Genomic DNA, 144,179 nt, shown 5'->3' with positions numbered 1-144,179 from the left:
ATTATTCATTGATGATTTCTCCAGATTTGCTTGGTTAGGGCTCATGAAGCACAAAGATGAAGCATTCGAAAAATTCAAATCCTTCAAAGCCTTGGTTGAAAATGAATCAGGACACAAAATTAAGTGCCTCAGATCTGACAGAGGTGGGGAGTTTACCTCAAACGAATTTTTTGATTTCTGTGAAGAACATGGGATAAGAAGAGAATTCTCTACAGCTAGAACTCCTCAGCAAAATGGGGTTGCGGAAAGAATGAACAGAACAATCCAACAAATGGCTCGTGCTATGCTTGATGAATCAGGTACTCCCGCAACTTTCTGGGGTGAAGCTGCACATGCTCTGGTTATTATTCTTAACAAAACAAATGTCCGAGTAAACAGCACTCAAACACCTCATGAGCTCTGGAGTGGTGAGACTCCTTCGGTGAAGCACTTCAAAATCTTTGGGAGCAAATGTTATATTAAGAATACTGATGAGCAACTTGGCAAACTTGAACCAAGAGCAGATGAGGGCATTCTTCTTGGCTATTCTCCACATAGCAAAGCATACAAGTGCTACAATAAAAGACTTGGCAGAATTGTTGACAGCATTGATGTAGTGGTTGATGAGAAGGGATATATTCCTAGGCAAGTTCATCATGAAGACATTGAAGAAGATGAAGGCTACCCTCAAAGACGGAACGATGAAGAAGAACCTCAAGAAGAAGAAGAACCTCAAGAAGAACCAGAGGAGCAGACAAGAATAGAAGAGAAGACTCCATCCAGATATGTTCAAAAGAATCATCCAGAATCTCAGATTGTGGGGCAGAAAGAAGCAGGAGTACAAACAAGAAGGACACTTGCAGAAGCTTCAAGCTATTTGGCATTACTCTCCTCCACTGAACCACAAAATGTGAAAGAGGCATGCAAAGATGAATGTTGGGTCAAAGCAATGGATGAAGAACTTGAGCAGATCGAAAAGAACAACACTTGGGAATTAGTTCCTAGACCAAAAGATAAGAATGTAATAGGAACAAAATGGGTCTTCAAGAATAAATTGAATGAAAATGGAGAAGTAATTAGGAACAAGGCCAGACTTGTTTGTAAAGGGTATGCGCAGCAAGAAGGAATAGATTTTGAAGAGACCTTTGCTCCTGTGGCAAGACTTGAGGCCATCCGAATGTTCCTTGCTCTCTCAAGCTTTCAAAACTTCAAGGTATTTCAAATGGACGTGAAATCAGCCTTTCTGAATGGAGACTTAGAAGAAGAAGTATATATTGAGCAGCCAGATGGTTTCATTCTTGGGAATGATCCAAACCTTGTATGCAGATTGAAAAAGGCTCTCTATGGTCTCAAACAAGCTCCAAGGGCTTGGTACTATTGGTTGGACGAATATCTTCACCAACAAGGCTTTTCAAAAGGATCAGCAGATAGCAATCTCTATATAAAAGTTGAAAATAACAAATTGATAATTCTTGTTGTTTATGTAGATGATATTATCTTTGGCAGCAATGAAGAGACTATGAGTCAAGACTTTGCCTTGGTTATGCAGAAAGAATTCGAAATGTCACTACTTGGAGAATTGACATATTTTCTTGGATTGCAAATCCAACAAAATGAAGGAGGTATCTTCTTGTCTCAAACCAAATACCTCAAGCAGATCTTGAAGAAGTATGGCATGGAAGAGTCAAAGCCAGTATGTACACCCATGGTTACAGGATGCAGCCTCAGTGCAAATGATGAATCAGCAGCAGTTCACCAACCCACTTATAGATCCATGATTGGGAGTTTGCTTTATTTGACAGGTACCCGACCAGATATTACACATGCAGTAGGAATTGTTGGAAGATTTCAAGCCAACCCAAAGGAAACTCATCTTCAGGCAGTCAAAAGAATCTTCAAGTATCTTCAAGGGACCCAAAACTATGGCTTATGGTATCCTAGAAATACAGATCTCACTCTTCATGCTTACACAGATGCAGATTGGGCTGGAAGTGTGGATGATAGGAAAAGCACAAGTGGTGGTGCTTTCTTCATGGGTTCCAGATTAGTATCTTGGTTCAGCAAGAAACAGAGTTCGATTGCCTTATCTACAGCTGAAGCAGAATATGTGGCTGCGGCATCTTGTTGCACACAACTTCTTTGGATGATGCAGACCTTGCAGGACTTTCAAATCACTTGCACTCCACCAGTCTCTATCTTATGTGATAATACAAGTGCAATCAGCATTTCAAAGAATCCAGTCATGCACTCAAAGACCAAGCACATACCAATCAAGTACCATTTTCTTCGGGAACAAGTGCTTGAGCAGAAGGTCAAGTTGGAGTATGTTCCTTCTAAGGAACAAGTTGCTGATATTCTCACAAAACCACTGCCCAGGGAAACTTTTGAATATCTCAGACAAAAGCTGGGAGTAGTTGATGCTTCATCCTGCTGTTAAAGCTTGTCTGTTCTACAGAAAAGTTGGTATACGCATGTTACGTAAGGGATATCCGCGTATATACGCCGATTTGTGCGGGGTAAGTCGCGTGTATGTTGTACGCTTGTTGCAGAAGTATATCCGCGTACATACGCTGGTTTATGCAGGATAAATCGCGTATATGGAGTTCTGAACAGCAAGGGCAAACTCTGGTTTGAAAAGGTCTGAGATGGGTATGTCAGAATTCTTCAGACACAATTTCAGGGGGTGCAGCAGGCACAGGTTCAGGGGGAGCAGCTTAAAAGTCTCATAAAGCATTGTTGGCATTTAGATGTTTTGGTTGTTGGTTTCAGGAGAAGGAGCTCAGAAAGAAATCCTGGTTGCTAATCTAAAAAGATGTTTATCAGATGCTTCTGGTGACTTTCATAAGTCTTGGTCTAGATCTGTTGTCTCTATGTCATGTATCTCTTTTGTGATATCTCTTTTATGGTGTCAAGGTCATGTAACGGCCTATGTTGGTTTCCCCACTATGCCTGGGATGAATGATGTAATATAATTGGTTGTTTCTGATGTGTCCCCTCTTGGTAGGGAGTATGGATGTATGTATTGAGTCTTTTGGTGATAGGAAGGTCCCTTATGGTGTATAACTCTTGGTTCTTGTTGAAGAACATCTCTTGCAGATCTGGCCTACAGTCAGGGGGAGCATGATTCAGCACAGCCAAGCAGAGGTATCAGCATGTACTCAGGGGGAGCACAGCCCTTTGCCCTTGATGACAAAGGGGGAGAATGATTCTAAGGATCTTGAGGTTGCCATCAAGTCCAAAGGGGGAGATTGTTGGCATTTTGGCACAGGTGTGGCGCTATGATACAGGTGTTGTCCTTGATGGCAACTCTCTTTGATGACAGATCTCCGTTCAGACTACAGAATGAAGAGAAATCTCATATACGCAGGTTAATTAAGTCCAAGTTGCGTATACACGCCGTCTATCTGCATACAAAGCCGCGTATACACAGGTTAAATATATACGAAGGCGCGTATACACGCAGATATATGAACAGAAAAGGGCGTATATGTCGGGAAGCTTCCCTTTGGTCCGTGGTAGTTAGTCCTCGGTACTTGAGCCTATGTATTTGGACCAAAGTACCTCGTCAGACGTGTTGATCCTTCTAAGTTGATGGTATTGGATTTCTATGGTTTGGCCCTTGGTATTGAGCAAGGCCTAAGGCTATATAAGGAGAAGAAGATCATTAGGCAAAGACATCTTTTAAAAAGACTTGAATATCTGAAAAGGAAAGAGATCTGGTATGCAGGTTCTGGGTTGCTTGATCTAAGCTAAGGAGAGATCACTTCGGTTGATGGAAGACTAGATCTAAGGACAGATCGGGATCTAATGATTTGAAATGCATTATTATGATATGGTTGATTATGCGTATTTCTAGATCTGCATACTGACGCAATGTTATGTTCTGGGTCTAACTGATGTCTGGTACAGCTGCAAGTTGAGAGAATTTATTTTTAGATTTGTACGCAGGTTGGCTTTGGTAAAAGCGCGTGTATACGCGGTTTTCTCTCATTGAAGTAGCGTATATCTTTTGAAGCTTGATTTTTGGGTTTACAGTTGGGTCTGACTGTTATTGCAGAGTTCTGTAGTCTGCTCTGTGTTCTGGTAACAGGTGATTGACAGGGTTTCAGTGGTTCAGTGATTGATGATGCTAGTATTGGATGTTTTGTGCTTCAATGATCTGTTGTGAAAGTTGAATGAATTGTGGTCTTCAGATTGTAATGTTATGCTTCAGGAATATCCAGTCTGAAAATGTATGAAAGGTGGTACCTGAAAGAAAGAAGATTGTAGGCCTGCACCTACGTACTAGTATCTTGGCTAGTACAAGAGCAAAGGGGGTTGGAGCTCCCTTCCAAGGAAGTTTGGAGAACGAGAGAAGGTTGTAGCCTTCTGCAGGTTGTAGCCTGCGTACTGGTATAAGGCTGCACCAGTACAAAAAGATTGTAAACTGAAGTTTCATATTAAAGAAAGATAGAGACGACTTGCAGCAGGTGGTTTTCACCCACATTGGGTTTCCACCTTATATCATGGTGTTCATGTGTGTGGTTTTTGTGTGATCTGTTCTACTGCATCTGTTTACTCTTAATATGGTGAATAATGTCCTTATGCACTTAACTGGAGATAAACTAACTGAATTATAAGATTTCTGGTTATACGCTGTTTTCTTTAGACACAGTTGCGTGTACACGCTGGTTCACTTAACGAAAGTAGCGTATATGTTTCTGAGCATTGAAAAAGTTTTATAGTTCTGATAATACTGATTCACCCCCCCTCTCAGTATTATTTCCAACATCAAATTGAGCTCCTCATTGTAAATCTCTGCTTTAAAGACACAATAAAAGAAGGCCACCACAGAAAAGTTGGACCGAAGACGTAACCCTGGAGAATAGGGTGAACTCCTTATTAATTTGTTGTGTTCTTGTATTTTCTTACTGTGCTTCCCTTACTGTTTTCCATTTTCTAGTGTCTGTGTATTTTGCAATCTGATCGATCTGTTGCCTAAAATAACATAGTCACACACTAGCACATGAGTTTGTAATACCTTCATTCATTAGTTAATTAACTGAGTTCACTCACGAGTGATTTTCAGATCAAGTGGTATCAGAGCTTTAGGTTGTTAAGGTTAGACAAGATTGTGTTGGTTTAGCTGTTGAATGCTAACTAGATCAAAGCTCAAATTAGGAGAAGGAGAGTTGGTCAAAACTAATCCTGAAATTGGGAGAGTCTATCCTCGGAAGACAATGTCAGAGGAAGGTTCTATGGGACCAGACCCTCAATTCATAGATAGTTTCCTAGCCATAAAGTCCATGGTAGAAGAAATGTATAGGGACTTTAGAAAGCATAAGGATGAAGATTCATTAGGCTCTAAACAAGACAAAGGAGAAGATGAGTCTCACTTCCATGACCACTCAAAAGGAAAAGGGAAAGAGGAAAGCTTTCTCACACCTCCTAACAGCCCTGAACACAAAAAGAAAGCATCTTTGATCAAACTAGATGTTAAATTTGATTTACCTATATATGATGGAGAGTTGAATGCAGAAAAGTTGGACAATTGGATTAGACAAATTGATGTGTATTGCAGAGTGCAGAATATCGACTCAGACAAGAGCAAGATTTAGCTGGCAAGCCTACACCTTGGAGGCACTGCCTTGGTTTGGTGGGAAGGCAGAACCCAAGCTGACATGAAAAGACATGGTAAGACTATCTCTGTCTGGAGTGAATTTGTTTCTGCAATCAAAAAGCAGTTCTATCCATTGGCCTACATGCAGCAAGCCATGATGAGTTGGAAAACTCTTCGACAGTTGAAAGGGAAAAGTGTGCAAGGGTACACTCAAGAATTTAGAAAGAGAGCATTGATTCTAGGAATCTCATTAGACTCACCTGAGACTCTGTTGAAGTACATTGGTGGTCTACACAGCTACATGAGGCACACTGTCCTCATGTTTAATCCCACTAGTATAGATGAGGTATATGTACAAGCTACTCATCTAGAAGCTAGAGGAAAGAATGGAAATCCATAAGTTGGGGGAGCATCCCAACCCACTGCAAGCAAGAATAGGAGAAAAAAAAGCAGAAATGGAAAGCAAGGAAGGCTAACACTGCACAGAAGAGCAAAGCTTCATGCACTCATTGTAAAAGGGATGGGCATGATGATGAGCACTGTTGGATTCTGCATCCAGATCTGAGACCTAAGAAGTTTGAGGGCAAGAAGAAGAAGACTGCTACAGCTAATTAGAAAGATTTGGGGTCAGACTCAGGAGATGAAACAACTATTGCAACCACAGGTATAAGAGGTAAGAATTTTGAAGCATCTACTAGTAATTCTACACAATCTATTATTGATGAAGAAAATGAGATAAAAATGCATGAGATTTTCCATATTCGAGTTATTTCCAAACATCAAAAGATTGATACTTTGTTTGATAGTGGCTCACAAGTAAATTTAATTTCTGAAGCAATTGTAAAGAAGTTGGGATTAGTAATTGCACCTCACAAGAAACCGTACCCATTAGGGTGGTTGAATGATAAAGCACAACTACAAGTGACTAGACAGGGCAAACTCAAGTTTTCTTTTGGGTCAGCATTTGTAGGTGAGGTTGAATTAGACATAATTCCTTTGGATATATGTGGAATTGTTTTAGGAAGTCCTTACTTGCATGACAGAAAAACTATTTTCTATAGAGCTAAGAACAAGTATCTACTTGTTAAAGATGGAATCGAATACTTTGTAAGAGCTCATAAGCTCAAGAATCATTATACTCTCATAAACTCAGGGCAGATGAAACGAATGATAAATTCATGCAAACAATTCTTACTAATGGTTGTAAAGGAAAAGAAACTTGATAAAACCAATGTATTTGAGGGCTGTAATGCTAAACAGCAAGCTGATTTAGAAAAGGTTGTTTCAAAGTATGATATCTTGTTTCAAGAACCTAAAGGTCTGCCACCCAAAAAGGAAATAGTGCATGATATTATTTTGCAGCAAGATGCTCCATTGCCTAACATTGGAATGTACAGGTTGTCCGCTTTAGAGAATGTTGAAATCAAGAAGCAGGTGCAGGAGTTGCTCGAGAAAGGGTTTATCAGACCTAGCACATCACCATGTGGGTCACCAATCATTTTGGTGAAAAAGAAAGATGGCTCGTGGAGAATGTGCATTGATTAACGAGCACTGAATAAGATAACAATCAAAGATCGGTATCCCCTTCCTCGCATAGATGATCTTTTAGATCAATTGAAGGAAGTTGTTTATTTCTCCAAGTTAGACTTGCATAGTGGATACCATCAGGTCAGAGTTGCAGAACAAGATGCATGGAAGGCTGCTTTCAAAACAAAGCAGGGATTGTATGAGGGGTTGGTTATGCCTTTTGGCTTAACTAATGCTCCTGCTACTTTCATGAGATTAATGAATGATGTACATGGACCTTTTCTTGATGATTTTGCTATTGTGTATCTGGATGACATTTTGATATTTAGCAAAACATGGGAAGAACACTTAAAGCATGTTAAGCAGACACTAGATGTTTTGAAAAGAGAAAAACTTTATGTTAAACTCTCAAAATGTGAATTTGTCAAAACATCTCTGAATTATTTGGGTCATATAGTAGGGGGTGGTGAATTGAAGATAGATCCCTCTAAAGTGGCAGTCATTGTGAACTGGCCTAAACCCAAATCTGCTACAGAAGTCAGAAGCTTGTTAGGAGCAGCACAATATTGGAGGAAGTTCATTTCTAACTTTTCCTTAATTGCAGCTCCTTTACATGCTTTAACAGGATTGAACAAGGTGTTTCAGTGGGGAGGCAAACAGCAGAAAGCCTTCAACACCTTGAAAGAAAATATTAGTACAACACCTGTACTAGCACTACCTGATCTTCAAAGACCATTTGAGATCCAAACAGATGCCAGTGACTATGCCATGGGAGCAGTGTTGACACAACACGGTAAACCCATATGTTATCATTCTGAGACATTTAATTCTGCAGTAGTTAACTATCCTACATATGATAAAGAATTGTATGCATTAGTACAGAGTGTGAAAAAGTGGAAACATTACTTAATGGGCAAAGAGACAGTAATACATACTGATCATCAACCACTTCAATATCTACACTCCCAAACTAAGTTGTAGCAATCAAGACACTATAGATGGATGGGTTTTCTACAATAGTTTCATTTAGTCATCAGATGTAAAAGGGGCATACTCAATAAAGTTTCAGACATGTTATCTAGACCCATTATAAATGAATCTACTATACTTAAGCATAATTCTGTGTTACATGAGAGCTACATTGAACAATATGCTCAAGATATAGACTTTAAAGATGTATATGCAACTTTAAGTCAAGGCAAACGAGTAGAAGAATTGGATTATCATGTAAAGGACCGACTCTTATACCATTGTGGGAAGTTATGCATTCCACAAACTGAAAGAGTAAAGATAATTCGAGAAGCACAAACTTCTCTAGTATCAGGTCACTTTGGGGTGAGTAAAACAGTTGCAAAACTGCAAAGATTTTGTTATTGGCCAAAAATGAACGAGACAGTTTCTAGATATGTAAGAGGGTGTACTATGTGTGCTAAAAGCAAGCCCAACAATAGAAAACTAGGCTTGTACACTCCATTACCAGTTCCTTCTCACCCTTGGGAAAGTGTTTCCATGGATTTTGTTGGAGGACTGCCTAAATCTAGGAAAGGTCATGCTTATCTATATGTTGTTTTGGATAGGTTCAGAAAAATGTGTATTTTGATACCTTGTAATAAACAGATTACAGCTGAACAAACTGCAAAAATTTTCTTTGAACATGTATGGGTTCATTTTGGATTACCCACTTCCATTGTATCTGATTGAGACACCCGATTTGTGGGGAAGTTTTGGTCAAGTCTGCGGGAACTGATGGACACCAAACTGAAGAAAAGCACAACTTTTCATCCATAAACTGATGGCCAGACAGAAGTAGTTAACAGGACAGTGATCCAGTTACTCAGAGGATATTGCAGCAAACATCCTAAGCTTTGGGATGAACATTTGTGTTATGTGCAGCATGCTTACAACAGAACAAAACATTCTTCTACCCAGAGATCTCCATTTGAGACTTGTTTTGGTTTCACACCAAGGTCTCCTTTGGCTTTTGTCTTTGGTAAAGACACCACAGTTGAGGGACACAGTGATGTGGATAGGGCAACTAGGTTCATTGAACAAATCCAAGAGATCCACCAGGCAGTACAGGAACAGCTGGAAAAGAGCCAAGCCAAATACAAGGTAAGGCATTACAAGCATCAGATGGAGCATAATTTCCAATTTGGTGACCAAGTCTGGCTGTATATCAGCAAGGACAGGATGCAAGGTGAAGGTAAAAAGCTAAAGCCTATAAGGTATGGACCATTCAAGATACTTCAGAAGATTGGTGAGAATGATTTTTGCCTTGATCTACCAACTTACATGCACATCTACTCAGTCGTAAATGCAGATTGCTTGAGATTGTTTGAACCTTCACTAATTGAGGATCCCGAAGAGCAAAGTCAATTACCTTCTATTGATGACCTGCTACCTGAATATCTTAATGAATTGCAGGAAGACATAGTTTTGGACATGAAGGTGAGGACGATGCGTAGGGGAGATGTTGAGTACCTTAGAGTTGGGCTCAAGGGTTCAAAGCCGAGCAATGCAAAGTGGATAGAGATTGGACAAGTGAGACAATTGTACCCTCACTTAGTCGATGCTTGAAAACCAACTTTTTGTGGTCCAAAATCTTTTTTAGTGGGAAGGCTATGATCCGAATTGGATCCATGAAAATCATCAAAGTTCTATGACTATATTAAATCAGGACAGACTTCAAATTTATGAACAAAGAGCGATCAGGAAGACCTCTGGACAGTGGCAGTTTGCAGCCAGCAAGGAACGACGAGGACCTCGGTCAAAGCGTGCTAACCGAGGCCCATGGAGACCGCGCAGGAGGCAAAACTAGCAGTTAGGAAGCCCGAATCGGGAAACGGAGGCCATTTATGATATGCGATTAGCGCATTGCTAGGCAAAACCCCTCGATAAGGAAAAGCCCCAAAGCGCTCGGTCGCATGGGAAGCCGAGAAACCATGGGGAAAGCGCTAAGGCGAAAGGCGAGTCCCGCGCTCCAAAACCAGCGGTATATCGGAGGCATCCTTGGGCAGTAAGCGGATTTGGCAGAAAACGAGCGATTCCATTCAGCGCACGACACGTGTCTGGTGGATGAGAGAGAAAACCACCTCTCATCACGTGCTAACGGTCGAGCAAGTCAACCACGCGAAATGAGTGAACATCGTAGGATCTGGGGGCTCCAGATCTGACGGTGGAGATTGCACCCGATGGAGAAATCGGATTTGACAGGGGAATTGAGCCGCGGCAAATAAAAGTTTGAGGTCCGATTTGACCGCTAAGTTGGTGGATGAGTTGTTGCACAACGTAACCAAAAACACCGAACCGTCGAGGAAGAGCTAGCGCAGTTCGTGAGAGGACAAGTGGCCACTTCCCTGTGGACGATGGCGATGGCATAGAGGCAGGGAACTCCAAGCAAACAGTAGCAGGCGAACCAAAAGGGTGGAAGAGGAAGCGAACAGACAAAGACAAATTGGCTTTAAGCCATGAACAGATAGAGAACAGAACATAGAAGAAAAAAAAGAAGGAAGAACCATTGAAGAGAACAAAGACAAAGAGGGCGAGAGCAAAGAAAAGACAGTGAAGCAAGAAGCAAAAAACAGAGAGCCGAGCTGACCTAAGGCAGCATCGAGCAGACAGAAAACTTGAGAGGTTTAAGCAATCCCTGTGAGGATCTGTCGGGAATTGAGTACCACATTGGGCTCCTCCCATTAAAAGACCAGAGAGGTCAAGACTTGGAAAGGAAAAGAGTCTGTGCACTCTAGTGGCTTGGGGAATCCAAGAACCACCCTGCCAAGCATTATCTGTTTTAGGAGACTCAAATTGAGCTCCTCATTGTAAATCTCTGCTTTAAAGACACAATAAAAGAAGGCCACCATTGAAAAGCTGGACTGAAGATGTAGCCCTGGAGAATAGGGTGAACTCCTTATTAATTTGTTGTGTTCTTGTATTTGCTTACTGTGCTTCCCTTACTGTTTTCCATTTTCCAGTGTCTGTGTATTTTGCAATCTGATCGATCTGTTGCCTAAAATAACATAGACACACACTAGCACATGAGTCTGTAATACCTTCATTCATTAATTAATTAACTGAGGTCACGAACGAGTGATTTTCAGATCACTTGCCTAAAGTAGACCTTCCACATAAGGGTTGGAGAAATGAAAACAAGGGAGGGAAGAGGAAAAGAAAACAAGGGGATGGATGACATAGTTACCATGATGAGTAGATGGGAAAGCTTTATTAACTTAAAACAACGAATAATTATATACTAGAATTCAAAAAATGTTTTTTCCTTGGGGTTTTCCTTTTCCTGAAAAAGTGAGGTAGAAAATAAAAAATTCAAGCTTTTAAATTCCAAAATAACATTTTAGTTTGGATCATGACTAAATTGGAAAGATAGATATTTGAAAATTTGAATAATTAGTTTTTAAAATGATAAATTTTTGGACTGGGCCATAGTGAGATGAGTGAAATATTTCTATTAAAAATTTGGGGTGATAATGAGATTGAGTATGAAGGTATTTGTTAGATTATTTTCATTATAAATTTGGTGTATGAGAACGCCATCCAATTGATGACAAAAACATCTAAAAAGGAGAGAATGTATGTTGAATTTCAATTATAAATTTCAAACTCAATACAAAGTTTACTTCCATAAAAAATGTTGGTAAACATTGATAGGCATCAAAACACTTATCTCATAATGTCCACATTACCAATATTTAAAAAAATCATAAAATAAAGTAAATTATCACTTTATTATAAACCAACCTAGCTCCATATTAACTTCGTATTTATCAAACACCTGGAGGGATTAAATATTTGGAGGTGCAAAATTTTCCTCAGGTTTTACACTAAAAGAATACCATGGGTTAAACCACAGGGTGTCAAAATTTTTAATTTTATTTAATTTTGTTTTTGTTTTTATTTGACTAAGTCAAAATGCCTAGACAACATAGCATAACATGACATTACAACATCTCTTCCATAATGAGTGTCTTTCAACACAAATAATATTATTTAACTAACTTTTAAATCAATAATTTTTTTATTACAAATATATAAATAACAATAAGAATAAAAATCATTATTACAATAAAATAATAATAATCAAATACATCTAAAAGTGGTTCGTAACGTTAAAAGAATTATAATTTCTATTAATTATTTATCACATATATATAATTAAATAAGATTTCTCTCAAATAGTTAAAAAGAGAAAAACAAATGAAAATAATAATTAATTAGACTATTTGTAAAGCACATTTTTGTCTATAATTTGAATTTATCCTTCTTAATTAATTTTTTTTTTTGTAAGTCGGGGATCTATTCATTAATAAAAAAATAGAGTACATAGTTATCAAAATGCAAGTGGTCTCACCCCGACCGGGTTTTTTGACCAATGTTATCACCATATTACAAAAAAACAGAAGGAGAAGCAGATTAGAAGTTCAAAGCCTGACATGCCAAAAGCACCAAAAGACAAACATAACCAGAAGGACGCCTGTGACCATACTCAATCATCAAAAGTAATTGACACTAGATTATCCGGCCCAATCCCTCCAGGGGGAGGGGGTGGTATGAACAATTAACATGTTTCTCAAAGTGAGCCAACCATGTTTCTAGCTTCTTGACATTCTCTGTTGGAAAATTTTTCCCTTGCCAAACCACCACTATTGTTTCTCTGACATGGCATTGAAAATAATGTTTCTAGTTGAGTGTGGCAATGACGGCCTCATGCTATTCCTTTATGGTCATGTCATATGCTTCTAGACTATCCAAAAGTGACTGGAGCAGGTCGCGTTGAGCAGCAGAGCAGATATGTCGGCTAGTAGTTGAACGTTGTGGAAGACTTGTGCTCCCCTGCCTGCTACTTCAACCTCGTACGCCTGCTCCATGACACTTCCATTCTTACCATCGATAGTTGCACGTCCACCCCACATGGAATCTGCACCTCCTTTTCCACCTCGAGCTCCAGATGACACCCTGACCGCACCACTAGCGACACCCCCCCCACTTGGATCTTGCAATAACCCTATCCCCCTGCGCCACCTCCAAATCACTTCTCAAGCCACCTCGATTGGTAGAGTCAACCATTCGCAAGGGCTGGGAGTGAGAAAACTGTGGTACAGGGCACATGGTGAATGCCCAGGAAAACACCCCCATGACGAGACCTATAACGCTCCTCACAACCTCCCGACAAACCATGAGCCAAAGAAGCTTGAAACCAACCCCAAATCAACCAACAAGAGCCTCCACTTCGGAACTTTCAGCCACCACACGCTATCCAGGAGGGAGACAACCTCGACCACAATTGAATTTCGCGCCAAACAAACCAACACCTCTTTCTCTTCGCTGTCAGGGGAAACACCTGGAAGCAGAGTCGTGGGCCAACTAACTTTGCCCTAGAGCACAATACCCCGAGAGCCTAACCAGAGCCAATTAAAATCTAGAGCAAACACCACCAGACACCCCCCCCGACGACCTCCAAGACCAAATGATAGTCACCCAATTTGGAAAACTCCTAGTTATGATTATGTCCACACTTAAAACATTCCAACCCAAGGCCCCACTACCTTCGTTTCCAGCAGTTTTCCTCCCTAAGGCCTAGGAGATTATACCCCAACATGCAAGCGTCTTAGAGGGCCATGATAAAACCAGAGAGAGGAGGATGACCAAAAGACTCACTATGTACAAAAGACCCAGGCACAACCCCAACCACAGAAAACACTTAAAGAAAAATCTACCAAGCACCGCAAGAATGGACACCAAGTCCAGCCACCTTACCTGCAAATTGCACACAACCCACTAACGGAGGTGACGAACTGGGAACATGCATTAAAACTTGAAGTTTTTGTTGTCTGTTCAAAATGGAGGAAGCAGTGGCGTCGTTTTCTCCACCACTCCAAGACTACCCGAGGGCCGAAGAACCCAACAAAACTACAACTTCTCGGATCAAAGTCTACCAACCACCACACTACCAGCCTAATATAACCTACAACATCCCCAAAATTTTCCATTAATCGCCTTACCTTACCAACACAACTTCCCACAGAGGATGAATGAAATCTCACACACACAACAAATCCTTTCACCTTACATGTTATGTAATGGGAGGTCAAATGATCTATACTCCTCCCCATCTATCGTATAATACCCTTCATTGCCCGTGGCGTCGAGCATGTCTTGGAGATCTAATTAACTTTTAAAACACACTCACTTATACATGTTTATTGGTTAATTTTAATTCAAATTATTTATTATAAAATATTTTATTTTTTATTTTTATATATTCATTAATAAAAGAGTTTGTTATATATATATATATATATATATATATATATATATATATATATATATATAGATATATATTCCCCAAAGAAATATTGTAATTTGATTCTAAAGAACAAAATTACATTTTGTAGATGTTAAATAACATTCGATCATACTAGTCATTGCCTGGTGCTCAATAAAATAAAACTAAAAAAAGAAAAAGAGGAAAAACAATTGGGAGCTTAGTATGAAAACACTAAGCTACCCTTTTCTGCCTTTGTTTTTTTCCACTTTTAGCCAACCACCATAGTTAGGAGTGGTAGATATAATAACCATTTGTTTTTCTTCCACATTTACAAGTATTTCTTTATCAGAGTTCGAACCCCTTGAGCATGAATTATTTGTGTGCCACTTGCCTCTCTTTCAGGGGAGTCTTCTCATTCTGCTGCTAGTGAATTGTAGGCATTGGGTTTGTGGCCGAGCTTGTAACCATAGACCCTACATGCTCAACCCCCTTTCCACTAAAACTTCTTGGGATTTTTGTTCGACAATATTTTCTGTATTTTCTTCCTCCTCTTCTTCGGAAACATGTTGATTTGAGAACTGCCAACCTTTTGGCTTTTAGACCTATCTCTTTTTTCTTTTGGGCTCTTTTTTTTCCCAAGGACACGAATTTTGTAAGTGTCCAGTTTGAGGACAAATGTGACATCTAAATGTTGTATTTTCAAAATCTAGAGGGTGAGTCCAATGAATGTTATTATGAAGCAAAATGATATGATTAGGTAAACCTTTACTAAGGTCTACCTAAGTGCATATCCCGACAAAAATAAGATTCCTTTTGTGACTCTATTTGAATCCATCTTTAAAAATTATCCCAAAGAATTGTTGATCCCTTCTAAAGCTTTTTGATGCCAAAAGTGCGGAGGGAGATTATGTAACCTGATCCATATTGGCATTTTGGATACGACTATGGAATTAACATCGAAACCCAGAAACCATGGAGTCATAAAAAGACCTGCACTACCTAGAACCATGGTCCCTCTTTTAAAGCATAATCCAAATCTTTTGATGTATCGAATTTTTACACAAGAAATCCCTTGGAATATAAATGAATATCACAATTTTTAGTTCAGATGGAGAAAATCCATTGATGGAGGTCATCTGATTTGGGCCAGAAGCCGTTGAATCTACATATAATTGCTCTAGATGAAAATCAGAGTAAAGATCTGTAACAACCCTGGTTACTAATCCATGTAAAAAATATAAGACCACGGTTGATGGGACACTTATTCCAAGCTGAATGGTGGGAAAGACATCCTAGTGTGGGTGTTCATTTCGATTATTATGGCTAAAGGAAATTGCCAAAGGAAATGGAAAAGACTTTGGAAAGGAAAAATGGCATTTTTGATAGATTTATTTATGAAAATAATGGAAATTAGGAGAAAAGGAATGTGAAAGGTCACAGGTTGAATGTGAGGAGGAAAATGAAGGAAAATAATGGAAAATGACGAAAATAGAGGCCTCATTGATAAAAGGGTTTCTGAGTATCAGTTGGCAAGATTTTGCTCAACATTGGGTCAAGAAAGACAAATAAGGCAAGAGGAAGTAAGGAACAAACAAGGAAGAGCGGGATCAAGCAACTACAACAGGATTCTTTGCAGGTATCAATTTGCATGTGTGATTTCCTTGCTAGATTTGGAATGCATGTATTGCATGTGGTTCTTTGTTGTTATGGCATGGCTTTTCCAGGTGTGATAGTGTTTTTAGCCTAGCCTTGCCATTTCCGGATAGCCATGGTGTGATGGGGTTCTCATGTTTTGGTTGAGCTAGATTATCGAACATATTCAAAGCTGAGTGAGGTGGATCTCTAAAAGGAATAACACATGGCCTAGTGATCCCTAAACTGAACTATGGATTACGGTAAAGACATTGGCCTAGTGACCCCTGAGCTGGACTGTGGGTTGCAGTAAATCCAGGTATTGTGTGCATCGGTGTGCCTAGGAATCCTTGTCGGTGAATGGTGAGATATATGGTAAGGCCTAGAGGTGGTTTCCCTTGATTAGGCCTAGGAATCCTTGCCGATGAATGGTGGGATATACGGTAAAGCCTAGAGGGTGGTGTCTCGGTTTAGGGCCTAGTGATCCTTGGATTAAACTATGGTCCTTGGATTAAACTATGGAGTGCGGTAAAGCCTGAGAGACTAGGAGGCAGGAAAATTCCTCACAGTGTAGGTGGATAAATGCAGTGGCATACATGCTTGTTTTTCCCTAGTGATCTGGTGGAGATCATGGTAAAGCTTGTTATTACATGTTTATTATGTTGGCCTAGTGATCCAGGATGGATTACGGTAAAGCCTAGTTTCTATTGATGAGGGTGAGGTGATTTAGCCTCGGGATGCCCTGGTTGGTTCTTTTGGTTTGAGTCCCACATTCATGCTTGGAATATGACACATGGATGATTGGCTGAAGAGAGATCTGGCTCCGCTAATCTATGGTCGAGTGGAATGTGGTAGTCCCATACCGAGTTGGATTTTTCATTCATTAATAAGAGGTTCTTTCCTTGATATCTTATGTGTAAATGTACTGGTTTATATGTGGATCTTATAATTGACGTATTCTTGATATTTTTGTTGTTATTATGTTGGTTATGACCATGTATTATGACAATGATGATGTATGGCTCTCCTCATGTTTTAATTTGTAAATGAATGAAAAATGTATCTATGACCTAATAGATGATAATGTAGCTAATGATATAAGGGAACAATGCTTATTAGCGATTCTCAGATAATTACGAGACCCCTATGCTTAAATATGTTGTTTACACCTGTAGATTACATATTTTTGATATGTTTGATGAAATGTTTGCCATGGCTAGTAGGGGTTTAGTTAATCCCTTGTTCAAGTAATTGCATTTGTATCATCATTCCCTTGTTATATTTTTGTTCTAAAGGTGTCATTTAATTATGGGCAGTGACATGGGCTCTGGGCCTGAAAAAGTGGCTCAAATCCCAGGGATGCTAGACATCATTAAGAAAAAAAGTGCCTGGATGCTGACATGGCATGTTGTGGGAGAGTCCAGAGTCGTCTAGACGTAGTCATGCCCATATCATGGGACAGTGCGAGATTTAATTGGTCGAAAAACTCAGTGGGACCCAGGGGTTGGTTACTTGAGAGGTTGGGATGGTTCCTGGGAGTCCTCGTGCTGTTGTGGAAGGTTTGTATGTTGTGTTTCTATCAATTCCATTTCCTTAAAGTCATATAGGAGGTTGAATCCCATCATAGTAGCCTATTGTCACATGTTTACCCTAGTTGTCCGATTACTTGGGTAGATGTGGGAGGAGGGTGTTATAGAGTGGTATCAAAGCATGGTTCACCCCTCGGACTAAATGGGCGGTGTGTTGGTCATGCATTTATGTCGGTTTCATATGTGTTCCTTATGCTTGTAGTCCATGTGCTTGTTGCATTTACATGGTGTTGATCATGGTTGTAGTGATGTCGTCATGTGAAGGTTGAAGGTGTTGTTGTAGGATGTGTCGTCATGAGTGTATGGGTGTATATGCATTGTTATGCATGCCAGTGTCTATATGCAAGCATTATCATGGTTATGGTTATGCATGTATGGTAGGTTAGACATGCATTGTGAGGTCATTGTATGCAATTAGGTCATCATGATGATATTGGTATGTTATGATGCTAATGTGTTGGCTGAGATAGAGCAGGAGATGTAGATCATCAAAGTGAAGTTGCAACATTGGACCTCGAGGCAAGAGCATGTTGTCCTACAGGTTGTATGTTGGGCATGCATGTATGTAGGTTAAGGATTGTTATATGCATTAGGGTTATATACATGTTTTTCATTCTATTAATGTCATGGTTACATTCATGATACATGCTAGTTGATTAGTGTAGTCATATACACATGTGTCAGATAGTAAAAAATGATAGTAACTTGTGGTGGTATGCATTGTTATTGTTGTTAGGTAACTTGATGATTAGGTTATATGTTGTTGATGAGCCTAGTAAATAACTTGTTGTTTTTATGTGCTAGTAAATTGATGATTAAGGTTATTACATTAAGATCTTGATGTTATATGTATCATACTAATTTGGATTGGTCTATGCAAATGATTAGGGTTATGACATTCAGGTATGAGTTAATATGTTGTGATATTTGTTAGTTTTTGTAACATCGGATGTGTTCTAGCCACGAAATTTGGTGGAGAGGCTAGAATACATGGGATCTCCAAAACCATAAATCGTTTCTAGAAATTCCACCTAGAGACGACTTAATTAAAATAATTAATTAGTTTTTTAATGTTTCCTAATTCTAAACTTAGGGAATATGATTAATTAAAGGGTATTAATTAGTTCATGGTGAGAATCTTCTAGAGAAATAATTGGATCGAGTTCTAGTTAATCTTAGCCGTCAATTAAGCTTTAATCATGGTTGTTGATGTCTCAATGAGAGATTATAAGAAGAAACTCGATGGGGCTTGAAGAACACACACCAGCAATTAGATTTCACTGGGAGATCGATTTCCTGTGTAGCAACTCTGAGTTTTCGAAGAGAGATCTAGTGAACTCGAAGTAGTGAGAGAGGGGCAGAGATAGTAAGGTCGGAGGAAGTTTTTCTAGTTCCGGTGAGTGCACTGCAGAGAGGCAGCATAGAGCCACACAGAGGCAATGTAGTGCTTTGGAGGGGATTCCATATTTTGCTGGGGAGAAGCAGTGATTCAGTGCTACAAGCCGAAAAGAGAGTCTACAAGCTAGGAGGATCCTTCTTCCAGACACCAACTGATCAGATAGCGAGATGAAAAGCAGTTCTGAGTTGTGGGACCCAGTACTACGTAGGCTGACGTAGTGACTGTGCAAAGGCAACAAAGGGAAACTCAAATTGAGTCAAGGACAGTGTCGGACCTCCTGTGGGAGTGAGATTTTTCTCACTAAATTTATTGTCAGTCATTTCTCTGTATGGATTTCTATATATGAGCATCCATAGTCTTGTATTCATATTTACTACTGCATAATATTAAAACCCTTAGCTCCTGCACCGGTTTTATCGAGATGGGTTTTTCCAGGGACTTAGTCCAAAAATAATTGTGTATTTGTGTGTGTGTGCATTTATTCTTCCAACATTTTTATTTCTTCCGCGGTATTTATTTTGTGAAGGTTGTAGTATATTCGTTTCGATATTTGTCGTAGCACACAACAAATAATTTGTTTAATTAAATTAACAAATAGAAGAAATAACATCAGTTGTTGTAATAGGATTCAATGTTAGCCAAATTTTCACATGGTATCAGAGCACAACTTGTAAGACAGAGAACTCAGTAGGAGAAGGTAAGAGGGATTTCATAGCTTTGTGTAGGCAGCAGTTCGAAACCCTCAAAGGAAACACAATCCTTTTGGCCAGAAGGGTCAATTTTTAAGGAAAAAATTAATTCTCTGAGAGAGTCGACAAAGAATAAATTTTCCAGATCAAAGATTACCAAAGGCAGAGGGAGAAACAGTGTTTTCCTTACAGAGCAGATCTTCAGCTAGGACGTAGTTATTTGCAGCAGTTTGCTAGTGGAGAATAGCGTCAAGAGGAAGGAAGAGTACACACTGAGGGAATTCTTTCCTCAGGGAACTTCTAGTCCAGAAGTTTGATTTTTCACTACAGAGGAGCAGTAGTTGTGAGTAGATTTTCCCACTCCAGCAGGGAATGTGTAGAGCTAGTCAACAACTGCGAAAAGGAAAAGAGAAGGAGTTCAATTTTTTGTAGAGATGGCATCAACGAGGTTAAGAGATCAAGATCAGTTGGACGGAGCCTCCAACTATGTGATCTAGAAGGCAATAATTTCCTATCTTCTAGATGAATACGAGCTCAAACCCTACATCAATAACATGGTAGCTATACCCACATATGCAGATTAGATGAAGACCTACAAGAAGGAGATGGAGAAAGTAAAGAGGTTGATTCTCGATGGGTTTCGAGATCACGTGGTGTCTCACGTACTGGGAAAAGCCATGCATATGTGGGAAGCTCTTGCTATGCTATACCAGGGATCTTCCGAAAAGCGAAAGATGTATCATGAGGAGAAGCTGAGATGTACAAGGATGTAGAAAGGGGAGTGCATAGACCCCTTCCTCACTAGGATTCAAGATGTCCGAGACTAGCTATCTACAGTAGGGTCAGCGCCCCAGCCTACAGAATTGGTGTGGTTAGCTCTAAACAACGTTTCCGAAGACTAGCAGGTCTTTGTCCAGAGTATTCTGGGCAGAGACAAGTTGCCAGATTGGGATCAAATGTGGGTTGATCTGCAGCAAGAGGAGATGAGGCGAGATTTGGTGAAGAGAACCATCAGTGGCACCAGCAGCAGCAGTGGGATGAAGCAAGTGAAGGAAGAGGAGAATGTGGCCCTCGCATCAAAGGGGAAGCAAGAGTAGCACAGGAGGAAGAAGTACCTTTCCAAGGTCAAATGCTTCAGATGTGGTGAACTTGGCCACTACAACACCCAGTATCCTCTCAAGAAGAAGGACAAGGAGGATAAGTAGGACCAGGCGACAACTCATGCAGAGATTGACATGTTGTCCTCTAGATTAGAGGAAGAGTTTGCCATGGTTAGCAATATACCTTGAGGAGTGAGGTGGACTGATTTGGTTTTGTAGCCCCAGAGAGCTGCAAGATGGGCAGGATTATTGAGGAGGTCCACCTCATGAATAATTACCTTTCTACAGGAGCCCATAACATGTAGTAGCAGGATGGATCAGTGGTAGATGGTGCAGTGAGATGCTAGAGTGACAGATGCAGTGGCTAATAACGGTCAGATACTAGGCAACACAATGCAGAGTTGGAAGCAGTGCAGTTGGCACATAGCAGAGTCAGCAGCAGTGTAGAGGCTTCAGTGACAGTGCAGAGACTAGCAACAGCCAGAGACTCGAGAGACAGATGCATCATATTGATCACAGTTGATTCATTATTTTGGATGCTTTTCAGTTGCAGTTGTTACAGTTGCAGCAACAATAGATGGAGAGGGATTTGCAGTGCAGATGCAGTGTTGGCAACTATTTAGTAGGGCCAGTAGTAGAAGAGATGTAGCGTATATCAAAGTTGCACAATAGTTGGTGGGCAGCAACATCCAGACATCAACAACATGACAGGAGGTGGTGTAGAGACAGGGTGTTGCTTCAATGGGTTGCAGTGCTAGAACACATTCCTTGCTAAGAGGGATTGTTAGTTTTTGTAGCATCGAATGTGTTCTAGCCACGAAATTTGGTGGAGAGGCTAGAATACATGATATCTCAAAAACCCAAAAATCGTTTATGGAAATTCCACATGGATACGAATTAATTAAAATAATTAATCAGTCTTTTAATGTTTCCTTAGTCTAAACTTAGGGAATATAATTAATTAAAGGGTATTAATTAAGTCATGGTGAGAATCTTCTATAAAAAGACTTGGATCGAGTTCTAGTTAATCTTAGCCATTGATTAAGTTTTAATCACAGTCATTGATGTCTCAATGAGATATTATAAGAAGAAAATCGATGGGGCTTGGATAACACACACCAGCAGTTTGATTTCACTGGCAGATCGATTTCTTGTGTAACAGCATTGAGTTGTCAGAGAGAAAGCTAGTGAGCTCAAAGTAGTGAGAGAGGCATAGAGATAGTAAGGTCGGAGGAATTTTTTCCAGTTCCGGTGAGTGCACTGAAGAGAGGGAGTGAGTGCCACATAGAGGCAGTGCAGTGCTTTAGAGGGGGTTCTGTATTTTTCTAGGGAGAAGCAGTGATTCAGTGCCAAAAGTTGGAAAGAGAATCCGGAGGCCAGGAGGATCCATCTTGCAGACATCAACTGATCAAATAGCGAGAGGGAAACCAATTCCGAGTTGTGGGATGCAGTACTATGTAGGATGACAGAGTGACTACATAGAGGCAACAAAGGGCAACTCAACTTGAGCCAATGTCAGTTTCAAATCATTTGTAGGAGTGAGATTTTTCTCACTAGATTTTTTGTCAGTCGTTTCTATGTATGGATTGCTAGATTTGAGCATCCATAGTCTTGTACACATATTTACTACTGCATAATATTAAAACATTTAGTTGTTGCATCGGTTTTCTCGAGTTGGGTTTTTCCGGGGACTTAGTCCCAAAATAACTGTGTATTTGTGCATGTGCGCATCTATTCTTCCAACATTTTTATTTCTTCCGCAGTATTTGTTTTATGAAGGTTGCAGTGTATTTGTTTCAATATTTTCCGTAGCACACAACAAATAATTTGTTTAATTAAATTAACAAATAGAAGAAATAACATGAGTTGTTGCAATGAGATTCGAGGTTAGCCGAATTTTCACAATATTATGTCATACTAATCTAGATTGACTGTGCAGATGTTATTATTATGTATGAATGATAATTGTTTATGAGTTTATGATGTGAACATGTTAGCTAGTGACTATTATGGATATCATGACCTTATTTATGTTTGAGTTGAAATGTTGTGAAGTTATATCGTGCTAATCTAGATTGATTGTGCAGACAAGGTAGCCTCTCCTGAGATACATTAAGGTATGGTTTTTTTTATGTCTTCTATTTGGTGTTTGAATGTTTGACTATGTCATTTATTTGGTGTTTGAGTGTTTGGTGTCTATTATGCCATCTATATGTTGTTTGAATGTTTGATTACTTGAATGATATGAGTATGCGTCTAAAAGATTTCTTGCCGAAATGATCTTGTTTTAAGATGGTTGTACTAATACATATGTGTTGAGATAACTGACATGTACTCGAGTGTAGTAGGTGATAGTTGTAGCATTATGCATTATCATTGATGACGGTGAGTTGATTGTTGAAGTATGACATGATTGTTAGTCTTTGTAAAGGTGGATTTCAAATTGATAGATATGATTTTATTGATATTTGGAACATGTGGTTGACATGTGTAAACAGTTGCAGGAAACATGCTTGGTATTAGTGTGACAAGGTAACAATTGATGTGTTTATATAACTAACAGTTGGGTGATGTGACAGTACATAGTAAGCCTCGATTGCAACAAGGTAAAAAGGTAAAAGAAAGGAATTGGGCAAGAATTCCTTTGGCTATGTTTGGAAACCCTAATTCCAAACGAATGAGTGCTTTGCATACCAGAAGTATTCTTAACCTTGATTTCATCTGACATTATGTGGGTATGTGCTATATTCATGGACATGTATTTGACAGGTACATCAACTAGTTTCTAGTTATGGTTGGATCCGTCAAAGGGTTGGAGTCCCTTGAGAGACAACTTGGATGTGTTTAGTTGCAAGCAACGTGCTTGGCACAAGAAGGTAAGGTAACTAGTGTATTGTTATGCTTATTTATGCACTAAGAGTTATGTGTTTATGTCAATATGATGCAGGGGATTGCATGGCAAGAGACTTCCATGAAATTTTGAAGAAGGATCAGGTTGAGCTTTCCTTTGGAAGCACTAGGAACCATGGGGATCGAGTCATGGTGTTTGTTGAAAGTCTTGTGATTTCGATTCTTTGTTCTTTGTTTGCGCTTGATTTGAAACTTTATTTATGTCTAGTGTATGGTGATACCACTTTGGTTGTGGGGTCATACTGTTTTTGGTTTTCACGGTTTTCTTCTTGTTTGGTTCTTGTTCTCGCCTTTTATGTTTTTGAGGGTCTTGGGAATTGGTTGGAAAAGAGAAAAGTTAATGGAGCTCAGGGAGAGCTGAATGAAAGCTAGCAGGTAATATAAGACCCGAATGAAGCTTGGTGCATGAGTTAGGGAAGTTGAAGGTAAGAGTATGATAATCGGTTGGATTGGTTCGATCCATTGGTGTAAATGGACAGTGGCAGTGCAGTCATGAGAAAGGTAACAAAAAAGGTGAAGTAAATGGATCTCAGGCTTCAGATGCCTTGGCTATGTTGGGAACGATTGTTCTCAATATTGTGCATGTTGTGCACAGATAAAGGGTGTTATCTTAACCTCGACCTTATGATATTTGGTAATTATGTTATGATCATGATTATTTTGATGTTTATATATGTATACATGCATGCATGTATGTATGTATGTATGTCGTTGTCTAACAGGGTCATCATGGATCATGGTTATTTAATGCTAATGTTTACATGTATATATGTGTGTATGTATGTCGTTGTCTGACAGGATCATGATTATTTTATGCTAATGTTTATGTATATGTATCTATGTATTTATGTCACTGTCTGACAGGGTTGTCAGGGATCATTCTTGTGGAGGAATGATTTCTTATGCAGGTGAGTGGCATGACGAGGTTCTTGGTCTCCTGAGGAATCAAGTAGGGAGAGTAGTCATGAAAAATATATGAGGTCAGTATCATGTGGATATGAATTGATATTGTATGCTTGTATTATGCCTATGTTTATGTTATGACAAGTAACTCCAAGGGATACATTAGCGAAATGAAAGCAGTGTGGTCTGCGGCATATTGGGACAAGCATGGATAAGGCATTGGAAGTAAGGTTGCTTGGTAGTGACAATGTGGTTTTGGATGTGTGTTACTACTATTGTGCATATGTTGTATATGTTGTACATGTTGCATCTGTGATGTTGTGCGCATGTGGTGTTGTGTATATATAGTATGTGTACATGTTGTTTATGCAATGTTATGTACATGGTGGTAGAGAGAGTGTTGTGTGAATGTTTCATATCTAGTTTTGGGTATAGATGGTGCTATGTACATGTTGGATATGCAGCTCTATGTACATATGGCTATGCGGCGTGGTGTGCATATGGTGGTGTGCACATATTGGATATGCAGTGCCGTGTACATATGATGTTATGTACATGTTGGATATGCAATGCTATGTACATGTGGTGTTGCATGCATGTTGTACATGTGGTTTTATGTACCTATGGTGTTATGTGCATGATTGTACAAGTGGTGCTATGTGCATATGGTGTTGTGTACATGTTGTACAAGTGGCATTTTGTGTAGGTGGTGTTGTGTACATGTCGTGCATGTGGCGCTGCGTACATGTGGTGTCGTGTATATGTTGTGCATGTGGTATTGTATACACGTTTTATAGGTGGCATGTTGTACATGTGGCATTGTGTACACATTGTGCAGGTGGTGTTGTGTACATGTGATGTTGTGCACACGTCGTGCAAGTGGTGTTGTGTATAGGTGGGACTATGTACATGCTATACATATGGTACTGGTGTACATGTGGTATTGTGTGCATGTCGTACATGTTGTGTTGTGGGCATAAGGTACTATGTATGTGCATTATGTAGTCATGGTATCGTGACATATGTATTCATGGTGTTGTACTTTGTGTATGTATTTGTGTTGTGTGTACACCGAGTGTAGGTGTATGTATTGTGTTGTGGTGTACACCAGATGGAGGCGTATGTATTGTATTGCATTGTACATTGGGTGTAGGTGTATGTGTTGTATGTCAAGTGTAGGTGCATGTATTGTATGGTGTTGTATGTCGTGTGTGGGATGTACACTATGTGTATGTGTACATGGTTGAAGAGAAGGTATTGGGCGTTTATCGGGTGTGCCAACTAATCCTATGTGCATACAGAATAAGGACAAAGGTAGAAGCTAAGGATTGATTAAAGGATAAGTATCTGTATTTTATTTCAGTTTTATTATGCATGTGATTTATGATTATGGTCTATGATGATTACATGTGATCTATGATTATGGTTTATGATGGTTACATGTGATTTATGATTTTGACCTATGATGGTTGTGTTTTGAGCTAACATGGCGTGATATGTTTATACATGATGATTTGGTCAAAGGTGTTAGTTTGACTTGTCGTGATAGGAAGCGAACATAATTGCAAGTGTACCTTGTTAATGGGCCACCAATGAGGTATGATTTGAAGTTATTCAATTTATTTTGAATCTAATGGAAATTATGTGCTTGGTACAAGAAAGCATGAAGTTCCTGGTTGGGTGGTCAAAACTAACGACAAATATTAGCAACAACAACAAAAGGAATTGGAAAATGCAGCAGTATGCTGGTAAAGTATTCAGGAGCAAGGCCATTATGGACACTTGTACCCAATAGTGTCCATTGATTTCCATGAGCATGCTATGACTAGTCTTATGGTTTTGAGGTAGGGATATGCCTTGGGTTTTGTAGATTCCAATGCGAGGAAGCCTTGCCAAGGGATGGACTGCCTGGGATGGGGGTGCTAGCGGAACTTGGAAGGTGTGTGACTGCATGGAAGGGGTGATCGGATTTCCCGAGGGACTCTATAGCAGAGAAGGGATGGACGAGGATGGATTTGCTTTGGTCATTAGCATTGCTAGATGGAATCAAATGCTCATTGGGAGTGTGCCCTAGAACAATGAGATGGTAACATTTCGCTGAGAGGACAAGTGGTGTAGGATTATAACAGATTTGACCTTGCAGTGGATTCTGGACTTCTTATGAAGGAGGTGAATCTAGGGTATTACTTTGGGGGTGGAGGTGTGAGACTCTGGATTCCCTTGTTCCTGATGCAGGCATCATATCCTTTTATTTGTTGGTTGAGAAAATGTGCATATGTGTATGTGTGTATGATTGTAAATACTGTATCGAGCTAGATTTATAAAGCTCCATAGACAGTAGGATTATTTTATGGGTGAAGCAAATGTGTGGTTATTATTGTAAATATTGTAATGAGATGTGTTATAAAGCTCCAGTAAACGATATGTTTGTCATGTTTTAGTAGATGGTCATTGTAAATACTGCAACGAGTTGTATTATAAAGCTCCATGGGCAATATGTTTTGTTTCCAGTGGTCTTGTTGGTTATAGGTGTCATTGAACATCGAAGACGGTGTTCCCCCAAGGGGGAGGGTTCTATAACAACCCTGGTTAAACATCCATGTAAAAAACATAAGACCACGGTTGATGGGACACTTATTCCAAGCTGAATGGTGGGCAAGACTTATTAGTGTGGGTGTTCATTTTGGTTATTATGGCTAAAGGAAATTGGAAAAGGAAATGGCAAAGGATTTGGAAAGGCAAAATGACATTTTTGGCACATTTATTTATGAAAGTAATGGAAATTAGGAGAAGAGGAAGGTGAAAGGTCACAGGTTTCATGTGAGGAGGAAACTGAAGGAAAATAATGGAATATGAAGAAAATAGAGGCCTCATTGATAAAAAGGATTATGAGGATCAGTTAGCAAGATCTAGCTCAACGTTGGGTCAAGAAAGGTAAAGAATGCAAGAGGAAGGAAGGAGCAAGCAAGGAAGAGCAAGATCAAGCAATTATAGCATGATTCTTTGTTGGTATCAATTTTCATGTGTGATTTCCTTGCTAGATTTGGCATGCATGGTATTGCATGTGGTTCTTTGTTGTTATGGCATGGTTTTGCCAGGTGTGACAATGTTTTCAACCTAGCCTTTCCATTTCCGGATAACCATGGTGTGATGGGGTTCTCATGTTTTTGGTTGAGATGGATTGTCAGACGGATTCAAAGCTGAGTGAGGTGGATCTACGAAAGGAAGAACACATGGCCTAGTGATCATTGTACCAGACTGTGGATTACGTTAAAGCCACTGGCCTAGTGACCCCTGAACCGGACTGTGGGTTGTGGTAAAGCCAGGTATTGTGTGCCTTGGTGGGCCTAAGAATCCTTGATGGTGAATGGTGGGATGTACGGTAAATCCTAGAGGTGGGTTCCCTTGATTAGGCCTAGGAATCCTTGTCGGTGAAAGGCAGGATATACGGCCTAGAGGGTGGCATCTCGATTTAGGGCCTAGTGATCCCTAGATCAGACTATGGATTGCGATAAAGCTCGAGAGACTAGGAGACAGGAAAATTCCTCACAATGTAGGTGGAGAAATCTGGTGGCATCCATGCTTGTTTTGGCCTAATGATCTGGTGGAGATCTGTTATTACATGTTTATTTGTGTTGGCCTATTGATCCAGTATGGATTATGGTAAAGCCTGATTTCTATTGATGAGGGTGAGGTGGTTTAGCCTTGGGATGCCCTAGTTGGTTCTTTTGGTTTGATTCCCACATTCATGCTTAGAATATGGCACGAGGGTGATTGGCTAAAGAGAGATCTAGCTCAGCTAATCTATGGTCGGGTGGAATGTGGTAGTCCTATACTAGGTTGGATTTTGCATTAATTAATAAGAGGTTATTTCCTTGATATCTTATGTGTAAATGTATTGGTTTATATGTGGATCTTATAATTGATGTATCCTTGATATTTCTGTTGCTATTATGTTGGTTATAAGCATGCATTATGACAATGATAATGTATGGCTCTCCTCATGTTTTGATTTGTAAATGAATGAACAATGTATCTATGACCTAATAGATGATAATGTAGCTAATGATATAAGGGAACACTACTTCTTAGCAATTCTCAGATAAGTACGAGACCCCTATGCTTAAATATGTTGTTTACACCTGTAGATTACATATTTGTGTAATGTTTGGCGAAATTTCTGTCATGGCTAGTAGGGGTCTAATTGGTGGGCTCCAATATTGTAGCAATAATGCTACAACTCCTGGAGCTTCCTATCTGTAATTTTATCAACCCGGTAGTTCGTACAAACTTGGAAGCGACGGTGCTGTATGCACAAGTACTAGCTCTTGTCGCAGCTGTCACTTGGTCAGCTGGCACAAGTCCGCTAGGGCTCAAGCCAACTTCTATATGCTCACAGAAGAAGCTTTATGAGTGATGGATGAAAGCTAACTCAAAGGAGGCTAATCTACTTGCAGAAAGAAACTGAAAGCCAACAAAGCATGAAAACCCTAGTAAACCCTAATTTGACTAGCTAGGCCCTTACAATGCAAAACTGTGAATGAAACTTCTACCAATGATGCCATTACTTGCAGTGAGCTGAAATACATGCATCTAAGCTACTTGCATCTGAAAAGACATGTTTTTGTATTTTTTCATTAAGTGGTTGGATTTATTGTGATGATGCTTTTGATTAGGGTTTGACTGTGCAGGAGCGGTGCGAATGGAAGGAAAGCATGGGCAAGGTCAGGGGGGCTAGGAGAGGCCCTAGAGGATCTCTAGCATCAGTCCACAGAAGTCTACCACGTTCGGATGCTCAGCAACCGAGTTTGCAGGCTTCTACAGGAAGTCTGCAGGGGATCCTACAGGAAACTCAGGGGTTCTACAGGAAGTCTGTGAAATTCTACAGGATGTTCGACCGTGGGAGTTTTGGGAGATGGTGAAGTGATGGAGTGGTATGGGAGGATAGGTGAGATGGAGATGGAACTGGTGATGGCTCAGGAGCAGAGAAGTCAGATGGAGAAAGAGTGCATGCAGTGGGTCGATGGCTGGGAGGATGGGATCAACGAAAGGTTAAGTAAATGGAGCTACGTGAGTAATGGAAGAGCTGGAAGGTAAACGAGTTGAACAGAGGTCGGTTGAGTGGCTTTAGGTGTGGTTGGCAAGAAGAGGGAGGTAATGGAATGGTGTGGAGCAGTGTAGATGAAACAAATTGTCTTTGAATGTCACCAAAAACGAGAACTCTTTAACCTATGTTAACTATGCTATTTTGAACCAATGAACAGTAGTGCAATTTGTGAAAGAAACTCGTGCATGGAAGTGGAATGAATAAATAATGATCAAGACCAAAGTGCATGGATGGATCTACGACTAAAGTAACTGTTGCAGCTTGCATGGACGTGAGAAGAACTGCGTTTGGTTTTGGTGGTTGGTTCAGACTACACCCCAATCCCTAACAGAGATGGCAGTGAGGTCCTTTCAACCTTTTTCTGGAGCTCCAATGAATTATAACTATCCTCTTCTAACCTAAGCAACTGGAAGCAAATTCACCATAAACGAATCCTATTCAATCTCATAAAAACTAAATCAGCAGACTGTAAATTCGAATTGCATGTCAAAGTAAAGAAACGAAGTGCTGGAACGAAAGGCAAATAACATTACAACACAGAGGAGGTCTATTGCTCTCAGGTTGGGCCCTAACCTGAGAGCTATAGCTCCCTTAGAAACTCAGAATGAGATCAAAATCTGCCTGCCTTTATTCATAACCAAAAATCTGATGTCATGCCAAAACTGGCTTACAACAAGAACCAACACCGAGCTGTAGCTCGTACTTCAAAATTACAATGGTAATGCAAAAGTTCAAAAAAGCTCCTATCAGAGGCTACGGCCTCAGTATTTATGCAAAATGATAATCCAACAGGTTTCCTTGATTTGTGGAGCTCGGCTGTCCAACTGAAGGTTAAACTGCTGATCCTGTAGAACAGTTGTAACTGTTGTTCCTGTAGAATGGTTGGCTGCCTCTAAGCTCGGTGGGGAGATTGGTTGGAGCTCGGAGCTATGGTGGGAATCACGAGGAAGGTCCCCAAGACTGTGGACATCCTCTCCTAAAAACCAGTAGTGCCACCTTACTGTCTCCTTGTCTCCTTTTTCGTGGTCTTTGCTCCCTTTTAATGCCAAAAACCTGAAATCATCATGTATTAGTCACGTAGATAGAATGCCTACCCTTCTTCCTACAAACAACACGAATAAACCAAGAAATGAATGCATAAGCAATAAAAGATGAATGGTTTGAGCAAAGCAAGTAGGCCAAATGAGCCCAAATTGTACCAAAAATTGGGGCTCATCATCACCCCCCAGCTAAACTATTTGCTCATCCTTGAGCAACTTTGCTCTGGCTCCTCGTCTTTGGCCGAGAACTAAAGCCCGGAGCATGCTCTTCCTTTCCTGTTCTTGGTGGCCCTACCTTTTCTGCCCCTGGTGGTGACGAGGGTGGCGCTTCTTCCCCCTTTTCCATTTCCTTGAGCCGGGCTTCGGAAGGCGATTGGCCTATTTTTCGTGTCCAGGAAGTTATTTTTGGGCTTCCCCTCTCGGGGGTGGCTGATGTTTTAGAGGGGGTTCTTGCACTGGGTGAAGTAAGGACATCCCCTAAAATGGTTTGGTTGCTGGGTGGCGGCTGCGGCTTGCCCGTGTTTATCCTCTTACTTCTCCTGGCTTCAGATGGTAGAGGGGTCTCCCTCTCTCTCTTCTCCTTCGGCTTTGGAGGTGTACTGAGGGCGGCCAGCGCAGCTGCTGCCTCCTTTTCGAGAATACCAGCCTTCTCTTTCTTGCATTTTGCTTTCTCAGAGCTCCTTGTAGAGGGCCCCTTCTTTTCAGATTTCGGGCTTCCTGTAGAAGACCCTGCTTTGCCCACTTCCGGGCCTTCTGTAGAAGATCCTTTCTTTACCAATTTTGGGCTTCCTGTAGAAGACCCGGTTTTAGCCACTCTCGGGCTTCCTGTAGAAGCCCCTGCTTTGGTAATTTTCGGGCTTCCTGTAGAAGACCCTTTCTCTGTCTTCAGGCTTCCTGTAGAAGCCTGTTTCTCAATGATTTTTGGGCTTCCTGTAGAAGCCCCTTTTTCCAATTTCGGGCTTCCTGTAGAAGCTTGCTTCTGCTTTCCTGTAGACACGGGTGTCACCACCTTTTCTTGCTTAGCCGCGTGGGTTTTGCTTTTTGCTTTGGTTGCAGGTGCTGATGAGGTACTTGGGCTGACGTGGACCACCTCAGCTTTGTCCATTCTGCTCTTCAGCCTCTTTTCTCTTGCTGACAAGATAGGTGTGCCACCTTTTTCTTTGTCATCCTTTTCCTCATGCTTCTTCTTTTGTTCTTTCTTCTGCACTGTGGTCGGGGTCTTCTGGCCTTTTTCTCTCTTTTCCTCGGCCACTGCTTCTTGTTCCTCACTGCTGGAGGACCCCGTTTCTTCGATCAACATTTTAATGTCTCCATCTCTTGTCAAATTCCGGAAGGATTCCCATGAGAGGGGAACCTTATATGAATGCAGCGCATCCTCCACAAGAAGCTTTATCAGCCCATGGTGGGCTATCTGATCTGGTATGCCCTCTTTTAGCTTGGTAGCACACTCCATTAGAGACTGCAATAGGAAATAAGGGATGCTCAGTTTTTGTTCTACAGGAAGATCAATCCGGTGCCTTAATTCAGTGAGCAACCGAAAGTGATATGCATACACGATGCTAAAACGGCCTTCACAAGTTATATATTTCATGATTTGCAAACTGACTTCATTCCATGGTGGCAACAGACTCGTTCTTCACACCCCATTTTTGTCCTCCGAGAATTCCTCCTCAGGTGGAAAGAATTCTTTCTTTGCCTGCTGGCTCAGCTTTCTTTCTTCCTTATCCCACGGCAAACCCATAGGAAGTTCTGTAATCCGACTGATATACTGTGGGGTGAGCTTGAGGCTTAGGCCCCTGAAGGTTACTGTAGCCAGCATTTTGGATTTCGGCCTTAGAGCTTGCAGAAATTCTTCGGCCACTTCATCATCGTAACCCTGCAATTTATCACAAAAAGATATCCATTGAACCCGTGTGAAGAGTTCTACCACCTCCTGGTTTTCCCTTAACTTGGTTGAATCGGTGGGTTCCCATCTAATAAACCCACCCGGCATGATGAACATGGTTGTTTTAACTAAAGGTGGCAAATGCGAAAGAGATTTGGTCTATTGAGACAGAGCATGCACATAATCCACAAAATTCAACACAGTCTAATTACACTGACATCCTGTAGAACGACAGTATAGGCACAGCAAACAACAATTTCACCGATATCTTTATGACCAGACTGTGGACGATGATCCTGCCACCTTTGAAAACCAATTGCATGAAGAGTTTCAGGGTTACCTTTTTCTGCCACCTTTTTTTTTACGTGGGGAACCCGCCTTCCTGTAGAACTGCGTCCCTGTAGAGACTGCGTTCCTGTAGAAACTGTGTTCCTGTAGGAGCAGTGCGCAGATTTCGGGGAGGACTGTAGTTGGCCTGCGCTCGAGGTGTGCTTCACCGGCATTCTGGTAGCCAAAAGCTCGGCGTATCAAAGTGCAGAAGAGATCAGAATAGCCACTCGAGTTTGAAGTGGTGGTTGATAAATGCATGTGCACAATCTAGCCGATTAGATTTTGAATCGGCGTATTCACTTGCTGCCGTATCCATTCCCACAGATCTTCCGCCGCCTCTTTCTGTTAAACTCATTGCTTCCGACGGGAGTGTTCTCACGTGCGTGCTGCTCATTCTCTTTGTCGTGGCCGCCACCCAAACATCCAACTATACCATAACTAGCCGACGTGGCCAGTCGACTGGCCATACGGCCGCTCAACCATTCACTTTTACGCTGTGCAGACAATTCAAAGTAAAATTCATGCGATTTGATGGAAGGAAGGGTCGAGACACTTACCTGCGTGGCTGCACACGATTTTTCCAGTTTTTTGGACGATGGTGAGTGGATCTACCTGCTGCATGCGAACTTACACAGACCCGGAGGCTCATGGTTATAGGCTGCCGACGATGGAGTGGATGCTTTGGTTGCATGCGCCCGCGTTTCATTGCAGATGGCGGTGTTGTGAACGGTATCCACTCTAGCAGGTTTAACTGTTACAGGATTCCCGCAGGGTGTCTCGTAACAGTTCTTCCTCCTTGGGTGCATGCTGCACGACGGAGGATCTGGCCTTTCGATCACGCTCCCGGAGCTTCTGATGCCTGTGGTATGAGATCTCAGCACTTGTTTATCTTTGAAAATGGCTTTTCCCGCGAGAACTCATCGATCTGCTTTGCTGGTGCAGGGAACTTGGTTGCATGTCGACAAGGATGGTGGAGCAAGGTAACAGCAATGTGCAAGGGTGCCAACAGAGGCTTGCATGCGTCCAAACCGATCCTTAGTCGCTAGATCTCCTTTTAAAATGAATTCTGGGCCGTCCCAAACTTCTACAGGAAACACAGAGCTTCCTGTAGAAAGTTCGGGCTTCCTCTAGAAAGTCTGCACTTTCCTGTAGAAAATCCGCGTCTTCCTGTAGAAAGACTGCATCTTCCTGTAGAAGATTCAAACCATGATAAAATTGCACATACCTTGAAAAAACATGGGTATCCTTGGAGGAGGTGCTAGTGAGGTCCCTTGACAGCATGATAAGGACCCTTGGCTTTGAGTCGAGAGGCTTCCTCTCCTCCATAGAACATCTGCAACCTGCATGCAATTTTACCATATTTTGCTTATGTGTTTTTTTTCTTTTTTTTTTTGAAAGATAACAGGGGCGCCTCAAAGAGGTTTTCACCCGTGCCATCTGCCCTGAGCGCCTCAGAGAGGTTTTCACTCAAGGATCTTTTTCAAACCTTTTCCTTTTCTTTTTTGAAAGACAATAGGGGCGCCTCAATGAGGTTTTCACCCCTACCACCTGCCTTGGGCGCCTCAGAGAGGTTTTCACCCAAGGATCTTTATTATTATTATTATTATTATTATTTTTTTTTTTTAAATCCTTCAGGGTATGCCCAAAGCAGAGGCAGAACCCTTCTCTATGACCAATACAGATTTCTCCATAGTTTTGATGAACTCTTGTCTTGAGAGAGGTCTCCTGTAGATCTTCAATCGATGCCCATTGACAAGCATGGGAATGGCTTCCTCATCAATGGTTCGAATAAGGACAGATCCATTGTCATGGCATTTTTCCACTGCATATGGTCCTAGCCATCTGGTTCTCAGCTTCCCCTTGAAATCTTTGTATCTGGAGTCATACAACAAAGCCCAATCTCCCGGCTGAAATTGCTTGTCATGGAGATGTTGGTCATGCCACACCTTTCTCTGAAGTTGAACCACTTCTGAGTGAAGGAGGGCCTGCATTCGGTGCTCATCCAATCCATTCAGCTGCAATAACCTTTCTTGCTGTGCATGGCTGAGATCTAGGTCCAGCTGAGCTGCCATCCTCAAAGTGTTGTATTCAAACTCAATGGACAGCAAAGCTTTCTTCCCATAGACCAGCTCATAAGGTGTGAAGCCGATGGTGGTCTTCCAAGTGGTGTTGTAAGCCCATGTGGCTTCAACCAGGCGATCTGCCCAGTCCTTTCTGCTGCTGCTCACCACCTTAGTCAAGATCCCTTCCAATGCTCTATTGGTGACTTCCACCTGCCCATTTGCTTGAGGGTGATAAGGGGTGGAAGTCCTATGCTTGATCTTGTGATGAGCTAGTAGATCTTCAACCAGGTTGGAGGTGAACTGGCTCCCTTGATCGATGACCAGCTCTCTTGGATAGCCAAACTTATAGAAGATGTTTTCTCTTAGGAACTCGGCCACCTTTTCTTCTGTTGTTGCTTTGATTGCTTTAGTCTCTGCCCACTTTGTCAAGTAGTCAGTACACACAATGATGTAAGACCTTTGCCTCGAAGGAGGGTTGATTGGGCCCACAAAGTCCATGCCCCACTTCTCAAATGGCTCAAGAGTCACTTGAGGTTGGAGAGGCATCTCATCCCTTTGGGTCGGTTTCCCCATTCTTTGGCATTGGTCACACTGGCTGACATATCTTCTGACATCTTGATGAAGTGTGGGCCAATAGTAGCCTGCCTGCAGGATTTTGAAGGCAGTTCTCTTTGTTGCAAAATGTCCTCCACAAGGCCCATCATGACAAGTGAGGAGGATATCAAAGACTTCCTCCTCCCTTACACAACGCCTTAAGATCTGATCGGGGCCAAGCTTGAACAGATTGCCCCCGATCCAAGTAAATGAGGCACTTTTTCTGATGATTCTGCTCTTCTCTCTGGAAGATAGGTGCGGAGGGAACTGTGCTGAAACAAGGTAGTTTGCTATATCAGCAAACCATGGAGAGAGTACTGAAATAGCAAACAGATGTTCATCGGGCATCTGGTCATCCACTGTTCCATCCTCATCTGCAGACAAATCCAATCTAGATAAAAAGTCAGCAACAACATTTTCTCTACCTGGTTTGTCAACAATGGTCAAATCAAACTGCTGCAATAAAAGTAACCATCTAATAATACGAGCATTCACATCTGGTTTATTCATTAAATATCTGATTGCAGCATGGTCAGTATGTACAAATGTTTGATAGCCAGTAATATAATGTCGGAACTTGTTCAGTGCATGGACCACAGCCAAGAATTCTTTCTCGGTTACAGTGTAATTCAGCTCAGCTTTGGTCAAGTTTTTGCTAACAAAGTAAATGGCATATGGAAGTTTTTGCTCAACTTGTCCTAAAGCTGCACCTATGGCTTTGTTCGAGGCATCAGTGTGGATGTGGAAAGGTAGGGCCCAGTTTGGACCTCTCAAGATTGGGGCTGACACCAACTTGTCCTTCAATTCATTTAAAGCCCTCTGACAATCGTCAGTCCAATTAAACTCCACATCTTTTGCCAACAGGCCAAACAATGGCGAGGCTAGCTTGCTGAAATCTTTAATGAATCTCCGGTAGTATCCTGCTAATCCCAAGAAACTCCGAACATCCCTTACCTTTCGAGGAGGTGGAACCTTCTTGATGAGAGCAATTTTGTTAGGATCCACCTGCAACCCTTGGCAAGAAATGGTATGGCCTAGCACGGTCCCTTCAGTCATTAGGAATTCACATTTTTCAGGACTAAGGGACAAGTTCATCTCAATGCATTTGGTTAGGACTTTTCCCAGGTTGGACAATGCTTCCTGGAAGTTGGCCCCATAAGGAGTAAAGTCATCCATATAGATTTCTACTGCATCATGACCAGCTCCGAGAAGATGCTCAAGACAGCTCTCTGGAAGGTAGCAGGAGCATTGCATAGCCCAAAGGGAAGGACTCGGTAGGCAAAGGTACCCCAAGGACAAGTGAAGGTGGTCTTATCTTGGTCTTCCGGGCTGATTTGGATTTGGTTGTACCCGCTAAACCCATCCAGGAAAGAGAAGAACTTCTTTCCTGCCAGTCCATCCAACACTTGATCTATGAAAGGTAGAGGGAAATGGTCTTTCTTGGTAGCTTTGTTCAATTCTCGGTAGTCCACACAGATTCTCCACTTCCCATTTTTCTTGGGAACCAACACTAGAGGGGACACCCATTCACTATCTGAGATGGGGTAGATGAATCCTGCATCCAACAGTTTTTGCAATTCTTCCTTGACAATGTCCTTAAGAGCTGGATTCATTCTCCTCTGAGGTTGCCTAACCAGTTTACAATCCTCTTTGATGTATATATGATGGGTACAAACCGAAGGATGAACTCCTTTCATCTCCTTATAGCTCCAAGCAAAAGCATCTAAGTGGCTAGCCAACAGGTTACACAGCTCCTTTTCCTGGGAAGGAGATAGGGAGGAGCTGATCTTTAATGCTCTCTCAGGGCCGAACTCCACATTCTTAACTCTGGGAGTGACAGGGTTGGTTGTACAAAGATCCACTAAGGTGCTAGCTTGGGCATCCTCCACCAATTTCTCTAAGGGTAGTGCACTGGAAGGTGGATTCTGGATCAAGGTCTCGATCAAGTCATCCTCGGTTGGGGGGTCTCTTCTAGTGGTATCTAAGGTGCACAGAGGTGCTGAGTACACCTCGTCTTCCTCTCCTTCTTCCAACCAGAGAGGTAAGTCATGCTCTAAGGAGGGTTGGGCAGGAGGGTATAGGACTAGCTGCTTGGACATAGGACCATTTTTGATGGTCATATTTCCTGCACGGCAACTAATGTAGGCATCTGCAGTGGCTAACCAAGGCCTTCCCAAGATGAGGGGATATCCAGTAAGCTTTGCCTTTGGTTGCAGAACCAGGAAGTCTGCAGGGTATTCCCAAGAGTCAATAGAGACCAAGACATCCTCCACAATCCCTTCGGGAGTCACGGTGGAGCGATCTGCCAGTTGCAGTACTGTCGAGGTCTTCCTCAAGGAACCCTGAAGATTGAGTTTAAGCATGGTATCCCTGGTCATCACATTAATGGCAGCCCCCAGATCAATCAAGGTGTGAGGTATAATGGTGCCATTGATGTGGACATCTACTACAGGACTTCCAAGATCTAGGTACTTTGGGCAGATGACCTGTCCTAACATAAGGTCAGACAGCTGTCCTATGACATTGATAGTTGAAGCATCTTTCTTCCGTCTGCCTGGGTGTTTGAAACACTTCTCCTTAACCAGTTTGTTGTATATTGGCACATCCTTGATGGCTTGGAGAAGGGGTATTTTCACACACAACTGCTTGAGCTCTCCCAGAAGCTCATCCTCCTCTGGGTTGGGTTGTGTGGTGGCTGTTAGTCTCTCAGGAAAGGGTGGAATAGCCTTTGGTTCACTTTCCTGTTTATCTTCCTCATCCTCTGGGGGAGGAAGTTGGCGATCTGGTAGAGTCTTTCCAGATCGAAGATTGATCTCCTGGATCTCCACAGCATAGGTAGGGCATGAGGTTTCCCCAGTGTATACCTGCTGGGCCTGTCTATTGTTGGGGTTCGGGTTCGGTTGAGCAGGCATTTGAGGTTGCCTTGGAGGAGCAGGAGGTAATGGCTGAGGTTGAACTGGTGGTGGAGGCAAGATGGCGGGAGGAGTGTTGTATTGGGGCCTCCACCCCGATTGAGGTGCATTCCATTGAGGCTGTGGCTGGGCATGTGAATGATATGAATGAGAAGTAGGTTGAGTAGGGTACTGAGGTGGATAAGACCATGGAGGAGGCATGGACCAGGAAGGATGAGCAGGGGGACCCCAGGAAGGCATAGGAGTTGATTGGTTGGGGCTGTAATAAGCTTGAGGTGCCCCTTGCATCCCTTGCTGATAAGGTCTAGATCCTTGTGGCCTCCTTTGGTTGAGGTAATAGAGAGGTTCAGTGGGAGCTTCTGTCCCTTGGTACATGGCTTTAAACCCAGGTAAGGTTGGACACTGATTTGTGGGGTGGTCCTCCTCACAAACGAAACACACTTCAACCGAATGCAATGGACATTCGTTCTTAGCGTGTCTCCTTGTGCACCTAGGGCAGAAGACAGCCAAGGCTCTCTAAGCTTCTTCTTTCTTTTGCTGAATTCTGAATGTGTCCAGCTGCATGGCAATGGTCTGTCTCACCTCACTCTTGAGATCTTCTAATTGATTTGCAAGCTCATGTTTGGAGAAAGGGACACTAGTTGAGGGGAGGTTTCCTCTACCTCGTTTCCTAGCTGCCCTGGAGTGGTTTCTAAACACAGTCTTGATGTCCTCATAAGGCAGTTGGTAAATGTCCCCCCCAGCTAACATGTGAAGGGTATCTAAGAGGTCTTCAGGGACTCCTCGAAGCAGGACCAACTTGAGGGATTCAGGGTCAAGTGTGCACCTGGCCCGCTTATAGCTTAGTTGGAACCTCTCCTCAAAATCCTCTAAGGACTCATCATTTCCCATGGTCATCCGAAAGATTTCTCCCTTGGTTTCCTTAGACCTACAATAATCCCTGTACTTGGTATTGAAAGCTTGCTGCATCTGAGCCCAAGTGGTGATACTATTCCCAGGTAAGCCCATGAACCAGCGTAATGCTGCATCCTTAAGAGTGGAAGGGAAAAGTTTCAGCTTTTGCTCATTTTCAGTATAGTCATAGGTTCTACAAAGGACAACAAACTCAAACAGGAAGGTATCAGGATCTTCAGTAGTCAGCCCATGGAAGTGAGGTAAAGCAGAGGGGCTAATGTTCTTCATTTTCATCTCTCCATTGGTCTCTCGGATGGGGAAGGCACCTTCTATTCTTTCATCTTCTCTTCTATTGTCAGCCATAGCTTCAGATGGAGTGGTATCTAACTCTTCTTCTACTATAGGATCTTTGTATATCTCGGGATGTTCACCTATAGGTTCTTCTGGGTCACTGTCACCAAAGAAGAGAGAAGGGTGACTCAGTGATGTGGTGGGGGTGTTTGGTAGGAATTTGCCTGATCTATCTCGGTTCCTACGAGGCATGAAATGGAAAAGACTTTCTTTTTCTTTTGATTGTTTTTGTTTTTTTTCCTTTGGGTACCTACAAAACTGAAACAGATTGATCTACAACTAACTATGAAAGATGCAGAATTAAACTGAAAGCAGGAAAGAACTAATCTACTTTGCTCAAATGAAATTGCAAGAATGGAAATGCTAGTCTACGCTTGCAGAAAGGAAATGCTAATCTATGAAAGCAGGAAATGCTAATCTATGAAAGCAGGAAATGCTAATCTATGAAAGCAGGAAATGTCTATGCTACTTTTGCAGAATGGAAATGAAATAAACTACTTAGCAGAAGGCAAGAGTAAGAAAATAGAAGAAAAGCAACAATTACTAATACTCTGACGCTTCCCCGGCAACGGCGCCAAAAAGATGGTGGGCTCCAGTATTGTAGCAATAATGCTACAACTCTTGGAGCTTCCTATCTCTAATTTTATCAACCCGGTAGTTCGTACAAACTTGGAAGCGACGGTGCTGTATGCACAAGTACTAGCTCTTGTCGCAGCTGTCACTTGGTCAGCTGGCAGAAGTCCGCTAGGGCTCAAGCCAACTTCTATATGCTCACAGAAGAAGCTTTATGAGTGATGGACGAAAGCTAACTCAAAGGAGGCTAATCTACTTGCAGAAAGAAACTGAAAGCCAACAAAGCATGAAAACCCTAGTAAACCCTAATTTGACTAGCTAGGCCCTTACAATGCAAAACTGTGAATGAAACTTCTACCAATGATGCCATTACTTGCAGTGAGCTGAAATACATGCATCTAAGCTACTTGCATCTGAAAAGACATGTTTTTGTATTTTTTCATTAAGTGGTTGGATTTATTGTGATGATGCTTTTGATTAGGGTTTGACTGTGCAGGAGCGGTGCGAATGGAAGGAAAGCACGGGCAAGGTCAGGGGGGCTAGGAGAGGCCCTAGAGGATCTCTAGCATCAGTCCACAGAAGTCTACCACGTTCGGATGCTCAGCAACCGAGTTTGCAGGCTTCTACAGGAAGTCTGCAGGGGATCCTACAGGAAACTCAGGGGTTCTACAGGAAGTCTGTGAAATTCTACAGGATGTTCGACCGTGGAAGTTTTGGGAGATGGTGAAGTGATGGAGTGGTATGGGAGGATAGGTGAGATGGAGATGGAACTGGTGATGGATCAGGAGCAGAGAAGTCAGATGGAGAAAGAGTGCATGCAGTGGGTCGATGGCTGGGAGGATGGGATCAACGAAAGGTTAAGTAAATGGAGCTACGTGAGTAATGGAAGAGCTGGAAGGTAAACGAGCTGAACAGAGGTCGGTTGAGTGGCTTTAGGTGTGGTTGGCAAGAAGAGGGCGGTAATGGAATGGTGTGGAGCAGTGTAGATGAAACAAATTGTCTTTGAATGTCACCAAAAACGAGAACTCTTTAACCTATGTTAACTGTGCTATTTTGAACCAATGAACAGTAGTGCAATTTGTGAAAGAAACTCGTGCATGGAAGTGGAATGAAGAAATAATGATCAAGACCAAAGTGCATGGATGGATCTACGACTAAAGTAACTGTTGCAGCTTGCATGGACGTGAGAAGAACTGCTTTTGGTTTTGTGGTTGGTTCAGACTACACCCCAATCCCTAACAGAGATGGCAGTGAGGTCCTTTCAACCTTTTTCTGGAGCTCCAATGAATTATAACTATCCTCTTCTAATCTAAGCAACTGGAAGCAAATTCACCATAAACGAATCCTATTCAATCTCATAAAAACTAAATCAGCAGACTATAAATTCGAATTGCATGTCAAAGTAAAGAAACGAAGTGCTGGAACGAAAGGCAAATAACATTACAACACAGAGGAGGTCTATTGCTCTCAGGTTGGGTCCTAACCTGAGAGCTATAGCTCCCTTAGAAACTCAGAATGAGATCAAAATCTGCCTGCCTTTATTCATAACCAAAAATCTGATGTCATGCCAAAACTGGCTTACAACAAGAACCAACACCGAGCTGTAGCTCGTACTTCAAAATTACAATGGTAATGCAAAAGTTCAAAAAAGCTCCTATCAGAGGCTACAGCCTCAGTATTTATGCAAAATGATAATCCAACAGGTTTCCTTGATTTGTGGAGCTCGGCTGTCCAACTGAAGGTTAAACTGCTGATCCTGTAGAACAGTTGTAACTGCTGTTCCTGTAGAACGGTTGGCTGCCTCTAAGCTCGGTGGGGAGATTGGTTGGAGCTCGGAGCTATGGTGGGAATCACGAGGAAGGTCCCCAAGACTGTGGACATCCTCTCCTAAAAACCAGTAGTGCCACCTTACTGTCTCCTTGTCTCCTTTTTCGTGGTATTTGCTCCCTTTTAATGCCAAAAACCTGAAATCATCATGTATTAGTCACGTAGATAGAATGCCTACCCTTCTTCCTACAAACAACACGAATAAACCAAGAAATGAATGCATAAGCAATAAAAGATGAATGGTTTGAGCAAAGCAAGTAGGCCAAATGAGCCCAAATTGTACCAAAAATTGGGGCTCATCACTAATCAAGCCCTTGTTCAAGTAATTGCATTTGTATCATCATTCCCTTGTTATCTTTCTATTATGAAGGTGTCATTTAATTCTAGGCAGTGACCTGGGCTCTGGGCCTGAAAAAAAGGCTCAAATACCGGGGACGCTGGAACAACACTGAGCAAAATAGTCCCTAGACGGTGACATGCCATGCTGTGGGAGTGTCCAGAGCCCTTTGGACACAAGCATGCCCATATCATGGGAGAGCCAATGAGTTAATTGGTTTAAAAACTCAGTGGGACCCAGGGGCTGGTTACTTGAGAGGTTGGGATGGTTCCTAGGAGTCCTCATGTTGGTATGGAAGGTCTATATGTTGTGTTTCCATCGATTCCACTTCCTTAGGGTCACATATGAGGTTCAATCCCATCATAGTAGCCTCTCGTCACATGTTTACCCCAGTTGGTTGGTTACTTGGGTAGATGTGGGAGGAGGGCGTTATAAGATCATTAACCTTTGGAAGGTTTACAGTCAATGTCGACATCCTCCACGTAACCTCATGTTTAAGATGATAGATGAATCACATTCAATGCCATAATCCCACAACTTGGAGTCATCTTGCATTGATTTTCTTGCATAAAACAAACTTTGAAGCTTTATTGGAATATTTGACTTTTCTTGGATCTTCTGCTTGAGATCTTGCACCAAATCCCCAACCTAAACCCTTATGATTATTGATTTCCCAACAAGAGTTTTAACAAAAAAATGAAAATATGCTCTCATTACAAGATCTGGTTTATGACTGTTGATTTCCTTCATATTTTTTGAGATATCCCACAACTTCGAAGATTGGGAGGGGTTCCGTTTTAACTCTCCCAGATATATTGAAAGAACCACTTTCCTTGACAAATCCGACATAAAAACTTGCGTATAGATATGGCTATGGAGTAGAACGGATCTCAGATCCTCCATGCCTACAAATATGCCCTTGATCAACCGCGAGGCCGATTGACCCCCATACATGATTAGATCTGAATAAAAACCATAAATGAATGGCAAGTTGTGATCCATAGGATCTAAAACCCCGATCTCTGCAAGATAAGAAGCAAGATCTATATGTAAACAATGATAAAGCCACCTCCGTTGAACTACAAAGATCCATTGCATAGATTTATTGAGGAACACAAAAAACTCATATAGGGAAAACTCGATCATATATATATATAATTTCTTATTATTTTAAGTTTTTTTCTTAATAGTTTGATTTTTATTTAAAGATAATAAATCTTGACTAAATTTGGGAATGAGGAAAATTGTACTTTGTAATATCAACACTATTAAAAAATGTTATTACATTTCAATTTAAAAAGAAATTATGATAAGGTAAAGATTAGAGAATAATAGTAAATTAAGATATTATAAGGAGATGATTAACCTTGATTTAAAAAATCAAAATTAGAGAATAATAGTAAATTAAGATATTATAAGGAGATGATTAACCTTGATTTTAAAAATCAAAAGTATCTATTTATTTAACATTATAGAAAATAAATCCACGAAGTGTGGATTAGTTTCAAGTTCAAACCTCATGGGATGTTTTGTTAAAATATCTTTTATACACCTACATTATATATCAATTTCTAATATTTTGTTATAACATTAACTTTTCTAGAGTTTTAATTCATCTACACTGTAAGACATTAAAAAATGCTTTTTTCAAAACTTTTTAAATATAAAATTAAAATTGTAAAACTAATCACATAATTAATATATATTTTGGATTAAATTTAAAAAACCAAAATTTTAATACACATTCCAAAAATCATCATCATTAATATTATCAATTATTATTGATAATAATTATCATACATCAGCATTAATAAACATAAATACATATAATACATACAAAAACATTAAATACTTAAAATTATATATAAAATAATTAAGTTCACAAAATATTTTTATAGAGAAAAATGATATATAAATATTTGCTTAATTTATAAAATTTTAGAGTCGAGAATTTCCCTAACAAATATTCAAAATAACTGATTTGATTTGAATGTTTGTGTAAGGAATTTCTCAACTTTTAAATTTTTTTAAAGAGAATTTACTTTTTTTCCGAAGGTGGCAAAACCTATCAAACTTAGGTGTCAAAGAGAATTTACTTATACAAATTTTTAAATAGTTTTTTTTTTTTTTTTTTAAATAATATATAAATAAAATCACTCATAAATATGAATGAAACAAATCAAATAAATAACAATGGAATATGAGATAAAATTTGTACAAAGACTGTACACAAAGGACACAAGTGGACAGTTAGTAGAGTCCTTGCAACAATCAATAACCACAAGTTATGAAGACCAAAAGATAAGACACGAGGGACTCCATACAAAACTTCATAATGTGACACTGTATGAATGTAAAATTATAAATTACAAGTCTCAATTGTGGTTATTAAAGACCAGAACGACAAGACATGGGACACTCCTTACAAATTTTCATTATGTGACACTATATGGATGTAAAGTTATAAATTAGGAGTCTCAATGGCCAATTGTAGGGCCATTGAGGGAGGCAACCCTTAGAATCCAAGGGTTGGTTTTCATGATGAGTGTGGGGTTAAAAATGGTGAATCATCATTTAGGAGATGTTACCAACATGCCAATAATGTACACAACACACTATAGAAAGCATGATGAGGTCGCTGCAAAAGGAGTCAGAGACATTCATATTAATAAATTAAAGTGATAAAAAATCTTAAAGCAAACGAATTTTACCCCGGGATTTGGGGGTTTTGCCGAGATAACTCATGGTTAAAAAAACATGTTTTTTACTCGGTCTTTTGGTACACATTGGGCTTTCTGGTTCCGCTGACCGTTTTCAGGGAACAGTGAAAGCATGTGGTTATTGCGTACAATTAGCGAAGAGAAGGTTTCTTCGCTGGCCGTTGACAAAGATAGTATGCCAGTAGGTCCAGTTGCCAAGCTTTTAATAAATGTCACGTCAGCAAAGTTTTTATTGGCATCTCTGTCGTTTTTCGCGGTGTCCGGGAAACACGAGGCGGATCTAACGACGACACGTCACGTACAGTTTTTCCATTACCGTGACGCGCACCCGGCGGCCGTAAATTCTCTTTCCCGGTTTCTGAGTTTGAAAGGATCGCAGTCCACGATGATCCAGATGCCATTGAGCTGTCAGAAGCAATCGGCGAAGAGGGCCGCCGCGCCGTGAACTGGCATCAGATCCGACGGTGCAGTTGGATCCCGAGGTTGTGGGACGGAGCGCAGCCCGTTAGATGAGCGCCTCTGCTTTAATTTCTGGACATAGGATCCGGTGGATGATTCTTTAAATTCTTGTCAAAGAATCCGGTGGATTGGATGAATCAGACGTGGGAGCAGGTTGGATTTGTATATTCACCTGGCGGGAAGGAATTTACTGAAATGCTTTAATCCAAATGGAACTGTAACTAAATGTCGTCACGCCTTGAGATATAAGTGCCACATTTAATTGACGATGCCTACCGCATGGTCATATTTGCAGATCAGGGACGCGTTTTTTGTGAGAGGGGGATTAAAGCTCACCTGTAGGCGGAGATAACGGGATATCAAATTCATTTTTGTTTGATAGTTTTCTACCTATGAGATTCATATATTGCACAATCCGAATATAACAGCGATTTTTCAGGTTGTTGGATTTGTTTCAGGCTGTAATTTCAATAAATTTGTCACTGAATTTTGTCAAAGATTGGCCAGCAAATTCCAAATGAAAACACACAAGCTCGGCCCTTTAGGTTTATCATAACGGGCTTGCAGTCGGTCAGGTCCGTGCTCCTTGAATGGTCGGACGCGGATTTTCTCTCAATCTATTGGACAGCTTGACGAAATCCGGGCTTGAAAAGGTCGAATTTAGACGTTCTCAGACGTGACGAGGTGTAATTGTACACGTCACAGCTTTTTATATTTTTTTCACGTTTACAGCATCAGAAGATCCGTCAGGATACGAACCTTCATACCGTTTCGTCCGTCCAGGGTGTCGGGTTCTGACCACGGGCTTTACAGGTAATATTTTGAGATGGATGATCATACCTCTTCAGTATACGGCTTTCTATAATTTGATGGTGGATGGTATGTGGTGTGAATTTGAGATTTGGGGAGCTTTGTGTTGCAGGGGTTGGTGAAGATGGGAGTCATGTCAAGAAAGGTGCTGCCAATCTGTGGCAATCTGTGTTTCTTTTGCCCTGGTTTAAGGGCGCGCTCCAGACAGCCCGTTAAAAGATACAAGAAGCTTTTGGCAGACATTTTTCCTAGATCGCAGGTAAGTCTATTGTAATGTCCTCGTATTGAATGACAGGGTACCAAGGCTGTGTCGATTTAGGGTTCTAATTCATATTTCTGAGCACCTAATTGGAAATTGATTGGCATCTCTGATGAGTAGGAACGGGTTTCAGACTTGATCTTCAATCTGAAGTGCTTCTGACAAAATCCCCCCATCTAACACAATGTTTTCCGTAAAATCAAATTCATCGTTAATTCCCCTCAAAGGCCATACTGAAAGTCTCAGTAGAATTAATTCGAGCTGAAAGGGCATTTAAGGGCGATATCCACCATTTGTTGAACGAAATTTTATCACATAAATATCTTGAAGGACAGGCACTGTTCGCTATTTGTTCAAGTTAACGCTTTAACATAAGTCTGAAAAAGCTCCTTCAAAGTCAATTCCCGAATATGAACTTGCTTGTTTGAAATCTCCAAAATTCCTCATTCATTTCATTTATAGACATGGATTTTTGTCGATTCTTCCTTAGTCACAAATTTCCTTAATATGGTATCGTTTACAGAAAATAACAAAGCTCCTCCAAAATCAATCCCCGTTTATGGACTTGTTTGAAATCTCCAGAATTCCTCATTTTTTTCATTTAAATAGGCATGGATTTTTGTCGATCCTTCCTTACTCACAAATTTCCTTAAAATGGTATTAGTTACAGAAAATAGCATAGAATGGTCCAAGCATTTATCCTCTCTTTTCTGACATTTTCTCTTTGGCAACGTGCATAAATTTTAGTCATTGCACCATATCGCATTCTGTATTTTTTAAATAAGTATTTTCGGTTTTATAAATTCTATCTTATGTTTCATTACTGAACAATAAGAAGTACGCCAAGAATCATATGCCTTGGGGCCAAGGTTGCACAGGTTACTCGTTCTTCCATTGGTTAGTAAGGCTAGCGTGCCCGCTTTGGCTCCGATCTCAAGAGAATGTGCGCATTTCCTGAAATGACAATCTTAGCTGAAATCTTTTCTAGTCAGCTTTGATCTAAAAGTTGTGACTTATCCCAAATTCATGAAATATTTCCTTTGAATTGAATGTCATCCATCCAACCCCATTATGCAACCAGATGCGTAGTGGATAGCAGTGGGGTTCACATCCATGACTGCATATAATGATTGACCTATCCTGATGCTTATGACAGACTGCATGTCCTTCACTAAAGCCGTTGTTGTGATCAATGATAAGCGAGGTTTCAACATATGCATCTCTATATGTCATATATATAGGGTTTTGTGGAATAATGATGGATATGCATATTTGGGGCCCTTCCCTTGATCTGATTTTCCCTTTTATTTTTTCTTAGGGTAAAAGCTGTTTTCTCCTGTGGGGAGTCATGAAGTATGAACTACATCTCTGTGTTGTTGGAGTCTTACTTCAATGTGTTGTTTCATTTCTTTCAAAAACTTTGGACCATTTGTTCATTTGTCCATGTCATCCTTGTGCAGGGCAATGCTATTCTTCTGTGTTCTCCCAATTTTATCAGATATCTCTACATGAACTGATAGAATTTTCTCTTGAATTAAATGTGGTCAAGGGCTTTTAGCTCCTAATCTATATATTTGTAATTCAATTTCTAGTACTTTCGGTTGTTGACATAAAAAATGCAAGTTCTAGTAATTCCTTTTGTCCACATGTTAAATGCTGGTTTTAGTTTGAGGTTTTTGTAATTTTAAACTACAAATTGTCTGAAGGCAATATTATGTTATTATTCATTTTTTGGGGAAAATTTAATGTAGAACAAGTCCTTCTGTAGCTTGGCGATGATTGAGCTTCAGAGATATTTATGAAACAATGTTAGATCCGACTGCTTAGCTTACTTTTTTAATCAAAGAAATTTAGTTTTAAATGGTCCCATTGTGAGGGTTCACAAATGTGGATAATTTTTTTCCTAAGGAATAGGAGTAGTTAATGAATTTCTACTAGGTAGAGTTCGACAATTTGATACAGCTATACTTACAAATTACAATCATGTCTACTGATCAAATGTAAGTTGTAACTATATTGTCCCATTTCCTGTATGTTAGCGTGATTATATTTCTATGATTACAGTAAACCTTCTTGCACAGATAACATAACTGTCGGAAGAATGGGTGATGCAAAAGCTGATCAACTGAGTAGAATTTACTATTTAGCCACTTTATGATAGATGGTGCATAGAAACCTTGCATTCGATTGGACATGTTGATGTGGGTCTTTTATTATTCTGTCTGGTTTACACATATTAAACCGAACCGATGTACTTATTTCTCTTTGCAGGATGAGGAACCAAATGATCGGAAGATTTCCAAGTTGTGTGAATATGCATCAAAAAATCCTATGCGCGTTCCCAAGGTTTAATTTATAAATGTTTTAAAAAATGTGATTATTCGAGAAAGCATGTGTCGTTATAATGGTTTGCCAATGCTTTTCTTGGTTCTCTTTTCTATAGCTTATCTGTATTTGACCTAGAATTCTTCACTGCATTTTGCAACAGATCACAAAATATTTGGAGCAGCGGTGCTACAAAGAACTGAGAAGTGAACATTTTGGTTATGTCAAAGTTGTCATGCGTGTTTATAGCAAGCTACTATCTTCATGTAAAGAACAGATGTAAGTACTTGTATTTTCAGGATCTAGAATTTTCTCTTATGTGATGCAAACCAGTGTTGCAAATATCTCTGATTGTTCCTGAGTTTTTCTGGTTGCTGATTTGTCCGATATTTTCAGAATCTTTCAGGTTTAAGTTTTTTCTTTCCAAATTTTTCCTATAATTTCTGATATTTTCCCTGATGTTTCTGATAATTTTCTTCCACACCCTCAGCAATATATTCCCTGAAATGATATTGCAACATTGCAAACACATGTTTCTATATAGTATACATCACTTCTTTTGGAACATTTAATTGAGCTAAATTTGCAATTTATAATGATGGATTCAAATTTTGCAGCAGGTCAAGTAGAGCCCTTATCTATGCTTAAACAATGGGTTCATGTTTGAGAAACAAATTTTGGAAAGCTTGACAACAGTTTTTTACATAAACGCTGAAGATGCTTGACTAAAAAGCACCAAAAGCTTGCTGTAGTTCATATGTAGTTATTGTCTGACAGATTTTTTTTCCAACTTTTGTTACCTTTTGAGATCTTTCCCAAATACATCGTAGCAGCTTAAAAAAATGGCCTTTCAAGTACAGATAAGCCTACCACACCCTCAGCAATATATTCCCTGAAATGATATTGCAACATTGCAAACACATGTCCCTGTGCATCACTTCTTTTGGAACACTTAATTGAGCTAAATTCACGAATTATAATGCTGGATTAAAATTCTGCAGCAGGTCAAGAAGAGCCTTTATCTATGCTTAAACAATGGGTTCATGTTTGAGAAACAAATTTTAGAAAGCTCAATAACAGCTTTTCATATAAATGTTGAATATGTTTAACTAAAAAGCACCAAAAGCTTGCTGTAGTTCATATGTAGTTATTGTGTGACAGAAATTTGTTCCAATTTTTGTTTCCTTTTGATATTTTCCCCAAATACGTTGTAGCAGCTTTAAAAAAATGGCCTTTCAAGTATACATAAGCCTACCGAGTTTTGTATGGAGAATGGATGACCTGCTCATAGGTGAAAGCTAGCAAAGCAAAACACTATTGCGACTTTTGCTGCAGCTGGAGGGGTTGTTATGGTTTCCAACTGTACAGCATATATAAATTTTGTTTACACTGTTATGCTATGTTTTTCAAATGCCCTTGTCGAGGTTTCTGCTGGCCCTTATGTCTCTAGTCAGATGAAGTAATGTTCAGAATCTTGATTAAATTTTCTGTTGGAATTGCCTTTTCACTAAATATCTTTCTTATGTTACATCAGCTTCTGGAAATGGGTAATGGTAGGAAGATGGTTTCTGGAAATGCGTAATGGTAGGAAGCTAGTTTCTGGAAATGCGTAATGGTAGGAAGCTAGTTTCTGGAAATGGGAACAGCAAGGGCCTGTAATGTAGGATATGGCAGGAGTAGCCTCAATACAAATGATTGGAAATGATGTAAAACTTAGGAAACACTAGGAAATGGTTCTGGAAACAGGAAGAAGATTTTGATATAAAATTTCACTAAATCAGAATGATAAAATATAAACATTTAAAAAATAAGATTCAATTCATAAATGTCAATTTCAGCGCCTGGGTGGCAGCTCATTGGCGATGGCTGTGAAAATGAAGTGTTATGTACCAGGAGGCTCGAGGTTCAAATCCCTCCTATTCACCCATGTCTATGAAAGGGGAATACGTAGGCACCTAGGGGTTATAGTGGTAGCTGTCAGAATCTACCCCATGTCATGCGAGTATGGAACCGGCCCAGTTGCCGATTCCTCTAGTCACAAAAAAATGTCAATTTCAAATGATAATTTCAAAGTTCAGATTTAGTAATTCCATATTGCATACCACCATTCAACATAGATGATGAACATTCAATATTGTTATATAATTCACGGAAAAACAATTGCAACAATATCAAAATAGAAAAATGGTTGAACCAACTGAACACTAAAAATCTAAAGTTATCTGGTACTGTTACCATCTTCCCTGGGCATTATGCCTTAGCAGGAATGGTCGAACCAACTGAGCTATCCCTTGTGGTTCAAATTAGGTTTTTTGAAGGAACATATGAATTCAAAGTCCTCTCACTATCTCCTATCAAGCACATATTCTTGGAGTCATTTTCCCTCTTCAGTGTTGAAACCACTCCATCTCTCTAATCATTGGAAATATTTGTAGTGTATATTTCTTTTTTGCATTGAATCATGTATTCAATTAAAATGAAGTGAGAAGGTTTAGAAACACCAACTGTGCATGTGACCTGTTACAAGGACCTTAGCCTCCATAATTATTTGAGCAAATCAATAATTTTTTTCCATATCCTTCGATGAATTATTCAAGCATGCATAGCACAAGGGGTTCAAAACAAATATTGAAACTGCTTCTACACATCAACTGACAAACAGATGCTGCATCTGTAAGCACTTGAGCTACATTTGAATTTCCAACCTCTTAAATAGCCTCTCTAAGAGGGGGCTCATACTATAGAACTTTGTCCTTCAATTTTCAGTAGGAATCTATTGCCTTAGTAAGGACCTTCAGAAGAACCGACGATGATGTTTAGCAATGGATGTGTCTCCTATCTGTCCAACCATCCATATAATTGAACAACCATAACTTGCCAAAGGCTGTTTTTGGTCCACTCTACTCAAGGGTCTATTGATCACTGTGTTTCTCAGTTTGTTGAAACCATAAGGCCTGAAGCCTTTTGGGGTTTACATGATAGATTTCACTATTTTTTCACAATAAGGTGATCATGCAACATTAAAGGGATTCGCAGGCATAAATAATATCAACAGCACCATTCTCTACTTGCTTACACTTTGGAATGTTATACACATCCCTGAGACTTTTTTAGTGGCTTTATTTGTTCATTTTGACTTTGTTACTTCCCATGGGTTGATGCAGTTGTTGAAAAGTGGAGGTGGTTGGCCTCTTCATCTGTTTGTCATCATACCCAACTTCAACATCTTCTTCATATCTACCTCTTTCCAAGAAAGGCAAACTTTCATGATGCAACCTCAAGATTTCCTGGTTTGTCTTTGGGATTTTTCTGACAATCCTTAACTTCACACCCCTTTTCAGGTACCAAATGCCCCTTCACTCTTGTATCGTTGCCTTAACATTCAAGGATGCAAAAGGTGCAGTGAGGTGGCTTCCCCCAGTATTCTTAGCTCGTTTGGAAACCAAGTTCACATGTTTCATTAATGGTGTTCTTGGATCACAAAAATGCTTTCTGTAGTTGGGAATGTTAGCTCTTTTAGAGACCAAGGTCACATATTGCATTAATGGCATTCTTGGATCTGAAATGCATCTGCTTTCTGCAGTTGTGGTGGAAGCCAATGCATTGGAGCCAAGAACACTCTGGAAGGATGGCATATTTGCTGTGTTGTTTGAAAGGGTGAGGAATAACTTCAAAACCTTCAAATAAATCTGGGCTTTTAACTTCTGCAAAGAATAACAAAGAAAGAGAAATTAGAATCTTTTGACATCAGGGAAACTCTCCTTTAGAAGAAATCCAACTTTAAATTTGTCTCTTTACTGTCGAAATGTTGTTGCTGCTGTCCAGAAGGTGCCACTGTCAAAACGAAAATGGTCTAATGAAGTGAAAAATGATCTTCGTCCAACCTTAATTCTCTTTATTTTCCCTCTTTTTCATTTAAGGATTTGGAGGCCATTATGGGGACCATCAAACCCCCTTTTTTTTCTGTTTTTAGCTTAAGAAAAGAAAAAAATCAGCATGGGGTGCTGGGAACACCAAGGAGTTTCATGAAACTGCCAAGAAATGTCTAACACGTTTTTGGAAACATTTCAGCAGTTTCCTGATATTTCTGTGCTCGCAGCTGACTGGAAATAGCTTCCCTATATTTTTCTCTTGAATACAATTTGAATATTCTGTCCTATATTTCCAGGATTGTTAATATTTTATAATAACATTTTGCAAACAAATTTTGTTTGGTAAACTCTTGTTTGGTTGTTTTGACATTGTGCATGACATAACTGCTTACAGGCCTCTATTTGCTAGTAGCCTTTTAACTATTATCCGTACTCTACTGGACCAAACACGATATGATGAAATGCGTATCCTCAGCTGCCAAACTCTTGCTGATTTTGTTAACAGCCAGGTACATAATCTTACAAGTTGTATTTGCTGTTTCATTAGTGAACTCTTCAATTTTTGAGAAGCTGCTTTAATTATATTTAATGATTCTTCTAACCAATAACATTTCTGAAGTAGAACTATCTTGATTCTTGAAAACAGATGGACAGCACATACATGTTTAACTTGGAAGGTCTTATTCCCAAACTATGTGGGCTTGCTCAAGAAATGGGAGAAGAAAGAAGGTGTTACCTTTTACGTTCCGCTGGACTTCAAGCTCTTTCATCAATGGTATGTTTTCATTCTTGTTTTAGTTGGTGTTTTAATGTCTTCCCTCCATTTTGTTGTCTACGAAGAATCTGGGACGTTTTATGGCACTGCTCACTGAGTTTCTCATCTTCATTCTTTATTAATCACTTACATCATAGATAGATAGCTTTCATTAAAAAGTCCATGAGGTAGCTGCATGGGACAAAAAAAGAGTTTCTTCAGTCTTGATTAATCACTTCCATGATAGATAGATAACTTTTATTAAACCACCTACAGGGCAGCCATATGGGACAAAAGAAAGTTCACATTTTGTGCAACATTTTTCAAAGTGCTTAAAGCAAAATATTACAATAAAAAGAGATTGCTGTGTAATGGCAGGAACCAAATAATGTCCCCAGTCTACTCATCTAGGTCCAATCTCCTTTGCTTTGCATCAAGTGTTAGCTGCCTCATTGACTTTACTTTCATCAACCTGCTTCTTGCTTGCATCCTTTTCTCAACCGACTTTGTTACTCCTCCTACTATTATCCTCTTGGAATGTTGATCTTCATTGTGCAAGTTTGATTTCTCTCTGACTTTTATGTACACTGCACAACTTAGGAGAAAATGTTGCTTTGTTTCCACCTCCCCATTTCCACATATCTAACATAGCCCTTCTTGGAACAGGTCCTTTCTCTGTTACGATATTCCTGTTTCACATCTCAACCTATGGGAGCTGGTTCTTAGCTGCACTCTTACCTGCTTTTCGTGCCATAGATCTTATTAGTTTTGCATTTTGATTTCTTCCTGTTTGTGGAAATCATCATGCAGTATTGTTGTTTTCTTTTGATGTGTTTTCTACTTTTTCACCTTCTAACATTCATGTACATGAATTATCATCTCTTTATGTGTTGGGCACTTTTTTTCATCTATATCCCACTCGTCAACCCATTTACTGGGTTGTAGATTCCATTTGTTTTCCTTCTTTTCAGCTCATCTTGGTTGATTAATTTTTAACTGAATATTGTCACTGCTCATCGCTGCCAGTTTCTATTCATACAGAGTCAACTTGCTTAATGCATGGAATTTCATTGGATTTAGTCCTCTTTCAACTAGAATTATATCATTGCGGGTGTTGTGTTTTACTCTTAAACAATTTGTAATTAAGTGTTTATATACTTATTCAAACTGGTTTCACTTGTTTCTAGATATGCTTTGTCCATGCTACTACAAGCTCTAGCACCTTAGTGCAAAGCCTCACTAAGCAACCTAGATTGAGACAACAATGAGTGAGTTACCATTGTCACCTCAGTAACTACTACCCCATTTTTGTGTTTAGACACAATCCACCACAAGGGGGGTTTCCCTAGTAGATCTTAGGGGTCATGTAACCCAATTAGACTTAGGCTAAATGCCCTTGTAAGGGTTCTACAACAAGATTTCACCCAAGTATAAGTATGGAATGATTAGGGTTTTGGGTGATTTATGGCATATTTCCAAGAGAGCAAGTTCAAGGGTTGCTAAGGCTTATTCTAGAAGGCTTAGGTTAACCAACAAAGGCTCAAATAGGTTCCCAAACACACAATCAGAAATTTACACTTGGCTGTTATAAACTAGGGTTTTAGTCAACAATTTACAACATGCAAATAGTTTACAACAACAATAAAATAAAGCCTCAGAATCTATGATAAACAAGTGCAAAATTAAGTCTAAATAAAAAGTAAAACAATGAAATAGCTACAAGAATTTTCAATGGTTGAAAACACATATAACGACACAATAAGCCCTAGAAGTCAAACCGTTGCTGAAATCACATGTAAAACGATATTTTTAGTTTTTCAAATAAATGCATACAAATCCTGACCCTAGGACAATAATCTCCAAGGCAAATAATGTTGAACAATAAATGATTTTGCTGTAACCTACCTCAAATTTACCCCATAAAATTTAAAATAAAAATATTTAGTTTTTTTGAAGGATTGGCATAAGAGATAGGACTAGTGCCTTTCTCAATCTAGGGCTAATGGATTCTAGGAGTAAAAATCCTTGGAATAAAAGAGATTGATTTGGATTCTAAGAAATTGAGGAAGGAAAACCTATGTTCCTCAATTCTTTAACCCTAGCGTCATTCTATCTTCTTTGGAGATTGAAAGGGAGGAAGCTAAACCTATGTTACTTGAAGAGAAACTTGATGAAAATCTTGTACAAGGAGATTTTAGAGCCATAAAACATCAACAAAACCTTGTGAAAATTTCATTAAACCCTAATTCCTTAACAAGAACAAGATGGAAGAAGATAACTTACATTAACATAGCCCATATCATCAAAGAATCACCAATAATCATCCAAGAGAGAGAACCGTCCATGAAAAATCCAACAAAGGAGATTCACTACACTAGTGCTCCATAGTGCACAAGAGGAGACCAATTAGCTAGTGCAAGTTATCTCCAAGTGTGACAATTATCTAAAGCAAATTGACTTCCCTCTATTTATATGAGGGTAACCAAGTTGATTTGGACTAATTTAGCCTAAAAGCCCTAAAATAATAATAAATTACGATTACAAGTTGGATAGGTTATAATTTGACCCCCAAAGATAGATAAATCAATGATATAATGTAAAATTATAATACCTCAATTAGCCCACACGTGTGAGTTAAATTCCCTTCAAGGGTGACGACATTATCCCAAAGGAGTGTCTCTCCACGAAAAGTGCAATAAATGGATCAAATGGGTGCATTTCATCCCAAAATGTCATGTGCCATTATCAAATGGATGCCTAATTAACAAGCAAGGCCTCCCCAACCCAATGCCATTCATAAAAGTGACCACGTCATCCTCCCAAGCATCAAGAACATGATGTCATAATGCTTGGGCATGACATCATCATGGAGAATAGTTTATCGCCCCCTCCAAAGGGATTCCAAATTCCCATGTCATCATCATCATCAAATATTCCTAAAAAACAGGGAAACATCCATCAAGTATGTGCAATGCCAACTTGGGGATGTCTTGTCATCTTTAGGGTACAATTTCTCTTAAGGCAACGTTCTGGCTTTGGAGGGCAGTGTCTAGGGACCTAAAGGTTGGTGGAGGTATCATCAACTGTGTCAAGGCATCCCAAAGTTAATGATCCTCAATAAGTGCCCAATGTCCTCTGTCCAAGTGTACTAAGTCTTCATCAAATGGGTTTGGACATCCTCTTTGAAGTGCTAGAGAAGCATCATGCAATCCCTCAATGGATGGTAGCTCTACTTGGGAACAAATATCTACACATACTCAAGGAATCAAGTGAGATCAACATCATGGGTGCGAGAACCATAATAGTATTAGAGTGGGCCATACTTAATGTTAAATGCATCAAAGTACTTCATATAAGCAATATCTTCAAATGTCTTCCTAGGTTATGATCTGTACACAACTTACCATGCATGGGAGGATTATTACAAGACCCTATTAGGTGCTTCCAACCATATGGGGAGGAACAATTCCTAGGCCAACCCTTTGAGGAGATAGGTATAAGTGATGGGTGAAATGGACTGGGCTGTACTTCATGAATGGAGTCATAGTCTTATAGTAGGTTATATTAAACCATTATCCATGAGTTCCTTTGTAGAGGGAGCGCTTAGCAATGCGTGAGTTACATTCCTTGCCTTTGTTTTTCCAAGCCGCTATACATGCCTTTTTATTTTCTTTAGATGGCTTGTTAATACACTTCATTGATTAGCATGTAATAATAAGAACACCCCATTCTACGATGGGTATTATTATCGCTTCATCTTGGCTAGGATATTTGTAGAGAGTTCCTTTTACTCTAATAGGATTGATATGCATGGATACTCTTAGGGATGAGTGGCTATATTAGAGAGGGTAGAGCTCATGCTTCTATTTTGCTCTTCCTTTCTTTGCATCCTTTGCCATTCTTTTGTGTTTTAACATTTGGCTCATGATCTTTCCTTTTTATAGTTGCATCAACCTTCGGTATATGCAACCCTATCTTCTCATAGGGAAAAGTCAACAATGAACTAGTGCAATTGACTGACAACAACCAATCAAAAGATGGGACAATGGAACAAAGGGAAAAGATGACGAATGTTCATTATGGATAACATGGAACACTACCATCATCAGTGCCTCCTATTTGTGCCCCTCCTAGACATTGAAAGAAAGGCCCTAAGGAAGGTTATATTGGATTAGGGGCAAGTGATAACTACCAAGGTGAAACAAGGGAACAAGTGTACAACCAATAGTGGGTTGTCATCCAATTCAACTTGTAAGGCTGTACCACATACCAAAATGCCCTTAAAACATTAAATGAAATCACTTGAGTACAAAAATGGTTAGTGAACCTCACAATACATGACCATCCTTCATTGGATGAGCAAGCTAGATGAATAGATGCATTGGTTAGAGAGTGTATGAGAGGCATATGAGGTTGGCTATCTGTGGGTTGTGATAGGGCTACCATTAACAAACTGTGTCATAGGAGAAAATGTCTCTCCTTGGACCCGAATGTGTGGGTGGTTAAAAGTCCCCAAATGTTGCATCCATATAGAGGTATTGGGGTTATGAGTGTTTGGAAAGAGAAGTGCAACATTTGCTAATCCTAGATCTATGTTGTCTTCTATCTATTTGGAGCAGGAAAATTGCTTTCCATCCTCCTTTTTGTGTTTTCATTGTGCGTGTCCTAGCTTAGCTTATCATTAAAATCTAGTCCCAACGGGAAAATACTTGTAGTTTTGGCTAGTCTCGATCAGTTCGATTTTAAAGCTAATTTGTGGTTGTTTTGGTCTTCTTTTAAGCAAGAGCAATGACATCATGGTTATGCTTGTGTTCATGTTCATACCTATCTCTAATTAAAAGGACTTTAAGGCCTTAGGTCATACTATAGGTTGTATAATGTCTTCTATTAGCATTATATCCATTCATGAAATTATTGGCATATATAAGAAAATATTTAAGGGCTTAGATTACGAGAAATTGGAAACATTGACAAAAAATTAATAGGAATTGGTAAACCATGGTGTTGACATGGGTTTTTTGACCCACTTTAATGCACATGGATCTATTGGGATAAAACCCTCAAAGTGTGGTTCCCACCCTTATTGGTGAATCATCTAGCTTTTGGCATTGGATGCCAATTTCATTTTATGGTTTTATATCTTTTGTTTATGCCGCAAAAAGCAAAATTCAGAAAGTAAATCCTAGTACTAGGAGCAAGTTAAAAGTAAAATTGGAATTGCAATGTGATATTGCACAAATTGAAGGAGAGAATAGTCCACAACAATCAATAACATATACTAACAATAAATTAAATAAAGTAACACATAAATATAAATCACAACATGAATAACTGTCAAAGTTTGAATTAACTCATTGTTTAACTGTGCTTTTAAACTTAGTTACAAGATAGCTTGCTTCCCAAGTTTGAACCCCCCTTTTCTTGTTTTAATGCTTTACTTACAAGAGTTAGAAGTGACTCCTGCCTACTCCTTATGGCTCTTCACATCTTCGTTGGACCTCTCACATACCCCTTAGACCTGTCAACTCCTAGTCTTTGATTCTTTGATGTCAACATAATAAATTATCTAGTAATCAACCTCATCAAATGGGGATCATAACTATTGATTTGGGTAAGGTCTCAATAATTGATTTTTTTACAGGGGAATATAAAATTCCTCACCTTAGGTCTAATTTTCACCAATCTAAACTCTACATTGACTCTCTTCCCATAAAATTCAACAAGTACATCATCGAGCAATCCATATTACTTTGTAGGTAAAACCTTGTGCTTGTCGAGCATTGATTCATTGAGGGCTTGGGTCATCTTTCAATTTGATGCTTTGGACATCTTTCTCTTGGAATTTTTCAAAGGGGATAGTTGCTTCTTTAGGATAATGATCGAGATGAATTAGCATGTTTTGTATGACTTGCATGTATAACAACATCTTAGAAATTTCATTCAATATGCTAAACACTTGATTTGTGTGCTTTGAACACTTGATTCACCAAATGCCATATGTGCATGAAATTTAGCCACCTCGATTTTTTTTCTTTGAAGTTATTAGTTATGTAAATGTGTGGGATTAGCATGTATAATTCTTCCCTTTGGGTTCACTTTATGTCATTATGAGTGATATTGTCATTGGGGTACCTCGGTCAACCTCTTCTTGTTTTTTGTTCTTTCGATTTGGCTCTATCATCAAAGCACCAATACATGCAAACTGATGAGTATATCAAATTATTTAGATATTGATTCTTTGAATTTATCTCTTAGCAAAGAAGATCTGTCATCAATGCCATCATACCATTGGCTATGGTGCTTTGAACTCTAATTTATTCTCCTAGCTTAACAATCACCTTATCCTTGATAAGGGTGCATTGTGCATCTTTTGCAAGTTTGTATTGGTTAATTTTGAAAATGCAATGCGTGATGCTGCAATGCCCACTGGGTGCATCATCAAAATTGGAGATGAATTCTTTAGTACTTATCATCTTGATTCTCACTTTCTGTCTTTCTTTCCCCACTTCCTTTTCTAGGCTCTCATGAAATCTTGGTTTTGAACATTGAATGTGAAGGAATCAAACAGACATTTTGCACCATCTTTCAAAACATTCAACTACTCAATGAACCATGGCACTAATCCAACTGTTTGACTTACTAATTTGACTATGGCACCTTCATCTTGTTTTTTGCTAGTAGCACATTCATTTGTGGATTATTTATTGCTTGTATGTTGATACCCTTTGATAGATATGATCTAGGCCTCTTAACATATGTTTTTCTTTGGATTGGGAAACTTGGGTTTCACAGAAGGGACTATGTCAAACAATTCAACCTTCTGCACACTTCTTGATTCATGAACATGTATTTGTGCACCTCTTGTGTTGATTCTTTCTACTACTCCACAACTAGCTTCGGATTGATGATTGTGAGCATTGACTACTTTACAAAGGGCTGGCTACAAGATGGATGATGGTCTCAAGTTCATTGAAATGAGTGACTTTAGTACTTGCTTACTTCTCCTCCCTACCTCTACGTAATTTGTAACTCTTCTAAACATTTGTTCTTTCTCATTTTGCTAATGACAAATTCTCCTTCTTGCTCATTGTGCTAGCGACGAAGTCTCCATGTTACAATTTGAGACATGAAGTTTTCAACCTCATGAACAGGATCATGAACCTTGATTGGTTTAGATTGAAAACTATATGCCTTATTTCTAAAGAAGGTTGTTCACAATGAGGAAAATCAATGATTTGGTATGGTTCAAGAGCAATGGGTAATAGAGGCCAAAAGCTCCCTTTTTACTCTTTTTCAAATTCTTGGTCCCTCCATTCCAAGCCATTATAAAATCTCTCTCCGAACTATCTTTTGATTCTTGACTAGTATGTAGATTGCTAATGTTTGAGGATTTGTAGAAAGTCCATACATTTTGATGTTGCAACTTTCCTTTTGCTCATATCAATCTTTGATTGACTCCATTGCTTTGTTAGTTTTTCTATGAACAATGAACATAACACCCAATACTTAATTCCTAGCATAAAATTGATCTATTGAATAAATACACAGCTAGGTTCCTAACACAAATTTAGTGGAAGCAAATATAACGATCTCAATCACAATGACAAAAATAGATTTATGCTCAATCAAATCAGTTCATCATTAATAATGACTCAAAACCTACTTGGGATCCCATCGTAGGATAATGGCCCAACTGAGGAATTGCATATAAACCAATAAACCTGGATTTATCCACCTAATCAAGACCTAGATTTGTCCTTCAATCTTCCTTGGATGATCTAGATCTGTCTCCCTCGCTACTCCTTGCATCTTTTTTTGAGCCTAACACACTAGAGTTTCACATTTCTCATCCTGATGTTAGTGCCATTGTATGGTGTGTCTTCTCCCTCTCCTTAGCCTTGCTTTTATAACTTTACAATGAGCTAAAACCCTAATCCTAACCCTAATCTCAAAGTGATTAACAACAAAGATTAGATCCCGCCTCACTTGAGATCAACGCCTAAGATTAAAACTTAAGTAAATTACTTTACTTTTCCTAAGTTTCTATTAGCTCAATAAGCCAACATATTAATGTGTTTTTTCCTATGTTTGAACTTAGGCTAAGTTACATCAACAACTTGCTCACAATTGAGTAAGTGTTCTAAGGAGAATGTAGGCAACTTCTGCATGCTTAGACACAAGGTCTGTGTAGAAGTACCTTCTTGAGCTACAAAAGATAACACTCCCTCTTAGCGAGGGAGGTACTTTTACCCCCTAGAATTATCTTCGATCGTGGACCTATATCCCTTTCCTTAGCTGCTACCTTTGAACTAGAAGCCTTCTCATCCACTTGGTCTGGAAAGATCCTTGAATTCCAACACCCCTTGGTGTTGTTCCTAGAAGCCTCCTGCTTTTGAAAAACCTTCTTGATAGACATGGAGGAATCCGTTGGTTGCTCCTCCCTACCTAAACCTGAAGGCTGACTTCCTCTAAGTTGCTCAACCTTTGGAGCCTCCCACTCGTTCTCTGTCCTGCAATGCCTCTCGCCATTGCTCTTATTCTAAGTCCTTCTAGCACTACTATGGGTTTGTTTCGGTCCTTTGAGACACCCATGAACTTTGCTGCCAATTAGTTGATTGGTTGCTGGTACTGTCCTTCATACTTGCTTTGTTGGCTAAACCCTGATGAAATTCACAACCTATCGTGGAAAATTCTCTACCCAGTGACTCCTTGCTACCCACTACATCCCACAGTTACTTGATCATGCCCAACGTGGCACCCTTCCCATGGCACTATCCTCCACACTGCTCTGTGGCATTACTTGCACCCAACCTGGCTTCTGTAGCCTTGTCTCTACAACTTCCTCACATAGCCCTATCAGTAGTCCTGCTTGCGGTCTCAACTTGGCCTCTTTGTAGCTTGTGTGCTACGACACCCACGTGTCCATTTGCTTTCTCCTACAATGTGCGTGGCCTTGCCTTGTTCTGCTGACACCTCCACTGCTCAACTCAACTACTGTCAGTTTGTACCGCAACGTCCACTAACCTTCTGTCATCTACCGTCAATCCCAACCACCATTATGTGTTCCTTCGCACGACTTGTTTTTGCCACCACTGACTACTTAGCTCACTGCCAAACAATGATTGTATCTTTGCATTGTTGTGGCAACAACTTCCACAACTTGGTGTCCTCAGCGAGCTCTACCTCCACTTGTCTGCCTCACTGCACTGACCTCTGCAGTGGCTGGGTTTCTTGGTAGCTAGTCGGCTATCACTCCTTGTCAGCCCCCTCATGCTACCCCGATAACATACTTTGGCGGTTGCATCCTCCTAGTCTTATTGCCATCACTTGTCAGGCCACTTTTGCGATGATTTGCAGCTAGCCCTCGTGCCTCAATCAACTTTTTTCTTGCAATTCACACTGGCCTGCTGTCTTGGGGTTGTGTTACGCCATTGTTCTGTCGCATCTGTGCTCTTGCCGACCCTGCTCACGTCTGCGCCTGTGTGTTCAACTAATGGTTGTGGCTCGACATGTCTTGTGCCTCAATCAACTTTTTTCTTGCAATTCACACTGGCCTGCTGTCTTGGGGTTATGTTACACCATTGTTCTGTCACATCTGTGCTCTTGCCGGCCCTGCTCACGTCTGCGCCTGTGTGTTCAACTAATGGTTGTGTCTCAACATGTCTACCTCCTGCGGATTGTTAGTTAGTTACCCTCACCATCGTTCTTGCGAGTTACGCTGCCACAGACTATCTCTGCCTCGTTCATTCACTGTACCGATGGCTACTGTGGCGACTGTGTGCCGTTGGGATTTTCTTAGACCTTACATAACCACAATGTTGTGGCCGATTCTAACTTCTTGTCGACAACCCTAATGGATCTGCACATCGACTTCCTGTCGGCAGCTCCCTTAAATTTCTTCACCTTTACACGATTTCGTCCAAACCTAGCCTAGCGATTCTGTATAGACCCTGGCTTCTATGATTCTGAGATCGGATTTCTTCAGAGTTTTGGCTCTGATATCATGTTATTTTTTTTATGAACCTAACACCCAGTACTTAATTCCTAGCATAAAATTGTTCTATTGAATACTGAATAAATACATAGCTAGGTTCCCAACACAAATGCAGCAAAAGCTAACGATCTCAATCACAATGACACGAACTGATTACTGCCCAATCAAATAAGTTCATCATTAATAATGACTAAGAACCTACTTAGGCTCTCGTCTTTGGATAACGACCCAATTGAGGAATTACATATACAACAATAGATGTGGAGTTGTCCACTTGATCAAGCCTGTTGACCCTGCCGCCTACACCTACCTACAAGTTAGTGAGAAAAGCCTTCAACCCCACAAGGTGTGGTTGGTGGCAGGGAACTCAGAGAAGGGGTTGTCAAACTAATCCCGACTCTCTCCGTTTGAGCTATCTCCTAGGTTAGCTAAGGGGGGTGGTCCCTAATGAAAAGTTAAGTTAAAAAGGATGTGAGTTTCTAGGAGAATTGTTAGAGTTAAATAGATTATCTCTTTAATATTTATAAGCAAAAAATTGATATGAGCAATAACCATCATAAGATAAGCATGAAATACATAAACAACAAGTGTCTTCCAAGTATTTGCTCTTTAAGAAATGAAATTGTATTTTGCTTAAAATGAAGTGAAATGTTTTATAACACTAAATTGTTAGCACAAGATATTATAAATGCTTTCAAGATGAATAAGTCTACAAATCAAAGCATGGAAAGTTGAAACTATCTTGCTCCTAGGTTGCACGAAACGGGGAAATGGGTACCCGTTTCCGAAACGGGAAGTGATACGAAACGCGACCGCCCCAAATTTTGGAAACGGGGAAACGCGAATATATCTTAGGACATTTAAGAAATATGTGCAATCATAAAGCATATATGATACATTCTAATTTATTACATTATGATAAAATTGTCAATGCATAAACTATAAGTCTCTAAATTTACATCACATTTACTCATGAATGATCACATAATGAAAATAGAAATATCCAAAATCAGCCACGAGAAATTTCTAATTTCTTGTCTCGTGCTTGATTGGGAGTCTCCTCCTACATAGTCGAACAACCTTAGTGCTCTTGATTAAATACAAGTTTCATACACTAGTACTCTACATGCTCTTCATTATTGGGAGTCTCCCCTGCATAGAGGGCTTGGTTCTCTTGATTAAATACAAGTTCCATACCCTAGTACATGATAAAATCCAATGGAAACATTGCAATCCCCCCAATCCTGAAATCCTGAAAAACAGATACGTTTGCTGGATTTTTAGTGAGATCTAAAATTCTACTTTCTCCATATGAAATCCAATGAGGGCGAAACCACTCTCAAACATCCTGAGTCATTTCATGGTAATTATAAAAATTTAAGTAAAATGATGAAAATGAAAAATAAAGGAGAATATCACTTTTACTTTAAGAATTTAACATTACCATGAACTACATATCAACACTAGGGCAAAAGTTCACTTTTATAACTTTAGACATGCATCTAGAAGCAACTAGAAGTCATTAGGATAACCTAAAAATAAATTAGAAAACAAATTAAAAAAACACAAGTAAAAAGCTGAAACATGAGTCGTATGGCCCTGAAACGTGTTTAGGCTGTACTAGCCACGTTTCAGTTTCGTGAAACATGGCAGTGCGGCCTGAAATGCGTTTCACGGCTGTACCATACGCGTTTCAGCGTTTCGTACCTATTTTCGTATGGAAATGCCCCCTTGCCCTACGTTTCCTGCAACATAGTCTTGCTGAAAAGGATACAAAAATAACTCAAATGTTAGAACAAGATGACAACATGCAATTAAGTTTGCAAGCCAAAATACTAATACTTGAAAGTGAAATCAACCATTCATGATAATAAGCAATTAAACCAAAAGATGAGTCAATTTCCAAGTACAAGAAAATTATACTTGTTGCAAAAGTAAAAGAGATTACAAGGCTTGCATCTAAAGTGCCTCTTGAAATAAGATTTGCATGTGAGGCTTTAAACCAAAGCAAATGTGATGGAATGTTTTTCTTGGTTCATTTTATTTGATTAGTGCTAAGGCAAAGTTACAATTGAACTCTAGTCCACAGACCTCATCGTTGCCCAAATATTTGGATCTCACAATGAGGAGTCAATAGAGGTAGAGGGTCCCTAAAAGTCTATTCAACCAACTTAAGTTGGAGGTAAGTTTTAGTGATGCTTGGGGCACGCAAATAAATTAACCAAACAATGAGAATTAACTTCTACTTGAAATGTATTTGCTTGACATGAAATAAAATATTACTTTATGGAGAAAAATTGTCCAAATACTTGATGCATGTAAAATGTGCTTAATGGTGAAACATAAGTAAACTTGGAACTATGTTCAAGCCAAATAAGGTCAAGTGCTTGCATGCAAAAAATCTGAACTTGTTATGGATTTAAAACATATAGTAAGTTAAAATAAAGTGCATGCAAAATGGGTGTGATGCATGTTGTGTTAATTTCTCAATTAGATGATATGCATGCAAAATGAATAAACCAACAAAGTCAAACCGCCAAGCCTCTCCAAAAGGTGGAGAGATAGGGATACCAATGGGTAAAACCCACGCTCCCAAAATCAGAATTTTTATTAGTTGTTACAATAAGTAAAAGACAATGAAGTCTTCTCTTAAATCCTTACAGATTTCCATTTATTGTTCCAGGGGAGGACGTTTAAATCACCACAACTTACACCTACTTGGGGGTTCCATTTTCAAGGCCTAGGTTTGGGTGGAGGAAGACCCTCAACCATTATTCAATCAGAGTTTGTGACCCACTCATTCTAGCTTGAGACCTTTTTTAGGCTTGTCTCTTTTTTGCATTAGACTAGAGTTATGCTGACTTGAGGGCTAGCAAGGGATGCTATCGATACTTTGAAGTTTGGTCATTGTTCTTCTGAGGCCATTTCCTCGACTATACCTACTAGATGGGCTCATAATTGGTTTTCAAAAGTTTTATGCCTTCTTCACTTAGATGATATTTTGATGGACCACTTCCATTCGTTTAGGTATTCTTTGGGTGCCCTTGGGCATCTCTTGCTGAATAAGATTATTAGTATATATCTACTTCTAGGTCATTTAGCTTAATCCATCAAGGGGGGTTGAAGCCCAAAATGGCCTTCTTTGTAAAGCACTCTATGGAGTTGAGAAGTGACCTCATTGTTTGAACCGATTACACATGGCACTGGATGCACACACCTGAGATTCCTTTCAGCCAATTTCAAATGGGTTTACATAGTCTCTAGGTGGAGGTCAAGCATCAACTTCCATGGGAGGACATGATCTACTAGCTCTGTCATATGCAGGAGTCCAAGATGGAGGAGCGCTTTATCTTTTAATGCCTCATTTAGCATGAGATACAGGGATGATTCTATTGTGTATTCCCGGAGTCTCAAAATTCCCTTTTGATCTGTCTACGATGTTTGGACTAGTGGTGTTTAGTCTTGTTCATGAGGAGGGTACTTGCACTCTGATCTTCCACACTTTGGTCGCTCACCTTTTTAGACACTACTAGGAGATTGCATCCTTCTTTGTGCTACTCCCAGCAGAAAAGTGTGCCAAGAGGTATGAAATAGCAACACCACTCTAGTAGTATCTCGATCTGTGAGGACCTTCTACCATTGAGACCCATGCAAAATTGTCAAATCAGATCTTGGGATAGGTCTTTCCTTTCCAGTAGGTAATCCTTTGCTTCAAACCTCAGTAGTAGCTGACTTCATCAAGATGATGAGACAGAACACGGACCAATGCTTCTTGCAATTCTTTTGGACAATATTCTATTGTGAGTTTTCTCTCTTTGGCCTTGAATGCTAGGAGAGACACATGCATAGGTTGATGCCATGGAGAAGAGCAACCTTTCCTCCTCTTAAGGCAACAAGGTTAGGGAGCACTGGGACTAATTCCCTTTTTCCCTCTCTCTTGTACCCTCTTTTGTGGCATCCCTCTAGGGCATTTGGCCTTTGGCCCTTTGCTGTCCACTTATCACTCCAATTTTTCCCAATATTATTTCCACATTCATAGAGATTAGATCTTAGAGTAGATGTCTTTGGTTTTATATGGAGTGCCCCTTCTGCTACCACAGTGTATTGATGCTTTTGTACTTAGCGGTCACATTGATCTATTTGTGGTCGTTTGTTCGACATTAATAAAATTACCTTATCTTCACTTATTGCATTGAGCTAACTAGTAACTATTGTGCAGTTTGTCACAGACTAGAAATGGTTAAGCACGTTTTCTGTAATTGTAAAGTTGCTAATATCATTTTGGATTTTGAATGGCTGTTGTGTATAATGTTCTCTTTGTAGACCCTCTGCACTGGAAAGGTGTTCTGTTTGGGGACAAGCAGATGATTCAACAGGCTGGTAGGGCCACATGGGATGCAATTTGTTTTCCTTCTTATAGAAGTGATGTTGAGCAACTTTTCATGGATTCACCATGGCATTCAATTTGGAAGAATTTGCTGTTTTAGAGCAGATTTAGCTATTTACTTTTCAGTAAGGATTCCCATTTTAGAGTAAGATGTAGATAGTCTTCAGTTTGGGACCAAAGTGTATATGCTACCTTGCTTATGTAGGTAGGGAGCTTATGTATGATCACTTTTTGGTTCCTAAGTGTACTAATTCCTGGTGTACATGTATCTTGATTTTCATTTTGCAAAACTACAAATAAAAATTGAAAGTCAAGGGTTAACTATCTTTTGAGCTATCATCATTAACTACCATAAACAATCTAATTGAGTGGACGTGTTGCATGCCATAGCATAGTTGTTGATATTCATAAGAAGATAATAGATCTACGGTGAGCACTTTCAACAAACCAAAATCCAGTCAAGTAAACATGGAAGATTTATAATAGCACTTAATTTAGATCACAAGAGATTTACTCATAGCATTTTGCACTTAAGAGAGATCAACCATAGCCAAGAACAAGTAACCATGAAGAAAGTGAACTATTTTAGGAGTACTCTTAGGAAAATATTAAAATATTCACTTGAATGAGATGGTTTATTAATGAGGAGTGTATTGTATATAGCCCCAAGAAGGTGGCTAGGCTGGCCTTAGCCAAAATAGTAAAAAGTAGTAAATCACAATAAATGGGTTAGTTACCCTTGTGTAGGCTTAATAAATCCTACAACATATCAATGCAATAAGTTGACATTGCCCTCAGGCGAAGATTAATCACAGAATCTCAACATTATTCATAGACCCAAATGAGAAAGAACAAACACTAGGTACAAATAAAACGTGCAAAACAAGCTATAAAGATATTGCATTAATGTTTCTCTGCTGTTTCTTCTGGCTGTTCCAATATAATCTGATTCTTAGATCTTTCAAAAGCATGACATAATTTTGAATATCTTTTTAACTGGAGCTTGAAAACATTGAACCAGGCTTATGAGATCTTCTATTTACTTGTGTGATAAAGTTGATGCTTTGGTTTACACAATATTATTCAACGTCATGTCTAATGTTGAAGTTCTATGCAGCACATTTTACTTCTGTAATGGTTAACAATGCTTATTGGCTCATCTTAATGCACAGGTGTGGTTCATGGGAGAACATTCACATATTTCAATGGATTTTGATGATGTAAGAGTCCACAAGCTCGATAGTTATATTTTAAATTTATCTTCACACTTCTATATTGTGCTCTAGGTTAATATAATATTTTGTCAATTCTCTTCATTGTTTTTTCTTTTTGTTAATGCATGTTAAGTAAAAATATCTCACATGCACTTGCAAATTCATGGTTGATAACATTGAGTGCAGTTTTGGTTATCTTCTCTTGTTCATTTGGTATTCTTTTCAGATTGTTGCAGTGACCTTGGACAATTATGAATTGCTTCCAGTAGATAAAGATGATCAAATTAGTGATAATTTCAATGACCACTGGGGACAAGTACATAAAGGTGAGGGTCATATTGAAGCAATGTCAGGAGCAATTAGAAGAGTTCCTTCTTGGAAAGAGGTCTGGAACTTTAAAGGTGAAATTAATCTCACAAGGTATGAAGATCATCATGTTTCCTGTGTTGTGTGCCCTCGATTGTAAACTATTTTCTCTAAACATTATCAGTTCTTTTTGTGCCCTACTTATTGAATAATTTTACAGGGAGGAAGGAGAGAACCCCAAAGTCTGGTCTAAAATTTGTCTCCAAAATATGGCAAAACTTGCAAAGGAGGCCACTACTGTACGTCGTGTTCTTGAACCTATGTTTCGCATTTTTGATGCTGGAAAACATTGGTCACCTCAGCATGGACTTGCTCTTTACATTCTATATGACATGCAACAATTAATGGAGAGATCAGGTAATGCCAAACACACCATACAAAACAATCCATGTTAGGAAAAACTATAGTTCTTGGGCTGCAGATTGTCAGCTACAATTTCCACAAACTATCCTTATAAATAGCCTTGATAGTCATATTAGCGTGGTTATACCATTATCTTTTCTAAGAGACTATCCAGTTGAACTTCCAAGCAGAATTTTGCATGGCTTAGATAGTTACTATCAGATAGTTTGTATATGTTTTGATATTATTAGACATCATTTCTAATTATGAAGCTTAGTTTTTGGATATGAAAATTCATATTTTTGTTTTGTTTGATTTGCAGGTCATTCTACTCATTTGCTATTATCCATGTTGATTAAACATCTTGATCACAAGACCGTGGTGTCACAACCGCAAATGCAGATCAACATTATCGAAATTACCGCTATCCTGGCACAACAGTCAAAATCACCACCTTCTGTGGCAATAGTTGGTGCAATAAGTGATCTGGCAAGGCATTTGCGCAAGAGCATGCATTGTTCTTCGGAGGCTTCAAATCTGAGTGATGATATAAACAACTGGAACAAGTCTTTTCAGGCTGCAATTGAAGAATGCTTGGTGCAATTGGCAAAACGGGTAACTAATGATTTATTTTTTTCCTCTTGTTTTCTGAAAATTGTCTGCAATTGGAGAAATCCAGAGCATGCCAAACATAAGCCTAAAGAAAGGTGGTAAATCAAACCATGGTTAATGACAATGTTTGGAATTAACATGTGATCCTCAAGAAAACAAAGGACACGGCAAATAATTTAAAGCAAGGCTTATAGCTTGTATATATACTTCATTGTTGAATTTGAATGCAACAATGAATTATCAGCCCATACAAAACTTGAGGAATATTGTTATTTTTTGCATATACAAGATTGGTTTTTTTTCAGAGATCATATAGAAAGGGATTTACATTACCAAAAATCCTTTTACAATCAGTTGTTTACAGGACCTTTTGAATTTTTCAGGTTGGTGATGCTGGTCCAATTCTGGACATGATGGCTGTCACGTTAGAGAATCTTTCTACTACCACTATTGTAGCTAGAACAACAATTGCAGCAGTGTATCTCATAGCACATATTATATCATCCATACCAAATCGTTCATATCATAATAAGGTAGGCCTTCGATTCTTTCTGGTCATATGTGCTGTGCTGTTAGATGTTTTTGACTTCTGAGTTGATGGATTTTCTTAACATTTGGGATGAAGGGTTTCTGAAAGTTCAAAATTCCATCTTGTTATAGGCTTTTCCAGAGGCTTTGTTTCATCAGCTATTGCAAGCTATGGTGCATCCAGACCTTGAAACAAGGGTTAGAGCACATCGGACTTTTACGGTAGTCCTTGTGGCATCTTCTATGACTGCTCGACCAGGGTCCCATTCACCAGATTCACCAAGAGCACATGGCCTGAAGAGAACATTTTCAAGAAATGCTTCAGTGTTGTCTTCTGCATCTGCCTTCTTTGAAAAACTAAGAAAAGAAAAAGGGTTTTTCCAAGAAATTAAAGGCAAGGAGGATTTTCAAGGGAAAGATATGAAAGATATTCAGAAGACACAGAAGGTCGGGTTTACAGACCGAGAAGAAGCTGTGCCAAGAAGAGACATTGATGTAAAGCATTGTACAGTTCATCCAATTCCTAGCCAAACCCATAGCTTGAAGCTTCCTGGAGTATGTTCTATAACTGATGGAAATTTTTCCAGTGACATTCTCAAGAATGCAGTATGTGCAATTCAACTATTCTCTATGTTTAGATTGTTTACTATTTGAAATGTTAGCCCTTGTTCAACTTGCTCATATCAAAAGCAATGTAACTTTGAAATTCAAAACCTAAATAATTTAATTTATGATTGTTATCTCCTGAAAATGTCAGGAAATGGGTTCCCTTAGGCTTAGTGGACATCAAATGGCACTGTTGCTTTCCTCACTGTGGGCTCAGGCATCTACTGAGAACACACCAGCAAATTTTGAGGCAATTGGCAACACTTACAACCTTGCTTTACTGTTCTCTCGTGTCAAGGTAAGCTGTTCTTGAAGTCATTTGTCTAAATTGCTGCTTAGTGAACTATTTCTTCACTTAGCTTGAGTAATGACATCCTCATTGAAGATTTTCATATGTGATTGCATTTGAATGGAAAATTAGAAAATGCTTTGGGGTACTTAGCCTTTTATCACTCTCATCTTTGAAGTTTAAGCATGTTGGTGGTCAAAACTCAGGAAATATAATAAATAATGTAATATGCATTCACTGAACCTACATAATGTTGGTGAAATTGTTATGTCATGTAGATCATATACTTAGGCATAAGAATAATCACTTTATGACCTAGTTTAATTTATGCTTTAGTGTTGTATTGGTGACTTAAAATGCATCTATGGTTTATGTCCTTCCCTTTTTTATAGGGTTTCTCTCTCCATATGATATCCAAGAAGTATATCTCTCGTTTGTTGAAAAATGTAACTAGGTTCGGTCTTCATTTAATGTATTTGAGTCATCATGAAATGTACTTGTCAAAAGAATAAGAATTTTTTTATTATTATTGTAACAATGACTTATTAAAGCATGGGTTTCATGCTTGGGTCATCATTATATTAGTCAAAGTCCCCATTGTGGACTCCTAGGATTAATATTGAGTTTATAGAGTCATTGTATATTCAAAGAGACCCTTCTTGGGCTTTTGAATCATGTAAAAAGGTTTAGTATTGAGTCAAATATGATTTATGTATCCTCCACACCAAGTCGGCCTAGAAGAGATCAAGTCAGCCTAAGGACACCAATTCGACCTCCCTTGAAGCCTATAAATAGAAGCAAGTCGAATTCATTTGGAGCATCTCATCTCAAGCTAGTTTGATATCTCTAAGGAAGCTGGAGAAGTGTGAAGTGGGTCAAAAGAAGCTGAAGGAAGTGCGAGTTGGGTGGAGTCTAAGGAGAAGAAGAAAATTGAACTTTTGGTGCCTCTCTCTCTTTGTTTCGTGCCCTAGTTTGGGAGATCGAAGTCTTCCAAGTTTTGCTGATGCCAAAAGCTGCTACATAGTCAAAGTTGCTGGAAAAGAGGTCAAAGATCTAGGAGGTTGACTTGGTGTGGAGGGAAGGTTTGGTCTTTGTCTAGGGTGAAGAGTCTCAAATAATACTATTGAAAGGAAGATAATTTTGATTGGGCTTTCCCCTCGAGAGGGGTTTTTCCCTGGCATAGTGCATACATCTTGTGTCTCTCGTTTTGTGATCTTCATACAAACATAATATGGTAATTGCTTGATGAGAGATATGATACTAAAGAAGTAAAAGAAGCCAACATAACTCACAGGTAATTATCAATAAAGGAGAATCAAACCCTAATCTATTTGCATTGATTTTCCAACATGGTATCAGAGCTAAGGTCAGGAAAAGTTGAAGATCACTTTGTTGGCATGGATTCTCCCTCTTTGATGAACTACATAAGAATGGGTATCAACACTGCTGGAAGCTGGATCAAGAAGGTCATCCATTACTTATTCAACAAGGTCAAAAGTCAAGGATTCTTGGCTGCTCTTACAGGTTCTCTTAATGATGAAAATGCATGTTGATTTTTAATGTACCTTGGACAAGTGGTTTCCCATGGGTTAGTCTCTACCTAGTGAAAAGTGTCCAAAATAATTCTTTTCCTAAGTGTGACTTTATAAGTGGTAAAGTCAATGTTAAATTATAAAGTGAAAAGTGACTTTAGACATAAAATACAATGTGGGTACTTTATTTAATAGGTGAGTTAAAAAATAGAAAGTGAGAATTAAATGCACATTTATTCTCATCCCTTGATCTAAATGAATCTGAGCCATTGGATCTTAGGGTTGCCCAAAAGTCATTTAGGGAAACAAAAGGCGGAAAAGAAAAGAGAGACTGCATTCATTCTTCATGAGCAGATTGGAGAAAGGAGGCTGAGAGCTGGAGAACAGTTATGAAGGAGAAATTTGTTGTAGCAAGTTGAAGGAGTGATTTCTGAGAAAAGTTGGGCATGGAAATTGAGGCATAGAAGACAACAGAAGGTACAGTATGAACAACATTTAATGCTGTGAGATGCAAGCTGTTCGAGAGAAGATTTTGAGATTTTTTTTTTTTTAAATCCGTACAGTACATATTTTTAGCTTCAAGTGGGCATGGAAATCGAGGCAAATTGGGCATGATTTTCAAGGAGTTTTGGGCTGAAGAGACAAGTTGCATTTTTCTGTTTTGTTTTGTCTGCAAATGTTGAAGAGCTCTCTAACAGGTTTTCCTTGGAGAAGATTGAAGGGGTTTTGCCTGGGTCTAAGTTGACCAAAAATCTGTGTGTATTTTTATGTCTGTTGCTAGTCTGTTTATGTTCATAATTATTTTCAACATGTGTTGACAGTCCCATGTGTTTTAATCTGAAAATTTCATTTCCAGGATTCTATATGTTGAATGTATGTTTATGGCAAAGGGCATTTAACTGAATGGGAGTGATAAGGTGAAAATAAAACCGGGTTGGGATTGCAGAAAACTTTTTTTGTCATCAAATTTCAACAATGTATGGATCATTGATAGTGGAACATCAAGACACATGACAGGAAAAGTAAACAACTTCATACACTATCAAAGAAGCCATCTTCTCATGCAGTGGAATTGGGTGACAACGAAAGCGTTGCGGTTAGAGGCCCGGGATCAACATCGTTGAAGCTGGAAAATGGATCGAAGTTGCATCTCAACAACATTCTATATGTTCTAGGTTTGAAAAAGAATTTGCTTTCTATTTCTTACTTATAAGATAAAGGGGAAAGAGTTTCTTTTGTTGATGGAAAAGTTTTGGTTTGGGGAAAAGACTCTAGCATTGATAAAGCTAGGGTTATTGGAATTCGTGAAGGAAGCCTTTATAGAGTCATTACACCACCTCCTCAAGCTTTGGTTCATATGGAAATCAGTCCCATTGAACTATGGCATAGGAGGTATGGTCATCTACATTATAAGGTCATCCCTACTCTTAGTCAATTGGTTCATGGTATCCCCAATATGAAGTTAGATCATGAAGGTGTGTGCAAGGGATGCTCTTTGGGAAAACATACAAGAAAACCATTTCTAAATAGTGAAACTAGGTCTAAAGAAATATTAGACCTCATCCATTTTGATGTGTGTGGACCCATGTCTGACAAATCACTTGGAGGTCATCTCTACTATGTGACATTCATTGATGACCATTCTAGAAAGACATGGCTCTACCTTCTCAAAACAAAAGATGAAGTATTTGATAAGTTCAAGGAGTTTAGGTCCGAAGTGGAAACCCTAACCGAAAGAAAGATAAAAACTCTAAGGTTTGACAATGGTGGGGAATACACTTCTATGGAATTGATTGCGTATTGGAAGGAAGCAGGTATTAAGAGGGAGCTCATTGTTCCCTATAATCCTGAACAAGATGGATTGGCTGAAAGAAAGAATAGGTCGATTGAAGAAGGCATTCGAATTATGCTCCTTGATCAAGACCTACCAAAATTTTTATGGGGAGAAGCAACAATGACAACCATATACATTCAAAATAGAAGTCCTCATAAGAGTCTTGATAATACTACCCTTGAAGAAGTATTCCTATTGATTTTGATGACAAAGAAGTTCCCATATTTGAAGAAGAAGTAGTTCATCATGAAAACCCTACTACAAATCAAGAAGAAGAAGGATCAAGTGAGCCTATTCAATCGGTGGTCACTCCAACCACAAGGAAAATATCAAATTGGTTAAAAGCCACATTAGAAGATGATGAAGAACATGAAGTTGCGAAAGGAACCTTCAGGGAAAGTAAGAGACCGAAGAGATATTCTGGTTATGTTGCATATATGACGAAGTTGATTGAAGCCGAACCATCTACATTCAAGGAAGCTACGTATCAAGAGGTTTGGAAGAAAGCAATGTAGGAAGAATATCAAGCCATCATGCAGAATGGGGTTTGGGAAATTGTTCCTAGATCTAGTGACAAATCGGTTGTCACATCCAAGTGGATCTATAAGTTCAAACACACTGTTGATGGAAGTATGGACAAGTACAAAGCAAGATTCATTGCAAGGGGTTTCTCTCAAAAGGAAGGCATTGATTATGAAGAAACCTTTGCACCCACAATGAGGTACACTACCATTAGATCTCTGGTTTCACTGGCTGCCACAATGGGTTGGCATATCCATCAAATGGATGTGAAGACCACATTTTTGAATGGGACCATTGATGAGGAAGTGTATATCAAAGAACTCGAAGGATTTGAAGTTAATAGTAGGGACTCTCATGTTTGCAAACTTAAGAATGCCCTATATGGTTTGAAGCAAGCACCTAGGACATGGTATGCAAGGATGGATGCATATCTACTTAGAATTGTGTTCGTGAAGAGTTTTGTTGATCCGAATCTCTACATCAAGGTCGTGAATAATAAGCTCGTCATTATTCCACTATATGTTGGTAGCTGAATTTGAAATGAAGGATCTAGGACTAATTCACTATTACCTGGGTCTAGAAGTATGGTAGAGATCCGGGGAGATATATTTGGGGCAAGGAAAGTACATCATCAAGTTATTGCAAAAATTTAGCATGATGGATTCCAAGCCGATAACTACTCCTATGATCACCAATCTCAAGAAGTTAAGGGGCTCTGATTCTAGTCTCGTGGATCCTACCTCCTATTGACAGTTGGTGGGTTCCCTAATGTATCTGGTAAATACTAGGCTAGATATATGTTTTGTAGTAAACATTCTTAGTCAGTTTCAGTTGGAGCCTCATCATGATCACTGGATAGCTTCCAAACATATATTGAGGTATCTTCGTGGCACTATACATCACTGCCTAAAGTATGATAGTAAGGAAGTCAAGCTAATTGGCTTCACAGACTCTAATTGGGGTGGCAGTGAGACCGATGGAAGGAGCACTATCGGAGGATGTTTTAGTCTGGGAGTTGCTATGATCTCATGGATGAGTAGGAAGCAAGATCCCGTTGCTTTAAGTAGTGCTGAGGCAGAATATGTGGTTGCATGTGAAGTAGGAAAGGAGGTTGTTTGGTTAAGGAAGCTTCTGACAGATTTGTTCAAGAAGTCTCAGGGTCCTACTGTGATTAATTGTGACAATCAAAGTTGTATCAAGATGTTTGGAGATCTCGTGTTTCATGCTAGGAGGAAACATATCAACAATAAGTTCCATTTTATTAGGAACTTGGTACATGATGGGATCGTGAAATTGGAGTATGTCTCGACAGATGAATAGGTAGCAGACATACTAACAAAGGCTCTTCCTAATAAGAAGTTTAAATATCTAAGGAATTTGCTTGGTTTGGTAGATATTGCTGATTATATTGATGATAAGAATGTGGAAGAGATTTGTTGAGGCTTTGTGAGTGAAGCATTGCCTGGGAGGACATTTGTTGATGTCTAGGTCCTGAAGTTGGAAAGGTGGCGTTGGTCATTAAGCTCTGACACAAACCTAGATTTCTGGGTTAATGGTTAGCAAGTAAGCCTGATGGTACCTAGAGAGGCTGACAGCTTAAGTCCATCTTAGTCCCACCTGGATAGATTTCCTTGGTCAGGAATCTAGTCCATGGCATTGCAGTGCCTAAATTGTTGAGAGACCAGTGGATAGATTTCCCTTATTAGGAATCTAGTCCATGACATTGCGGTGCCTAAATTGATGAGAGACCAATGGATAGATTGCCTTGGTCAGGAATCTTAGTCCATGGCATTGTAGTGCCTAAAGTTCTTCATTGTTCATATATTTTGAGATCTTCCATTGTATATGTATATTATGAATACCTCCCTAGTTAAGAGGAAGTGTTGAAAAATGTAACTAGGTTCGGTATTCATTTAATGTATTTGAGTCATCATGAAATGTACTTGTCAAAAGAATAAAGAAAATAATTTTTATTATTGTAACAATGACTTATTAAAGCATGGGTTTCATGCTTGGGTCATCATTATATTAGTCAAAGTCCCCATTGTGGACTCCTAGGATTAATATTGAGTTTATAGAGTCATTGTATATTCAAAGAGACCCTTCTTGGGTTTTTGAATCATGCACAAAGGTTTAGTATTGTGTCAAATATGATTTATGTATCCTCCACACCAATTCGGCCTAGAAGAGATCAAGTCAGCCTAGGTATGATTTTTTGGTATAGACCAATGTTTTAAAACTCTGACTCCGACTTCGACTCGGCCGAGGATCAACTCCGACTCCGACTCCGACTCAGTATCGACGCGGCCGGCTCGATTTCAATGACTCAGTCGTTGTAAAAAATACATTAAATATTTTTTTTTTTATCAAAACACATAATTTTAAAGATTTTGAACATAATTTTAAAGATTTTCCTTCATGTTTCTAGAATCCAAACACACAACATTATAATATAAATGGAAGACAACATATGATCAAAGTAGGCTCATGAATATATCCATTATATCAAAATGGCACCCAGTGCACTGTCCAATGGCAATACATAGTCATACTGATACATGATCGAAGATTCAAAACAAAAAACACATAACCAAGGAGGCTAGAAATGGCCTTTACAACAAAAGTAAACTGTGACCAGACTCCAGTACTACTGGCTAGTAGCTACTGCCAGAGTAGCCAAGATCATGTCAATCAATCTATGGATCATCATCAGAGTCAGACAGGGGGCCCCATGGCTCCTCATCATCATCATCTCCACCTGCAACTGTAGAAGTGGTACCACTAGCACGCTGTGCAACTGCAGCAGATGCAAGCTGAGATAGAGAAGATATGTGACTACGCTTCTATCGTGGCTGAGCAGAGGAAGCGCCTGCAACTGGAGTCCTTGCTGGCTGTGAGACTGAGGCTGGATCGGGATCTGCATTCAATTGAACATCATGTTCAATTGATGCCTCGACATCTAAATCTAAATCAAGATCCTCATCAGGATCAAACTCCGCTGGATGACTCACCACTACCCGATCTGATGTTGGATCAATGTCTTCCAACACAATGGGATTTGAATCAGGTCTTTTGTTCAACAATTGGTTTTGTCTGAGCCGGAGGTTGTATTGGACATAGACTAGATCATTTAACCGTTTTTGATCCAAACAGTTTCTCCTCTTTGTGTGAATCCTCTCAAAGACAGACCAATTGTGCTCACACCTAGTAGCACTGCAAGTTTGACTTAAAATACGAATTGCAAACTTCTGCAATTCAGGACAATGGCCACCAAAAGCCTCCCACCATTGTGCTGCAAAAAACATAGGAGTGTAATGAGTTAGCTCAACAAAATTACAAATTATATCCAACTTTCAAATTATAAACGATTTAACAAAATAAAAAAAATAAATAAAACTATTAAGAATTTGAAAATTGAAATTTTTGTTTACCTGGCTCATCTGCTTCTCTTGCAATCTTTGCTAGGTTCTTCCCAAGGTACCCGAGGCATTGCTGAAGGTCGTGACTTGTCGGTGTATCTCCAGTTGATCAGACTCCAATGGGATCATGCGGTCAATGCAGTCAATCAATCCATCTCTGACCTGCCCCCTCAAAGCTCCTCACTCCTTAGCTTTATAATGATACCGTGGGTTCAAAAAATACGCAGCTGCATGTATAGGGCGATGGAGTTGGTTGTTCCATCTTTCATCAGTGATTGCCCAAATGGGCCCATACTTAGCCACTCTATCCTTGTATGCCCTCTTTATTTGCTCCTTTGCTTGATCCATAGCCTCATAAATGAAGCCCATAGCCAACCTTTCCCCATCCACCAACCACAACACCTTAACCAGTGGCTCAGCAAGCTTCACAATCTCTGCTGCCTTTCTCCAATTAACTTTCTTTTTCAATTCTTTGCCTTCTGGTTTGTTAGAACAGTTGCTTTGATTCTGTTCATCACTGGAAAACATCTTTTTCAAGTTTCTATTTTGGGAAAGCATAGATTGCAATGTCAAAAAATGAGTAGCAAATCTAGTGATGGCAAGCCTAATAATATCCTTGCCCCCAGTGTGTTTCCTCATGAGGCTCAAAATCAATGAATGATTGTAGATAAATTTTGTTATGCTTTTGGCATGATCTACAGTGTTTTTGACCCAATCTATTTTTCCAATATCCTCAAGCATGAGGTCTATGCAATGTGCAGCACATGGGGTCCAAAAGATGGTCCTCTAATAGTTTACCAGCAAGAACATAGTTAGAGGCATTATCTGTGATGACTTGAACAACATTAGCCACCCCCACCTCGTCAACAACCTGATCGAATCGCTGAAAAAACAAATGCCCATCTTTTACCTTATCAAATGCATCAACTGATTTTAAAAACATGGTTCCCCGTGGGCAGAAGACAAGAAAGTTTATGATGGTACGGTTTCTTTGATCAGTTCATCCATTTGACATGATGGTACATTCTATTCTTGCCCATGAGTCCTTGAAATCTTTCAAATACTCATTAATGGAGTCAATTTTTTTTCTGCAAACGACACCCCCTAGCTCATGCATAGTAGGGCCTTTGAAGCCTTTTCCAGTAGCATGTATGGCATCAAACATAGGCTCATAATATGGTGAACGGGAAGCATTGAAGGGGATATCAACATCATACCACCATCTAACTATGTACTCACAAGTAGTCTCCCTCAATTCTTTCTTCCAATGGTCATCTAAAGTGAGTTGCATTTGACTTTTACTAGCTTGAGGACCATGTGCATTTGATGGAGAGAAGGGAGTGAAATAACTTTTGATAGTCATATCACCCTTTTTCATTCCACCCTTTCCTTTATCTTGAACAGAACCAAAAGAGGGAGGAACATATCAGAAAGGGTTGGATGCATCAGTATAAGGGATAGAGGAAGAACCCTCAAAATCATAATGGGGGTTGGTAGCCATCATTTTTTGTATCTCCCTCTTGCCTAGTCTTATCTTCTTTAAACTTCTCAAAGCTGTCTAACAATTGCTTCCTAATCTCCCCAATTTCTGGTGAGGTACATGGAGTAATTTGGCCTCTAATCCCCGCCAAGTGTTGTTTCAGTTTATTAATGCCCCCAGGACCTTCCTTAATTTTCCTGTGGCAAAATTCGCAATGCATTTCACTATCAACCATTTCAGCATATGCCCAAGCAGGATCTCTCGTTGTAGGTGCCATTTTTTGACTAGGAAATGAAAGCGCACAATCTAGAAAAAAAATAAAATGATTCAATGTTCATTTCTTTCACAAAAACACTCTCTAGGCTTTCTAGATATGCACCTAAAATTTAATAAGCAAAAACAGATTTGTAGAAGTGAAAAAAAATACCTCCAGGCACAAACTGCCTCCTCAAGCTTGCTCCAAGAATCAACTCCTCAATGCTGCTCCAAATGGCTACCCAAGAAGCTCCTCACTCCAGCTACAATGCTTGCCCAAGACTCGTCATTGCTGCTCCAAAAAACAAACTCAAGAATTGCTCACTAAGTCTCGCTGAAGTTCTCACTCAAATGCATGAGATGGCTGTGAGAGAATGAGAGCATTTGAGTGGGTTAAATAGGGTTTGGGAGAGGGGAATGGACCCCAAATAGCATTTAACTAATTTATAAAACACCTTGGAGTCCCCAACACTTGGCCAATCGTTAAAAATTAAAAAAATATGAAAAATCGCATTTTTTTGGGGTTACAGGCTGCATTCATTGACTCAGCCGAGTTATTGTGGAACCGGCCGGGTTGACTGAGTCATGACTGACTCTGACTCGGCCTCCCGTTCCATTTTTCTGCTGGGTCACAAAAAATCCCAACGACTCGGATCAACTCGGCTGTTTCGAATTCGATTCGACCATTTTTTAAAACTTTGGTATAGACATTGTTACCCAAAATATTGCACAAGGATTGCACATGTGGTTTTCATCACATGTTTTAGAGTTTTGCAAGTTGGTATCATATGATCCTAGCCTTTAAAAGGTTGGGATTGTTAACCACCAAAAAGTGGGTAACCCATAGGAGCAAAATTTCCTTCTCTTTGGAGTCTAGACAAGCAGCCAACCAACAAATTTATATGATCAACACATAACATAATGCCAATATCCTCCACTTCTTTCTTTAGTTAGATTTTTGTCCCATCCACATTCCTTCTTGAAGGAAGTTGAGTCATTTATCGACATGTAGTTTAATTATTTTTGTAATCATGTGCATTCACTTAATGTTATGGGCATACTAATATGGATCAAGGGAAAACTGGATGATTGAACAATTTGCACTGTATTCCTACTCCCTCACTTCATCTAGTAGTTTAGTCTTTGGCCCTAGTCAAGTGGGACCTCCTTTAAGGACTTAAGGTATCAGGAACGACACCATCTGGGAGGCACTGATTGAAGTAGCATGTCCAAGATATTCCATCAATGACAACATACTCAACACTCCTTGATATTATTGGTAGATGATTATGCTTTTTAATGGTTGGCCTTAGTCTTCATTCATTATGACTTTGGCTTATGTGAAATTGTGCTGAAGAGATCACCCCCTTCATTTATACTTTAATTAATACATGGATCTATGTAATGGAGTGAAAATATTCCTTTTTTTTAAACAAAAGGGGCTACCCTCTTCATAACTTAACCATATGGTAAAGTGGATGATGTCTCATATAAAGTTTCAAACTTAAGTCATGAAGGCGACATTTCAAAATGACAAGTCGATTACTATGGCAACAAAGGGCACATATAATTATGAAAGATCATGTTAATATTATATTAAAGGGGAGGGTCTTTTATGAAAATTTGAAAAAGCTTAGTGTGTGAATGGGGCGGTGAGCCACACTTACCATAGAAGTTGTTCCCTTTCTCAAGCCATGCATTATTTACTGATATGCTTGATCGGGAGTGCGCATGTTGAAGCAAGAGATCATCATATTGAGGGACTTGTCTTTTGGGGCCCACATCATGGATGACCACATTATGAATAGGGGCTGTGAGATGAGCCTACATTGCAACAACCCTTGTTTACCAACATTACCAATTTCCTTGACATATATTATACTGTTATTTACCCATATGCTTGATTGGGAGTGCACATGTTGGTGTAAGTGATTATCATATAGAGGAGGAACTTGTTTTTTGGGGCCCACATCATGGATGACCATACTACGAAAAGGGGCCGTGAGTTGAGCCTACATTAGAACAAACCTCGTTTTCCAACATTACCAGTTTCCTTAAAATATATTATAATGTTACATGTTGAGGAAAAATGTTATCTGCTTAATTATGTCTTGATATTATTGGTAGATGATTATGTTTTTAAATGGTTTGCCTTAGTCTTCATTCATTGTGACTTTGGCTTATGTGAAATTGTGTTGAAGAGATTAACCCCTTCATTTATACTTTAATTAATACATGAATCTAAGTAATGGAGTGAAAATAAAAAAATACTAAACAAAAGGGGCTACCCCCTTCATAACTTAACCGTATGGTAAAGTGGATTATGTCTCATATAAAGTTTTAAACTTAAGTTATGAAGGCGACATTCAAAATGACAAGTCAATTACTATGGCAAAAAAGGGCACATATAGTTATGAAATATCATGTTAATATATATTAAAGGGGAGGGTCTTTTATGAAATTTGAAAAAGCTTAGTGTGTGAATGGGGCGGTGAGCCACACTTACCATAGAAGTTGTTCCCTTTCCCAAGCCATGAATTATTTACCGACTGTTGAAGCAAGAGATCATCATATTGAGGGACTTGTCTTTTGGGGCCCACATCATGGATCGCCATACTATGAATAGGGGCTGTGAATTGAGCCTACATTACAACAACCCTCGTTTACCAACATTACCAGTTTCCTTGAAATATATTATAACGTTATTTACCCATATGCTTGACTGGGAGTGCACATGTTGGTGCAAGTGATTATCGTATCGAGGAGGAAGTTGTCTTTTGGGGCCCACATCATGGATGGCCATACTATGAAAAGGGGCCGTGATTTGAGCCTACATTAGAACAACCCTCGTTTTCCAACATTACTAGTTTCCTTAAAAATATATTATAATGTTACATGTTGAGGAAAAATGTTATCTGCTTAATTATGTCTGTAGGGGGGCATTACACAATCTATACACATATAGCAGCACTCAACCATTGTCTAGGAAGTGGGGATGGAATGCCTTTTCGTTAAACATGAGTGAGTTTTGTTAAAATCTGAAAGTTCTATGCAGAAATTTAAAAGTTCTTTGCAGGAACTTGAATGTTCTATGCAGAAATTTAAAAATTCTTTGCACAAACTTGAAAGTTCTATGCAAAAAGTGGAATGTACTTGCAAAAAATTGAATGTACTTTGCAGAAAAATGATTAGAACTGAATGTACTTTGCAAAAAACTGAATGTACTTTGCAGAAAATTGAATGTACTATGCTGTTACAATTACTTATAATGTGGATTTCTTCTTCAGAACTTTTCAGTACAACGATTGCAGATAGAACATAAACTTAAGCATCATATGAAGATAGCCAAGCACAAATATGAGACACTGAGAGTTAGGTCCAATGACTAGGCCCAAACCCAGAAGGGGAAAACCCAAATGATTCCTCTTCTATTAGATTTTTTCAATTGTTCAACATAGTACAGAGAGAGAGAATGAGAATGAATAAAGTCACCAATGTTTGATCAACTTGTAGCTGAAGTGCTCTTGCTCTTTGCTGGAAAATATCCTCCTTTTGGTTAGATTTTTTTCTACACACTTGTTCTTACTCTTCACTTTCTCTCACACTTCTCTTGCACACACTCAACTCTAGCTCTCCTTCTTCACAATGAACATGTTACTCTCAACTCTCACTTGCTCTTGCTTAAATAGATGAGAAATGAGAGTTACAAAATGAATTCATTCCTTGAGCCAATAATAGGAGAATTGAATTCCATGAGGAAGGAGTTACTTGAGAAGTGTAACTCATCTCAAGAATAGAGAGAGAGATACACTTGTCTTGAGGAGTTACAATTTGAATTAGGGAGAGAGAGAGAGTATTTGGTGAGAGTTACAAATCGAATTGAATGAGGGAATTACAAGTGCATTTAATGAGGAGTTACACTTTTGTTATACATTGAATTAGTGAGGGAGAGTTATATTCTCTTAAGTGTGGACTTTGGAGTTACTATTTTATTCCAAGGGAGAGTTTCAATTTGCCAAGTAAGAAATTCTCAATTTAATTTACTTATTTCATGAGAGAATTCATTTTTATTAATCCATTAAAGGTGAATCACTTTAGACTTTTTTATAGATAATAGTATAATAATAATAATACTAGTAAGGATAAAAATATTAGTTATTGACTTGTATAATCATGATTGATTTGATTTTAAAGAGGATTCCATATGTTGAGATCATCCTTGATCATTAGACATGACTTTCTATTTTTGGAAAGTCACTTCCAAATTGAGATGTGACTTACTATTTTTGGAGAGTCATATTAGAATTGTTAGAAATGAAATTTTATTATAGGTGGTTCAAACGGAATTGAAAGATATGATATCTTTTAGGAGAAATTCATGTCGGAGTTGTCAAATTTTAATAGCCCCTCTCAGCTAGGGAGGAATTCTTTCTGCATCAAAGATCTCCGCTTCCTCTGATCTCTTTCATTCATCTCAGTTCAACTTTGCTCGGTAACATCTGTAACAATGAGGTCTCAATTTAAAGAAGAATCATCCACTTGACACAAGTTTGTAAAGGAAGGAACCATCACATGTCACATACACAAGGACTATACTCAACCAATTTTCATCTCAAAAAAATAGGTGATAAAACATAGACATCACATGGACAAGACTCAAACAAGTCACACAGACAAGACTCAAACAAGTTACATAGACAAGAATCAAACACAACCAAGTGTCAAGTGGTGGAACATTTGCATCCTAGACAAGTCACACAGACAAGTCTCACTACACCTATTGGCCAGATAGGTGGCTCTTCCCACGTCCCAGATTGTGGGTCAGATGCATACTGAGGCCTACTCTTGTGGCACACACTACACAAGAGGTCCTTCATCCTCAAGAGCTTTCCAGTCTTAGGACTCGTAATGGTTGCCCTGACTTTCCTATGGTGCCATAGACTCGTCCTTTAATCCACAAAGAAATCTTAGTTGTCTCAAGAACACGTGCCACAGAGAATTCGATCGTCAACTTCAATGCCTTAGACTTAGAACTCAACTTTTGTGCAATGATGTGTCCTCGTTGTGCCAGAACAGAGATAATAATGATCAAATAAAATTTTCCAATTAGGGTGGAATCTTTCACCACTGAAATGGATAGGAGAGATGGGTCGTAAACCCTCAAAGCGATTGCTTAAGAAAAACAAATGATTTTGATCCACAATTGATGACGCCCCTTTGATCTCAACCCTCTTCTATTTATAGATTTTCCATGGGCTCCAACAATGTGAGGAGTTGTGTCTGCAACCTCTAATTTGGCCCCAACCAATCCAATTTTTTCCCATTGTTGCCCCAACATGGGAAAAATTTGGGTTTTTACCCCTTTAACAAGACTATAGCCTATAGGCTGGGATAGGATATTATGTCCTCCATAAGCCCTCAACTTGGAGAGGACATTACATGCAAAATGGCAAAGTATTCTAAGGTAGAGGAGTGAAGTATTTTGAGGCAGAGCAGCAAAATATTTTGCGGCATATTAGGGAAGTATTTTGAGGCAGAGTAGCGAAGTCTTTTGAGGCAGAGTAACAAAGTTCTCTGAGGTAGAGCAAGGAGGAATTTAGCAGATTGAATTCTCCTAAGGTGGACTAAGTATATGAGTAGACCTACTTTGCCGGAGCAAACTGAGCTAAGGAAGAAGAACAAATTATTAAGTCATCTGTTATGAAACCAGCTCAAGAAAAGATAGAAAAGAAAGATCAACGCCTTAGAATTCAGCCTCTTCGAGGGGGCAACCTCCTTTACATTACATAAATGAACAATTCTTGGATGATACAAATGACAAAACCTCCTTTCTATATATAGGAGTCTAAGGAGTCACAATATAATCCAGCCGACCTAACAATAATAATATAAAGCCACAAAAATAACAATAGAGGGATTCTATGGGGCACAGAAATAACAATATGGGGGTAATAGGGGCACAACAATATAAATAAGGGGTATAACTACAATAGTAATGGGGTAATCACTAGTATTATAGGGACCCAACATGCCCCTCTCCTTCAAAAAAGTGTTGTCCTCAACGCTTGAGTAGTTCTGGATACTTCTGCATAAAATTCTCATCCTCCCATGTGGAATCTTCAGCGGATAAGTTCTTCCACTTGATAAGATACTCTGAAATTGATCGATTTCGTAGCTGTCGAGTTCTTGTTTCTGTGACTGCTTCCGGTTCCAATATAATTTTTCCTTCCTCGTCAAGTTCTGGCAATATTGTTTGAACTGGGAGCTTGTCGCCTATAACCTTCTTTAAACATGAAACATGGAAAACTGGGTGCAATCGAGAAGCTGCAGGAAGCTCCAATTTGTATGCCATAGTACCAATCTTTTGCAACACCTTGTACGGACCATAATACTTTGGTGATAATTTATTATCCTTCTTAGCTTGCTTTAGGGACATTTGCTTATATGGTTGTAGCCGTAGGAATACCCAATCACCTACATCAAAACTTCTTTCACTGCGATGTTGATCTGCCTGTTGTTTCATTCTATTTTGTGCCAACACGAGGTTATCCTTTAAGAGTTGGAGGACTTGTTGTTGATGTTCGATGTGATGTTCCACTGCCTGAACCTTAGAATTTTCTCTTAAATATGATGTGATGGATGGTGGTTGATACCCATAAAGTGCCATAAATGGGGTCATTTTTGTTGCTGTATGGAAGGAAGTGTTATACCACCATTCAGCCAGAGGCAACCATTTGACCCATTGTGTCTGTTTATCAGATACAAAGCAACGAAGATATCCTTCCAAACATTTGTTTACTATCTCAGTTTGCCCATCAGATTGAGGATGATAAGATGAGCTATGAGCTAACTGAGTACCAAGACAAGAAAATAATTCTGTCCAAAAATTTCCAGTGAAAATGGGATCTCTGTCACTTACAATAATCTTTGGGTTTCCATGTAGCTTTTGAACTGTTTCCATAAATGCAGTAGAAACTGTACTGGCTTTAAATGGATGTGATAATGCACAAAAGTGTGCATACTTGGTAAGTCTGTCAACTACCACCATGATGACACTCTTTCCCTCAGACTTGGGTAAACCTGTGATAAAATCCATTGAAACCTCCTCCCAACGTTGGCTTGGAATGGATAAAGGTTGTAATAGACCCGGTGTCTTAATTGTTTCAACTTTATTTTGTTGGCAAACCAAACATTCCGCCACAAACTTTTGAATATCTGATTTAAGGCCATCCCAAAAAAATTCCTTCTTAACCCTGTGGTAAGTTTTTAAAAATCCTGAGTGCCCTCCTAAGGGAGAAGTGTGCAATTCCATAAGAATCTTTTGTTTTAGCTGGGAATTCTTACAGAGGTATAAGCGATCTTTGTACCATAACGAATCATTTTGCCAGCTAAATGTATCAGAAGTACTGGAATCTTGTTGTAGCTTTCGAATAAGTGCCCACACTTCTTCGTCATTCTTCCATTCCTCCCTTGCTTCGTTTATCCAATCTGGTTGGATAATAGAAATGGCACACAACAATGCTTCCACATCCTCATCCTTTCTTGAGAGTGCATCTGCCACCACATTTTGCTTCCCTTTTTTGTAGATGATTTCAAAGTCATAACCCAACATCTTTGTGACCCACTTTTGTTGCTCTTCAGAGGATAATCTTTGTTCTAAAAAGTATTTAAGGCTATCATGATCCGTTTTTACCTTGAAGTGTCTTCCCATTAGGTAGGGTCGCCATTTCTTAAGTGCATGGAGTATTGCCAACATTTCCTTCTCATAAATAGCTTTGCTTAAAAACTTTCCCTTGATTGGACGACTTTCAAAAGCAATGGGTCTTTCATCTTGCATTAGAACAGCACCAATTCCATTTCCTGAAGCATCACATTCCACAATAAAGGTTTTTGTGAAGTCCGGTGTAGCTAAGACCGGTGCTTGGCACATTGCCTCTTTAAGATGTTCAAAGGCCTTTGTTGCTTCCGGAGTCCATGAAAATGAATCTTTCTTCAATAATGTTGTTAGAGGTGCTGCTATTCTCCCATAATTCTTAACAAACTTGCGATAATACCCTGTCAACCCAAGAAATCCTCGCAGATGCTTTATGGATGTGGGGATTTTCCATTCCTTAATGGCTTTAATTTTGCTAGGGTCTACCTTAACTCCTTCATGAGATACAATATGACCCAAATATTCCACCTCCTGGACTCCAAAGAAACATTTGGATCTTTTTGCATATAATTGTTTCTCCTCCAATAGTTGTAGCACCCTGTCAACATGTTCAACATGATCCTTCCAAGACTTGCTGTAGATTAGTATATCATCAAAAAATACTAACACAAATTTTCTAAGGAATGGTTTGAAAATTGAATTCATCAAACCTTGAAATGTTGAAGGTGCATTGGTAAGGCCAAAAGGCATGACCAAAAATTCATAATGACCCTCATGAGTTCTAAATGCCGTTTTCGGAATGTCTTCAATCTTCATTCTGATTTGATGATATCCCGAACGAAGATCCAACTTGGTGAAGTAAATTGATCCATGCAATTCATCCAGTAATTCATCAATGACAGGAATGGGGAACTTATCTTTAATAGTGAGCTTGTTGAGCTCCCTATAATCTGGACACATGCGCCATGATCCATCCTTCTTGTGCACCAATACTACTGGAGCTGAGAAAGAACTTTGACTCGGTTGAATTATACCAGCCTCTAGCATTTCTGCAACCATACGTTCAATTTCACTTTTTTGGACATAGGGATATCTGTACGGCCTGATGTTTGGAGGAACACTTCCTGGAATCAGATGAATAGCATGATCATGATCACGCATAGGTGGGAGACCTTTGGGAGTCTCAAATACCTTGGAATGATTGTCCAGGACTTTTTGGAGATCTGGAGAAATAGATGATTCCAATGTGGAAACATCTAGCGAACATAATTGTGCAATTACACCTCTTTGCTCCTTTTTTAGAAGCTTTGTCATGCCATTAGAGCTGATTATCTTTCCTGGTTTCCCTGCAATACCCCTTAATTCAACTTCCTTTCCTTCCACAGAAAATTTCATGAAAAGTTCTTGAAAATTAAAAGCTATTGTACCCAAGGATTGTAGCCATTGGACTCCTAGTACAACATCAGCACCTCCCATTGGAATGGAAAGCATTGGGCTAGTCAATACATATTCTCCCATGGATAGCTTGATATTATGGCACTTTCCAGAGCAATTTATTGTTCCTCCATTTGCAATCATCACTTGACACTCTGGTGCTGGATATAGGAAGCAATTCAATTCTTTTGCTACCCTACAATGAATAAAATTGTGGGTGCTTCCTGAATCAATCAACACTATTACCTTTTTCTTCTTGATTTGTCCTTCTATCTTGATGGTTTGAGGAGTGGTAATTCCCGCCAATGCATTACAAGATATGGTCGGATTTATTTGTTCTTCATCTAGGCTTTGTTCCTGGAATATATCCTCTTCTTTTGACCTTTCTTGCTCCTTTTCTTCTTCCTCTTCACAATCTATGTAGAATAATTTCTTCTCAGCACACTTATGACCTTTTGTGTATTTGCTATCACAATTGTAACAAAGCCCTTTTGCTCTTTTTTCTTCCAATTGTTGTGGTGTCAACCTTGTAGGTTGTGGAAGACTATGGGCAACAACACTTCCGTCTTTATAGTTGTGAGTGGTATGCTTCCTAGTTGCCATAATTTTGCTTTCCATTTTTCTTGCTAACCTGAATGCCTTCTCTAATGAATCAGGTTCCCAAAGGCGAACATCATGTTGGATATTATCCTTTAAAGACCCTATGAACACATCAATCCTATGCTCCTCTGGAATATCTTTTACCCTTATGTTCAATTTTTGGAACTCCTCAATGTGCTCCATTATTGAACCCTTTTGTTTGAGACTTATCAATTGGCTAAAAAAAGTGTTGCTTTTTGTATCCTCATAATGTGCTATCAATTCTTCCGTAAAAATTGCCCAAGTGATAAATTGTTTACGAGAACAAAGCCATTGATACCATACAAACTGATTTGGTTCCAAATATAAAGTTGCCATACGTACCTTTTGTGTGTTTTGCACATTATTGAGATCGAAGAATTGCTCCATCTGTAATATCCATGTGGCGGGATCCTTGCCATCAAACTTCCTCATATCGATTTTTGGAATATGGTGAGTCTTCGATCCAACATTAGAGTCTATGGAATCATGATTAACATTTCTTTTGTTCTCATCATGAGTTTCCTTTACTACTCTTTCACCCTTAGTGACCATTTCTTGTAGCAACTTATTCATATTTATCTTCAATTCTTCCATCTTATCATCCATGCCATCAATTTTAGCGTCCATGCCATTCACCTTAGCTTCCATGCCATCCATCTTAGCTTCTATGCCTTTCTTTAAACAGTCCATCTTAGCTTCTACACCTTTCTTTAAACCATCCATCTTAGCTTCTACATCTTTCTTTAAACCATCCATCTTAGATTCTGTTCCTTTTTGTGCAAGGGACATTTGTTGCACTTGTTCTTGTAATTTTGATATATCATGTAGCATTTCTTCCTCTTCTTCATGAGTCATGCTAGAGCTTTCAGGTTCCTTACTAGGTGTTTGCATTTTCTTTCCTCGGGGCATCAGTTACCGATAATAATGCTCTACTATGCCCTTTGAATTCCTTCAAAATAAATTTTCAAACCAAGCTTAAGCAAAATTTTAAAAAAAATCTACACACCTTTTTTCACTTTGTAGGAGCTTGATATTGCCTCTGATGTATCTCTGTACTTTCCAATCATCTAGTTCTGAAATTGTGACCTGTAGTAGCTCTCTGTGTCCTCTTTCCAATGCCACAAGTCTGATCCAAATTGGATTCTCCAAGAAAGAGTTATGCAAATCTCCCAAGTGACTTGATTATAGACTTTCAGTAGAGCGAACTTGTACGAAGTGCCACGAGTCACTTTTCGACCTTTGGATCTGAAACAGATATACAAGAAACTACAGTCCGTCCTCTTTCTGTACCTTCTTACGAAATTTCAATCCGATCCCCAGAGAGAAAGTTATGACGATTTTCCCCAGGTCACCTGTTTTGAATGTAATTCAGGAGTCTGCAAAAAGACCAACTTCCTCAGATCATATCTCCGCAAATATCGCGCGAAAAGCTCTGAAATTCGGACCCAAGGTTCAGCGCGATTTCTTCTCAAATGGGTTTTTTTTGCGACTTCTGAAACGTCACAGAAAAAAAGTTATAGCGAAAATGCCACGATGACCTGTTTGGAGCAGCGAAACCCTAGAATCCAAAGCTCTGATACCAAATGTTATGAAACCAGCTCAAGAAAAGATAGAAAAGATAGATCAACGCCTTAGAATTCAGCCTCTTCGAGGGGGCAACCTCCTTTACATTACATAAATGAACAATTCTTGGATGATACAAATGACAAAACCTCCTTTCTATATATAGGAGTCTAAGGAGTCACAATATAATCCAGCCGACCTAACAATAATAATATAAAGCCACAAAAATAACAATAGAGGGATTCTATGGGGCACAAAAATAACAATATGGGGGTAATAGGGGGGCACAACAATATAAATAAGGGGTATAACTACAATAGTAATGGGGTAATCACTAGTATTATAGGGACCCAACATCATCTTGGGTAGCAGAATGAGTTAGGGCGGAAAGCCTAATTCCTGAAGCAGAAAGAATAGGACAAAGTCTGAGCAGGCCAAGTTGATAGATCAATTCAAGTCAAGCTTATGGGCAGATTGATGACTTGACATAAGGGCTAATTGACTAGGTTAGACCAACGCTGTATTGATGGTCTATTTGTCCTTGTATTTGTCTAATGTATCTTTGTTGAACTTGATAATTTTTTTAAGGAAAAGGTTGTTGGGTTTTCCTAGGGTAAATTCTTGTCTCTTGTGTTTGGTTGTCTCTATTGTCATTTATGTTTCTATCGTTGAGATTTTCTGTGTAATTTCTTTATGATGAATGCAAATGAAAGAAAAAGTAATGGAAGAAATCATAAGAAGTAATTACCAGATAGGAAGAGCTACGAAAAATCAACATTCATCATCTTGAAAACCCCTGGGGTACTTGGGTTATGCAGAGTACGGATCTCAAACTTATGATTCCAACAAATTCTTTTCGAATTTTTGGCAAAATTGGTTGGAAAACATGACTGAAAAAGGGCCAAATGTAGAAGAGTTAGACTACGACATTAACTAATTCCATAGTCCATGAATTATAACAATAAAGGGAGTGGGGGATTGGGGGGGGGGTTGGGGCATAAAGTATGGTGGACTACCTTTCATTCATGAATTGGTGAAGTTAGGGGTAACTTCATATAGCATTATCAAATAGCTGGATGTGGTTTTATTTCGAAGGTTATTGGTGCCATGCATGGGTCATATAACATATTTGGGATCAGTAAACCACATTGAGGATTTGCAATAGATTCGAGCACTTTCTAGAATAAGGGAAATATCATTTTTTATTGTAAAAGGTTGAGCTAGAGACTCTATTTAAAGATCACTTCCTTCACTTTTTTGCCATGGTTGGATTTGGGAGAACATCTCTCTTTGAGCATAATGGCAGGTGTCTTGGATGTGCTTGGTGGCTCTGCAAATATGAAATATCTTATGGGTGAGATTGTCTCGCACATTCTCAATGCGATTTCTATTTCATTGAAGTGATTTGTAAATCCGCCTTTTGGAGAAGGAATTTGATATTTTTTTTTTCATTTCTTGTTGGGCTATCATTGGAGTTTTGTCAACAATTGTGTTTTTGTTTCTTCTTATGGACTAAATGTACACATACATGACTCCTAGGTTTATTTCTACACATAAACTTATGGATGTTGTCTACATATGCAACAATCCTAGGTTTATTTCTGCAATACAGGGCAGCAAGGTAAGAGTATTATTGGCTTGTACTTCTTAGCCATATTACCTCTTTCGAACAACCTTCCATTTGTGTTTTTCTAATGACTCCATTTACTCAATAGACTAGGCACTAATCTCCAGCTCACCATCCTTTCATTTGCCTTTCAACTCTCAAATCTGTTTTGCTGGAATTTCTTTTTGAACCACTATTGCACTCCATTGCCCTATAATTCCAACAATCCTAATGAGGGAAGCCTCCCATGAGTGAAAGGAGAGTTGGCAAGGTGATATTAATTGACCTTCTAGTAACCTGAATTTATCATATGGGTGCTTGGGGCTTTTACACATTCAAGATGATAGATTGAACCGTAACAAGTCCAATTTTATTTTCATAAATTTCTTTATTTAGATCAGTGTTGAAAATATCGGTATCGGCAAAATATCAGCGAGGGTCCAGAAAATATCTTATTGGCAATATCAGCAAACATAAAAAATGCATAATATATTCATTTTTTTTCAGATTTCTAAACATATAAAGCAATAACAACATGAACTAAACACATTGGCACATAAATATGAAGAAGGCACTGATATATATGATGTCAAATAGAAATGATACATCAAACTTCAAAGGTGATACCAAATCCTACTGATCCCTGATAATTGTCCAATCAAGGACTCAAACAAAATAAAACTAGCAGCTATCTATCTGAGACCATTGGCCTCTCCCTAGCAGCGTTCTTTCTATCTTGTTCAACAATTGCTTCAAGAGCTTTTTGTATAACCTTTGCACTAGAAACCATACAAGGCATTACATCTGCATCATGTGCAGAGAGTCTAGCCAGATGGTATTTCAATCGTGTAACCCCTCCTGACATCTTGGTCCCACACAATTTGCATGATATATATCCCTGATTTGCCCCACCAATAGCCTCCCCATACTCCCAAAATGGGTCCAAGGCTTTTGGCATATTTGACATTTGTAGTGAACTAATTCAAACCTAGGGCACAAAAAAAACAAAAAATTGGCATTAAACCCCCCAACACAAAAAATAATAAGTAATAACCACCTCATTTAAAAAAAATTACTACATTATTTGCATTTTGCAATGTGAATGAAAAATGGCAATAAGAGGGTGCATAAGAAAGTTGAAAAAAAAATGAAGCTCGCTGTCCAAATATGGAGAAAACCCTTGCATTGGCTCATGGGCATGAAAATCATAGCAAATGGAAAAAAAACAAAGAAACAAAATGTTGGTAGGAAAAGAGGCAAGCAAGCATAACCCTAAATCTATGAAAAAATCATTAACATAGGGGTTTTTAAGAACATACCTGTTAATGGAAGAAATGAAGTTTGTCTCACTATTCTTCAATCTTTGATCCACAAAAAAATCTTAGTTGGTGGTGATAATCGTTGTTTGATCCTCAAACCCTCCTTGACAACCACCACAAAACTCTTCCCCTTCCTTCTCCAACACTCAGAAACAAAAATGAAGAAAAAAAGATTTTTCCTTTTTCTAGCCGCGGCAAAACACGCCCGACGATATTTTATATCGTCTCGCGATATTTTGCCGAGATATCGCCGATATCTCGGAAATATCGCGATATTTTCGGGAGCCAAAAATATCACGATATTTTCTCTACGATATTTCGGCTCGCCGAAAATATCACAATATTTCCGATATTCGGCGATATATCGCCGATATTATCTTCACTGATTTAGATAGAACATAAAATGCTTAGGAATTGGATGATGGCTATTGAGGGGGTTCAAGCTCATGCTAGGATTTTTCTTGTGTTCTTATTACATGTCTCAACCATTTTGTGCATTTTTCACTTTTGTTTCATTTGTGGCTTATTATGATTTTATCTTTCTTCAGCTGCATCAAATTCTTAGGGCAAATTTCTGGGCCCTGACTCAAAGATGAGGATATAGAGTGTTAAGCCCTAATGACCAATGACAATCAACCCAAAGATTGGAATTGGTTGTAAGGGAGAAGTGGAAGGCGATAAATATGGATTATCTTGGGCACGTTACATCAATTAGTGGCTCCTATTGCTGCCCCTTGTACAAGTCGAAGAAAAGGGTGTCAAGAGAGTTCACACTACACTAGGGGAAAAGGATAAACTCTCAACTGAAGTATGGGAGCAAGGTTACAATCAAGAGTGGTCAATCATCCAACTTGGCTTCTGATCCATATTAGTATGCCCCAAGCATTAAGTGAAAGCACATGATTACATAAATGTTTAGTGTACCCTTTGACAGATGACCCACCTTCATTCAAGAAGTATGTTAGATTGAAGAGAGCACTAGTCGGAGCATAGGTGGAGAGCTCTGAAGTAAAGCTATCTATACATCATCATAGGGTTGTTGGCTAGTTCATTGATCAATGGGAAGAAAATTTTTCTCCTGGGGGTTACCCACTTTTGGTGGCTAACAGTACCCAGGGTAAACTATATTCTTTAGGGATCAAGGCTAGGTCAACAGTCAAAAATTGGCTCGCAAAGAGGGAAAGGATGTCACAAAGTAGGATTTTAGCACATGTTACCAAACCTTGGGGTCTCGATGCTAGATCTATGGAGGCTGGAGCTATGTTGTGGATATGGATCCAATCAGATTTGTGTAGGATCTGCCACATAAACGAATCCTTAAAACCCAGAACTAAATCCCATGCTACTGAAACAAATCCCGTGCTAGCTGGCCCTCACATGCTGGATCCCAAGAAAATAACATTATAATTTTGGTTTATTTTTTATTTTTTAAGTATAGTTGGCACCTATTTGAAACCCTCAAAAGCATGTTCTATTTAGATATTTAGTTAGATTACTTGTTAGTAATTTGTAGGTTGTATAGTTTTTTTCTATGTGGTTCATGGACCCTGAAGATTGGTGACCGCTACGTCCACAAAATATTTGTACCAGGCAGATCCACCCGAAGGGATCATGTCCTGCTGGCTCAACCATGGAGCTTGACTGCGTGGGTGTCTAGAGAATTGAACCCATGGCCTCTCAATAGCAAAGGTTATTTAGCTACGGAGACTTGACCAATTGAGCTAACTCTCAAGGCTATTTAGGCTGTATAGTTGTATAAGTTATTAATTTTCAATTTTGACACGTCAAAATTTTAATTTTCAGTTTTTGATAATGGTAACAGGAAAGCTTTGAGACAATACATAGATAATAATATACAGTGTACAAAGGATGCTTGTGTCATTAGTAATCTAATTAGATCAATCTCATCCAACTCTACGACCAGGTGTTTAGAACAATATGATACATAGACTAGCATGTTCTCAAATGTTATACAATATTCATTTAACATTGTAACTAGATAGGAATTTTCAGATTTTAAGGCAAATTTCAAAGAAGATGATAGGTTGATCATGATGTAGAGTTGAAATATTCAAATGATGAGCTTGTAGACCCATTTTTGAAGATGTAGTTAGACCTAATCTACAACATCATATCAATAGAGTGATCATTGATGAGACACAATTTTGTATTTACAGTTATCCTTTTTATATAAAGCATTGCGCATCATGATTCCAGTCTTCAGATTTATAAAATTATCAAATGATTTCAGTTCTAATGTTGTGATTCATGAATGGTTTTGATTTTAACTTTGAACATGTTATTTAAAATTAAAAAAAATATTATTGTATTTTTTGTACATGGCATTTGCCCATGGTATCCGAATCCCGGTTTTTCAAAAATCTGGTAGATCCATATCCGGATTTGTTTCCTTTTCCCGGTAACTTAAATTTGAACCTAGGAAGGGGAGGGTAACAACTTTTTTCTTAGCTTCTCAAGCCACCAAATTGATACACACACACACACACACACACACACACACACACACACACTCACATATTCACTTGTCTATGTTCATTTGGAAATTCTATGAAGTATTACTGTTAATCAGATCTGACACTTTATCGAAACATACTGAATTGCATCAATATGTGCTTTTTTTTCTGTTTTATTGACGTTCATGATTTATATCATGTATTGTATTGAAATATTTCTGGGGCATTGATAATCAGATTGTGTTCACCTGTAAAACTATTCAGAAATATGCAGTACTCTCCAAAACTTCCTCCATTTACAAGTTTGTGCTGTTAAAATAAGAATATGATAGTACTTAAATGATATTCCCAACTGATTTGGATGTAGTGGCTCATTCTTATATTTAAATTTCTTGCAAGCGGATCATCAAGTTCCAATTCACTAATTCAGAGCAAAACTATGCCCAATTTCAGAGTTCAAGTCACAGTACACTTATACGAAGTTTCCAGCTTGCATTGACATTGAGGAGCATTGCCCTTGATCAAGATTGTAAGTGTCTCTCTTTGCAAACTGTTTTAACTATCAAGTCCCTCATTTAATTTAAAATGCATGTCAATGAGGGTAATGTGTATTTTTAGAACACCATTATTGATGAGGTTTGTGTAAGATCCTGAATCTTATGTGTAACAGATCAATGTTGTTGATGAGGGTTATGGGTTTCCCCACGGGTAGGGATCACCTCACACATTACCAATGTCCTTAGGGATGTGATGGTGTGTTGAAACATTCTTGATTTCGGATGGAGGCACCCCTAAGCACTGGCAAAGAAAGTGCCGCTCTTTGTAATTTGGCATCAATGATGCCAAGACCACCCAATTCTTTGGGGATGTAACAAGTTCACCACAACACATAATGGAATCCCTTTTTGCCTTATACATTGGCTCAAAGAAAAGACTTTGATCTGTTGATTCACTCTCACTTGTAAGCTTGATTGATGGAATCCAACATGATGAATAATAAATGTGTGTAGCTGCTAACATTTTTGCAAAGATTGAAACTTAATAGCTAAGGGCGTTTTAACTTTTTGTCGTACTCCACTATGTAATTTTCTTATCAATTATTTTAACCAATGCTTCCATATGTAAGTTGGCGATGTCATGAAACCTAGAGGAATATTAGCAATTTAATTATCTGCCTTATTCAGTTAGGTTCATTGAAAATCTGGGCAGTGTGACCCACTTTGCCTGAAATTCAGTCTTCCAATTAGCTTTCCAACCCAAAGCCTTATGAAATGTTTCATGTAATCATTTGTACGATACTGTTCCAGTGTCGAGAAAGAATCATTATTAAAATGTCCATTAATAAGCTGTTACCATCCTTGCTTGGTCAGAGCATTCTTATTATTCTACACGTTACCACCTGTTTTGCAAATTGCAGCTAGATAGCCAAGGCCATCCCTTGAATGAAAAAATTGCTGGAGCCAATGAATAGCCTTATTTGATCGATCTGAATAGGAAAATCTTCCAATCCAACTCTGTTGATGTTGACACAAGCTGTTGTGCAAGAGATTGATCATATTGATCAACAAAATGTCCAGAGTTGATAGCCTGCCTAGCATATGAGGCTATTTGTTCCAGTCATAGTCTTATAGTATCCATTTTAATGAACAAAGTGTCTTGGGCTGGCATTGACCAATGGTTCAAGCCCATTCCATATCTTCTTAGACTGTTACAGTGCCACTATATTGGAAAGGATATATCATTTGTGGATGAAAACGGTCTAGGTTATTCTCACAATTTAAGTTAAAATGTACTCAGTGCTCATTGTAAGTGACTTGGCTAAAGTCTTGTATGAAATGTTAGGTAATGTGATAGGGAACCAGCTTGAAATTAGTTTAGGATTGCCTTATTGTGGAATCATTTCTACATTTTCTTGGTTAATCATCTCTGCCATGACTGGTTCCTTAAGGCTTTCAGATATATTTTATAGAGATCAGACCTTGTAAAAGTCCATTTGGCATTATAAAATGTACATGGAATGTTGAGAAATCTAGGGCATAGAAATTAGGTGATTCCTCTTCTATTGATAATTGCTTGTGAGTGCTTTTTACTTCTTAGATTAGGATTTTCTTCTACTTATATTATTATAGTGTTATTCTTCATCAAACAGTTACCAATGCATAAACCATAAAGAGACAAGAGACACAAAATATAGGCTATCAGCCAGTGCCAAAACCTCTCCCACTTGAGAGGAAAACCCGAACAAATTCTTCTTCTTATAGAGATTACAATTGACGAATACCAAGACCAAGGCCCTTGACCTCTTTGCCACTCCAAGACCAAGACACAAGTTCCCTTCCACTCCTTTTTCTTTCATTCCCAAGTCAACACTAGTCAAACTTCTGCTCCTTCCTCCTTCTCGGCTACCCTTCAACTTCAGCTTCCTTCTGCACTTTATTTCGCCCCTATTTCAGAAACCCTAGCATATGAGATTTGACCTTCAATCTTCTTCGCTTGAGGTGGAGACTGTCCTTCCTCAATTCGGCTTGAGGATACACTTGATCTTTTCCCAAATCTGCCTTCTTATGATAACTGAAATACCTCGGCCCTGTCTGCAATAGGTGACAGCAGATCCTTACACGTGTGGAGTGTATTTTAGCCCAAAACAGACCCAAGAAAAACTTCGCTCTTCCTTCTTTCTTCACGCTGGCTATGAGGCTGTCTACTTTGACTTTTTCACACTTCCTCTTACTTCAGACCTTGACCAAAAATCTCTGCCTGAAATGATGCCGAGCTGCCCTATTTATAGTGGTTGGAGCCTATAATAAGCCAACTTGAGAGAGGGTGAGCCGACATGTCTCTTTGTGTAGATTATTTACTCCATCTTGTAGCCGACTTGAAGGAGAGGTCTTGTGCTTGTCTTGAAGGGATTTCATACTTATTTAATGACTTATACAAAATTTAACATGCCCAATTTGACTCTTATGACTAGATGACAAAACCTAAAGGATCACAATGGGAGCCATTACTAAAAATAGAATTCCTTGCTCATGAAACCCATGAGACAAGCATTACAATAATAAATTTTGTTTTTCTTCTTTTCATCAATTGCATAAAATCACAATTACATATGTCATTATGAAGACCGAACCTAGTTACACTTTTCAACATGGAAAGCTGTCCAGACTTAGTGACTTGTCCCCACCACTTACCTTCAGACTAAATCACCTGACATGGGGACACAGGACACAAAGGACATGGAAAAATGAGTGTTTGATATGAGACATGGCAACCCCAGAAACAGGACACAGAAAAATGAGTGCCTAACATGTTGATGTGACATGGCAACCTTGGAAATAGGAAACGGAGAACACAGTTTATATTTATATATATCAGAAATGAAGGACATGGAAAAACGAGTGTCCAACACGAAACATGGTCGACCCCAGAAATAGGAAACAGAGGAAACTGTTATATATTAAACAAATTAAATTACACATACAAAATGAAATATAGACATAAAGATTTGAATCTTGTGGGAATTTAAAAATTAGAACTTTTACATGTACAAATTCAATCCTACAAATAATTACTACTAATCACTACTTAGTACTTACTAGTACTACATCAATGATGATCAAATGACAAACACATAAGAAATTAAAACCATAAACTGCAATTTTCTCATTAAGTCATCAAAATCAAAATCTACTACATAGGTACTTAATTACTCCTACTAAAGGTGGGAATGCCAATGGCAGAGATACTAGAACTGTGGATGGAAGAATCTCACAGCTCGTGACTGTTAGTAGTCCTCCTCCATGTCAAAATCATCAAAATCAGTGTCACTGCCACTGCTCTCTCCTCTATCCTCCTCCTCTATATCCAATCCAATCCCCGTGCATCTGCTGGTATGGAGGATCATCCCTCAGGAGGATTTCCATCATCAAAAGTGATTGGCTCTCTCACTGGTTCATTAAGATCCAAGTTGGATAATGCCAACTCAACACTGCTGTCCAAAGTTCAAACCCATATCATCGAGAAGCACAACCCACATTTCTGTTTTGGAGGACACATGTCCTAAAATCATGATACTGTTAGGGCACGTGTCCTATGCATAGGACATATGCCCTAACGGTGTTATGATTTTAGGATGTGCCCAGAAAAATGATGTTGGTTGTGTTCACGTGCCAAACATGTAAGCGACATGTGTCCTAATGTATCTGTTTCTGACATGATAGATACAAACATGCAGGCCCATAATGGTGTGTCTTGTTACTTAGCCTTTAGAGTTCTACAATTTCATTCAAGGAGAGTTGTGAGTCACATTGTGCTATTTGCATCGTTTATATTTATTTGGAACTACGTCCTGGCAGGTTTGCATTGCTTCCTTGTGTGCTTTGGATATCTCTTGGGCCTGAAAAACCATTTTATGGTGGTACATAAATGCTTGAGCAATTTCAAATTCAGTCTGCATCGTGACTTTTCTCTATATTTATTTTTCAGTTTTTGTTTGGAAAATGCCACATATTTGCCTAAAAGTATTTACAAAGAGCGAATTAAAATGTGGAGGGTATATACAGTGGAGCTTGTATCCTCTTCCATAAGGCTACTGATGCAGAAATAAAATCAGAATAAGCTACTGGATCTAAGGTTTGAGCATCTTTTATCATTGAAGCACCCTTAACCAACAGCTGGTGATGCACCTCATCACACCACATGGTATGATCATATGATGGTACAAAAGGCAGACAAAGAACTAACCTCTTGTTCCAAAAAGCAAAAAAAATACACCTAATCTTCTAAAGGCACAATAGAGCAGACTCTCAATCACTACAAAATCCCAATGAAAGAGCGTTGGAATGGATAGCTAACATCACCAAACAAAACTATTGAATCCTTCCCTGAAGGAGAACTCAATATTTGTCATATATACTTCTAACAACTCTTAGGAAACTGGCTCACTGTCTCAGACTGGTTGTCCGTCAGAAAACCTGCTCTTTGCCAACCTGGCCTTGGAGGGTATCACCTGGTAAGTGACAAGCCGTGCAAGGACTTGCAACTTATAGAGGAGCTGAGTGGACTAGAAATTGTGCAGTCTGTGCACTGACCTATTTTCTGGATCAACTGAAACCCATCTTGCATTGAGAACAGGGGCTAACAGATGCTGTTGATATGCCAAGGAATAAAGCCTCCATAAACCATACTGCTGCAAAGGCCAACCAAAAATCCACCCCTAATGCCTCCAAAATGACACTGGCATCACAATGTTCATTTTGAAAATGTTGACCCGAGGAGTGAACTCAATCGACTCAATAACCAACGGTTTGTTGGGGGAAGTAGACCATACTTATGTGCCAGAGTACACCAATATTTCCAGAAACATGACTGTACATGACAAATCCGCCCAAACGAAAATGCCTTTCCTACTGAAGCAGCGAGCTTGGAAGCGTGGCAATTCGGCAATACAAGTATCCTGCAACCTCCAGCTCAAAGTTGGTGGTGGGGTCCTTGGTTTTGTTTCAGCATCAGTTGATGACATCACAACAGGTCTGGGGATTTTTGATTTGTGTGGTTATCTTTCTTTATTAATAGCAGTTATTGGCTAAAGGGTTGTTTAGTAGCCCAGGCCTTGGATAATTACTTTGAGTGCTTGTCACCAGCTTTAAGCCAATGCAGTCCAGATCAAATTTGGGCACCTTTTGCTCTGAGAGTCTCTGCAATTAGTGTTTCCTGTCTAAGCTCTGGAACTATTACCTGCAACCTCATTGAATAACAGTAACGTTAACTGTTTTTCACCAATGCCATTTTTTAGCCAGTTTGTTTCCTGTGCCCCTTCTAATAACAGTGTCTTGTTTGCCATATCAAAGAAGAAACAATGCTGTTTTGGCAATAGCATCATTCCACCATCTATTCTACCTTGAATCAGTTTTGGGTTTGAGGACCCAATTTCAAATCAACTTGATGCTGTTCAGGCATGTTGGGCTTATTAGATGAGTGAGATTAAGCTTGTAAGCTGTTCGAATAGGAGATGTTAAGCTTTCCCCAGCAGAATTGCAAAGACAATTGGTTGGTGATCAGAAAAGACATCTAGAAAGGTTATTCTTATGAGCCTGGTTATCTGATAAAGAACCTTTCACGTACGAGGACTTATAATGTTAAATTATCTTCACTGCAATATTACGCATCCAACACAATGGAACCTTTACAAACAAGCCATGTGACTTTCTGTTTTGCATTACGAATTTCCTAATCTATACATTAAATGTTATTTTTGTTGTTAACCAGGTCTAGCTTGAGTTGTTAAAGGGGGTATTGTTGTCCTCCTATCTAGGTTTGATTCCCACTTGTGACTTGCTTGCCCCTCATGTGCTGATTTGACTCTGCAAGGAACTGTTTCATGTGGATGGGACCAGGTGAGATTCGTGGGAGACTTTGGTGGATAGATGCCCCCCAGTCACAGCCTATTAGCGAAGAATTGTCTTCACAATTCCGTGGGTGTGATTCTTGCCATTGCCAGAAACATTTCAGACATAAAAAAATATTTATATCAACTGCAAAACCTTGAGAGACCATTGTATTTAACCTTACAATACCAGCTATTGAAATAGTTCTATAGATAATCAAATAATGAGGGATAATGCATTTAGGAAAAGCTTTGGTTTGAAAGTGTTTTACTAGGAAAGCCGAGTGGTAAATCAATTTCTGTGGAGGAATGTTTTGGCTGGTGAATTGCTACAGATTTGCAAATCTGATTTTCAAAACATATGCATCAAACTAGTTGGTAATTTCAAGGCATGTTGCTAAGTATTGGACACATCATTTCTACAGGTTATTTACGACCATGTCACCGCAGATCTCTCTTTACATTGGCCACATCAATGCTTGTGTTTGCAGCCAAAACATACAACTGCTTAGCTCTTGTCACACGTGTAAAGGCGAGGCTCACAGATAAAACTGTTAGTAATCCTTTTCACTATATTTTCTCCTTTACAAATGAAATTACATGTTATACCAATCTTGAGATATTTCTGAGTAATATTTTATCTATTTATTACTGATCTGGCTCATGTGAAAAAGTTATGCATAACTGTTATCATTTGAAGTGTTTAAGAGAGAATCTTGATCGCTGATTTTCTAGTTGCATTGTTTATTCGATTCTTCTGAATGCTCATGTTTTATAAACAGAAATTACCTCATTGTGCAAGACAACTATGTTAAATATGTATTCATTTGAACAAGATGGTGATGACATCTCTGCTTTGTTATATTGCAAACAGATCGATCCCTTTCTACAGTTGATTGATGATAATAGGCTGCGAGCTTTGAATTCAACTCTTGGGGCAGAGGGAGCATTATATGGTTCAAGTGAGGACAATAATGCTGCATTGGAGTTTCTTTCAGCACTGACAATTACAGAAGACCAGTCCACAGAATCCTTAGTGTCCTTGATCATTAGCAATTTAGGCAGATTATCAGAGGTGGATATAGTTATTTTTAATTTAGCTTTCGGATTTAGTTGTCTACACATCCGTTTTAAAATGGTTTTCTTTTTGTTAGAGTTTTGCATATTAAATTTTGTGAGTTCATAGAAGAATTGTTGTGAGACATATAGTTAGTATGGAATATAATTTTAATCTTTTATATCGCCAGAGTGTGTCCATATGGTTGTATCAGTGTGTATAACTGGAAACATTGGTTCTACAGAAAGAGGCTTCTACCATGAGGAGCGAACTCCTGCAAAATTTTTCTCCCGATGATGCGTTTGCCCTAGGTGCCCAACTGTACATGGAGACACCCCGTCCATGTTCACCATTTGCGTCACAGGAAAATCCATCATTTCTTGAGGTGATCAAGCATTCATTTGAAAAATAAGTGTTATTTGTAGAAATTCCTTTTCTAAACAAATAATGATTTACTCCATGACAACACTTTGTTACAAACTTGGTGCATTTGGATATAATCAGATGGCAGCTCCAACATACACAACAGAGGAAGATCTTGTTAGTGAACTATTTGGAAGTCAGGCCAATAGTAAAGATCATGTTCCTAAGGATGCAAAACATGTGCTGAGTGTTAATCAACTATTAGAATCGGTATGCTCCATATCCAAGTTTTATTCAGGTCATATCGTTGTGATCAGTTCAATTTTTTTATAACCATAAGTACTGTGATTTGGTGTATGCCTACTCTTTTAGGTTTGTCAAGTTATGTGCTTTTTGTTTCGTGCCTACTCTTTTGGGTTTGTGAAGTAATGTGCTTTTGTTTCGTGCCAACTTTTTTATGTGCCGAATATACACGAGTACAACAACGAGGGTTCAAAGAGAATTCCATTGACGTCAATAATGTTATAGTTCCTAAGATAACAATTAATACTTGAAGGTTATCATTTCATCCTAAAACGATTCCCCTATTAATGGCGTCAATGAATTTTGACTGGGCAGGTTCTGGACACAGCACGGCATGTTGCAAGTAGTATATCCACCTCGACTACTCCTGTACCTTACACCCAAATGGCAAGCCAGTGTGAAGCTCTTGTAATTGGCAAACAAAAGAAAATGTCGGTCGTCATGAGCTTCAAGAGAAATCCAGATCCTTTGCTCCTTCCTGCACCGGAAAAAAATGATTTGAGTGGATTGATTGTGTATGAAGCTGATCAAGACCTGCAGAAGGTATGTTGGTCAAATTGCTATTTCTCTTTTCTCCTTTTGCTCTTGTATGGGGCTTTTCAAAAGCGTGTAGTTTTCTCTATTTCAAATTTTCACCCACAGGGCTTTATAAAAGTCTGTGCCATTTGTTTTGCAGATTAAAAATAATTCCCTCAATGGACAGAAACTAGCTATCGATGCAGGCAACCCAGAGTGGTTTAACATCACCTCTAGCTTGTTGCATCCTTCCTTGGAAGAATCCCAGCATTCTTGGCAATCTTTCAGGCTACCACCGGCAAGCCCCTACGACAATTTTCTCAAAGCTGCTCGCTATTGAAATTTTGTTGGATCTTTTTCAAAGCAGCAAACCTCTAGATATTTAAATACTATAGCTCTACAGAGAAAAATGCATGACTACATTCCAAGCTCGAGTTCTGAAGATTTGAAGATTTCCACATTCTTTTAGAATTGTTTGTATAACTGTTGACTGTAATTTCATGCTGGTTTTCCTAGAAAGTAGTGGGCAGTGTTGTTAGGGTGAAATTGGAGAGAAGCTGTTATTCTTTCCCTATTATGAAGAGAAATGGGGTTTTGTGTTTCCTTAAAGGAGACATTTCTAGCAGTGTATGACATATCTTTTTTTGTACCAGGCAGAGGCTTTGCAATTGAAAAAGTTTTCAACTACTTTCTGATGATATATAAATCTTTTCAAATTTAACGAAGAAGTCTTTTGTACATTGTGATGAAATTGCTTGGAGATTTGACAAAGGTCATTTGTCAGTGGTGATACCGATTGGCTATCTTTTCATATAAAGTGATTTGCAGGTGGAGCAGTGTTTTCAAACTTGGACTGAGTTTACTTGGGTTCCATCAAGTTAGTTGAGTTGACCACTGCCTATATTGAGTCAGCCAATGAATTGGTTCAGAGGACCAGTTCGGTACCAAACTGGTCTTACTTGGCTGGGAGGCTCTCAGACCCCTGTCGTTGACTCAACAAGCAAAACTCAATTTTTTTTAATAAAAAAGCAAAAAACCAAAAGCCTAATTCTTAAAGCTTACCAATGCTAGCAATTAATGGTAATGTTACTCATACTTAAATTTTTCACATTACCAATTTTTTTTAATAAAAAAGCAAAAAACCAAAAGCCTAATTCTTAAAGCTTACCATTGCTAGCAATTAATGGTAATGTTACTCATACTTAAAATTTTCACATTACCATTAATTGTTTCAGGATATGTTTGAGTGATTCCAACCTCATCAGACTTCATATGGAGAAAGCATATTCAAAAGACTTAATAGTTTTCAAGATTTCAAGAATGGTCAGATTGCAATATTTTCATTGGATTCTATGAAGTATGAGTGTAATGGATTCACATTTAATCAATAGCACCAAACCCTTTATGTACCTTGATGTTGGTGGTATTGCTTGTTGAACTCCTTTATCATGGTCTTAGCAAGAATGTACCTTTCACTCAAACCAAAATCATTAGTTAGGCATGTTGAACTTTTTCTCTAATACTATAAGGCTCAGATTAGGCAGTTTCATCAAAATAGGGTAATATTGACTAATGTCCCTGGAGGATAGATGTAGAGGCAAAGAATATACAAGAGGCAAAGGGTGATACTGATGATGATGATTCCAATATAATTAATGGTGAAACGTTGCTTATCATTTAAATGTTTTTGCTAATTTATTCATAATGCTTTCTTTCAAAATTTTGATAATTTTTTGAATCATGTTTTGGAATTTTTAAACTATCAAATTTTCATTAAAATTAAATATTTCATGTATTTTTAGTAAATGGAGTCGTTGAAATCTGATCCGTCTGAGTCAATCTGGATGCAAGTCCAAGTTTGAGTTGACCCTCAATTGAGTTCGAGTCCAAGTTTTAAAACATTGGGGTGGAGTTGGTTATGAGTTTTTGCTACTAGTATTTGAATTAATAAATCGAGAGTGCTATCATGACATAAATAAACATCAAACCTTAGTAAATACATCACTGCAAATAACAACGGAAGAAAATTCTTGTAAATCATTATATTAGGAATTTCCTATTTTCAAAAAAGCAAGGGTTCTCCAGTGTGGATGGGAGATTTTGGCTTGTTCGGATGTGTAGGTGTAGTTCTTGGTGATACATTAATGTCTGCTGAATTATATATATAATTTTTATTTTTTCACTCTGGTAAAAGATCTGTATATATATATATAATTTTTATTTTTTCACTTGGGTAAAAAATCGGTAATTTTATTGTCTGTAAAGGTGCAAAATACATCCAGCACTAGCCCTCATGGGCTGTGAGCCTCTAGCCATAGCTTGGACACTTGAATTCTTTTGTTTGAAGAATAGATTTGTGTTTGTGCAATACGTATAGAAAAGAAGGTCAAGATGTGGGGCAGTTCTGCCTCAACCTAGGAACCTTCAATAGGGACAGGCCACTCCATTAAGTATGCAACGATGCCCTATGATTTCTTGCAAACAGTAAAATTACGTGACAGTAAGCCCCCCCTTGCAGCTGAACCCATTCTCATTAGTGTGCATCAAAACTATCTCACCTTCAACCAGATCTCGCACTTCCTTGGCCAACTTATTTGCTGTAGTGTTTTGTTCCCTGAATGTGTGGGATACGTGGATGGAATGAAATCTTGGATACATTCCTTGGTCGACCAACCATACGGCAGAGAGTGAGGTGGGAAAAGTGGGCAGAGTTCATCCAATTGCATATTTGCTTCGAGTCTATGGAGATTTAAAGGTTTTGGATCTCCCAGTCAAGTGCAATGGGCAACACTGGGAGCAGTCCTATGATGTCTACATAATTGTTTGAATGATGTCTAATGCCTGGATGAAAAGATACAGAATGGCATTCCATGGTGAATGATTCCATAAACCCCCATTGGGCTGAGATTCCCCTACGATGCCCAATTTTGATGAGGAATTTTCATTTGGATGTCAAGCCATTAATGAATATTTAAATCTGTAGATCTTGTCCATTGGAGATGGCATTTTTCCATTGAATATGGCTGTATCGTGAGTGACCCAAACACCTCCCATCACAGGTAGAGGGAGAGATACAAACTCTGGTGGGGTGCCTCTTCCTTGAACCATGAATTCCAAGCTTAATCTAAGGAGACCCCTTATCATGTGGGACATCTTCCCATAGACCACTACAAAGCTCATTTGAAAAGTGGCATGATACCAAGATGTGATAGGCAGTTTCTGTTGGAAATGCGTTGTCATTGATTATTAAGGAGGTATTGTGTTACTCTGCAATGTCATTGATGTCTAAGAAAGTGCATATGTTGTCAGTAATGCACAAGGAAGCTCAGGTGGATGCTTGCCCAAGAACATGCAACAATGGGAAACCAAGGTATGAACTCCAAATTTCAAATGAAAGGGGCAAACCCCAAATTTGTTAAAGACTCACACAAGTTTGCAGGGACATTGTTGGCTAGTCAAGATCAACGACCATGGATCGCATCGACGCCCTTAACGTGCTCACTAGTTAACGAGCAATACTGGGACCGAATACAATGATAATACGATGATACTGAGCTTTGGGTGAATGTTCAAGTGTTGAAAAGGATAGGGAATGCCGATATATAAAAATACAAAAGAAACTTTAAAACTAAAATCAAACGGTTTTCTCGTAAAAAATGGCTTTATTAATCTTGTCCACTAATTTGTTATTAAATCATTTTTTTTTAACCACATGGTGAATCGGTAACTACCAGTTCTAATCTATGGGAGACCTAGGATCAATCCTCGTAGTTGCCACTATAACGCCAAGAGTACATCCAACTACCTGCAAGTCGATATACTAAGATCCTATGGTTTTAGCAAAGCGAGACTCTCGTGCCGCCAAGGCGGGGGTGGGGAATTTGCTTCTCGAACATCCACCACAACAAGCCATTGTACTCAATGAGATTTGAACTATGGTCTCCCAGGCTTCGCCCAAGTAGACTTACCGTCAAACCACACATCACTGTACAATTTGTTATTAAATCATTATTATGTTAATTAAAGGGTAATTAGAAGGTACTAGATAGGTTTAACATGTCAATTCATATCGTATCGAATGGGTCATACCGTATCGAATGGGATGATACCAGGGTAGCAAGCACTTGATGTTATGCTATATAAATAATGAAAAAGATAGGCTGATATTTGGTATGATGGGACAGAAAGATGACGTGGTAAGGAGATGATATGGCATTTCCACATGGAGGATAGCTGGTAGAGTTGATGATGTGGTAGGAAAAAATGAAGTTTTTGGCCATCCAACAGGGCTTTGGCAAGTAACACACGACAATGTGAGAAGGTGACACATGGTAGATGATTTCACAGAGGACATGGTAGATGGACCACGTGGGGGGCAATGATTGATCCATGGAGGTTTGATGTGGCTGATCTAGAGGTCTTGAGATTCGTGCCAGGACTAGGGTCAGTAAGGTTTTTTTGCGTTGTTAGTTTTGGTTAAAAGGACAAAAGGTTGTGCTTGTGGGCCATGGTCACAAAGAGTCAAGGGCTCAACCCTTGGGGCCCTATGCATATTAGGCTTACCATACTGGGTTGTGTAGTATCAAACCCCTTCCAATATGGAGGAAAAACTTGGTATTCAGTATGGATGGTTCTAGTCTGTCATGGTTCCACATAAGGAAAGTGTTTTGCAGTTGTTTGATATACTAGAGTACTAGGGTATCAAGAATGGATAACAATGTTTGAGCCTTCAGTATGTGGTGTCCTAGTATGACGAGAAAAATGCCATCAACTGAAGGTTATGGAAAATCATTGGAAAAGTATGTCAATTGACAAGAAAAGGTACTGGGGTACCGAGATGATAAGTTGTTCGCATTATTGAGATCATGACACGTGGTTGTTGGTGTTAGATATTTTAGAGCTTGGAGCTAAAGGGTCATTAAAAGGCACATTTGGGTATCCAAACATATGGACATCTCGTTATACAGAAGTGGATCCTCTTCAAGGATCCACACTCCAGATCCATTGGCGCTGATCGTTTAAGATGTCGTCCCGACTCCAGGTCATGAGGGCTTGATGGCTTAGCGTGGAGCTGGTAAAAAAATGAGTATTTAAGAATTTGACTATTTAAGAGTGTCTTGTTAAGAAGAGACTAGGGTTACATATTTATTGGAGCAATTGGTTTAGATTGTGGTTATGGCACATGGTTGCGACAAGAGCTTGGTGGTTTAGCCCTTGGGGTTGAGCAATTATGAAAATTTAGCATATGGGTTATTCATATATCCATTCCTCCCATGGCGTATGTGTTCGGGGTGCCAAGTTTCTTAAGTCCATGGTTTTGGCCCGTGGTTTCTGGGTATCCCATGGTATTAGTGTATTAGCCTCAAAAGGGGATCCAAGGCACGTAATCCACTCAGATCAAAATTTTGTAAAGTGTTGGCTCATATCCATATACTTGTATATAAATAACTTGATCTAGAAAGGTGTGACTTGGTTTGAAGTGAATTGTGGGTGGCATGGTGAGATAGCAAGAAGATCAAACACAAAGAAGAAGAGACACATAGTTTGAAGTATGCATAGTCAAGTATGGAGTCTAAAGAAGATGTGTATTATGTGCAGGGAATCTATCCAAACGGAGTGTTGAAGTGCATAATGAAGTATGTTGTATGCATAGAGGATTTAAGTTTGTAATGTTGTCTGAAATACAAAATAATGTGGTCTGAAATACAAAATAATGTGGTCTGAGGAAATTAGGATGAGGTTCGTCCACAATTAAAGAATTGATATTTGAGGTGAACATAATGAGGTTGAGTGCTAAAGTGAAAATGATTGTTCTAGTAAGGGAGAGGAGCAATGCTTAATCAAGCAATATATAGCCTTGTAATGAAAAAAGTGCAATGGCAGGAATGTAAAGTATAGAGCATAGAGCCATGTGAAAAATTGTGAAGAAAAGAGAAGGAAATGAAGTCATAATTATTTAGGGATTGGTGTCTCCTTCAAGTTGGTGCTTGTACAATCAGGGGATTGGTGTTTCCTTTAGTTGGTGCTTGTAAAATCAAGGGATTGGTGTCTCCTTCATGTTGGTGCCTATAAATTAGGGGATAAGTGTCTCTTTCAGGTTGGTTCTTGTAAATTTGGCGATAGGTGGCTCCTTTTGTTTGGTGCTTGTAAATAAGTGAATGGGTGTCTCCTTTTGTTTGGTGCCAGCGAATTGATGTAAAAGTAGGTTGGTGCCTACAAGAATATTTAGACAAATAAGTCTTGTGGTTTTCTTCCTTTAAGGGTTTCCACGTACATTTGGTGTTCTCATGTGTTTCTTATGAGAAGAATCACATTGATGATTAGTGCTTGGTTGTACTAGTTCCATACTCTTACACATTGTCATCCAAACTAAGCATTTTTGTAGGTTCCATCCCTAGTTCCATTGATCAAATGTGGAGTGATCATATGTATCTGATAGGTGGTGAATGTTGTTGGCTTTCATCCTATCAATTAAGCTCAAATTGGTCCTCGGGAGCATTGCCAACTTAGATGCACCTGCCCAAGGGAATTTTCTGGCCATCCCCTAGGGCCCAAACTAAATTGCCACCAATATATCAAAACTCAATATTCAGACTTTCCAAAACATGGGTCCTCCAACATGGCACGTTGGAGAGGATTCAATATAGTCAAAGATTGACAAAGGCTATATATGCTTTTGCAGTAAACATAGCTTCCATAAACCCTACATAATGATGAGTTGCAAAACTCCCCTTTGTTGCCAGATCTTTGGAGAATAATTGTAGGTCTTTCATACCCCACTGCCCAACTAATTTTGGATAGGTGATGGACCCCTGTCTGATAAAAGGGGTGCTATTGTGCTTCCCATTTCTATACCATAAATAGTTTAGACAATTTTTAATCTTCTTGAGCATCATTTATGGGATTTAAGCTAATGAGAGTGAGTACACATGCATAGCTTCCAACACAGTTGATAAGAACTAGTATCCTAATTCAAGATTCTCCATTTGTTTCACAATAGGCCTGTTTTCTTCTTTAGTTGATCATATAGTGTTAGACACAAGATTTGGTGAAATATGCAAATAGAGTAATTTGAATAGACCTTGAAATTGGAATCCCAAATGTCCCACTCTGATGTATCTAATGATGTTCAAAATAATGGAAATTCTGATTGGGAGTTTTGTTTGTGGTTCCTTCTCCTGACATGGTATCAACGCCAAGTTTGGACATCATTGTTGCTCATTGTAACTCCTTTGCCTTAGGCTTAGACCCGACTCTGTTTTCACTACCATTCTAGCTTGTTAGAGCTATTTATTTCCTCTACCAAGAAACCCTTGCGCTTATCCATTTGATGTAGTGCGTTGCCATGGCATCATTTACGCATGACATCGTTTTTCAAACTTAGCAATGGCATGTACACCAACGGTCCTTCCTTGAAAAGTTTTGTCCTGACTTGGTCTGCACATTGGCCTACACCGACCTGACTATTTCATTTCTCTACATACCTGTCTGTTGGTTACTTATTTGGATCAAATTTGATTTGCTTGTTGGCCATAATTAAGTCTCTGTGGGCGTTTCTTGCATTCTCTCTCTACGTCAAACATCCTTGTGCACATTCTCATCCATGTAGACTCCCTTCTTTCACCTAGTGCTTGACGGTGCCATGTTCGTTCTTGCTAGGTATGACACTTGTGATTTCAAATGTCTGGAAGGTAACTCATTCAAAAGAAATTGAGCATTAAATCTTTTGGAAGAGCTTAAAAGTGAAACTCACCAAGACTATCTAACACTTATGTGTGAACTCCTGTCATTGATTTGGGCAACCGATATTTACTGTGCTATTGACCCATTAATGCGCAGGGGCTGTATATGCCTATCGTTGGATTCAAGAAAGTACCTTATCCAACGGTGGGCATATACAAACCCCACACATTAATGCGTCAATAACACCATAAATATTGGTTGTTGTTGATTTACGCTGAGCTTATGGGAATGAGCATTCTCACATAATTGTTTCCTTGGAATCGATTGCCGAGGTGCCATATCTCTGCTTGCACGGGTTCCAATAGCTCATTGGCGTTTCTTCATCATCAAAATGAGTTCCAAAAGTGTATTTTTCTGTAAAAGAGTACTAAAATTGCAAAGTGCCATTATTTTTTTGGTCTTCATCATAAATCCTTTGCTTTGTTCTAATGCGGTTATTGTATGTTTTTGATAGGAAAAAATGGCTATATTTCGTCTTTATGGAAAAAATTCATTAAATAAGTTGTCGTATTCTCTCAGTCAAATCTGTTGAAAGAGGTTGTGCTCAAAGCATTGTCTTAAGCAGCGGAATCAGAGAAAAAAGGTTCGTTCAGGTCTCTACAAGGGTTCGTTCTAGTCCAGTTATTTCGATCGTTCGATTGAAAAGTTTGACCCTATATTGGCTTACAGAAAAGGCTTAATAAACTAAGGCTCTCCATAAACATACTAGAGGAGGCTATGCTAATAAAAAAACATAGTTTGGGAAGAAGTTCATTGAGCTAAAGGATCAAGATTTTGATGCATTTCAAGTAGTTTGATTGAAATGATTTTGTCTTAGTTCTGCACATTTCAAAATTTTTGGAGAATGGGGATTGATTATTCTGGTATTTGATGGTTTAAGCATTGTTGTTTGTAACATTCATTGGTATAACAAGATACATAACATATGCTTTGTCGACATCTTTATTTTTAAGTAGCCTTTTATGTGAGAATAAAAGTCTTTGTTTGTTTGGGTCAATTATCATTGTCATTATACAAGAGGTATCTAAGTGTTTAAACCCCATGGAGCGCCTGCAAAATATCATTGTTAGCCTTGGTGATTGTAGAAAACTGCGAAGATGGTCCCTGAGATGATCTCTTTTGTGCGAGAATTATGAGAAATTTGTCAATGGGAAGGACCAAGACGTAGTGCAGGGCGATGTTTTCGACATCACGCCTACGAAAACTGTTGGGTGTGGAGCCTGATTATCTTTTGTATTCAAAGGTTTCAGCCAGATGTATACCCCAGGAAGACTGTACACCCCTCCACGCGGGGGGGCTAATCCCCCCCGACTGGGGGTCTGGGGGCCAGTGTCCCCGAAGCTAAAAATAGATGTAAAATTGCCTTGTAAAAGTCTATTAATTTCTAGTCAATCTGGGCCATTCATTAGGCGGAAGATCTGACGGTAGAAGTTATGTTTAATATAGGGTTTTTTGCCTTAGAAGGCAACCCCTCACTATATATGAGGGAATTGTATTGCGTCTATGCATATTTGTATTCTGAGTGAGGAAGAGAGAAGAGATTGAGAGCAAAGAGGGTGTTACAACGGATCTGCTGTAGGTTGTATCTCTTCAGTTTGCTGGATAATATAAAAGGAAGGACTGGTTGTTTCTCCGTGGACGTAGTCCAAACTGGGTGAACCACGTATATCTATGTCTCTCTTGTTTTATGCATTTTTTGTGTTTATATTTCTGCAATATTTTGTGTTCCATTGCTCCATAAGATATAATTTTCTAACAACTGGTATCAGAGCCGAAGGTCTATTTGGCTGATAAATTCGCAGGAGAGAAGGGTTCCTGGTTCGAGTGGGAGCAATGGCGGAAGATGGTAGGTTTAGGGTTGAAAAATTCAACGGCCAAAACTACCAGCTATGGAAGATGCAAATGGACAATTATTTGTATCAGAGAGATCTGTACCTACCATTGAGTGGAAAGACAAAGAAGCCGACGAGTATGACAGACACAGAATGGGATATTCTGGACAGAAAGGCACTTGGAACAATACGGCTGTGCCTAGTGGCGTCGGTAGCGTTTAATATTTCAAAGGAAACGACAACACAGGGTTTAATGTCAGCATTGGCCAAACTATATGAAAAACCCTCAGCCTCAAATAAGGTATTTCTTATGAAGCGTTTATTTAATATGAAGATGTCAGAAGGTGGATCTGTTGCAGATCATTTAAATGATTTTAATACAGTTACAAGTCAGTTAAGTTTTGTAGGGGTAAATTTTGATGATGAAGTTAGGGCTTTGTTATTTCTGTGCTCATTGCCAGAAAGTTGGAATGGTTTAGTTATGGCCGTTAGTAACTCTGTCTCTAGATCTAGTACTTTAAAGTTTGATGATGTTGTTGGTGCAATCCTTAGCGAGGAAATGCGACGGAAAAGCTCCGGTGAGACATCAGGTAATGCTTTGACTGCAGAGGCTAGGGGAAGAAAAATGGAAAGAGGAAAGAGCCTAGGATATCACAGTAAGTCAAGAAAAGATAGATCCAAGTCCAGATCAGGGATAGTGTGCTGGAAATGCGGGAAGAAAGGACACCTGAAGAAAGACTGCAAAGTCTCGGAAGGGAAAGGAAGGAGATGCGCAACAAGAAACTACTTATGAAGCGAATGTAATAGGTGATGTGTTGCAAGATGCTTTGATTCTTTCATTAGAAAATATTATTGATGCCTGGGTGATAGATTCAGGGGCCTCATTCCATGCCACACCTGATAAGAAACATTTTCATGATTATGTTCAAGGAGATTTTGGACAAGTTCGATTGGGTGATGATAAACCCTGTAAAATCGTTGGAATAGGTATAGTTTTCATAAAAAAGCAAAATGGAAATTAGTGGCTATTGAAGAAGTTAAGACATGTTCCAGATTTGAAGAAAAAATTGATTTCAATAGGGTAGTTGGGAGGTGAAGGTTGCGTAAGTACTTTCACAGATAAAACCTGGAAGGTCACTAAAGGATCCTTGGTAATAGCGAAAGGAGGAAAGGTTGGTACATTGTATTTATGCAATGGTATTTATAATTCTGTTAATGCTTTAACCTTTACAGGAGAAGATACGGCATTGTGGCATCATAGGCTTGGGCACATGAGTGAGAAGGGGATGCAGATTCTTCACTCAAGAAATTTTTTGCCAGGTTTGAAGCATGTTGATTTAAAATTCTCTGAGAATTGTGTTTATGGAAAACAAAAGAGAGTAAGATTCCTTAGAGTTGGGAAAGAAAAGAAGATCGAAAAATTAGAGCTTGTGCATACAGATGTATGGGGACCTGCTCAGGTATCATCTCTTGGTGGCTCTCGTTATTATGTTACTTTTATTGATGATGCAACCAAAAAAACCTGGATTTATTGTATTCAAAATAAATCTGATGTATTTGATACTTTCAAGAAATGGAAAGCTTTGGTTGAAAATGAGACAGGGAAAAGGTTGAAGTGTCTCATATAAGATAATGGAGGTGAATACTGCAGCAAAGAGTTTGACAGGTATTGTTCAGAGAATGGAATTCGCAGAGAGAATACAGTTCCAGGAATACCACAAGAAAATGGTGTGTCAGAAAGGATGAACAGGACAATCATGGAGTGTGCAAGGTGCATGAGATTGCATGTAGGATTGCCTTTACAGTTTTGGGCAGATGCCGTAGATACTGCTATTTATCTAATAAACAGAGGGCCTTCAAGTTCCTTGGATGGTGGTATTCCAGAGGAGGCATGGACAGGTAAAAAGATAAACTAATTTTTAAAGACTTTTGGTTGTGAAGCCTTTATCCACATTAATAAAGAAAATAGAACAAATGTTGAGGCAAAATCAAAGAAATGTACCTTTATTGGATATGGTGTTAATGATTTTGGTTATCGCTTATATGATTGTGAAAATCACAAAATCATTAGGAGCAGAGATGTAATATTTAATGAAAAGGTCTTGTATAAGAATCAGTTGCAGGAAAACAAACAGGAAAAAGAAAACAGAGAATACATAGTGCTTGATGATATCACAGGAAAAGTGATGGTGCCTGAAAATCATAATGATCAACAGCTAGAACAACAACCACAATAGCAACAAGCACCTCAAACACCTGAAAGTGGTGTTAGAAGATCTACTAGGATAAGTAGACCCCTTGAACGATACTCTCCTTCATTATATTATGTATTGTTGACTGATTATGGTGAACCAGAATGTTATGAAGAAGCAGTGCAGGTAGAAACCAGGAAGAAGTGGGAGCAAGCCATGAAAGAAGAGATGGACTCCTTAGCACATAACCAGACTTGGGACTTAGTCAGGTTGCCTGCAGGTAAAACAACATTGCAGAATAAATGGGTTTACAGGCTGAAGGAAGAAGATGGAGGAAAACAGAGGTACAAAGCTAGACTTGTGGTGAAGGGGTTTGCAAAGAAGAAAGGTATTGATTTTGATGAAATATTTTCTCCTGTTGTTAAAATGACTTCAATCAAAACTATTTTAAGTCTAGTAGCAGCTGAAGATTTGCATCTTGAGTAGTTAGATGTAAAGACAACCTTTCTCCATGGGGATTTGGAGGAAGAGATATATATGCAGCAGCCACAAGGATATGAGGTAAAAAGGAAGGAGAAACTAGTGTGCAGGTTGAAGAAGAGCTTGTATGGCTTAAAACAGGCTCCAAGGCAGTGGTATCTAAAATTTGACAGGTTTATGTCTAAACAAGGTTATACTAGATGTCACTTTGATCATTGTGTTTATCTCAAAAGGCAAAATGATGGCAGCTATATTATATTGTTATTGTATGTAGATGACATGCTTATTGCAGGTTCTAACATGTAGGAAATAAATGTGCAAAAGGGAATCGACAAACTCATTTTCAATGAAGGATTTGGGTGCTGCAAAACAAATCCTTGGTATGAGAATAACTAGAGATAGGAAGAATCGCAAATTAACATTGTCTCAAAGTCAGTACATAGAAAATGTGTTGAAAAGGTTTAATATGCAGAATGCAAAACCATTTAGTATACCTTTGGCTAGCCATTTCAAATTAAGTAAGGAGGCGTGTCCCAAGACTCAAGAAGAAATGGCTCATATGTCTAAAGTTCCATATGCATTCGCAGTTGGAAGCTTAATGTATGCAATGGTCTGCACAAGGCCTAATATTGCACATGCAGTGGGAGTTGTAAGAAGGTACATGAACAATCCAGGAAAATAACATTGGATGGCAATGAAGTGGATTCTCAGGTATTTGAGAGGTACCACAAATCAAGCATTATGCTTTGGTGGTTCAAACATTGCTCTACAGGGATATGTTGATGCAGATATGGCAGGTGATAGAGATAACAGGAGGAGCACAATAGGGTATGTGTTCACTGTAGGTGGAACAACTGTCAGTTGGGTTTCAAAAATCCAAAGTGTTGTTGCACTTTCAACAATAAAAGCAAAGTATGTTGCTGCTACAAAGGCTAGTAAAGAAATGATTTGGTTACAAAGGTTTCTGGATGAATTGGGCAAGAAGCAGGAGTTGGGAAAGTTATACAGTGACAACCAGAGTGCCATACATCTTGCAAAGAACTCTACATTTCATTCCAAGACTAAACATATACAGCTCAAGTACCATTTCATACGGTCAGCATTGGAAGATGGATAGTTGAAGCTGGAAAAGATACACACTAGCCAGAATCCTGCAGATATGTTAACAAAAATTGTAACCAGGGAGAAACTGAGAATCTGCTCAGTTTCAATTGGTCTTCAAGTATGATGAAGAAGATGAGAAAAAACCAGGTCCAAAGTGGAGTTATTGTCTAGCAAATGAAGCAGCGGTGGAGTTGCTATAATCAGTCTCCAAGTGGGAGATTGTTGGGTGTGGAGCCTGATTATCTTATGTATTCAAAGGTTTCAGCCGGATGTATACCCCAGGAAGACTGTACACCCCTCCATGTGGGGGGGATAATCCCCCCCGGCTGGGGGGTCCGGGGGCCAGCCCCCGAAGCTAAAAATAGATGTAAAATTGCCTTGTAAAATTCTAGTAATTTCTAGTCAATCTAGGCCGTTCATTAGGCGGATGATCTGACGGTAGAAGTTATGTTTAATTTAGGGTTTTTTTCCCTAGAAGGCAACCTCTCACTATATATGAGGGAATTGTATTGTGTCTATGCATATCTGTATTCTGAGTGAGGAAGAGAGAGGAGATTGAGAGCAAAGAGGGTGTTACAGCGGATTTACTATAGGTTGTATCTCTTCAGTTTGCTGGATAATATAAAAGGAAGGACTGGTTGTTTCTCCGTGGACGTAGCCCAAACTAGGTGAACCACTTATATCTGTGTCTCTCTTGTTTTATGTGTTTTCTTTGTTTATATTTCTGCAATATTTTGTGTTCCATTGCTCCGTAATATATAATTTTCTAACAAAAACCCCATGGGAAAGCCCCGAAAAATGGAGGGGATTCGAACTCTCGATGGGTCCATAAACATAATGGAAGGAACAAGTCTTGCACTGGGGTTTGTTGCAGCAAGTGGGTCCTAAAGACAGTGTTAATGGATGGTCGTCCCCTTGCGGAAACCTATTTCACGTCAGGGATTCGAATTATTTCACAAAGAAACAAAAATTGCCTACTGGAGACTGGTTACTGAAACCACTAGGCATGGACTCCTAGGTTTCAAGGGGCTCCTTAGGGGAAGCCTTTGGGTTTCCTGTAACAAAGAATAATGGAAGAGATACATAGGATAATTTATAGAGGAACAACCCATAGACCTCAAACCCTTCCATATCTCGGTCAAAATGTTGTTTGGACACTCTCTGCTTTTTTGGGTTCAATCTACATATCTAGTAAGGGAACTCAAACTCTCATTGGATCTCAAATTAGGGTTTCCCCAAGGGGTTCAACACATCCTTTTGGAAGGTGAACAATTAGAATATCTTGTTCCCATTTCTGATTATAATATTTGAAAGGATGCCATTATGCTCTTGACTCTTCACCTGTGAGGGGGTGCCTTGGGGAAACCCTCCTCCTCCTAGGATTTCTCATACAAAGACGCAGTTCGTACTCAGGCTCCCCATGTTGTTGTTCCTCCTTCGACTCACCCTCAACCTTCAGGCAAAGGGACCCCTTTCCATGTTGTTCCTAGTTCATTTACAGTGGAAAAATCTTAGGATATTCCCTTTGTTGATATTTCTCATCTAGATCTAGAAGATCTTCATGAGCTAATGGGAGAGACTGACTTAATCTGCGACTTCAATGGGATATGGCCTCGCAAATGGATCTTTATCAATGGATCCACTTTAATTGGACCAAATATTGCAGGGTTCTCTTTTGTTCTAAGGGCTTCTTCATAGTTGTGTTCACCCTCTAGGAAGATTATCACAGTGCTATGTCTAAGGGACCATGGTTCTTGGGAAAAGCGGGGTTGTTCATGACCCCTTGGTTCCCAGATTTCAACCCCTCTACGACAGTAATCACAAATCTCCCCATTTGGGTCCAACTTCCAAACTTGTTGGCTCATCTCTGGCATGATTATATTTTTACGAGCATCAAAAACACCTTGGGTCGCTTCCTAGCCACAGATACACTGCGAGGACAAAGTGGAGTTTATACTTTACAGTATGATCTATGTAAAACTTGACATCAGTAAAGGCTTTCCTGACAAAATCAACCTAAAAGCAGGTGATTTCCACTGGACCCAACTCTTGGACTATGAGAACATGACTTTTCATTGTCGCCTCTGGCATCAAACATGACATCTACAGAATTAATGCCTATTCCTTATGCAGATGGAAATAAATATATGATGACTTTTATTGATGATTACACGATGATGTGTTGGGTATATTTGTTGAAAAGTAAATTAGAAGATTTTGAAACTTATATAAACCTTCATGCATGGATTGAAAATGATGTACAATCACATATTGGCTCTCTTCGTACTAATAATGGAAAAGGATATACGTAGAAATGAATTTGAAAACTATTTTATCCAACATGGGATTCAACATCAAACAACTATACCATACAATTCTCAACAAAGTGGTGTAGTTGAAAGAATGAACATGATTATCTTAAATATGGTTATGCTGACGGTGCTGGATACTACAAACATACAAGGGTTATCCCTAATATAAGGTCCCAATTAGATCATCTAGTGTAGGAGTCCCATCCGAAAATATGGCACGACTGCCGTTTACTTAAAGGTTTGCCTTGGCTTAAGCTATTATCATAAGAGAGAAGTGCAAGTGCTTTTGAATGAGCAAGAGGGTGTGCCTTGTGAATGTTTAGTCGTAGATGTATCAAGGTTCTTTCACTGTATAGGGGAAAAAAGTGAGCCTCTAAAAGAGAAGTAATAGTACTAAACACACACACAAATGAGAAAGAATCCTCTAACATCAAACGAAATAGTTCACACAAATGTGATGATCGTTCCAATCATTACACCACATTTCCAACAAGTTAAATACCAAAGTTATTGAAATAGTTCAATTACTTCAGTACATGTGAAAGCCAACATGATTCATAAACATTACAAGAATAATATTAAAACATTCACAATCCATGCATGAAAATGTGTTGGCAAAATGGCTTCAAGTATTAAGCAAAAAATCCAAGATACATAAGTACAATGAACATCAATAGCTCCAATAGTGGAGCGTTAGAGCCACTACTTGCTCCCCAAAAGTACTAACTCTATCTCTCTAATGGCTTGTGGGATGAGCCAAGGTTAAAAGTCCTTTGCATGAGTAATGAGCATCCTTTTATAACTTGAGGCATGACCTTTCATATCATCATGACTTTTGACTCTCCAACTTCTAATGACCTTTGGACTTTCAAATGAATTTTGGAATTACATATGACTCTTGCTATTACATGTCTTTTGGAATTCTATAGCTCTTTTGTCCATACATGACTCTTGGACTTCCACTTATTTATCTTTACAATGATTACATAATTACATCATAACTTCCACATCATCATATGATGAGACATGACAAGTCACTATCATTGATCACTGGGATTCATAATGACTGATGACATGGAATTTATTCGATAGGCGACAGGGCTGTCACTCATCTCTTTGCTCTCAGGTGAAACTTCCGATCATTGATGTCTTCACACTCCAAAGGGTCTTTGATCTTATGGAGTCTTTAAGGTGCTTAGATCATCAAGACTTCAATGTGTTCTTTGTTCTTGAATGCTTCCTTTTGCTGTGTTTTTTGCTTAATCTTCTTCATGTATCCTTGCCATGTTGTTCCTCAAATACTTGTAACTATAATAACTCATGGAAAGCAAAACCAGCTTGAAAATTTTCCTACTTCTAACATGTTTCATGCAGATTTTTTTGTCCATGTCTTAATAGCGCGCTCGGGAAGAGCAATGAGAGCTTCTAGGTGCAAGGGTGCGCTTCAAAAGGCTGAAGGGATGAAGGGAGGAAGCTTTTGGGCTTTGAGATGCACGCACAAACTTAAGAGAAAATAGGGAAACTCAATGGAGGGCACAAGGCACATGTCTGAAGGACGAAGGATGAGGTTTTGGGATTCCTAAGTGTGTTGTGCACTCGAGGGAGACAAGAAGGGTGTAGGGAACAAAGTTGAAGGCTAAAGGAAGAGGCTTCAAGGCTTCAGGGTGAGCTCATGCGCACATGAAGGAAAAGGAGGGCTTAGGGCACATTGATGAAGGCTGAAGGGGTCAAGCCTTGGGTCATCACAGTGCGCTCGTGCTCAAGGAGGGCACACTTCTTCGAGTCGAAGGAGTGTGCTCAAAGGAAGACTTGGTTCTTGAGGGCGCAGTTCAGAATAAGGAAGGGGAATTATTCTTAGGAGTGAGCTATGAGCTCTTGGAGGGTGCAAGGTGCGCTTGCGAACAATGAAGGATTCCCACTCAAGGCTTGAGAGTGTACTTTTGCGCTCCTAGCCTAAATGGGTTCACTTTGCAACCAAAATTTGTCTAAGTGTGGAAGATAGAACAAGGGATAGAATTAATGAGTTTAGGCATAAAATAATGCGCAACACACAACAACTCATCAATACAACTTAGACAGAATCAAACAATGATAAATAGACATCAAAACACCAATTTACAAACACTCTCGAAGTATAATGGACAAAGTATGTGGGACTGCGATCAAAAGTGTCGTAAGGAAACAAACAAAGGTGTCGTGACCATGAATATGCCATGCACTAGAGATTTTCTAATCAATGTGATGACACTCAAGAATGATCTGGAACACTTGAAAGACATAGAATGACCCGATATGACACTTGACGACCAAGACTACGCTTGATGTGACAATTAAGCAGGCGCCAAAATTTAAATGTAGTGAAATTTTGGAGGGTGTTTTAGTAGCGACAACACTTGGCGACACACTGGGAGAATTTCAGCTTCTTTGTCTAGGAATAATGTTTCAATTTGAGGGCCAACCCTTTAGGAAGTACTGATTCACCAATTGGATTTCCTTGGCTTCCCCTCTCAACCCAGTTGTATATGTATCACCTCACTTCACTTTCACTTGGTTCCAACACACAAAAGATATGCCATATCACAATTGTTTCAATCTAGGAAAGGGTAACGTGCACGATGAGTTTAAGATATTCAAAGTATGAGTTTAATCTTTGATGTTTCTCTGCTTCCAGTAGGTCTGAACAGTACCCTGACGGAGTCACTTTAGGACAAAAAACACTGCTTCGGTTCTAGCAAGCCTGGACAATACCCCGACGAAGTCACTTTCTTCATCTCCCTGTTCAAGAATCCTTTCTCTTCTTTCACCCTTTATTTGTTTATTTTAATAGGACTATTCTTTGACACTTATTATTTTCAACAGGCAGAAGAGGGATCCCAACTTATTGAGAGCAGAGAAGGTTGCCCCTTGAGAGAAGTATTTTTATAACCTATGATATTTGTTTGCTCACTTTAGATTTTCCCCTTATCCTTCTCTACTAGATCGGATAAGCATGTGAGACACCAAGTAGATATGCACCAAGTTGAGGAGTTTGGATACTAGAATAGATATGGATATAATATGTTCTCTCAAGGTTTTCCTTTTGGATGTATCCTATTTTCTGTCCAGACCTAGCTCAACTTATGGTATCTTCCTAAACAAAGAAGAAGAAAAAACACATATCCAAGCGTTATGGTTGTCACAGTTTCTCTTTATTTCACCACAAAGTCCTTTTGATCCATGCACTTTCACACAAGATCTTATTTATGTACAACGACCAAAACAAAAAACAAGACAAGGCCCAACTTGACATGACACACATATCTGACACAAATGAAACAAAAAGGAAACAAAAAAAAGAATGTATAGGAAACACAACTTTGAGATGCTATTGGAAGTAACATTTCAAATCTCGACCATTTACAAGAAGGGGATCAATCCTCTCATATAAGGATTTCATGTTGAAAGTATTATGACCAAGTTTTTCCTTGATGGTGAAAGGACCAATCCATAAAGGTTAGAACTTCGTGTTTTGTTGTTTCTCTTCGTGGGATTTTTCCCACCTCAATACTAAGTCACCCACATCGAAACTCTTTGTCCCTACAGATTTCTTGTCGAACCATCGCTTAATATGGCTTTGGTGGATGTAAAATCTCTCTTTGGCTTTGAGCCTTTCTTCCTCAATTTTAAGCAAAGTGTCTATCCTACGTTGAACCAAAAGGAAAGGCCTACGTTGGGACCCATAGGAGTGTTGCAACATTGGGAGATATAGGTTCAGCGGAAAGATATCTTCTTTGTTGTAAACAAGAAAGTACTGTGAAGTTTTGAGGGAAGGATTAGAAGTTACATGGTCAGCCCATAGTGCATTCGTTAAAAAATTGTGTGAGTTCCTTTGCTCAGAGAAAATGCTTTTCTTGATTATGCAGATGAGATATTTGTTTGTTGATTCTACTAAACCATTTCCCTGCGGGTAATAGGTAGATGCATAATTTAATACAATACCATTTTCTAATGCCAATTCATAAAGTTTCAACGAAGAAAAACAAGTCGCATTATCAAGGATAAGAGACATAGGAATGCCAACCCTGGTTATAATATTTTGCTTCTTCCTAGTCATTAAATTGTTGTTGTGCTATGCAACAACCCCCCCATTTTTATTATGTATAATACAAATAGGGACCCTTTGAAATTTAATTTTCCCCTCTTTGTGAATAAAATCCCACTTTTAGAAAATTGTCACTTTTCAAAAAGCCCTTTTTAACCTAACTTAAAACATATTAAAGTCCTTATTGCAAATCGCAAATCGCATGATTCCTTAGTAGCAAAGTTAAGCACATTAAAAAAATACCGATATGCGACTTGCGATTGAACTTTGTATGTGACATGTCGATCACATATCGCACGTTGGAGGATATTATCTCAACAACTTAAATGTTATCTATCAAAACCCCGATATTGCAATCTTGCGATTTTGCAATATCGCATATCGCAGATCACAAGATCCATCAAACAAAGTTTCATTCGCGCTATAGCTTAAATAAACAACATGACGTATTTGATAGATGTTTAATTATGTTTTTAAGCTGCACACGAGTTAGGTCAGAATGATTTAATATGGTTATCATCCCTATGTATGTAATCATGGTGTTCGTTACGGTTGGTTAATGCTGAACTCGCTCTCGGATCTTTCCTTTCAAAGTGCAATCATTTCATCAAATCTTTTATTTTACGCAACAATTAATTGCTGTTGGTTTTAATAGGAACTCCGCTCAAGCGATGTCCATTCGAAAGGTGATGCAGAAGCATACCAAGCAGTCTATCACAGAAACTGAAAACACAGAGATGCCGTCCATCTTTACAGATACAGTATGCACTGCAGATGGAGGTGCCACTACATGGCAGACTATCTATACTACGCTTAAGAATGAAAACCCATAAGTAACAAATGTTCGACCAATAGCTGACAACACAAAACCGTCAGGAGTTCAGTTCATAGATGCTGTGTGCTCTTTCCTTCACCGAATAGTAGCAAGGGCTACATTATTTCCATACACAGATTTGATAGGATGGGTAGTAGAGAATACAGAAGTCAAAGACAGACTTTTCAAGACAACTAAAAATACAGTGTTGGGTTCTTTCAGAACTGAAGATTTACAACAAATGTACAAGCTACCCGATGCCCAGGACATCTATGAAAAACAGTTTGTTGCAAAGTTTGTAAAGGAAAACGAAGATCTGTTTCAAATGATACAGGAATGGAGAAGAAGAGACAATAAATTCAAATAAGATAAAGTGGGTATGTACCCCATTGCTTCTTTGGCCAATCCTTATAGTTTTGCAGCCTCTATGTTATGTAGATTGTATGGTCTCCCTGATAATTCTATGTTCTCAATCCATTAGGTTCCATTAATTGAGGCTTGTTTTAATTCTCACATTATGAATTGGGAAACCATTATGTCTGAGAATTTGGCCAAAGCGATTATTGAATATCACCAAACCAGGGCTGCCTCCTCTAGAGCAGTTCCCCAATTCTTCATGTCTGCATATATCTTCGATGCCATTTGTTTCTGCACTCATTTTCCAACCATGGGTTGGAAATGGACTACTAATGATCCTACTCCTATATTCCTAAGTTATAAGAAAATGTGGGAACAAGATTATATTCCACATTTTCACCAATTATGCAAGGGAGTTGTTCTTCCCTTACATCAGTTAGTTTTCAACAAAAGATGTTTGAGATTCACAAAAGAAGCTATCACAGACCTCCAAGCAATCAGAAGGTATTTTCTTGAAGAGTCCTTCTCTTATATCAGGATATTTGGTAGCCAAGCTTTCCCACATGTCCTCCCTATGTATGTGTCAGATAAACTATTGGCAAGAGAAGTAGCATACCAAACAGTAGGAAATGGCCTCACAAAAACTTTGAGGGAAATGAAGAAATCCCTATGGCCAAAATTTCCCCTTCAATGTGGGTCATTTACCCTTCTTAATTATGGTCATGCATATAAATAGTATCAGAATATGCAGTTATTAAAGATCCCCGTTCTACTAGAAAGGCCTTTTGATCCACAACAAATAGCAAACAAATTCACCCTTTCAGTTAAGATCAGACCTGTAACTCATACAATGGTTGAGTTTGAAGATTTACTGGAATCAGCCAAGGACTTTGAGCAGATTCTGAATGCAGCCAAGACAAAGTTCGACCTAGAGAAATTCAAAAGATTCCAAGAGTTTAGAGGATAGAGGTTAGAATGCCTCCCATAGGAATTTTGGATTACTGATCATGTAATTGAAACTAAGTCTCAGACGCAGAATAAGCCAGGCATGTCACGAGAGTAGGAAGCAAAAACAGATGAATTAGAAAATCTTTGGGATGCATTCAATGACAAACTACAAGATACTCCTAAGGTATCATCAACACAAGAAACCACAGGATTTCAGACCCTGCCAGGGCAAATAGCAGTAGTGACCATTGAAGGTCCAAAAATGAGTTTCCAATAAACAAAGGTAATCCCTACAGATCCAACTACTGAAATTGTCTTGAATGTAATAGATATTCCTCCTCTAGATGTATTTTACAGCCCTCTTCATGAAGTTGTTGTAAAAAGACAAAGAAAGAGGAGGAGAACCGAAATTCCTTCAGAACATGAATTTATGGATGTCCTATGGAAGGACACACAAATAAATCTGACTGAACATTTGACTCGGCTATCTCAATTTGTTGGAGCCTATGCTACAACAAAAATCGACAAAGCAACCAAAGTCTCTGTTTTAATTAAAGAAAAGGATGACCAGATCGCATTATTACTGCGACAGTTAGATGAAGAAAGAGCTAGCGTGAACCGTCAAGCAGAGGAGCAGCTGCATAAGCTACAATAGGATATGGAAGTACTGAAAATAAGTCATGAAAATGAATTATCTGATAAAAACAAACAAATCCAGAGCTAAAGAGTGACTTAGCAAAACATAAGGATATTCCTATTGCAGAGGAATTCATTAATGAAGCTTTGACATTGAATATTTTATTGACAAAGCAAAAGCAGTTCTTCCTCCAACATATATCAAATACCATTCCACCTCTGAATACTAGTGAATAATTAACAAATATCATTATTGATCAAATAATTTAGTTCAATGAACTCAATTCTAAGATCTCTGATTATATTGAATGGAAGGATTCAGATGAAGGGAAAATGTCAAGTCTCCCGAAGATCAATGAAAGACATAAGGATATTCTATTCACTGATTGGGACTCACAGGTGAAACAGGTCGAACTAGCAATAGCCAGAGCATCGGGTATTTCAAAAAGCATTGTTAAAACAATAAATCACATGTTGCACACATCCAACCTCATAAAGGAAAGTGATCTAAAAACACTTCCTGATCTTAAAACATTAGACGAGAATTGGAAGAATAAGAGTTAGCTACAGAAGGAAACAATTGAGGGGCTATTAGAAATCGATTGGGAAGCAGTATATAAACTTTTGGTCAAACCACACAGTCAGATCATGACCTTGAATTTCTCCTTGGTTTTAGTATAGATAATGCTGCCTCCTTTACATGATGCTATATTTTCAGGGCAGTTGAGAACACAATTCAGGATGCCACCACAAGTTAGGCCAATGTTCGACATTTGTGAGCTGAGAGGCAAAGATGGCAACGGTGATTAATCAATGAAGACCCGAGTCATTTTTTGAGAAATTTTATTTTTGGAAAGTTGGATACTAGGAACGAGGAAGGTTATTTGAAACCTCCTCATAGATATTTTGTATAAGTTATTTTTAGTTAATTAAGAATAGTATTTAAACCCTTCTCATGCATTTAGAGAAGGGTCCAGAATTTTATTAAGAACATTTACAAAGAATGCGCTATCGTAAGTTTTTAGATGTCTTGATGGAATCATGGAACATGGTCTTTTCAATCAAATATCTTTTTGCTGATCAATGTTGATTCACAATTTTATTCTTTGGGATTATGGCCTATTGTCACTAGTCAAATGAGTAGAACGATACACATCTGGTACTATTATCATGTTTGCTAAATCTTTGTTCTAGTATTAGTGATAAGTTTATCTTTCATGAATTATATATGAAATCTATCATCTCTGTTTAAAGTATCAGTTGTACTATTGTATGATATCATAATAGAGAATGGTTTGTTTTATATGTGATCATTGAAATATGTGATATGTTTTTCACAATTCTTTTGATTAACTATTTTCTCAAAGGAATTATCTTATAATATATTAACTCTATATAGTCTGCGATTGATCTATATCATCATAGATTACATAGACATCTTTTTATATCGCATAAAACCAACAATACCCCAGGTTAGATTAAAATAGATTTAATTCAAAGTTTTGCATCTTAGAATAAAGCTATGTTAATTTCTAGTTATTCTTTTGCAAATCATCAGAAAAATCCCACAAATCATATAAACCCAAAACATTGGGAAACTGGTCCCATCATATCCAGTCAGAGCCACTATCCCAAATGGAAAAGGAGCTGCTCTAAGGTCCGGACCGGGTGGTTATCCCCCTTGTTGTTGCCACAAATTTCTGAGGCCTCAACATTTTTGGCACTAGAAGGAGGGCCTCGACTATGAATGGCATATAAATCTAAATCTCAAACTCGAAGCCTTCACAAGAGTCAATCCCCCTCAAAAAATCCTACAGCTTCTCGATCACATTCTAAGTCACCCACTCAGAAGTCAGAAGTTGTAGAAACTTACCCCTCATCTCTTGAAGTATCTCGACACTTACCTTCTTCAGAATATTCTCCAGAATCTCCTGAATTTCAGCCCTTAGTTCATAAACTAGAACGAACAACTATTTCTTGTAAAATTTGGAGATGATAGAACTGTGGCATATTTAATCAATGCTCTCTCTAACCTAAAAACAAATTCGGGTGAAAGGATCAAAGATTTCAACTCCAGATTTAACAAGTTATTAAACAAAATCCCAGCTACTTCTGAACCTGCTATTGATATACAAATATAGTGGTATATTTCTGCTTTACCTTCTAATACATCCATTTTTGTAGATAGAGCCGGTAAGGCTACTCTCTCAGAAAACCTGAAAGAAGCCTTGTCTGTAGAAAAGATAATTTTAGCCTTAGAAAAATGATCTAAGATGGAAGATAAGAAATCTAAAAAAGTGACTTTTAGCCAAGAATCAAAGAAGAAAACCCCAAAGGAACCATTCGATCTTGAAGGTCTTCAAAAAATCTTGAAAACTATGTCAAATGATATGATTGAAATAAAGAAACAAGTAGCTGAATCTTCAGTTCCTAAGAAACCATATCGCCCATACAATAGAAGTCCTACTTCACCCTCTCAGCCTCCGAATGTGATTTCAAGTGCCGAATCAGATCAAGATGTTGAAGACGCCTCAACAACTGAAGAAGAAACAGAGCTTGAAGAAGAAGTCGAATTGAATGGGTTATGGGACTTTATTCTCCCCACCGAAGAATAAAGAGACGATATGCCCGCATCTACAAGGAGAAAAACATCTGCTGACTCAACTGTACCAGTTTAGAAACAGAAATCTCCTCTGACAAAGGAGAAAACAATGAATAAAAAAACTAAAACTGTTCAAACTGATCCTATTCCCCTAGATACTTATAAACATTGATAGTTTCAGATACAGTGGAATATAATATAGTTGAAGACATGAAAAGGACTAAAGCAAAAATTTCATTATATGAAATGACCAAACTGAAACAACAGTAAAAAATCTTACTGAGAGAACTCAAGGCAGTTCTTGTAGATCCCATACCACCACCAGTTATAGCGCAAGCTGACAAAGATATGGGAAAACCTCCGTCACCTTCAAACAAGGTAAAGCCAAACGATCTCGTGTTGATTGGTGATAGATCTAAGTATCACACTCCTTCTTTCCTTTTGACTTATGAAATTTTAATAAAAATGTTCATAATTGTCTCATTGATTCAAGAGCTTCTTTGAATATCATGCCAAGATCCGTGTTTGTGAGACTTAACGTTACCCCTCAAAAGTCTGTTGTACATATAGTCCAATTAGACAAAACAAAATTCGAAGTTGTTGGAGAAATGTTATCAATATCAATTAGATTATCATCCAACCCAAAGATACTGCAAGTGATTGGTGTCTTAGTGGCAGACATCCCTGAATTTTACGGTCTAATTCTAAGCAGGTATTGGTCTGAGAAACTACACGAATATTTCACAACTGATTGGTCACACATGTGGTTACCATACAATGGTAAACCAAATCAAATTAGAGTTGATCGTGAAAAATTCATGAAACACACAGTCACTGAATTAGAAAGACCGAACGAGCCTGTGATTTTTACTAATAATATTATTGGAAATTATTCTGCTGAATCATTCCTTGGCTCATTCAATGCCCAAATCTCACCTTTCCCAGAAAATACTGTTACTTCTCAGGTTGAAATTTTTTCTCAATTAGACAATTCTAAATGCATTAATTTTAGTAATAAAACTTTAGATCATTCTATATTCTAGAATCTATACTTTTATAGTTCAAAATCAGACGATGGTGCAGGAGTAGGTTGCATTTTAATCAATCCGCAAGGAGAGAAAACAATGCTAGCTTGTAGACTCGAATTTCAATGCACGAATAATACTGCCGAATATGAAGCATTGATTCAAGGCCTGTACAAAGCCATTGGATTAAACGTTAAATATTTGCAAGTATATGGGGACTCTAAAATAATTGTTAAGCAAGTCAGGAACACAATCCATTGTATTTCTGGACACCTGAAACTTTATCAAGCATTAGCTCAGAACCTCACTTCTCATTTCACTGCGTTTAATATTTCAACCCTAGGTTACAAAATGAAAGCGCAGATTTACTTGCTAATGTAGCATCTAAATTAATACCGTTAGAACAATTTAGTCCAGATAGATTTTCGATTGAGTTGATTTTTAGGCCTTCCATTCCAGATAACATAACAAATTGGAGAGTGTTTAATGATGATACATATATATTTGACTTTCTTTCATTAGATGGATATTATGAAGGTCAAATCGTAGACAAACATGAACATGACCTACAGATTCAAAATATGCAAGATGCAAATCCAATTCCCAAATCTGTAGTCAAGATGGAAAATCTCTATGATTTAAAAGATAGGTTTAAAAAGACTACCAATTCAAAAACACAAAGCTATACTCTAAGATTTGAGTTGATTAATCTTGGTACACCTGATAAACCTCAAAACATAAACCTAGGTTTGGGCTTAACACCCGATGAAAGGATGTCATTCATTAAATTGCTAAGAAAATATAAAAGTGTCTTTGCCTGGGATTATTTAGATCTCAAAACATATGATACTTCTATAATGCAGCATATTATACCCATGATTTCAAATGACAAACCTGTCCAAGAGAAGCTTAGGAAGATCCACCCAAACTTAGAAAGTCAAATTAAGTCTGAACTTAATAAAATGCTCAAAGCCAAAATCATTTTCCCTGTTAGGCATTCAAAATGGGTGTCAAACATGGTTCCTGTGAGGAAAAAGAATGGAGACATTAGGATTTGCATAGATTTTAGAAATTTGAATAAAGCTTGCCAAAAATATAATTTTCCTTTGCCTACTATGGAGCAGATTCTACAATCAATTGCAGGTTTTGAATTGATGTCTTTTCTTGATGGATTTTCAGGTTACAATCAAATTATGGTTCATCCAGATGATAGATTAAAGACTACATTTAGAACCAAGTGGGCATCATATGCATATCAAAAGATTCCATTTTGATTGATTAATGTTGGTGCTACATTTCAACGTACTATGGACATAGATTTTAGAGGACTAATCAACAATTCATTTGTAATATATTTAGATGACATCACTATCTATTCTAAAAATAGAAACAACCATATCAGTCACCTAAAACAAATATTTGAGAGATGTGAGAAATTTGGAATTTCTTTGAACCTTAAAAAATCTTATTTCGCCTTGGCAAAAGGTAAATTATTAGGATTCGTGGTATCTAAGAAAGGAATCTATATCGATCCAGATAGGATTCAAGAAATTGAAAACATTCCCCCGCCATAAATAAAAAACGATGCAATCATTTTTAGGACAAATTAATTTTGTAAAAAGATTTATTCCTGATTTTTCTCAAATCGTCTTACCCCTACAGTCAATGATCCGAAAAAATGCAACTTTTAAATGGGGAAAAGGTGAGAAAGATTATTTTGAGTTGATAAAGAAAGCCATCATTGAGGCTCCTTCCTTAACAACTCCCAATTTCCTAAAACCATTTGTGTTATACACATTCTCTTCTGATACCTCTTATGCAACAATTTTGACACGACTAAATGATCAGAACATTGAAGCACTAATTTCATTCTTTAGTTCTAACTTACAAGGTGTTGAGTTAAATTATTTAGCTGTGGAGAAACAAGCCTTTTCTGTATTTAAAACTTTAAAACATTTCAGACCTTTCCTCCTAAAAACACACACTAAGATAATAATTCCCTACCTTGCTGTAAGGCAGCTGTTAATCCAACGAGAAGTAGGAGAGAAGAGAGAAAATTGGGTTACTGCACTTCAGGAATATGATGTAGAAATACTTCCTACTAAAATTATTAGAGGTCAAGGTTTTTTCAGAATGCTAACCGGAGCCTCTCATTTACCAATAGAGGACGATCAATCTACTGAAGTGAAATTATCTAAGGTAAGACTCAACGATTCTGAATCACAATATGTTGACCTGAATTTTTTCTTGAAAATGGAGATGCTCCATTATATCTCAATTATACATCTAAGCGTGCTCTTAGGATTAAAGCAAATCAGTATCAATTAATTGATAATGTGTTATTTAGAAAAAACTATGATGCTGTATTATTAAGATGTTTAGAGAAACCTGACGCTGAAAAGGTAATGCAGGAATTACACGACGGGCCAGCTAGAGGCCATTTCGGAGGAAATACCACATCACATAAAATTCTGTATGCTGGGTACTATTGGCCAACCCTTTTTAAAGATGCACATGAATATGCGAGGAAATGAAAAGTATGTCAAACCGCAGCAGGAAGAGAAAGGAAAGCAGCACACCCGTTGCAGCTAGTAAATATACAACAATCATTTGAACGATGGGGGTTAGATATTTTTGGTGAAATAATTCCAACCACCTCCAAACATCATAAGTATATTCTAACTTCAACTGATTATTTTACAAAGTGGGTAGAAGCTATCCCATTAAAGGTAGTTAACACCCAAAACATTACGGATTTCATTGACCAACATATAATTACTAGGTTTGGTCTCCCATCAACTTTAATGTTTGATAATGCATCTTACTTTTCCAGAAATTCTATGTTAGAGTTTGCTTTGAAAGGAGGTTTTAAACTGAAATACTCAGCTAACTATTATCCGCAAGGTAATGGATTAAATGAATCTACAAACAAGAACTTGATTAGAATTATCAAACAGACTGTAGAGAAAAATCATAAGAACTGGCATAAAGCACTAATATTTGCTCTCTGGGCAGATAGAATCACTCAAAAGGCCTCAATAGGTACTTCTCCATTTGTATTAGTTTATGGGAAAGAAGCAATTCTACCCACAAACATAACAATACCATCTCTTGCTTTAGTTCAGTTTATTGATGAAAACCATTCTTCTTCTCTTCAACTTAGACATGGTCAAATCCTTAAATTAGAAGAACAGAGGGAGAAAGCCAAAGCAACACATGCTCATCATCAACAGATAGTTAAAACTTCATTTGATACAACATCCACCAACCAAAGAACTTTTGAAATTGGAGATCTTGTTTTGAAATGGGATAAGGCACATGAGGAAAAAGGTAAACATACCAAATTCCAAAGACTGTGGCTTGGTCCATTTCAAATCATAGAGAAATTAGGCCCATCCACTTTTTTGTTACAAGATTTGTCAGGTAGAAAAGACTCTTTACCTGTAAATGGGAAAATTCTTAAAAAATACTTTTCTTAGAAGTTAAACATTAGTTTTAAAATTTTAAGTTTTAGGAAAATAAAGATTGAATAGTATCTCTTTTGGCTATTCAAAATTTTAAATTTCTGATAATTTACTTGATTTTTCTCACTTCTATAAATAAGAAGAGTAAAAAGATAATTATAAATATGATATTTAAATAAACCTTATTTCTTTAGGAAAATTTTTAATTTACTAAAGACATTTAGTTTCTGAAAAGACCCTTGATTTTATAAAGTATAGATGTTTTTGTACCACTCAAGAAAAGAACTAGTAACTTAGCAAGGGTTCTTTACAAAAAGGTATTTACCAACTCTATAATTATCATCCATAACTCTTAAATGAGCCAATGATTCACCCCATCTGATAAAATTTTCTTTTTTCACAATGTAATTAAAAATATTCAAAAAACTTAAAAGATAATGAGTCTCATCACGAGCTTGTTTATCATGATCATAGGAAAATAATTTAGACTGATATTACCAATACTGCATATCATAACATGGTAATATCTATTGATTAAAATAATGAAAAGACAAGGGGTCTCATCACGAGCCAGCTTGTTCAGTTTAAATTACAACCAGTGAATGACATTGTTACCATCAGGTCACCAAGCCTGGACAATGGCTTTTAAGGATATTTAAAGTAAAAAGTACCATAAAAAAAGAAACAAGTTCCAAGTAAAAGGAAATTGAATAAAATTTTGATTAAATTTTGAAATTAGGAATCAATTTCAGATGGGACTATGAATCATTGTTGGTAAAAAGATAACCCTGTCGAGGCTATGAATGCCTGCTGGCAGCAGAGGCTCTATCTATGATAAATGAGTAAAAATCTATAAAGCCAATATTAAGAAAATACCTACTTTATCTTTATAAATCTAAGTATTCACTGATACATACATTTATGCTTTGTCACCTAATGAGTTGAGTAAGAAAAGAAGTGAGATAGGTGAATACTTTATATTCCATAGAAACACTGTTTAATTTATGAATCATACAATTCTTATTTTTCACAACTTTTCTTGTTTCGAAAGTTTGAGAAATGTCAAAGAAACTAATCATAGATAGTTGGTTCTCCCAAGTGAATCACCAATTGTTGTGCTATGCAACAACCCCCCCATTTTTATTATGTATAATACAAATAGGGACCCTTTTAAATTGAATTTTCCCCTCTTTGTGAATAAAATGCCAACTTTTAAAAAATTTTCACTTTTCAAAAAGCCCTTTTTAACCTAACTTAAAACATATTAAAGTCCTTATCGCAAATCACAAATCGCGTGATTCCTTAGTAGCAAAGTTAAGCACATTAAAAAAATATCGATATGCGACTTGCAATTGAACTTTGTATGCCACATCCCGATCGCATATCGCACGTCGGAGGATATTGTGTTAGCATCTTAAATGTTATCTATCAAAACCCCGATATTGTGATATCACGATATTGCGATCTTGTGATTTTGCGATATCGCATATCGCAGATTGTAAGATCCATCAAACAAAGTTTCATTCGTGCTATAGATTAAATATCAAACATGACGGATTTGGTAGATGTTTAATTATGTTTTTAAGCTAGACACGAGTTAGGTTAGAATGATTTAATATGGTTATCATCCCTATGTATGTAATCATGGTGTTCGTTATGGTTGATTAATGCTAAACTCGCTCCTAGATCTTTCCTTTCAAAGTGCAGTCATTTCATCAAATATTTTATTTTACGCAACAATTAATTGCTGTTGGTTTTAATAGGAACTCCGCTCAAGCGGCGTCCATTCGAAAGGTGATGCAGAAGCATACCAAGCAGTCTATCGCAGAAACTGAAAACACAGAGATGACGTCCATCTTCACAGATACAATATGCTCTGCAGATGGAGGTGCCACTACATGGAAGACTATCTATACTATGCTAAAAAATGAAGACCGAGAAGTAACATATGTTCGACCAACAGCTGACAACACAAAACTGTCAAGAGTGCAGTTCAGAGATGCTGCGTGCTCTTTCCTTCACCGAATAGTAGCAAGGGCTAGACTCTTGCCATACATAGATATGATAAGATGGGTAGTAGAAAATACAAAAGTCGAAGATAGACTTATCAAGACAGCTAGAAATACAGTCTTGGGTTCTTTCAGAGCCGAAGATTTACAACAAATGTTCAAGCTACTCGATGCCTAGGACATCTACGACAAACAATTTGTTGCAAAGTTTGTAAAGGAAAACAAAGACCTATTTCAAATGATACAGGAATGGAGGAGAAGAGACAATAAATTCAAACAAGATAAAGCGGGTATGTACCCCATTGCTTCTTTGGCCAATCCTTATAATTTTGCAGCCTCTATGCTATGTAGATTGTATGGTCTCCATGATAATTCTAAGTTCTCAATCAATTGGGTTCTGTTAATTGAGGCTTGTGTTAATTCTCACATTATGAATTGGGAAACCATTATGTCTGAGAATTTGGCCAAAGCGATTATTGAATATTGCCAAACTAGGGCTACCTCCTCTAGAGCAGTTCCCCAATTCTTCATGTCTGCATATATCTTCGATGCCATTTGTTTCTGCACTCATTTTCCAACCATGGGTTGGAAATGGACTACCAATGATCCTACTCCTATCTTCCTAAGTTATATGAAAATGTGTGAACAAGATTATATTCCACATTTTCACCAATTATGCCAGGGAGTTGTTCTTCCCTTACATCAGTTAGTTTTCAATAGAAGATGTCTGAGATTCACAAAAGAAGCTATGACGGACCTCCAAGCAATCAGAAGGTATTTTCTTGAAAATTCCTTCTCTTATATCATGATATTTGGTAGCCAAGCTTTCCCACATTTCCTCCCTATGTATGTATCGGGTAAACTATTGGAAAGAGAAGTAGCATACCAAATAGTAGGAAATGGCCTCACAAAAACATTGAGGGAAATGAAGAAATCCCTATGGCCAAATTTTCCCCTTCAATGTGGGTAATTTACCCTTCTTAATTATGGTCATGCGTATAAAGAGTATCAGAATATGCGGTTATTAAAGCTCCCCTTTCTATCAACAAGGCTTTTTGATCCACAACAAATAACAAACAAATTCACCCTTTCAGTTAAGATCAGACTTGTAACTCATACATTAGATGAGTTTGAAGATTTACTGGAATCAAACGAGGACTTTGAGCAGATTCTGAATGCAGCCAAGACAAAGTTCGACCCAAAGAAATTCAGAAGATTCCAGGAGTTTAGAAGACAGAGGTTAGAATACATCCAACAGAAATTTTGGATTACTGATCATGTAATTGAAACTAAGTCTCAGAAGTAGAATAAGCCAGGCACGTCACGAGAGTAGGAAGCATAAACAGATGAATTAGAAAAGATATTGGATGCATTCAATGACAAACTATAGGATGCTCCTAAGGTATCATCAACACAAGAAACCACAGGATTTCAGACCCCGCCAGGGAAAATAGCAATAGTGAATACTAGTGAACAATTAACAAATATCATTATTGATCAAAGAATTTAGTTCAATGAACTCAATTCTAAGATATCTGATTATATTGAATGGTAGGATTCAAATGAAGGGAAAAGGTCAAGTCTCCTGAAGATCAATGAAAGACATAAGGATATTCTATTCACTGATTATGACTCACAGGTGAAACAGGCCTAACTAGCAATAGCCAGAGCATCGAGTATTTCAAAAAGCATTGTTAAAACAATAAATCTCATGTTGCACGCATCCAACCTCATAAAGGAGAGTGATCCAAAAACACTTCCTGATCTTAAAGCATTAGACGAGAATTGGAAGAATAAGAGTCAGCTACAGAAGGAAACAATTGAGGGGCTATCAAAAATCGACTGGGAAGCAGTATGGCAACTTTTGGTCAAACCACATAGTCAGATCATGACCTTGAATTGCTCCTTGGATTTAGTACAGAGAATGCTGCCACCTTTACATGATGCTATATTTGTAGGGCAGTTGAGAACACAATTCGGGATGCCACCACAAGTCAGGCCAATGTCTGACATTTGTGAGCTGAGAGGCAAAGCTAGCAACGATGATTAATCAATGAAGACCTGAGTCATTTTTTGGGCAATTTTATTTTTGGAAAGTTGGATACTAGGAACGAGGAAGGTTGTTTGAAACCTCCTCATATATATTTTCTATAAGTTATTTTTAGTTAATTAAGAATAGTATTTAAACCCTTCTCATGCATTTAGAGAAGGGTCCAAAATTTTATTAAGAACATTTACAAAGAATGCGCTATCGTAAGTTTGTATATGTCTTGAGGGAGTCATGGAACATGGTCTTTTCAATCAAATATATTTTTTTTGATCACTGTTGATGCACTATTGTATTCTTTGGGATACTTATTGGTAGAAGATTGATTATGGCCTATTGTCACTAGTCAAATGAGCAGAACGGTACACATCTGGTACTATTATCATGTTTGCTAAATCTTTGTTCTAGTATTAGTGATAAGTTTATCTTTCATGAATTATATATGAAATCTGTCATCTTTGTTTAAAGTATCAGTTGCACTATTGTATGATATCAAAATAGAGAATGGTCTGTTTTATATGTGATCATTAAAATATGCGATATGTTTTTCACAATTCTTTTGATTAACTATTTTCTCAAAGGAATTATCTTATAATATATTAACACTATATAGTCTGCAATTGATGTATCATAGATTACATAGACATCTTTTTATATTGCATAAAACCAACAATACCCCGAGTTAAATTAAAATAGATTTAATTCAAAGTTTTGCATCTTAGAATAAAGCTGTGTTAATTTCTAGTTATTCTTTTGCAAATCATTAGAAAAATCCCACAAATCATATAAACCCAAAACATTGGGAAACTGGTCCCATCATATGCAGTTGGAGCCACTATCCCAAATGGAAAAGGAGCTGCTCTAAGGTTCGGACCAGTGGTTATCCCCCTTGTTGTTGCCACAAATTTTTGAGGCCTCAGCACTTGTCTTAAAGAAACGACTTCTGTCCACTGAGTAAAATAATCTGTCGTTGTTAGAATATATCGATGCGTCTTCGACGAATGTGGAAATATTTATCCAATAACATTGAGTCCCCATTGTTGGAATGGTTTCTCAACTGCTACTGGTAGTAGAGGGGTGAATGGATTTTGATTTCGACCGACACATCTTTGACAAGCTAGGAAATTGTGGACATAAGCATGGATATCTTTAAATAGTGTGGGCCAATAATAACCAACCTTCATTACTTTATGCACAATTGTGTCGCCCACATAGTGACCTCATGTCAGTCTATCATGTAAATTTCTTAGTACCTTCTCCATGTCTTGGGGCTCAATGCATCTTAGCAAGACACAATTGTGGTGATTTATAAAAAGCACTCCATGAATAAGCTGATATGATAGAGATTAAAGGTAGATTGCCCTCTTTTGTTTGTTTGATAAATGCATGGGAAAGGTGTTGTGCTCTAAGAATTGTTGTATATTCGAATACCATGGCGCTGTATATTTGGTTTGGGGAACTTGTTCAACATTGTACATTTCTATTTCCTACTCCTAACTTGAAAGATATTGCTCGGGAGAATCTCTTTCTTCGGCTGCAACTTGATAGAGGCCATGACCCTCAATGGTATGAATTGGTTTAAACTCTAGATCATATTCTTGTAAGCATCTCATACAATTTTCCCTCTTCTCACCTAGCTCCTATTGCACGAAAAATGTTTTGACGCTGCATGAGGCACAAAAATGATCATGTGAGCTTTAAAAAGATAGGGCTTGAAATATTTTACTGCCTTATATACGTCATATGCTTGTTTGTTGATGGAAGAATAATTTAGCTATGACCCCTATAATCCAACACTCATGAAAGAAATGAGCCATTTATTTCGTTCAACATCCTTCTGAGTTAGTACGGTCACAATAGATGAATCCAAAGCAAAAGTGTAAAGAAGGAAATATTTTCCATAATCAGGATTAAATAACACATGTGCATAAGCAATAACTTGCTTAATTTGAGTGAAAGAATCATTTTCCCTTTTGTCCCATTTGTAAGTCACATCTTCCTTAATCATTTCCTTTAGAGATTTAACTATTTGAGTATAATCAGAAATGGAATTTCACAAGAAATTAATTTTTCCTAAGAAAGATTTCATAGCCTTCTTATTCACTGGGAATGGGATCTGAGTTATAGCTTTGACCCTTTCAGGGTCAACTTTGATTCCACTCTTTGCAATGACATGTCCTAAGAGAGTGCCTTATGACACACCAAAGATGTTTTTCTTGGGATTGAGAGAAATCCTGTATTTATGACACCGCTCAAATATTTTCTTCAGATGATGTACATGACCTGATATTCTTTTGAAAAAAATATCTACATCATCCAAATAAACAACTACACTAATTGTCCAATCAGGCCACAAAAAGTGATGTCCGCCGCTCTTTGAAATGTAGCACCAACATTGATAAGCCCGAATGAAATTCACTTAAAAGAAAATGTTCACCATTTGGTCCTGAAGGTAGTTTTGAGACAACCTGGTTCTGCCACTAGCACTTGATTATAGCCAGAAAACTGTCTAACAACAAGATCATCTCAGATCTAGACACTGTTTAGAGGATCTACTCCATGGATGGCACCGAGTAATTACCTTTATCGAGTTCCCAGTGAGGTTGTGGAAGTCTACACATAACCTTATCTCACCAAAATTCTTTTTGTCTGGGACCAAATTTGAAACCCAAGTGGAATGTCTAACCTTTAAAATGATCCAAGCATCCAACAACTTTCTCAATTCTTTTTGAATCAGGGGCTCTAGCATTGGATGAACTTTCCTTAGTTTTGACTGAAAATGTTTTACCCCTTCTTTTATGGGAATGACATGTTGGATGATATGGGTATCATATGCCTTCAAATCATTGTATGTCCATGCAAACACATCATGGTAATACTTGAATAGGCGAATGAATTCTTGTCGTTCTTGTGGAGAACAACATGTACCAAGTTTTACATATTTTAGATCTTCTTGAGTTCCCTAATTAACTTGATTAGATGACAACTTTGAGCTCTGAGTCTTAGTATTGATTGGTCTCTGAACTGGTTTTGTAAGTCATATAATTTTTCCAGGGGAACTATGCCTTTATGCATAGTATTTTATTTCATTGCATTAGATGCCTCCTACAAATCCTTGTCATGCTAATCCTCTTCAATGGAAGCATCCTTGAAGACGTCCACATTAGCAATAAAATGCAGTATCTATTGGTCGTCAAGGAAAACATGAAAATTAGTGACGTTATCATGCACTAAAGGTTTATATATAATATTTATAGATAAAAATATTTCTCAATGGTGACATTCTAGCAGCTGCATTCACTAATGCGCCTGCTGCAACATTTCTAATCTTAGGAACAGAAATGATATTGAAATATTTAAAATAATTAATTAACCGCCATACCTCTTGTTGGTAGTTTTTAAGATTTGGTGAAACACAGTGGATATCCCATACCTAATGAGTGATTACTTCTGAGTCATCAATTACCTTGAGAAGTGTCAAGCCAGGAGGGTAACTCCAAATTAATTTGTTTCTTTTGCATTAAGACACAACATAGATATATACATGTAGAGGGAGCCTATTGTGTTTCATCTCCCAATGTATTTTTGTCTTCCAATTCTCTTTATTTTTCTATTTACAATATTTACATGGATTTACCTAATCCCAAAGATTAGGTGTCAACATTCCCCCCCTTAATGTGAAGGGATATTGATGAGTCCAAGTATCATTCTGAATCTTCCAAACTTTTCCCTTCCAAGTGCTTTGGTGAAGAAGCCTGTAATCTGCTCATTTGTGGAACAATGCCGTAGGTGGATTGTTTTGGCCTAAACATGATGTCGAATCAGATGGTATTTTGTATTGATGTTCTTCGTTCGATCATGAAACTTCAGATTCTTGGCCAACTTTATTGCAGAAGTGTTGTTAATCAAAATAGGAGTTGAATTCACTTGTTTCTCCTGCAAATATTCCATAATTTTCCCAAGCCACACAATTTCCTTTGTTGCTCCTACTGCTGCCACATATTCTGCCTTAGTTGTTCGATATGTTGGAACTAATTATTTGCGTGACCTCGAGGAGAGATCTCCTCATCCAAGACTCATAACATAACTAGAATTAGATACCCCAATTTCTTTATCTCCATCGAAATATAAATTAGAGTA

The 144,179-nt window shown here is 38.5% G+C and overlaps 1 protein-coding gene and 1 non-coding gene across 3 annotated transcripts; one reads left to right on the top strand and one right to left on the bottom strand.

Annotated features, from left to right (window-relative positions):
* Positions 1–45,630: 45,630 nt before the first annotated feature.
* LOC149153569 (protein SEMI-ROLLED LEAF 2-like) lies at positions 45,631–107,121 on the top strand. 2 transcript variants are annotated; one of them, XM_089445722.1, is made up of 21 exons: positions 45,631–46,036; positions 46,138–46,511; positions 46,621–46,767; positions 49,039–49,113; positions 49,256–49,371; positions 53,359–53,473; positions 53,611–53,739; positions 69,272–69,319; positions 69,540–69,733; positions 69,840–70,036; positions 70,344–70,636; positions 71,017–71,166; positions 71,294–71,767; positions 71,919–72,065; positions 98,223–98,298; positions 104,580–104,707; positions 105,029–105,229; positions 105,456–105,596; positions 105,716–105,844; positions 106,193–106,420; positions 106,554–107,121. In XM_089445722.1, the coding sequence occupies exons 3-21, from the start codon at positions 46,633–46,635 to the stop codon at positions 106,731–106,733; spliced, it is 3,156 nt and encodes a 1,051-aa protein (XP_089301848.1). In that variant the 5' UTR covers positions 45,631–46,036; positions 46,138–46,511; positions 46,621–46,632; the 3' UTR covers positions 106,734–107,121. The 2 variants fall into 2 exon arrangements, with proteins under 2 accessions (XP_089301848.1, XP_089301849.1); XM_089445723.1 differs by having other exon boundaries at positions 45,631–46,511; positions 105,047–105,229.
* LOC149153570 (U6 spliceosomal RNA) lies at positions 48,182–48,285 on the bottom strand. Its single transcript, XR_016263857.1, has one exon. It is a non-coding gene; the product is annotated as a U6 spliceosomal RNA (small nuclear RNA).
* Positions 107,122–144,179: the final 37,058 nt, after the last annotated feature.

Source organism: Pinus tabuliformis, chromosome 9 (genome assembly GCF_031772625.1).
Source record: "Pinus tabuliformis cultivar Carrire ecotype Pingquan chromosome 9, CPIR1, whole genome shotgun sequence".
Taxonomy (NCBI): domain Eukaryota; kingdom Viridiplantae; phylum Streptophyta; class Pinopsida; order Pinales; family Pinaceae; genus Pinus; species Pinus tabuliformis.
The sequence above is the reverse complement of the archived record's forward strand: the minus strand, read 5'-3'. Positions and strand labels throughout refer to the sequence as shown.

Coding starts and splice junctions, on each gene's coding strand:
- LOC149153569 (XM_089445722.1), top strand. CDS start 46,633: ATGGGAGTCATGTCAAGAAAGGTGCTGCCAATCTGTGGCAATCTGTGT. Junction 70,637..71,016: donor TGGTGCAATTGGCAAAACGG/GTAACTAATGAT, acceptor TGAATTTTTCAG/GTTGGTGATGCTGGTCCAAT. Junction 71,167..71,293: donor ATCGTTCATATCATAATAAG/GTAGGCCTTCGA, acceptor ATCTTGTTATAG/GCTTTTCCAGAGGCTTTGTT.